The sequence below is a fragment of the Mirounga leonina genome, unplaced genomic scaffold (assembly GCF_011800145.1).
Source record: "Mirounga leonina isolate KUSES-001 unplaced genomic scaffold, KU_Mleo_1.0 Mir_204, whole genome shotgun sequence".
In the NCBI taxonomy this organism is placed as follows: domain Eukaryota; kingdom Metazoa; phylum Chordata; class Mammalia; order Carnivora; family Phocidae; genus Mirounga; species Mirounga leonina.
Window position 1 is genome coordinate 11,073,961 of NW_023270513.1, and position 140,872 is coordinate 11,214,832.

Genomic DNA, 140,872 nt, shown 5'->3' on the forward strand with positions numbered 1-140,872 from the left:
TCTATATTTTCACTAATGCTTTTATCAAGCCTAGCTATTGGCTTTATGATTGCTACCCTGAAGTCTATCTCTGACATCTTGCTTATATCGATATCCATTAGATCTGTGGCAGAGGACATCATCTCTGGTTCTTTTCTTTGTTGGGAGTTCCTACTCCTAGTCATTCTGTTGAGGGATGGTTGAGGGAATATACAGAGTCCAAAATATCAACAAATACGTAAGTAAACGCCCCTTAGAAAAAATCCAAAGTTGTCAAAAGCTAGCATAGATACACCACCAAAGCCAAGATGATCCAAAACAATAAAAAAGAAATAAAAATGAAAAGAGAAAAAAAAGGATGGGGGCAGGGAGAGAGATTATAATCTCTCAGGGTGACATAGCAGAGGGATCTGCCTGTTCCTGCTTGATTTTGGTCTCTGGTAGAAGACACTATATCCCCAAATTGCAAAGAAATCAGAACTTACATATGTATCAATATAAAATTGAATACAGTGAAAAATGGGCTGGTATGGGGCATAAATCTATAAAACATATGTGAAAAAATAAAAGTTAAGAAGTGACTTAAAAACATAGGTTGGGAAATATGAATCTGTTTGAAATGGAAGTAGGGTTAAAAAAATAATAAGAAAATAAACTAAAACAGAAATCCAAAATTTTAGTCTGACGTATAAGCAAGTCCTGAGGGAACACCTGGAACTCCCTATATTCTTTTCCCCTGGTGCTGGAGTTTTACAGTCCTGTGGGAAATAAGCCTATCATTCCCCTGTTCTTCCAGTCTGTCTTCTCGGGGAAGGGCCTGCTGCTTGGCTTCTCACGTGTCTTTGCTTGGGGGAAGTTGCCCCATCACTTGTCAGGGGGATGGACTTAATGTCAGCTGGTTGGCTCTGTGGCTTTTGTTCCCTGGTGTCTTTCAGCTTCTCTTTAGAGGGTCAGCAAACATGGCCGTGTGGGTATCTCAGGCCCAGAGCCATAATATAGCGGTTCCCCCCCTCCCCACAAATCCTCCAGTTCAAACTGTCTCCACCTCTGCACATACCAAACTCCACAGATTCATGCAATTCATGCCCCCTGCACCTCTCCTGGGGGGAGTCATGGGGACCCACGAGCCTCTCTGTGCTTTGTGACTTTGCAATTGCTAGCCATCATGGGCTCAGTGTGCACCCTCTTCTGCAGCTCCCAAGCCACTCTGGGTGCTGCCCCAATGTCTTTTGAGGGTCACAATGCCCTGAGAGTTGTTGCCCAGTTGTGGGCATAGGCTCTTTTTGTGCCAAACTGCTGAATCCTGTCGTTCCAGCTGGCTGCCCCTCTCCCAGGGGATTTATAGGGACCCACAAGTGTCTCTGTGCTTTGTGACTCTGTAACTGCCAGCGGCTGTGGGCTTCCTCGTGCACCCTCTTCTGCAGCTCTTAGGTCATACTGGTGCTGCCCCAGCATCCCTTGGTGGGCCACACCACCCTGAGAGCTGTCTCTGTTGTGGGTGCAAGCCATTCTATATCTCCCCTAGGATGTTAGATGAAAGCCCACACTTTCTAGTCCTTTTCAGGGTGGTCAGGCAGAGGGCGGTCTCCCTACCCACTTGGCTCGTGATTTATGGTGCCTGGAGCTGAAAGTCCCTTCTGGGCTCACTGACCATAACCAGTCTCTCTGCTCCACTGCTTGGGCACTCTATCAGTTTTAGACTCCCCCATTCTTTCTGAGTCTCCTGGAATCCTGAGACCACAGTGATCCACCTAGAATTCTGCCCTACTCACTCCCTGTGTCCTTTTCAGAAGAGGGTGTCTCTCACTAGAATAGATTTCCAAGGGTCCCAATTTTTTTGCTCTGGTATTATATCACTTTCTGGCAGCCAGCTAATGGAGGCTCCCTCCCCTTTCCACTTATCTTCGGATATTTCCCCTGAAGATTCAAGGTTAGGCACCTCCTACCTTGCAAAAAGTAGTCATTTTTCTGCTTGTTGAAATCCAGATAAATCTTCTTACATCTCAGGTTGAATTCGTGTATATTCAGAATAGTTTGCTAGATATCTAGCTAAATTTGAGGGACCAAATGAAAGAGGTCTCCTACTCTGCTGCCATCTTGTCCCCCTCCCCCATTCTAATTTTTAGGAGGAAATATAAAGGACTACAAATAGTCAAGTCTTAATGAAGAAAACCAAAGTAGGAGAACTTGCTATACCAGATTTCAAGATATTAAAGTTGATACTAACATAGTGTGGTATTGGTGCAAGGGTAGACAGGCAAATGGAATAGAAGTACTAGAAACAGATCTGTGCATGTACAATCACTTGATCTTTGACAAAAGTGACATTGCAAAGCATTGGGAAATGGATGTTTTTATCAACTACTAGTGATAGAAAAATTGGATATCTATGTGGAAAAATTAAATTTGATCCTTATCTCCAATCTTTCATGTGAATCAATCTCAGATGGATTCTGCTTCTAAAAGTAAAAACAATCATAATAAAGCTTTGTAAATGAATATAAGAGAACATCTTCATGTCTGCAGGGTCTGGGAAGATTTCTTAAAGGTTTTACATAAAACTAACTAGAAAGAAAATGATTGATATATTTAAACAATCTACAAATAAGAACTGCTGTTCATAAAATGACTCTGTTAAAATAGTAAAAGCCCCATCTCAGGCTGGAAGAAGATATTTATAATAAATATAATGGTCACAAGGAAAGGCAGGAAGATGGAGGAGTAGGAGGACCCTAGGCTTCCCTCATCCCATGAACATGACTAGATAACTAAAATCATCATAAATACCCCAGAAATTGACCTGAAGATCGACAGAACAAACTCCACAAGTATAGGGAGAGAAGAGGCAACATCAAAGAAGGAAGGAAGTGTGGAGGTGTGGTTTAAGGGAGAAACAGATTGCAGGTGTTGCAGAAAGGAGGGAGCTGTAGTCATGGAGAAGGGCAAGAGAGAGAGGAACAAATAGAGGAATGAACAAAGAGAACATTTCCCCAAAGCCATTGCCTTGGAAAAGGAGAGCGATAGAAATTTTGTGAGTTTTTGGGGTGCCTGGGTGGCTCAGTCATTAAGCGTCTGCCTTTGGCTCAGGTCATGATCCCAGGGTTCTGGGATTGAGCCCTGCATCGGGCTCCCTTCTCGGCGGGAAGCCTGCTTCTCCCTCTCCCACTCCCCCTGCTTGTGTTCCCTCTCTCACTGTCTTTCTCTGTCAAATAAATAAATAAAATCTTAAAAAAAAAAAGAAAAAAAAGAAATTTTGTGAGTTCTTGCAACCAGCAGGGCTTAAAGCCTGGAGTTTTAAATGTCAGTGGGCTTGACTGGGAAACAGCTCAGAGGGCACTCTTCTGCTCTTGGAGAAAAAACAGGCAAACAACCACTGGGCAGAGATCATGGAAACAGTGATCTGAAGAGTGCCTGGGGCACACAGTGGGGACATTATTTGCTATTCTTGGCATGCTCCCTGAGAAGCAGGTTTCATGGAGACACATTTCCATGAACAACTAAGGTGGCTGGCATTATTTCATTCCTTAGTTCCTCAGCATAAACACAGAACCACCTGCAGGAAGCACAGCAGTGCCCACGCTGGCTGCCTAACTTGCTTAAACCAAGTCCCACCCACCTGAGCTCCAGTAAAACTGCCCTTCTCTGTCAAGCTTACCTCAGTCCCAGTGCTGTGGGTCCCTCCCCCAAGAGACCAGCACAAACTCCTGACCACACCACTTCTCTGTACCAGAGTGTTTTTCAGGGCCTCAGTTCCAGTGGAGATGCTGACAAGTTTCATTTCACAAGCAGACCAGAACACACCCAGTAAAAACTTGCTACATTCCAAACACAGGCAAGGAGAGCCTCTGCAGATGACTGGCCTAAAGGATAGAGCAGCCAGAAGATGACAACAACAGAGCACACACTGAAGAGACACTCCCTGAAGCACCATGCCCTGGGCACTACATGACCATTTCATCATAACACCATTATTTTCAGGAGCAGGAGACATAACTGGCTTTTCTAACACAAAGAAGGCAGCAGAGACTTAGACAAGATATGAAGACAGAGAAATTTATCCCAAATGAAGGAACAAGAGAAAACCACAGTCAGAGATCTATGTGAAAAAAATATAAGTAACGTGTCTGATGGAGAATTTAAAGCAGCAATCATTAAGGATACTCCCTGGGCTTCAGAAAATAATAGAAAACATCAGTGAGACCCTTACCACAGAGATAAGAGTTAAAAAAGAATCAATCAGAAATGAAGAGTGCAATAAATGAGATTAGAAACACACATGATGTAATGAACAGCAGGCTAGAAGAAGTAGATGAATGAATTAATGACCTAGATTGGACAAGTAAAGGAAACAATGAAGCTGAACAAAAGAGAAAAAGAATTATGCAAAATGAGAATAGAGTTAGGAAACTCAGTGGCTGCATCAAAAGTAATAACCTTCATACTACAGGAGTCCCAGAAGAAGCAGAGTGCACATGGAACATTCTCCAGAATAGATCACATATTATGTCACAAAATAAGCCCCAACAGATACATAAAGATTGAAATCATACCATGAACCTTTTCTGACCACAATGCTATGAAGCTAGAAATCAACAATTAAAAAAAAAAATCTGGAAGACCACAAATACATGGAGGTTAAACAACATGCTACTAAACAATGAATGGATCAACCAAGAAATCAAAGAAATATAAAAGTACATGAAACATATGAAAATGAACACAGTACAGTCCAAAACCTTTGGGATAGAGCAAAAGCCATCAAAAGAGGGAAGTATATAGCATTACAGACCTACCTAAGGAAGCAAGAAAAATTTCAAATAGACAAACTAGCCTTACACTTAAAGCAACTAGAAAAAGAACAACTAATTAAGGACAGCAGAAGGAAGGAAATGATAAAGATTAGAGCAGAAATAAATAATATAGAAAATTTTAAAAAATACAATAGAACAGATCCATGGGTCCAGGAGCAGGTTCTTTGAAAAAATTAATGACATTGTTAAACCCCTAGCCAGACTCATCAAAAAGAAAAGAGAATGGACCCAAATAAATAAAATCACAAATAAAAGAGGAGAGATCACAACCAACACTACAGAAAAACAATTATAAGAGAATATAATGAAAAACAATATGACAACAAATTGGACAACCTGGAAGAAATGGATAAATTCCCAGAAACATACAACCTAACCAAATTGAAAGGGAAAGACTAATAACGAGCAAAGAAATTGAATCAGTAATCAAAAATCTCCCAACAAACAAAAGTCCAGGACAAGACAGGTTCACGGGTGAATTCCACCAAACATTTAAAGAAGAATTAATACCTATTTTTCTCAAACTATTCCAAAAAATAGAAATGGAAGGAAAACTTCCAAATTCATTTTATGAGACAAGCATTCCCCTGATACCAAACCAGATAAGGGCAGCACTTTAAAAAGAGAACTAATTCTCAACAAAATACTAGCAAATTAAATCCAACAATATATATTATTTTTAATTTTATTTTATTATGTTAGTCTCCATACAATACATCATTAGTTTTTGATGTAGTGATCTATGATTTATTGTTTTTGTATAACACACAGTGCTCCATGCAGTACGTGCCCTCCTTAATATCCATCACTGGGTTAACCCATCCCCCCACCCCCCTCCCCTCTAAAACCCTCAGTTGGTTTCTCAGAGTCCATAGTCTCTCATGGTTCATCTCTCCCTCCGATTTCCCCCTCTTCATTTTCCCCTTCCTTCTCCCAATGTCCTTCATGCTATTCCTTATGTTCCACAAATAAATGAAGCCATATGATAATTGACTTTCTCTGCTTGACTTATTTCACTTAGCATAATCTCCTCCAACAGTATCTCAAAAATCATTCACCATGATCAAGCAGAATTTACTCCTGTGTTGCAAATATGGATCAATATTCACAAATCAATCAATGTGATACATCACATTAATGAAAGAAAAGAACCATATGATCACTTCAGTAGATGCAGAAATAACATTTGACAAAGTACAACATCTATTCATGATAGAAAAAAACCCTCACCAAAGTAAGGTTAGAGAGACCATTCCACAACATAATAAAGGCAATACATGAAAAACTCACTGCTAATATCCTCAATAGGTAAAAACTGAGAGCTTTTCTTCTATGGTCAGGAACAAGACAGGAATGTCCACTCTCACCACTTTTATTCAACATATTACTGAAAGTTCTAACCACAGCAATCAGACAACACAAAGAAATAAAAGGCATCCAAATTGGCAAGAAAGAAGTAAAACTTTCATTGTTTGCAGATGACATAATACTCTATATAGAAAACCTGAAAAACCCCACCAAAAAACTGTTAGAATTGATAATGGAATTCAGTAAAGTCACAGGATACAAAATCAATGTACAAATCTTTCATTTCTATACACCAATAAAAAAGCAGCGGAACGATAAATCAAGGAATCAATCCCACTTATAATTGCACAAAAACCATGAGATACCTAGGAATAAACCTAATAGAAGGGGTGAAAATCCTCTACTCTGAAAACTATAAATCACTGATGAAAGTAATTGATGATGACACAAAGAAATGGAAAGACATTCCATGCTCATGGATTGGAAGAACAAATATTGTTACAATGGCTATACTACCCAAAGCTACACATTTAATGCAATCACTATGAAAATACCAACCAATTTTTTCACAGAGCTAGAAAAAAACAATTCTAAAATTTGTATGGAACCACAAATGACCCTGAATAGCCAAAGTAAACCTGAAAAAGAAAAACTAACCTGGGCGCCTGGGTGGTTCAGTTGGTTAAGCGACTGCCTTCGGCTCAGGTCATGATCCTGGAGTCCCGGGATCAAGTCCTGCATCGGGCTCCCAGCTCAGCAGGGAGTCTGCTTCTCCCTCTGACCCTCCCCCCTCTCATGTGCTCTCTGTCTCTCTCATTCTCTCTGTCTCAAATAAATAAATAAAATCTTTAAAAAAAAAAAAGAAAAAAGAAAAACAAACCTGGAGGCATCACAATTCCAGATTTCAAGCTATATTACAAAGGTGTAGTCATCAAGACAGTATGGTACTGGCAGAGAAACAGACACATGGGTCAATGGAACAGAATAGAAAACCCAGAAATGGACCCACAATTATATGGTCAGGTAATCTTTGACAAAGCAGGGAAGAATATCCAGTGGGGGGGAGGGGCAGTCTCTTCAACAACTGGTGTTGGGAAAACTGGACAGCAACATGCAAAAGAATGAAATTAGACCATATGTTAAGAAAAAAAAAAAAGAAGAAGAAGGTAGCAGGAGGGGAAGAATGAAGCAGGGGAAATCGGAGGGGTAGACGAACCATGAGAGACGATGGACTCTGAAAAACAAACTGAGGGTTCTAGAGGGGAGGGGGGTGGGAGGATGGGTTAGCCTGGTAATGGGTATTGAGGAGGGCACATTCTGCATGGAGCACTGGGTGTTATGCACAAACAATGAATCATGGAACACGACATCTAAAACTAATGATGTAATGTATGGGGATTAACATAAGAATAATAATAAAAAAAGAATGAAATTAGACCACTTTCTTACACCATACAAAAAAATGCATTCAAAATGGATGAAAGACTTAAATGTGAGACGGGAAACCATTAAAATCCCAGAGAAGTACACAATCAGTAACCTCTTTGACATGGGCCATAGCAACTTCTTACTAGATATGTCTCCTGAGGCAAGGGAAAATAAACTAGTGGGACTTGATCAAAATAAAAACTTCTGCACAGCAAAGAAAACAATCAATAAAACTAAAAGGCAACCTACAGAATGGGAGAAGGCATTTGCAAATGACATATCTGATAAATAGTTAGTAACCAAAATATATAAAGAACTTACAACACTCAACAGGAAATAAAACAAATAATCTAATTAAAATATGGGCAGAAGACAGGAATAGACATTATCCCAAGGCATACAGATGACCAGCAGACACATGAAAAGATATTCATCGTCAATGATCATCTGGGAAAGAAAATCTAAAACTACAATGAGATATCATTTCACACCTGTCAGACTGGCTAAAATCAAAAACACAAAAAATAAAAGGTGTTGGTAAAGGTTTGGAGAATGAGGAACTCTCTCGCACCATTGGTGGGACAGCAAAGTGGTATAGCCAGTCTGGAAAACAGTATGGAGTTTCCTCAAAAAGTTAAAAATAAAACTACCCTATGATCCAGTAATTGCACTACTAGGTATTTACTCAAAGAATACAAAAATACTAATTTGCAGGGATACATATACCCCAATATTTATAGCAGCATTATCTACAAGAGTCAAATTATTGAAATAGCCCAAGTGTCAATACATAGATGAATGGATAAAGAAGATGTGGTATATATATATATACCATAGACTATTACTCAGCATAGAATAGAATGAAAACTTGCCATTTGCAATGACATGGATGGAACTAAGCAAAATATGTCAGTCAGAGAAAGACAAATACCATATGTTTTCACTCATATGTGGAATTTGAGAAACAAAACAAATGAGCAAAGGGATTAAAAAAAAATGGGGGGTGCAAACCAAGACACAGAATTTTAACTATAGAGAACAAACTGATGGTTACCAGAGGGGAGGTTGATGGATATAGGTTAAATAGGTGATGGGTATTAAAAATGGCACTTGCGATGAGTGCAGGGTGTTTTATGGAAGTGTTGAATCACTCTATTGTACACCTGAAACTATATTATACTGTATGTTAACTCAGTGGAATTTAAATTAAAACTTAAAAAATTATGTGTCACAAGGCTGGTATTTGGAATAGAGACAAGATAAAGAAATTTTTTAAAATGGGGCAAAAGTTTTGCACAGATATTCCCCCAAATGAAACATTCAGAAAAGCAATTGATATATCAAAATGTGTATAACTTCTTAGTAAGCAGAGAAATGCAAATTAAAACCAAAATGAGAAAAACTATTCCTCACCATGTAGGAGAGCTAAAAGAGAAATACATGGTCCATAATGAGGATTCTGCAATACTCTACATGATGCTAGTCATATAATACTTGGAGCATGACATTCAGTTCTGGGGACCACCCTCTGCAGGAGAGAGAAATTGACAAACTGGAACATATTTAGAGGAGAGACCTCTGGACATTACAGCTTATTAAGACTAGTGGGGTTTTTTTTTGTGTTTTGTTTTTTTTTTTTTAAAGACTGGTTAGAGAAACTGGAAATATAAACTTGGAGGAGAGAAGGTTTCCTATCGCAAATGCTTCACAAAAACAGAAATGAGTTTATGAATATGAATTATTAGTATCAAAGAAACATAAAAAGAAACAGTGCTCAGCTCAACCTCAAAAAATATTCTAAAATTTTATGCTGAACAAAAACAGTATAGGGATGCCGCAGGAATTGTGAGTTCACTGTAACTGAAGCTGTTCACAAGTAATGCCTGGAGGACCACTTGTGGTGTTATTGTTAGGGTTTGGAGGAAGCTAGGGGATTAGAATGACCTCTAAGGTCCTTTTCAGACCTATGACTCCTTAAATTGTGGAATTGTGGGGTGTGTGTGTGTGTGTGTGTGTGTGTGTGTGTGTGTGTGTAAGAAAGGGGTCTGAAAGCGGGCCTCGTTTCGGAAGAACTAATACCTGGAAAATCACCCTCCAACCTAGCCCATTACACCTCTTTCTGATAATAACTGAGTTATCTCCACAGGTTGACTCATACTCTTCTGGAATCAGTGACACCCAGTGAAAGATTAATGGGCCAGTAGCCCTTATTGCAAGTATCAGCAGGTTTTAGAAATAGTCGTTCTTGCCTGGAGTCCTGTTCAGTTCCCTGAGACTTTTTTGTGTTACTGCTTAGGGACAATGAATAGAATAATGTTCTACTTCTTGGCTGGAATTCTATACAGAGCTAATAAAAAATTTTATCTTTAAGTGTTGCTTTTTCAAGCACAGAACATTTATCTCCCATGGGTGTGTGCACCTTGTAGCTGCTGCAATTATGGACATAACATCTTGGATGAGATCAAAACTCTGGACCCAGCACCTCCAAGACACCTTCTGGCAGCAAGTCCTAAAGTTGCTTCTTGCTGATGCACATCACTATGTACCCGGTGACTGAGACAGGCTTAGATCTCCTAAGCACAATGCTCTGTTGTTTAACCTACTCTGTTTCCACTGCAGATACTGCCATTGATGGTGACACTTGGAGAGAACAACAGTAAGCCTTCCAAAGTACAGTATTTTTTTATTTAGATACATATGTGTTAATGTGTTGTCTATTAATAGAGAAAAGATATTATGTTCTTAGTCTTTCATCTGCCAGTGCAGACAGAAATGTGGATACCAGAGCATCACTGAATAACATTGCTGGTGGTTTCATCCAACAATCAAGGCTCTTTGAACACCACTAAAAATATAGGCAATCTTATTTTGGAAACACCACTACACACTGTATCAAAATTTTTAAAAAATTCAAATGTACCTATCCTCTTACTTAAATATAAATGTTAAATATAATATTATTAATATTTTAAAACTTTGTTTTTAAATTCAAAATTAGAACCAAGTAAATCACTAAATCATACTTGACAGTGATTTCTCTGCAACCATTATGTATATAATATATATTGGTTATACATACATATTGGTTATATATATATATAAATATATGTAGCCACTTTTATATATATAACCCAATAAATATATACATTGGGACTTCTGTTACTGTAGGAGAAAAATCTAAATTGCAAATTGTTTTAATTGAAATGAAATATTGATGAATACTAAATTTAATATTTAAAGAAGTTGACATGGTCATGTTTTGTATATATTTAATTAAGCATTTCTTTTTTTTTTTAAGATTTTATTTATTTGCGAGAGAGAGAATGAGAGACAGAGAGCATGAGAGGGAGGAGGGTCAGAGGGAGAAGCAGACTCCCTGCTGAGCAGGGAGCCTGATGTGGGACTCGATCCTGGGATTCCAGGATCATGACCTGAGCCGAAGGCAGTCGCCTAACCAACTGAGCCACCCAGGCACCCCAGCATTTCTTTTTTTTTTTATGTTATTTTAGTCACCATACAATACATCATTAGTTTTTGATGTGGTGATCCACGTTCCATTGTTTTTGTATAACACCCAGTGCTCCATGCAGTACGTGCCCTCCTTAATACCCATCACCGGGCTAACCAATGCCCCTTCCCCCATCCCCTCTAAAATCCTGTTTGTTTCTCAGAGTCCATAGTCTCTCATGGTTCATCTCTCCCTCCAATTCCCCCGCTTCATTTTTCCCTTCCTTCTCCTAGTGTTCTCCATGCTATTCCTTATGTTCCACAAATAAGTGAAACCATATGATAATTGACTTTCTCTGCTTGACTTATTTCACTTAACATAATCTCCTCCAGTCCCATCCATGTTGATGCAAAAGTAGGGTATTCATCCTTTCTGATAGCTGAGTCATATTCCATTGTATATATGGACCACATCTTCTTTATCCATTCATTTGTTGAAGGGCATCTCGGCTCTTTCTAGAGTTTGGCTATTGCAGACATTGCTGCTATGAACATTGGGGTGCATAAGGCCCTTCTTTTCACTACACTTATGTCTTTGGGGTAAATACCCAGGAGTGCAATTGCTGGGTCATAGGGTACCTCTATTTTTAATTTTTTGAGGAAGCTCCACACTGTTTTCCAAAGAGGCTGTACCAACTTTCATTTCCACCAACAGTGTAAGAGGGTTCCCCTTTCTCCACAACCTCTCCAACATTTGTTGTTTCTTTCCCTGTCCATTTTTGCCATTCTAACTGGTGTAAGGTGGTATCTCAATGTAGTTTTGATTTGATTTCCCTGATGGCTAATGCTGATAAACATTTTTTCATGTGTCTGTTAGCCATTTGTATGTCTTCTTTAAAGAAGTGTCTTTTCATATCTTCTGCCCATTTTTTGACTTGATTATTTGTTTTTTGGGTATTCAGTTTGAGAAATTCTTTATAGATCTTGGATACCAGCCCTTTATCTGTAGTGTCATTTGCAAATATCTTCTCCCATTCTGTGGGTAGCCTCTTTGTTTTGTTGACTGTTTCCTTTGCTGTGCAGAAGCTTTTTATCTTGATGAAGTCCCAAGAGTTCATTTTTGCTTTTGTTTCACTAGCTTTTGGAGATGTATTTTGAAAGAAGTGGCTATGGGCGATGTCTAAGAGGTTACTGCCTATGTTCTCCTCTAGGATTTTGATGGATTCCTGTCTCACATTGAGGTATTTCATCCATTTTGAGTTTATCTTCGTGTATGGTGTTAGAGAATGGTCGAGTTTCATTCTTCTGCATGTGGCTGTCCAGTTTTCCCAGCACCATTTATGGAAAAAACTGTCTTTTTTCCACTGCATGTTTTTTCCTGCTTTGTCAAAGATTATTTGACCATAGAGTTGAGGGTCCGTATCTGGGTTCTCTATTCTGTTCCATTGGTCTATATGTCTGCTTTTGTGCCAGTACTGTGCTGTCTTGGTGATCACAGCTTTGTAATATAGTTTGAAATCGGGCAACGTGATGCCCCCAGCTTTGTTTTTCTTTTTCAACATTTCCTTGGCGATTCGGGGTCTTTTCTGATTCCATACCAATTTTAGGATTGTTTGTTCCAGCACTTTGAAAAATGTCATTGGAATTTTGATTGGGATGGCATTGAAGGTATAGATTGGGTAGCATAGACATTTTAACAATGTTTATTCTTCCGAACCATGAGCATAGAATATTTTTCCATCTTTTTGTATTTTCTTCAATTTCTTTCATGAGTGTTGTGTAGTTCCTAGAGTATAGATCCTTTACCTCTTTGGTTAGGTTTATTCCAAGGTATCTTATGGTTTTTGGTGCTATTGTAAATGGAATCATTTCCCTAATTTCTCTTTCTACAGTTGTGTTGTTAGTGTATAAAAAGCAACTGATTTCTGTGCATTGATTTTGTATCCTGCCACATTACTGAATTGCTGGATGAGTTCTAGTAATTTGGGGGTGGAGTCTTTTGGGTTTTCCACATAAAGTGTCATGTCGTCTGCAAAAAGAGAGAGTTTGACTTCTTTGCCAATTTGAATACCTTTTATTTCTTTTTGTTGTCTGATTGCTGTTGCTAGGACTTCTAGTACTATGCTGAACAATAGTGGCGAGAGTGGGCATCCTTGATGTTTTCCTGATCTTAAGGGAAAGGCTCTCGGATTTCCCCACTGAGGATGATATTCACTGTGGGATTTTCATAGATGGATTTTATGAACTTGAGGAATGTTCCCTCTATCCCTATATTCTGAAGAGTTTTAATCAGGAAGGGATGTTGTATTTTGTCAAATGCTTTTTCTGCATCAATTGAGAGGACCATATGGTTCTTCTCCCTCCTCTTATTAATGTGTTCTATCACATTGATTGATTTGTGAATGTTGAACCACCCTTGCATCCCGGGGATAAATCCCACTTGGTCGTGGTGGATGATCCTTTTAATGTATTGTTGGATCCTATTAGCTAGGATTTTGTTGAGGATTTTGGAATCCATATTCATCAGGGATATCGGTCTGAAATTCTCCTTTTCGAAGGGGTCTTTGCCTGGCTTGGGGATTAAGGTAATGCTGGCCTCATAGAATGAGTTTGGAAGTTTTCCTTCTGTTTCTCCTTTTTGAAACAGCTTCAGGAGAATAGGTACTATTTCTTCTTTGAATGTTTGGTAGAATTCCCCAGGGAATCCATCAGGCCCTGGACTCTTGTTTTTTGGGAGGTTTTTGATCACTGCTTCAATCTCGTTACTGGTTATTGGCCTATTCAGGTTGTCAATTTCTTCCTCTTTCAGTCTTGGCAGCTTATAGGTTTCCAGGAAGGCCTCCATTTCACCCAGATTGCTCAGTTTATTGGCATATAGTTGTTGATAATAATTTCTAATAATTGTTTCTATTTCCTTGGTGTTAGTCATGATCTCTCCTCTCTCATTCATAATTTTATTAATTTGGGTCCTTTCTCTTTTCTTTGGTATAAGTCTGGCCAGTGGTTTATTGATCTTATTAATTCTTTCAGAGAACCAACTTCTAGTTTCATTGATCTGATCTACTGTGTTTCTGGTTTCTAATTCATTGATCTCTGCTCTAATTTTAATTATTTCTGTTCTAATATGTGGCGTAGACATTGTTTGTTGCTTTTTTTCTAGTTCTTTAAGGTGTAGAGTTAGTTGGTGAATTTGGGATTTTTGTATTTTTTTGAGCAAGGCTTGGATGGCTACGTATTTCCCCCTTAGGACTGCCTTTGCAGTATCCCATAGGTTTTGGACCGATGTGTTTTCGTTCTCATTGATTTCAATGAATTGTTTAAGTTCTTCTTTGATTTCCTGGTTGACCCAAACATTCTTGAGCAGAGTGGTCTTTAGCTTCCAAGTGTCTGAATTTCTGCCAAATTTTTTCTTGTGATTGAGTTCCAGTTTTAAAGCACTGTAGTCTGAGAATATACAGAAAATAATGTCAATCTTTTGGTATCAGTTGAGACCTGATTTGTGACCCAGTATATGGTCTAATCTGGAGAAAGTTCCATGTGCGCTCGAGAAGAATGAGTATTCTGTTGTTTTAGGGTGGAATGTTCTGTATATATCTATGAGGTCCATCTGGTCCCATGTATCATTCAAAGCTTTTGTTTTCTTGTTGATTTTCTGCTTAGATGATCTGTCCATTGCTGAGAGTGGAGTATTGAGGTCTCCTACAATTAACGTATTGTTATCAATATGACGCTTTATTTTGGTTAACAGTTGGCTTATGGAAAAAAAAAAAAAAAACAGTTGGCTTATGTAGATGGCTGCTCCCATGTTGGGGGCATAGATATTTACAATTCTTAAATCTTCTTGCTGGATAGACCCTTTAAGAATGATATAGTGTCCTTCTGTGTCTCTAATTACAGACTTATTTTAAAATCTAATTTTTCTGATATAAGAATTGTTACACCAGCTTTCTTTGAGGTCTGCTGGCATGGAAGATGGATCTCCATCCCTTCACTTTCAGTCTGGATGTATCTTTAGGTTCAAAATGATTCTCTTGTAGGCAGCATATGGATGGATCCTGTCTTTTTATCCAATCTGCAACCCTGTGCCATTTTATGGAAGCATTTAGGCCATTCACATTGAGAGTGATTATTGAAAGATATGAATTAATTGTCATCATGTTGCCTGTGAAGACCTTGTTTTTATAGATTGTCCCTGTAAATTTCTGTTGTATATCACTCTTGGGGTCTTTCTCCTTTTATAGAACCCCCTCTAATATTTCTTGCAGGGCCGGCTTAGTGGTTACATATTCTTTCATTTTCTGCTGGTCTTGGAAGCTCTGCATCTCTCCATCCATTCTAAATGACAGCCTTGCCAGATAAAGTATTCTTGGCTGCATGTTCTTCTCATTTAGTACCCTGACTATGTCTTGCCAGACCTTTCTGGCTTGTCAGGTCTCTGTGGATAGGTCTGGTGTTATTTTGATGTCCCTCCCTCTGTACAGAAGGAATCTCTTCCCCCTAATTGCCCTTAAGATGGTTTCCTTGGTTCTAAGATTTGCAAATTTTACTATTACATGCCGGGGTGTTGGCCTGTTTTCCTTGATTTTGGGAGGGGTCCTCTCTGCCTCTAGGACATGAATGTTTCTTTCATTCCCCAGATTAGGGAAGTTCTCAGCTACGATTTGCTCAAATACATCTTCTAGTCCTCTCTCTCTCTCCACTCCCTCCGGGATTCCAATTATTCTGACATTGGAACGCTTCGTGGTGTCACTTATTTCTCTGATCCTATTTTCATGGATTCTGAGTTGTTTTTCCCTGGCGTCCTCTTTTCCCTTTTTATCGATTATATTGTCTTCCAGGTCGCTTATTCGTTCTTCTGCCTCAATTACCCTAGCTGTTATATTATCTAGATTGGATTGGATCTCATTGATAGCATTTTTAAGTTCTGCCAATTCAGCTTTCATTTCTGCCCTTAGAGACTCTATGTTGCCATTAATTGATTTCTCCATTCTAGCTATTGTCTTCACAATTGCTAGCTTGAATTCTATCTCCGATATCTTGGTTATATCTGCATCCATTTATAAATCTGCTACATAAGTCATAATCTCTGAGTCTTTTCTATTTTGGGGGTTCCTCCTCCTAGTCATTCTGTTGATGGTTGGTTGAGGGATTGTATAGAGTCCAAATTATTCACCAGAACCCAAGCAAGATGCACCTGTTTTCTAGGGACCTTAGGGTTGCTGGCCTCTTATTTTCCCAGCTTGACTTCTGGGGGAGGGGCCTGCCATGCTATTAACTCAGGCAATCCTGTTTGGGCAGAGTTGCCCTGCCCCCGTGTGGTGGCGGATGGGCTCAGCGGGAATCAGTTTTTGTGGTTTTTGTTCTCTGGTGGCTTTCCCTCGTGGCTTTCCGTGTCTCTTCTGTGAGTCAGAGCAGAAGAGACCATTTCCAACCCTCTGCTTCAGAGCAGAGAGATCACAATCTGTTCTTCAGTGAGTGCTCCAGGCCACACTGTCTCCTTTTCTTTCCGTGCTGCAATAAACTGCAGCATCCTGGGTTGTGCACCCCTCCGCAGCACTCCCAGTCCTGCCTCCAGGTTGGGTCATGTCTCTGCCCTTTGTGCTTCTAAAACCACCAGCCACTCCCAGTTCGCACGGGTGACCCTGCTGCTCTGGGTTTCCACCCCGGAGGCTGTCCTAATGTCCTTTCCCCACCGCTACCGGTCTGCAAGTTTGTGCCCCGTCCCCAGTGAGCAAGGCTGTCGCTCACCGGCACTGTAGGATCCCCATGGACAGGCTCCCTCCTGCTGCTGTTTATCCTCCGATATCTGCCCGCAGAATCATGGCTCCCTGCTTCCTACCTCGAAACCAACCACCTGCGATATTCTGTTTGTAGAGATCCAGATCTTCTTACATCTCAGGCTGATTTCATCGGTGCTCAGAGTGGTGTGGTAGGTATCCAGCTCAATTCCGGGGACCAGTTGAAATAGGGTCCCCTATTCCTCCACCATCTTTCCTCAACCTCTAATTAAGTATTTCTTAATTGTCATTTTGTAGTCTTCTTTTTCTATTATGGGGTAAATAATACTTTTAATTTCTCACAGTTTAAAAATAGGAAATATTTCTGCTTCTAGCAATAATGGACTGGGTGATCTGGAACAACCTTTTTGCTAAAGGCAATTTAAAATTTTAGAAAATATCAAAGACCTAGGCAAGAAAGTAAGGAATTACCAGGGTAAGAAATGGGGATGGATTACAACTCCCTAAGACTCAGTGGTAAATTAGTACTGCTTTTGTCCAGGGGCCATTTGCTGAGCAAGAAAATGAAGCTTCTAGGCAGACCTTCTCTTTTGAAGATAACCCACCTGGAGACTCCTAACTCTGAGTGGGGTGTGAGAGCATAAGCAGTCTCCACTTGAGAGGGGAAAGTGCTGTTCTGAAGAAACAAGTATCAGTTAAGGCAAGGAGGTAGAAAGAACAGAGAGAAGATTGAAGATACAGGAGATTTTTCTCATCATAAACAGAACCCCCAGTGAGTATAGTAAAAAAGGATTGGGTGGAAGGAAATATGGAGATTGAAAGTGAGGTAGAATTTCTGATTGGGAGATGTCTTCTAGCCCTTATCCTATGCAATATGTATGACCCATATCTACCAGAAATTATTAGACTCTTGTTATGGAACTCTTCCATGTGACAGATAGACTCAATTCTGTCTTATTCTATCTGTTCACCTGTTCCTACACCATATACCCCAATTCTACCACTGTATGTACAGCTCAATGAAACTGTCTTATACCCTCCAGCTCAGAAGTTGGTCTCTTACATTTTCTAGGTACAACTTAGGATCATTATACAAATGATCAGGCAGAAATAAGTCAGGATGATAAGCTACCTTCATCATTGTTAATTTCAGGGTGAATGTTACTGTGGTTCCCAGTCCACAGGACAGGAAAATCTTCCTTCAGGTTTTGATTTGGCAAAATGGGCATAATTTGCCAAATACATATACAGCCAATCCTCCTGCCTCTTAGTGGTCAACACATTCTATTTGGACCCATGTCCTCTTTTAAATTGAAAAAAATAAATAAATAAAGTGGAAAAAAGAAAAACTCTTTATTTATTCTATATTCCCATACAATAGAATTTACATCTGTAGTTAACTGGATGGCAGAATAAGTAATAAGTTCAATGGACCTTATCTGAAACTCTCAGGAATGAGAAGATTATTCTTGGTATTTATTTTAATTCAGAGGTATTACTCTAAGTGAAAATTTCCCCAGTCAATTTATGTATAAACAAAATCTCTTGGCCCTTATTGACAACATTTTGTATATATGAGGGAGCCAACTTTACCAGTATTTTTATCCTAGAAATTAATATTATAGATTATATGAAACTTGCTCCTTACTATATTCAACCATCCCTGCAATGTGTATTCTAGAATAGTCATTTTTTGCTTCATTTTAATCTTATATAAAGCAGTTCCTAAAATCATTTTTTAATATAATTTGACTCGAAAGATTAAGGCCTGATTAAAGCAGATGGATCAAAGAATTTTCAGATCGTATTTGTGACATATTGCCATAGGAAATCTACTTATTTATTAACCAAATGTTAAAATTTTTCAAATATTATAAAATAAATGCATGCTGTGTTCAGAAAACTTAGCAAACATTGTAAAGAATAAATGATTCAAAGATACCACTTTTAATACATTGATATAACCCCTTCTAAACCTAGTCAGAGATAGATGAGAGTGGGTATGAAGGGTTGAGAGAAGTGACAGGGAGGAAAAACGTAAATATATTTTAAAAATTTATCATAAGATACATACTATTTTGTAAATGACTGTTTTTCACTTAGAATATATTTTAAAAATTATCCCATGTCAGGAAATGTTATTCTATATGATTTTCAATGGGTTTAGATGATTCCATTTTATAGACATTCCAAAAGTTATTTAACCAGTTCTGCATTATTGGCCATGTTGTTTTTTTTTTAACTTATTTTATATTGTAGTTAACACTACAATGTATGTTTATCAATACATTTTTGCCCACATCTCTAATAATTTTTTTCAGAAAAAATTCCGATAGGCACTCCAACCTATTGTCACAATGTTATAATTTGAGCCCAGCATTGCCCTGGTCTAGACTGGAAAGGCATGTTGATTTCCTTGAGGAACTATCTGATGTTACCCCAATCACAAGAATGGGGCTATGGAGGTATGAGTGGAGATTTTTATGATAATGTTTGTAGATAATGGAGTCTAAGGACAGTTCTTAGCAGGTTTTACTCCCCTCTTGTCCCTCACTGATTTTCCTGATATAAGTCCCTAATGTTTAGCACTTTTCTGATATGGCAGGTAAGTCCTTAAAAATGCTTCTCTCTCCCATATACCCTTTGCTGGGCCAGGTACTCATACTGATAATGGTGTCAGAATAAGTACAGCTCTACTTAAAATATACATCTTGGTTCCCTGTTTTAAATTTTTAGGCCAACTTCTGAGCTGGAGGGTATAAGACAGTTTCACTGAGCTGTACATACAGTGGTAGAATTGGGGTATATGGTGTAGGAACAGGTGAACAGATAGAATAAGACAGAATTGAGTCTATCTGTCACATGGAAGAGTTCCATAACAAGAGTCTAATAATTTCCGGTAGATATGGGTCATACATATTGCATAGGATAAGGGCTAGAAGACATCTCCCAATCAGAAATTCTACCTCACTTTCAATCTCCATATTTCCTTTCACTCAATCCTTTTTACTATACTCACTGGGGGTTCACTTGAAAACAATTTGGAATTTAGACTTTTCTTCTACAGTAGCAGAATTCCCAAATATATATAATGGTTGCAGAGAAATCACTATCAAGCATGATTTAATGAATTACTTGGTGCTAAGTAATTTTGAACTTTAAAAAAAGTTATAAAATATTAATAATATTTTATTTAACATTCATAAGTAAGAGGATAGGTACATTTGAATTTTTTTTTAATTTTGATACACTGTAGTGGTGTTTCCAAAATAAGAGTGCCTAGGGTATAAGGATGTGGGGGGAAAGTGAAGAATGAGACAGAAAGAGCAAAGGCATGAAAATGAGAATAAATATGGTGATTGCAATGGAGAGTCAATAATGATTATGCAGGGAAGTTAGCTTGGAGGATCAATGGGTAAGACTATGGATAGTGTAGGTTAGAATCATGGAAGGAGATCCTTAGAATCATAATTTTGGTTTGGTTTTATAGTCAATGAAGAGTTATCCAAAGTATTTCAGACTACACTGTCTTTAATGATATAAGAAAGTAATGTTCTATGAGGAAAAATAGCTAACAATTATTGAGTACTTTCCCTGTTCCAGGCGATGTGAAACAGTGAAGGTTAAGAGGGTAGCCTTTGAAGTTGGTTGGACTTGAGGTAGAGTCCTGACTCTGGAATTTACCAGCTATAAGACATTGGGAAAATTACTTATTTTCCTGAATCTCAGTTTCTTCATCTGTAAAATTGTTGTAATAACATACATCTCTCAAGGTTGTTGTATGAATCACATAGATTGAAGAAGGGAGAACCTGTGAACAGAGAACAGTCAAGAAGGTATTACAATTATTGAACCTAGACAAAGGTGATTACACCACAAGAATGGAGAGGGAGGGAAAACTGCAAAGTAAAAGTAAAGAAGTAGGACAGGTGACTGACTCCATAACTTCACTCTCATTCATCCTGAAAGTTTCTTATTTCTGTTCATTTGACATAATCTGGGAAAATGAAATTACACTCTGAAGTATAGGATCTGTTCATCATTTCAACATCCCTGCAACGTATTATTCAAACTCCCTTTCTTCAGTCAGTTAAAAAACAAAACAAAACAAAAATCATTCACTTTCTATACTGTATTTTCAATTTTTTATTGTTTGCAATTTCTTCCTCCATTATTGAGTTTGCCAGTCAGGTCTCCTGAAAATTTTCACAGAGACAGGATTCCCTATCATAACAAAAAGTAAAACTCAAAAAGAAAACCAGTCCTGCCGTTTATGGGCTTAGGGAGACCTAAAAATTTACTTAAATCTTCTGTGGCATTGCTCACTTCTTCAGTGCCTAATTTCTGCTACCAACTAACATCAGAATAATCATTACATAATAGGAGTCTTAAAATGCATAAGGCTTTGAAGGCATGGGCTTTCTTATTAGTGTTTGGATTCACCATAGTCTTCTTTCAAGGAAGATCTGCCTTCTTATTTGCATACATTTCTGAGCAGGAAGTTATGCGCAGAACTTTCAGTTTCTGTGGGAATATGTCCTTCATTCTAATATAATTTAATTCAGTGCTCCCTTTTGCTTTTTCTTTCTCCTCTACCTCTTCTTGGGGAGAGAATAGTCAAAAATAAATGTTTCAACAGATCTCGCGGTGCTATTCGAGATTCCCTATTTAAAAAAATAGAAATGATGCAAAGCAGCCTGTATTTTCCAGGCTTTGGAGCTGGGACTGCAGTGTTCTGAGCTCAGTGAAAGCAGTCAGGGGAGGAGGCGGGACTCCGGCGAGTTCCCCTTCCACCTTCCCCCACCCTTCTCTTCCCACCTCTCTTCCACCTCTAGCTGGATTTCAGCCTTTGCTGCAGCTGCTCTCTAGCCTCTAGCCCTTTGCAGGACCCAAACAACAGCGGCCTTTGTTCCCAGGATGGTGATCCGTGTGTATATTGCATCTTCCTCTGGTTCTACAGCGGTAAGGAGGGTGGGGAGACCACCTTTGTTTTCCTACACACCAATCTCCTGCTGCCCCAGAACCGTTAAATTGCAGAAGTTCATCTGGGCAGCAGCTACTTCAGAAGGCACATGCGTCTTCCATCCGTCCTCCCCTTCTCTTTCTTTCCTTTGTTGCTTCGATTTCATTTCCCCATGGAGTTTAGCCTTTTGTTTGCCTTATGATGTTAAGATCACATTTCTACTCGGAAGGAGAAAAAAAGCTACTGAGTTTTGGTAGATGGGAGATGGTGGTAATAGGTCTTTAAGGTTGTGGAAGAAGTCAAGTAAAATCACACACTGGTGAGTTTCAGGAGTGGAAAATTTGACATTTGTGCTCTAGGTATGAGACGAAGGGCAGGCGTGCACTTCTGTAAGGATGTAAAACATGTGCTAACTGATGACAATTGAGTGGAGGCTTACTAGGCATTGTGATTATTTTTGAAGTGAGTCCCCCTTTAATTAGAGTTATTTTGCCAGTGTGTAGGAGAGGGTGTTCAAATTCAGCCTAAAGAGTGTTAGAACTAGACTGAATGGGAGGGGAACTGGGGAACAATGATGCAAAGTTGTGGGGTTTTTTAAAAACGTGACAAGGGACCTGTTTTTTCTTTCCATAGTGTCCCTTATTTTGACTTTTTCTTTTTTTTCCTAAAGATTTTCCTTCTAACAGTTTTTTTTTTTAAGATTTTATTTATTTATTTGACAGAGAGAGACATAGTGAGAGCAGGAACACAAGCAGGGGGAGTGGGAGAGGGAGAAGCAGGCTTCCTGCGGAGCAGGGAGCCCGATGTGGGACTCGATCCCAGGACCCTGGGATCATGACCTGAGCCAAAGGCAGATGCTTAACGACTGAGCCACCCAGGCGCCCTCCTTCTAACAGTTTCTAACTGCTTAAGATATATTGAGAACTAAAAAGGCAACTAACAAGTAAATGGCTTCTTGTGTAGTGGCAAACTCCAGTTGCTGCTTCTTCAAATGATAGGACAGTTCCCCTCTGGATTCATGTGCTTTTAATTTAAAGTAACAATTCTTCAGCAGCTGTGGGAGGCAATAGGATAAAGTGGGGTGAAACCTGAGTGTATATCCATGATAAATGAAAGTGCCTGTTTTTCACAACTCAAGAGAAAAGCTAACAGTAGCAGGAGTAGAATATGTGACTTCCGGATGTAGGACATAGTAACCGCCTCATCTTCTGAGCTTTAGAGCAGCAGCTAGTCCATGTTTTTACTGTTTGTTTTGTTTTATTTACCCCTTAAGTGGGTTTGGGATAAAACTGAAGGTTATGTGAAATCACAAGGACCTTGAACTTTGAATTTTGTCTTCTCTGGACACCATGTGTGGTTGTATTTAAACAGTTTCCTACAGAATACTTTATATTTTTTGAGCAAGTTTAGTTTGAAAACATAAATCTTTTCATATTGCCTTTGAACCTTACTTCATGAGCTACTTGCCTTATTATTATCCACATGTATTAATTCTGATATTTCAAAGTAATATTTGAGTTGCTCAGAGTCTCAAGTCCAACACAATAATTGTAAAATTTTAAAGACCAGCTTAATAACTTTAGTTAAATTCCTAATTAGACTGAACAGATCAGGAAGTTAGTTTCATTTTGGGTGATATGCAATTCCGATACTGCTATTTATTCTTTGCTTTCTTGCTCTCCCACCCCTCCCCCAAAAGCAGATTAAAAAAGAAACTCCTTTCAGAATTTCTATTAATGAACAATTGTACCTCTCTCTTTGTTAAGACTTAAGTTTCTAAGAGCCTTAAAAAAATGACTGCTGTCTCTTATTTTGTACGTTGTTGGACTGGATTGCTGAAGACTATACAAATAGGGAATATTTATGCTATTTTTGTTTTATTTCAATTTTTCTTATGAGTAATTAGAGATTTGTGTGTTGTTTCTGTAATTATAGTTTTTATAAGTATGTTATCAAAATTATACATATTGCCAAAATACTTATTTTTTTTTAAAAAAGCGTGGGTACTTTTGAATAGTACTAAAACAGTATAAAGTGAATATACTTCATTTATAACATAAATAAGGACTATTCAGGTTGCAATCCTAAATTTTTTTCATTAAGATTGCTACCATATAGTTTTTAACACAGGATTTAGAAATTTGGGGGCAAAAATCTTAATGGGAACCCAACAATTGCTCAAAGTGAGATAGTCTTATAAGTTACTAAGTGCAGTTCTCTGAAGAGCATTTAAAAGAAAGCTTTTGGTTTTGGATTTTTAATCTCTCACTGTTTTCTGACCCCTTCTAATGGTTGTTATAAAAATAACCAATATTAGATGTTTTATCAGGCAGAGGAGAATCTATGATAAGTCCAAAACAATATTAACTTACTCTGTTTTTATTTCAAGACTCCTTTTCCCTCATAGCCTGATTTAAAAAAAAAAAAAAAGAAGTTTTCAAGTGTTTACTCAACTCTGCCCCAATACAGGTAGCCCTTTCTTCTCAAAAGTTTAGAAATGAAAGCAAGTAGGTTGGTTTTTGCAATGGATTTATTGAAAGCCATAATAATAATAATAATAATAATAATAATAATAATAATAGGGACACTTAAGTGTATCAGGTACTATCTCATTTTTTTCTTGACAGTTTCTAGTCCTGTGAATTAAGTTTTATGATTATCTCTGTTTTTAAGATAAGGAAATACAAGTTCAGAAAGGTTAAACAACTTTCTCAAGGTCACATAACTTGGAAGCCACAGAACTAGAACCCAACACAAGCTGTTTGAATACAATAACATGTATTTAACCACCAAGAAATACATTGTCCCAGTGATTCAGGTAGAGGAGGCATGAGAAGATAAATGTGAACATGAGGTGAGAGGTACAGAAATGACTATGCCCTGTATGTGGAAGAATTGCCTGAGCATATATATATACAGGGATTAGAAAAATGAGGAGTTTATGTCGAAGAGGGATAGTATGTCTAAAGTTGAATGTCAGTAATTGGGGTAAATGACTGTTCACTCAAGGCCAGTGAGATAGAGAATGAGATAGAGACATGCCCATTTGGAACTGTTTTTTATAGGTCAAGGTATAGAAATTCAGGCCTTAATACTGTTTCTTTTTATGGAAACCATTTAGCAGGAATGCAATTCCAAAGTTGTCTGTCTAAAGGAGATGACTTCTGCCTGTTCAGAACTGTTTGTGCATGTCTTGACCGACTGTAACACAGAAGTATACACTTTTTTTGGTCGAGATTGTAATGCCCTATAAATTTATATTTAATGGAAAAGGAATAGTAAACACAGACCCTGTGTAACTTAATAAATTTCAATAACTTTTAACAAAAATCAGCATTGGCCTTTGATGAGAATTGCTAGAGTGATGATTGCTTGGAAAATTTTGACTGGTTTGGGAGGATTTTTTCTCATACTTCTTTACCCTGGACCCATAACAATCTCCATTTTATGGTCTCTATGTATTCTAGGTATGCTTGGTGTAGAAATGTTAAGAATGTGGTGGATAGATGGTTTCTGAGGGTTTTACTTATGAAGTGATTTTTTAAAAATGATCTCTTTTATGACTGCTAAAACATAAATTATTATCCATGTAAGAAATGAAATATATATAATTTTTCTTTATGGCTGTATTCACTACACAAGTTATAAAAACAAGTAAATAAATGCTTGTGATTGTCAAAGCATGAGTCACTAGTCAGTATTTTTTTTTCATTTGGATAATATAGATGTGGGATAATAAACTACAGTTCTTCATATAAGATTCTCAAGTCATTGTTTTTAGGTGACAGAGTATTTTGCTGCTCCTACTCTGCATTTATAAATTGAACATTGATTTGATGTATGCTATGGTCTTTGTTATAGCTGTCAAGGTTTGTTCGGATGCTGTTTAAAGGTATTCATAAACTACTTAAAAGAACAAAATCAGAAACTGTTCATCATATGAATGTTTGGACATACTTTTTTATGCTCTAAACAGTGGAAAATGACAGCATTCACTTGGCAAATGCAGGAACTCAATATCAGTGCTTTCAACTTGCCGCCTTATATTTGATGACTGACTTCCTAAATTTCACAGCAACAATGGCAAAGTTTTTGGAATAATTTGGCCCAACTTAAAGAGGCTTGGAAAACACAATTATCAGCAATGATGATTCTTGAGCATTTAAAAGTCAAATGGTTGGGGCAACTGGGTGGCTCAGTCGTTAAGTGTCTGCCTTCGACTCAGGTCATGATCCCAGAGTTCTGGGATCGAGCCCCATATCGGGCTCCCTGCTCAGCGGGAAGCCTGCTTCTCCCTCTCCCACTCCCCCTGCTTGTGTTCCCTCTCTCACTCTGTCTCTCTCTGTCAAATAAATAAAATCTTTTTAAAAAATAAATAAATAAATAAAAGTCAAATGGTTTTAGGGAAGAATGTGTTTTGGAAATTTAGTATAAATTTAGATTTATGATCTGGTAGAAGAGAAAGATAAGATGATGGATTTATCTCTAGCTCAAAGACTAGTTTCTCTATTGAGGAGGAGTTTTGATCAATACACCATAGGTCAGTTCTCCCCTGGATTGGCCTGGGAAAAAAATAAATAAATTGAAGCCCCAGACACATTTAGGTCAAATGTTCTAATTCTCTGTAGTTAATCTCTAAATTCTTCTCTAGGGGTGCCTGGGTGGCTCAGTCGTTAAGTGTCTGCCTTCGGCTCAGGTCATGATCCCAGGGTCCTGGGATCAAGCCCTGCATTGGGCTTCCTGCGCAGCGGGAAGCCTGCTTCTCCCTCTCCCACTCCCCCTGTTTGTGTTTCCTCTCTTGCTGTGTCTCTGTCAAATAAATAAATAAATAAATTTTTAAAAAAATAAAAAAAAAAATTCTCTAAAATACACATTGCACAAACATATATCTTTTAGAGAAATATTTTCTGCTAATTAACCGAATTATCAAGGGTGAATGTAATATTTCATTCCTTACTGATAAACATATTGAGAATCTGTCGGTTACTATGACCATCTGTTTGCTTTCAGTTCTGCTTTGTAGTCCACCGGAAGGCCTTTTAAACCTAGTACTTAATGACTTCCTCCAATCCAGACCAAGATTAAACAAATGTATAATTAGAGAGAAGGGGTGGTTCATTTATGATGACTTTTTTTATTAATATGAGAGGCAAAGCTGACATTTTACACTTGGACAGTTTAGCAAAATTCTAAGCAAAGGGATTATTTGCTAGCCCAGTCCCTCACATTTTGGCTTTATCAGGTTGTTTTAAGTTTTGCAGATGCCAGAACATAAGGCAAAGGTTAAATATAAGTTTAAAAATATCATGACAAATTCAAAGATTGTATATTTAAAAGTATTTAGTGTCAGTGTTGTTAATTTTTTGTTTTATTACTCCTTCATTAACATGATTAATCAAGATTTGACTCCACTAATAGTAAAAGCTAACATTTATTTAAGCATCATATGTATACCAGGCACTGTGCCCAGTGCTTTATGTACATTATCTTAATTAGCTTAATCTTTATATTAACACTGCGATATAAGTACTATTATTAGATCTATTTCATTAAATTGGAGGGAGTATCTCTAGACCCAGAAACATTACTGCTTAAGATCAAAGAGTTACAAATGACAGTACTGGGATTAGAACCCAAGTTGTTCTGGGGGCACCTGGATGGCTCAGTTCTTGATCTCAGCTCAGGTTTTGATCTCAGGGTCGTGAGTTCAAGCTCCATGTTGGGCTCCATGTGGAGTGTGGAGCCTGCTTAAAAAGAAAAAAGAAAGAAAGAACCCAAGTTGTTCTGACTCCAGAGCCCACTCCTAAACTGTGTTATTTACACATCTGCATAGTGTATAGGTATTAAACAAGAATTATGTCAGTAGTACATTAAAATATTGTCATGTGACTATGAAACTATAATTGCCATTTAAAACTGGATGATACCTGAAAAGAAAGAAAAAGACTAGATGATACCTAACCAGGCAAATGTGTCTTCATCCATAATCTGTACATGAGAGTTAGGTGGGACTGGGGAAAGTAAGTGGGGTGGTTAGTAGCATCAATTTCAGATATATTTTAGTTCTTTTTTTGTTAATAAAATTGCCTAACCAAGGGCAGATTTTTAAATAGCATGTGTGCTATATATTGAACTCTTATGACTTTGATTCGCTTCCCTGAAAAGTATTTTGATGTTGCTCTATAGGCCAACACAATTCAAAGGTGGCTTTTTATGATTCTGTAAATCTTCTAAATTCATCAGTAAGGCAGTGCTGCTATGACTTGGATTCTAGTCTTTGAGTTCTGTCCCTTTGGCTTAGTCCTTTCTGGAAATGAGACCTTATCAGAGTTGGAATTAAAGCCATACATTTTTGCTTCGGGGATTTCCAACAGTGAGTCAAGACAAATAGTACTTTACCTTTTAAATACCAGAGAATATTTATTTCAGTTAACAGTTATAATATGAGAAAATTTTGTCTATTTTACCACTACCACTTAGCCAATTATTTTCATCAAGTGCAGCATATTTCTCGATGTTACAATTAAAAGTAAATACATACTTAATAGTAGTTGCATGAAAAAATAGTAGCTGCATGATATTACAAACCATTCTGTGCAGCGTGATATTTCAAAGTTGATTTAGAAGGAAGATGAGCATAGACAATTACATAATATATTAAAAATATGATAAATCATCTCACTTTAATTTCTCAGGCAAATATTTTGTCAGTGAGCAGGGATAGTGGTAAGAACTTTACATATATCACTGAATTCTTGTGAATGAATTCAGTAATCTTGCTCTGTCCATTTTTAAGAAGAGGAAACAGACTCAGAGAGCTAACAAAGCACCCCCCCCAGGTTTGTCTGATGCCAGAGCCTTAGCAATTATGCTATTTGACCTTCTGGTTGATATTTCTTTTTTTAAAAAAAAGATTTTATTTATTTATTTGACAGAGAGAGACACAGTGAGAGAGGGAACAGAAGCAGGGGGAGCAGGAGAGGGAGAAGCAGGCTTCCCGCCGAGCAGGGAGCCTGATGCGGGGCTCGATCCCAGGACCCTGGGATCATGACCTGAGCCGAAGGCAGACATTTAACGACTGAGCCACCCAGGTGCCCCAATATTTCTTGATTATCCACTTGTGAATGTGGCTCTGAAACTAATTTAAAAGTCATTGCAAAATTGCTTTTCTGATAAACTTGGAAAATCATGAAAAGTACTTCTTAATTGTTTTATAACTGTTAACAGGAATAATTCCAGTGGCCTAGTATATCATGTAGAGAACTTAGAACTCTTCAGGGGCACCTGGGTGGCTTAGTCAGTTAAGTGTTTGACTCTTGATTTTGGCTCAGGTCATGATCTCAGAGTTGTGAGATTGAGCCCTGCATCCGACTCTGCACTGGATGTGGAGCCTGCTTAAGTGTCTCTCTCTCCCTCTTCCTCTGCCCACCCCCCACCTCTCTCCCTATCTAAAAAAAAAAAGTTCTTCAGAGCAGACAATCAAAGTCATAATAGCTCAATATATACTATTACTTAGAATGCAGAATATGTGCTTTTATCCCAATATAAGAAAAATACTTGCATAAGGCAGTCTAACTAATAGTAGATGAGACAAACTGTTTTTAGAAGGTGTTTTAAGCTTTTAGCTACAGCATGTAACCTTAAGGTGTGGCATGTGTAATTGCTTGTTGCCTATGTGATCTTTAGGTCACTAAACCTTTCTATGTTTCTCATAACCCTCACAAATGGAATATAAATGACATAAAATGAGAGTATCATGGAAGAAAGCTTCTATAAGTGTTGTTTTGGGAATCTATTACTGAAAATTACAGAATTTGATTTCACGCTTCCAGAAACCTAAACATAATTGGTCTTGTGAATCAGCTATTTTGAACTGAAAATATGCAGTGGTTGGGGTAAGGCTTTTTCAGTAAATTTCTACTTAAAAATTTAGGAATACTAAATTTAAATCTTCTAAGAAATGTTGAGAGGACAGTCAGGGGTGGTGGTGGTAATATAGAGAGTCGGACAGGTGACAAGACAAAGACCTGGTAAATTTTAAAGGAAATAAGTAGGAAGTGTATCAAGATCCAGAATAAGGCCAATTCTATACCAGAGTTGGAATTTATGTGAATTTTTTGAAAGAAAAGCTTGTTGAAAGGCAAAAACAAAAATATTATAAGGAAACTGTGACTAAACATCGACTTATTGTCCAGTTGCATTAGGACTTATGATTACATTTTGAAGTTTAAATTAAATAATAATATTTGTTTGGTATGTGTTTTATATCCCCTTAAAAATGGTATGGTTATGATCAGACTCTGCATGGGGGCTTTAAGAGAGTTTATATATCTCACTTGGAATTCAATCTGACTCTACCAAAATGTTGACCTCAACAACTAAAACTATACAACCCAGGGAAATCTTATACTGCCCAAATGTCAGGGACTGTTCTGGAGAGATCCCACCAGCCACACAGTATGTGTGTACTTTTGAAAGTCAGTGACTCTAGATTTCATGAGAAGTAATGCACTATACGATGCTTTAAAACACAAAACATCTAACACAATCTTATCTAAATAATTTATGTCTAGATGACCAAGTAGATTTTTTATAAATTAATATCAAATTACTTTTTGAAAATCACTCATTTATAAGGATGGATTTGATTTTTTTAATACATAATGGGGTTTGATAAAGAAATATTAGAATTATACTTTTAGGATAATGTGTAAAACTAGGGAAACAGTACATAAGTATATTATTGCTTGGAATATATAGAGAACATTTAAAAAGGGGCTACTGATACAACGATTAGATACCTTATTGTGCAGTAGCTCATGTTAAGAGATTCTGGGGGAAGAAAAAGGCAAGATCTGAATTCTTGGGTTGTCAAAACATGAATTGCTCCAACAAACAATCATAAGGAAAAGTAGGTAGACTGTCTCTTAATGAGTGAGAAATTATGACTTAATTCTATACCCACACTTGCAAAAAGGACTGTCATTTGATACCATTAGAAGATTTCTTGAAAATATTTGAAGTTGGAAGGGTAGGCATTAATTTATGTGCCTATTTTGCTTTTGTTTTTGTAAAAATGTATAGCAACTTTTTTTAAAGTTTAAATTCAATTATCCAACATATAGTACATCATTAGTTTCAAGATGTGGAGTTCAGTAATTCATCAGTTGTGTATAACACCCATTGCTCATAACATTACATGCCCTCCTTAATGCCCATCACCCAATTACCCATCCCCCACCCACCTCCCCTCCAGCAACCGTCAGTTTGTTTCCTACAGTTAAGAGTCTCTCATGGTTTTTCTCCCTCTCTGATGACTTCCCGTATAGTTTTCCCTCTCTTACCCTATGATCTTCTGCGCTGTTTCTTGTATTCTACATATGAGTGAAGTCATATGATAATTTTCTTTCTCTGATTGACTTATTTCGCTCAGCATAATCCCCTCCAGTTCCATCCATGTCAGTGCAAATGGTGGGTATTCATCCTTTCTGATGGCTGAGTAATATTCCATTGTATATATATACCACATCTTCTTTTTTCATTCATTTATCGATGGACATTGGGCTCTTTCCACAGATTAGCTATTGTGGACATTGCTGCTATAAACATTGGGGTATAGGTGCCCCTTTGGATCACTACATTTGTATCTTTGAGGTAAATACCTACTAGTGCAATTGCTGGGTCCTGGGTAGCTCCATTTTTAACTTCCTGAGAAACCTCCATACTGTTTTCCAGAGTGGCTGTATGAGCTTGCATTCCCACCAACAGTGTAAGAGGGTTCCTCTTTCTCTGCATCTTTGCCAACATTTGTTGTTTCCTGACTTGTTAATTTTAGCCATTCTGACTGCTGTGATGTAGTATCTCATTGTGGTTTTGATCTGTATTTCACTGATGCCAAGGGATATGGAGCATTTTTTCATGTGTCCGTTGGCCATTTGTATGTCTTTCTTTATAGATCTTGGATACTAGCCCTTTATCTGATATGCCATTTGCAAACATCTTCTCCCATTCCTTAGGTTGCCTCTTAGATTTGTTGACTGTTTCCTTTGCTGTTCAGAAGCTTTTTCTTGATGAAATCCCAATAGGTCATTTTACTTTTGTTTCCCTTGCCTCTGGAGATGTGTCTAACAAGAAGTTGCTGTGGCTGAAGTGGAACAGGTTGCTGTCTGTGTTCTCCTGTAAGATTTTGATAGATTCCTGTCTCACATTTAGGTCCTATCTATTTTGAGTTTATCTTTGCATGTGGTGTGAGAAAATGGACCAGTTTCATTCTTCTACATGGGCCGTCCAGTTTTCCCAAAACCATTTGTTGAAGTGACTGTCTTTTTTCCATTGGATATTCTTTCCTCCTTTGTCAAAGATTAGTTGACCATAGAGTTGAGGGTCCATATCTGGGTTCTCTGTTCTGTTCCATTGGTCTATATGTCTGTTTTTGTGCCAGTACCATGTTGTCTTGGTGATCACAGCTTTGTAATATAGCTTGAAGTCCAGTATTGTGATGCCACCAGCTTTGGTTTTCTTTTTCAACATTCTTCTGGCTATTTGGGGTCTTTTCTGGTTCCATACAAATTTTAGGATTATTTGGCAACCTTCATTTCATATGATTAACAATGAGCCCTTATTCTGTTTAAAAGCATATGATAAAAATGACAGATGGCATGTTGTTGTATAAAATAGGATTAAACTTCTTTTCTAAACATTTTTCTCAATCTATAAAGATTGTCTCTACCACAGTAATTGTTTTAAGTCATACAAGGTGGGTTTCTGTACATAAAAGAACAGATTTTGAGGCCAAGTCAGTGTTTTTACAGTTTATGTCTTAGCTTTCCTCCTCTCAGAATGATGGGCCTATTAGGAAAACAGGATGCACTGAACGGTGAATCCTCTTACACTGTTGGTGGGAATGCAAGCTGGTACAGCCACTCTGGAAAACAGTATGGAGGTTCCTCAAAAGTTAAAAATATAGCTATCCTATGATGCAGCAATTGCACTACTAGGTATTTACCCAAAGAATATAAAAATACTAATTCAAAGGGATACATGTACCCCAGTGTTTACAGCAGCAATATCTGTGCTAGCTAAATTATGGAAAATTCAATGGAGATAACAACTTACCTACTTTCTCCACCAGATCATGAGCTTCTTACTGTCCAGAATATGCTCATACACGGTAAATTTCCAAATAAATATTTGTTGATGTATGAATGGATGACATGTTTAAATTCATGTTCAAACATGTCATTCAAATGGAGATCTGCAGTTAATAGTGGGAAATGTGTGACTAGAACTTGAGAAAGATGGTGGCTGGAGAATAGATTTTGGACTCATTCAGAAAGAAGCACTTGAAGCCATAGGAAAGAATGAGCTCACTTGAAGGGAGGAATTATAGAGTGAAATGAGAAGAGGGCTGAGAACATGGACAGTATATTAGTGGATATTCACATTTAGGATGGTGTGAAGGGAAGCAGGTGCAACAGGAAACAGGAAGATTCATTAAGAGAGATCAGAGTGGCGTCCTTTAGTAGAAACTGGAGTACCGATTAAAAAGGTTATTGAATTCAAAATAAGGAAATCATTAATGATTTTGGCAATAGCAGTTTCAGTGGAATGGTGAGGACAGAAACCTGTTTAGAAAGTGTAAAGAAATGCATTATATAATGAGGAAGAGGTGAGTAGGTAGACTATTTGAGTAGTTTGATAAAAGGAAAAAAGATAGTTGAAAAGAATAAAAATAACATTATTTTAGAGCTATTAAAATAGAACAAAACTAAGTGAACTGGAATTTTGCCTGAAAAGTCCTATTTGTCAGTTTTCCCAGCCTATATTTATAAGAACATTGTTGGGTTTTTTTATTTCATTGTAGAATCAACTTTAAACTAACTCAATTGTTAGTGGCTGAAATATTCAAGAATTAGAATTTTAGAAATGACAGAGAAAGATGAATATTTGTAATTAGAAAACAATGAAACCAAATAAACATTTTTATATTATTTGTTGAAATGTCCAATGAATGTTTTTTATCAAGACAAATCCAGGGGCGCCTGGGTGGCTCAGTCGTTGAGCATCTGCCTTCAGCTCAGGCCATGATCCCAGGGTCCTGGGATCGAGCCCTGCATCGGGCTGCCTGCTCTGCGGGAAGCCTGCTTCTCCCTCTCCCACTCCCCCTGTTTATGTTCCCTCTCTCGCTGTCTCTCTCTCTGTCAAATAAATAAAAAAAATTAAAAAAAAGGAATATTTTGTTAATCTCTGATTTACCCCCACTGTAAAATAGAAGAAATTACCTTATCCCTACTTCCCATGAATGTTAGTTAGATTTTTAAAAAAATGTGAGTAAAAGCAAGTACTCTGAGTTCCTTTGAAAGAAAATAATTTTTCATTAGCAGCCCAAAATAATTTGTTAAAACTGTTAAGGCAGAATGGCCTTTCTATTTTTTCTTTTATAACTTAGAATTGTATGTTTGTTTTTACTAGTTCAAAATTAGGTTTCAAGAAAACGTTAGCTCCTTGTTTTATTTTGAAATCCTAATATTGGCACAGAAGACAATCCTACCTCTTATTCTTTTTCCATTGAAAAATGAACTCTTCTTTTAAGAAGAAATATTTTGACTTTTCTGTCCTCTCAATTTCTCTCCTTTCTCTTTCTCCCTCCCTCTTTTCCTCTCTCTCTCTTTCTGGTTCTTTTCTATGCCCTCATAAGAATGCACAGTGATTTGCAGTTTGTTTAGCATGTTTTTAATAACAAAGTTGTGTCCCAAAGAAGTTGTATTTTAAGCAAGGAAAAGGGTACTAAGAAAAGTTCATACAAGACCTTCAACTCTAGGAAATAGGCTAATAATGCTGCTTGTTACTTTCACATTTCCAAATTAAAGTTGTCACATATACTTTTGTATATTTATTATTGTGTTCTGGAAAGAGAATCCCATGCTATTGAAAATTATCACATTCTTCTCATTAATAATCTTTCTTTTTTTGGATAATTTCCTCCCCACCCTCAGTTTCTTCTGAATCTCTTAGCACCTCTTATACTTAAGTGTAAAATATTAAAAATCTGGTCTGAGTATTTTTCATCTATTTCAGTCAAATTTGCAGTAGGTTCCAGTCTCAAGACCATCCTAAATTATAAACAAATTTCGTGAATCCCTAACATATATACCCCAAATAAGACTTCTTTAAAAAAAGCATTTATGATTCAGGAAGATGAACTAAAGCACAGGTTATGTGCTTAAACCAAAACCACATAGATGGAGGCAAGACTGAGAGTTAATCAAGAATAGATATTAGAAGACATTATTTCAGGTCATAATTAATCTGTGACAATCTGAGATTAAGATGTTATATATTTATTAACTTCATTTTATACAAAAGGCTTAGTTTTTTAAAGATTTTATTTATTTGAGAGAGAGAGAGAGCATGGGCAGGGGGAGTGGGAGAGGGAGAAGCAGACTCCCCGCTGAGCAGAGAGCCTGATGCTGGGCTCCATCTAGGGACTCTGGGATCATGACCTGAGCCCAAGGCAGACACTTAACCAACTGAACCATCCAGGCACCCCCAAAAGGCTTATTTTGAATCTACCTTATGATCCCACTCTATTTTCCTTAAACTCCATTTTTTTTACATAGTATAATAAAAGGACCACTAATTACTCTTTGTTCAGTCTTTTTTTTTTTTTTTGTCATTTGTCTTTTTTATTTCTTTTTCTTCAACTCTGGGATTAAAAACAGATTTTGTTTTTCTATGTAATTAGAGAAACCATGTGAGAGGTGTTATTACAGTTTCTTCTTAGAGATTGCTGTTTTAAGGTTGACTCAACTTCAGTCTTTTCTAAATAAGACAGTGGATCACATAATGACCTGATAAATGGTATGCAGAACTAAGTAAAGCTGACTTCCTCATAAAAGCCCTGTACAAGTAAAGACTATATTTCACTCAACACCCAGGCCTTTTTTCAAGCCTTTTGAGCCTGGGCTATGTTCTATAACTCCCCAATACCAATTTTATATGACTAAGACTAAGGAAGTACAGTGATCCTAATTTTATATGATTAAGACTAAGGAAATACAATAATCCAATCCGAGTTGGACTGTTAGCCAGAGTTATGGGTCACTACAAATTATACTGTAAATAAATTCAAGTCCTCAGAAAAAGAAATGCTGTGCCTTAACCTAAGTGTGGGTAGTGAATTATTTTTTTTCTGAAAAAAACGAAAGTTTTTTTTTCTTTTAATTAGGATTTTGTCAGATTTTTAGACAACTAAATTCAGCCCAAGGTTCTTTTGGATATTCTTCGGTGAATCCTTTGGATTTCCAAACATTAGCTGAACTTTTGCTCCTATGAAAGCTTTTTTTTTTTTTTTTCATTATGAATGGAGCTATGTTTTTTTTGAAGATTTTATTTATTTATTTATTTGTCAGAGAGAGAGAGAGAGAACACAAGCAGGGGGAGAAGCAGGCAGAGGGAAAAGCAGGCTCCCCGCTAAGAAAGGAGCCCAATGCGGAACTTGATCCCAGCACCATGGGATCATGGCCTGAGCTGAAGGCAGACGCTTAACCGACTGAGCCACCCAGGCATCCCATGAATGTGGTTATGTTGATAATGTTTAACATGAGAAATAGGTCATGACTTAGGAATCTCCACATCCATTAAAAGTTTATACATTTCCAGTAACACCTTGTGCATATTTTTATATCATTGCATATTGTATTATAATTTCCCACTTATATTTATCTTCCTTACAAGACTGTGAACTCCTTGGGCTCAAGGACTTTGCTTTGTTTATCTCTGTTGTGTTCTCAGACTATATCACAGGGCCCAGTCACCAGAAAGTATGTAATGAATACTTGCTTATGGAATCAATGGATGTATGAATGAATGCATGCATGAATAAAACACTTAATTTATCCCAAACAATAGTATCTGTGGAATCATGGATTTAATATGCTAATTATCTATTTTTTCTATTACACATTAGTATAAATACATGCGATTAAATAAACATTTCCATTCATGTATTAAAAATCATCTTGTGTGCAATCAGTAGAAAGCATTGTACTAGTGACATTCTTTGGGCCAGACAACTGGATTTACTACTTCCTGAATGTGCCAGATATATTCTCACTTCTGTGACTTTGCTCCCCATGTTCCCTCCACCTGAATTATCTTTCTCCACTCATTTCACAGGCTTTGGTCTTACCCATTCATTACCCCTTTTCACAAATGAAGTCTTTCCTGTATATTTAAAGTAAGGTAGTTCTCTCTACATCTAAACTCCTTTAGCATTTATTGTCTATGTGTTTCACGAGGATGCTCATCATATTGTCTATTGCCTTTTTATGGCTATGATCTGATCACTCCATTAAACTCTCTGAGGATAAGGACTGTGTCATATATGTCTTCAATCCCTAGACCATAGGATATATTCAGTAAATGCTTGTTGATTAGTTGCTTTACTTTTATTAATAATGTTGCTACCTTAATAAAGTAAGCAACATTAGCATAAGATTTTATGTGGAAGAAATTGTATCTATTGGCAAAGCCTAATTCTAGACTCATAGAATCTTTTAGGTAAACTGGACCTACAGCTCAATCTGTCTAACATTTTATTTAATGCAAACATCTTTTTTTTACAGCCTTTTTATTTTTTTATTTAAAAATTATTTATTTATTTGACAGAGAGAGAGAGTGCACGCACAAGCAGGGGGAGCAGCAGGCAGAGGGGGAGGAAGAAGCAGGATCCCTGCTGAGCAGGGAGCCTGATGCGGGGCTTGATGCCAGGACCCTGGGATCATGACCTGAGCCAGAGACAGACGCTTAACCAACTGAACCACTCAGGCGCCCCTATAGCCTTTTAATATATTTCCTTCTCCATTGATACTTCTAGTAATTCTTCAGATTGTTTCATTGTTAAACAACTCTGGTTAACTTCTACTACAACTAGTAACTATTCATATCTACTACTATTAACTTCTAAAATAATAAATACAACTTCTACTAACTATTCAAATAGGTTGTTTCAGGGGTGCCTGGGTGGCTCATTTGGTTAAGCATCTGCCTTCGGCTCAGGTCATGATCCTAGGGTCCTGGGATCGAGCCCCACATTGGGCACTCTGCTCAGCAAAGAGTCTGCCTCTCCCTCTGACCCTCCCCCTTGCTCTTGCTCGCTCTGTCTCTCTCAAATGAATAAATACAAAATCTTAAAAAAACCCAAATAGGTGGTCTCATTATTCGACAGTTCCAGTTATCAAAAGTAATTTTAGGGGCACCTGGGTGGCTCAGTTGTTTAAGCATCTGCTTTTGGCTGGGGTCATGATCCCAGAGTCCTGGAATTGAGCCCTGCATCAGGCATCCCCCTCAGTGGGGAGCCTGCCTCTCCCTCTGCTCCTCCCCCCACTCATTCTCTCTCTCTCTCAAATAAATTTTTTTAAAAAGTAATTTTAAAATAAGCCAAAATATGGTACATTATAACTTCAACCTGGTGGTCTGATTTTTTTTTTTTTAATTTGGAACTAAATCCTGTCTTTGATATTAGAGCCCTTCACCTAAGGTAAGACCCACATCATGACTTCTTGTAGTTTTTTGAAAACAGTTTTTGAATATCTGTCTCCAGACTGAGCATTCTTAGTTCTTTCATGTATTCCATATAATGTATGTATTTTATATTTTTACCATCCTGGCTGCCACTTTCTAATTTAAGTCTTGCTAATTATCTTTAAAGTTTTTAATCTTGAAAACTTGGTGTAAGTATTCAATGTAGTTTTGGAGATATATCTATCTATCTATCTATCTATCTATCTATCTATCTATCTATCTATCTATATAGTTATATTTCTGAGAAATTTAATACATTTTAATAAAAGCATATTAAGATGAATGATGTGTTCAGGTTGTCCTTGTGACTGAGAGAGACTCTGATGGCAACAACACTTGGAATAAATGTGATAGAGATAAGAACTGTGCTTATGTTTTATAGTTAAGTGGAAAAGTGATTTTCAAATCTCGTCTTTTCTATTAGGGCAAATTGAAGAGCGCCATTTTTATGATCGCTGGACTACTCTGACTATATTTATTGGGTGAATTCATTGGGTGAATTTACATAGATGAATGCCTGCATACAATCACAGTGGATTAATTATTAGTGTTAGGACCAGTTGTGGTAGGCAGAGTAATGGCCTCCCAAAGATATCCACATCCTAATCTTTGGAACCTGTGATTACATGGCAAAAGGGACTTTGCAGATGTGATTAAAGATTTTGAGATGGGAGATTATCTTGGATTATCCAGAAGGGACTAATGTCATCACAAGATTTGTTATAAGTGAAAGATGGGACAGGACAGTCAGTGTCAGACTGAGGTCATGAGAACAATTTGACAGGCATTTCTGGATTGAAGATGGAGGAATGGGCCATGAGCCAAAGAATGCAGCCTCTAGAAGCTGGAAAGAGCAACAAAATGGATTCTCTCCTAGAGTCTCCAGAAGAGAATGCAGCCTTCCCAACACCTTGATTTTAGCCCATTGAGACATGTTGGATTTCTGACCTCCAGAAATTTAAGATAATAAGTATGTGTTAGTTTAAGCCATTAAATTTGTGGTAATTTGTTACAGAAGTGAATAAACCAGTGTTTAAATTAAATGGTCCCAGTTTCCCTTGACATAGTATAGAGAATTGAAAATAGGAGGTTCCAGAATATTGTCAGTAATGAAGGAGTAGGGTGAGATTTCTGTACAGAACAATTGAGCATTTTTCCAGTGATCTGGTCATTTCATAATTGTCTGTATGGAACTATGATCAGAGCCCTTGAACTGTCTAATCTGGCACCACAAGAATTGTGCCTGCCTGCCTGTTTTGTTAAGAAAGACATATTACTGTGAGCAGAGTCAGTATGTTATAGATTGTCAATATAATTTAATCTCCTTATGAACACTTTCTGACTATATAATCTAGAGAGTTATGGAGAGAGCCTGGCAGAAGGAGCAAAACACAGGCCTATTTTAATGTCTAATCACCCAATTTTTCTTCCTCAAGAGAGATTTTAAGCAAGTTTCCCTGCTTTTATATGCCTAAGATCTTTATGACTAAACAAATGGGTCGTATCTCTTATATTAAAGACAGTTAACATGCAACATAATTCTTTTTTTTTTAAGATTTTATTTATTTATTCATTGGAGACACACAGAGAGAGAGGCAGAGGGAGAAGCAGGCTCCCAAGGAGCAGGGAGCCTGATGCAGGACTCGATCCCAGGACCCTGAGATCATGACCTGAGCCGAAGGCAGATACTTAACCATCTGAGCCACCCAGGCGCCCATGCAACATAATTCTTATTAGTTCTTCTCAAAGTTTTGTGAAAATAACAAACAATAGAATCTTTAATTTATATGAAAGTTGCTAAGCATTAGTGAATGGCAGAAACCTAAGGTATGATAATATTAAATGACTAGTCTTGGAATTCTTAAAGAAGTGGTAGCAGAGTGAGGGTTAGGATTTTATGGGTTTCAATTAGTATTTTTAGATTGCTCTGTATTTCACTATAATAAGGACATCCATTCTAGTTGGTGATTTATGTCATTCATGGTAATAACTTTTGATCTAAAAGGAAATTTTAATTTCATCCTGTTTAAACTTATTTCACACATAAAACTGAGTTTCAGAAGGATGAAAAGATTTGATCAAGGTCACACAGCTCACCAGTGAGTTCACTGGGAGAACACATGTGGTTTTATATAAATTGCTGATGTCAAAATTAATCTTCATAATTCAGATGTAATATACAGGAATTTTTTTTTTTATCTATAGAGGTAAAAATATTTTGGGGGTGGGATGGGGTGAGGGAGGGATAGGAATTATCTAGTTTATCTATGGTTTTTTCATTTGCAATACTTGAACTCACTAGATAATTACCAGCCATCTTTTTCAAATGTTGGTATATAGGCTTTTACTCTACATCTTGGTCTACTGTTGACAGTCTTAAAGCTAGAATTTAACAATTTGTTTTTGTTTTTGTTTTTACTATGAAAATGTTTTGCTTTGTTGAAAATATTCAACTCAAATATTTCTTTATATTATTGTTGTATGTTTGTTAAAAATTTTATTTTATTTTATTATTATTTTTTTAAAGATTTTATCTTTATTTAGTAGGGAGAGAGAGAGGAAGCACAAGCAGGGGGAGTGGCGGGCAGAGGGAGAAGCAGGCTCCTCGCTGAGCAGGCAGCCCGATGTGGGACTCGATCCCACGACCCTGAGATCATGACCTGAGCCGAAGGCAGACACTTAACCGACTGAGCCACCCGGGCGTCCCTAAAAAAATTTATTTTAAATTACATTGATAATCTGTTTTAACAATGTATAAATATGAGAGAGAGAGAGAGAAGAGAGAGAATGAGTTATTTCTTTTGCCAGAATCCCAGGATCACACAGAAAACCAGTAACAACTCATGGTGGCCATATTGCCATGAGCAAGTCATCCTTGGTTTAGTGGATGAAACTTGAATGTGTTTGGATTCGATTTTATTCCTGAGGTAGGCTGAATCTAGCCCCCAAAGATATTCAGGTCCTAATCTCTGGAACCTGTTAATATTACCTTATATGGCAAAAGGGACTTTGCTGGTATAATTAAATTAATGATCTTGAAATGAGGAGATTATCTAGGTGGGCCCTAAGTGTAATTGCAAGGGTCCTTATAAGAAGGAAGCATATATACAATGAAATATTACTCAGCCGTCAGAAAGGATGACTACCCAACATTTGCATCGACATGGATGGAACTGGAAGGGATTATGTTAAGTTAAATAAGTCAAGCAGAGAAAGACAATTATCATATGGTTCCACTCATATGTGGAACATAAGGGATAGCATGGAGGACATTAGGAGAAGGAAGGGAAAAATGAAGAGGGGGAAATCAGAGGGGGAGATGAACCATGAAAGACTATGGACTCCAGGAAACAAACTGAGGGTTTCAGAGGGGGGATGGGTTAGCCAGGTGATGGGTATTAAGGAGGGCACATATTGCATGGAGCACTGGGTGTTATACACAAACAATGAATCATGGAACCCTACATCAAAAACTAATGATGTACCATATGGTGACTAACATAACATAATAAAAGAAAAAAAAAAGAAGAAAGCAAAGGAAGATTTGATGACAGAAGGGGAAATAGGAGATATAATGATGGATATAAGAGGTTAGATTGAGGCAAGGAAGGGGTCACAAGCCAAGAAGTGCAGGTACCCTCTAGAAACTAGAAGAGGCTAGGAAAATGGAATTCTGCCTAGAGCCATTAGAAGGAACCAGCCTTGCCACCATCTTAATTTTAGCCTCATTAGGCTAATTTCAAACTCTGACCTCCAGAGTTGTAAGTGAATAAATTTGTGTTGATTGAAGCCACTAAATTTGTAATAATTTCTTATTGTGACAATAGGAAACAAATAGAATTCCCTGCTCTGCCTTTGTTAAATCATGTATTCTTGGCCAATTCATTTATTTCTGTCACTACTTTTGTTCTTTTTAGGTAATGTTGGGTTTAACATAGCCTGTATTACAGATCTCTCAAGCCTGTCATGAGGAAATTTGTAAAGTACCTGAAATAAATGCTTTGGGCTTTTCACTACAATGATATCGTTGTGAAAAATGGAGGGCCAAAAGCCAAATGTTGAATAATTGCTTGTTAGACTCCCAAACCAATTAAAAATGTGGTGCAAATTTTTTAGGTACTTCGTGGATTTAAAACTGCCACATTTTATTCTGATCTGAAGGAGATCGCTAGAGACATTGCTAAAGCAATTAATTGGTCTCTCATTTAAGAGTTCCATTTTATTTTTCTACCTAAAAACAACCAAAATGTTTTCTTCTGTACATTTCCCACCACCATATGCCCTTAGTCTGCTAGATTTATTTCAGAACACGGAGAACCTGCCTCATTGCTTGCAAAACCTTTGGGACTTGAGTCCCCAAAATTCTTGAACAAACTATCAGATGGAACTGTTGACAGCTTTCTAGCAAAAATGAAACCAATTTTTACTTTTGCTTTACAAAGGACTTAGTTTTTACTTGCTGTCGTAGTTAAGTCTTAAAGGCACAGTAACTTCATTTGCTTTTTAAAAGTAATAACCATTTTTTAAAGTAATAATAACCTTTTAATTACAAATACTCTTTAAATCATGGAATTAAAAATAAATTGTCTTTTTTTTTTTTTTCCAGTTCTTGTAAGCGGGCATGTTGTTTCATAGCCTAAACCAAGAGTAGGCTGACTACAATAAATCATGAACTAATGTCTGGAATGTTAACTCACATGATAACATACTTCACTAATTTCTTGATTTTCTTCACTCTCTAATTTACAGAAATTATTACAAAATAAACTGTGGCCATGTAGCTTCATTCTTTTATATATTTTATCAAGCAAGCAATTTTACATACTAGGGCTCTAGAAAATATGGTTACAGTGATTGCCCATGAATACATATTGACTTTCCTAGTGGTAGTTATTATTAATATGTTTACAAGCTCAGTTGGTTAAGCGACTGCCTTCGGCTCAGGTCATGATCCTGGAGTCCCAGGATCGAGTCCCACATCGGGCTCCCTGCTCAGTGGGGAGTCTGCTTCTCCCTCTGACCCTCCTCCCTCTCATGCTCTCTGTCTCTCATTGTCTCTCTTGCAAATAAATAAAATCTTAAAAAAATATATGTTTACAAGGAGAACAGTCCATTTTAAACTATAATATATAGTTAATCCACTTTACTTTGTTCATATTTTTTGGATATATAACTCTAAATTCTTTTATCTAACAAAATGACATAGTGTGACACATGAGCTATAGCTTGTAAATTACATATAGGACTTAGAGGTTTTGAGATTCACTATTATTGAAGTTTGGGAATTCTGAGTGTCCTGGATGAAAGGGAGGTCTGCTTTTGAAAAGAACATATATAATTTGGTAACTCTTATTTTTTTTAAAGGTTTTATTTATTTATTTGACGGAGAGAGAGCACGACTGGGGGTGGACAGATGGAGAGGGAGAAGCAGACTCCCCGCTGAGCAGGGAGTCTGAAGCGGTGTTCAATCCCAGGACCCTGGGGTCACGACCTGAGATGAAGGCAGACGCTTAACTGACTGAGCCACCCAGGCGCCCCTGGGTAACTCTTTTTTAAGGAATTCTGTGATGCATATTCACCTCTGGTTCCTAGAATTCATTTCCAGAGGCTATGGAGGAGGTGTCAATGATTAAATGAAATGGTATTACTAGTAATTAGGGATTTACTAGACATGGGGTATAGTGAAAAGTACATTGGATTTGGAGTAGGAAATTCAGAGGTTGAGTTTTAGTTCCACCATTCATAGCTGTGTTATAGGTCATTTAGTTTCTGTGAACCTCAGTGACCTCAGCTAGAAAATGAGTATACTAGTACTTGCTCTACCTATTCCATGAGGTTGTTGTAAAGAATGAGTGAATATATATTAATTTATTTATTCATTCATCAAGTACATCAAGTGCATTTGGAGCATTTTCTATGTTGCTTGGCTCTGTGCTAGGCCCTGGGGATTCAGCAATGAACAAGATTGACAAAGCCCTTGCTTTCATTAAGCTTACATTATAATGGAAAATGCAGATACTAAGAAAGTAAACACGTAAATGTGTGATTGCAACTTGTGATAAGTGCCATGAAGGAAGAGGTTAGGGTTTAGTATGAGAGCATAGCAAGAGACTTACTTCAGGTAGTGTGGTCAGGGAAGGTCCCACTGTGGAGGTGATAATTAAGTTTAGTTCTAAAGGAAAGAAGGAAGAACAAGTTAGATGACATGCAAGAAAAAGAACATTTCAGGAGGAATAATAGTAACTTTCTGAGATATTCTGAGATAAAATTGAGATAGAAGTCAGAAGATACATTAAATAGAGCCTTGAGAACATGATAGTAAACTTTATAAACTCTAAAATCCTCTATAAGTTTAAAGTGGTGATAATATTATTGGCACTACTATTTTCAACATAACAACCCCGAGTTCTTTCATCCCTGTAATGTGTGGCCCTAACCTAAGTGGACAAGCCTGTGGATTTCCGTATTTCAGCTTTGACTCTGAGCCAAATGGGATGAAAGCTGGGTTTCCCTCATTTGCCTTAAGATCAAAAGTATGCTAGGTGTCTTCTATAGTTACTTTCCCCCAAATGAAATTATTGGTCTCTTGGAGTTCCTAATTAGGTCACAGTAGGTTGAGGAGTTTTAGCTGTTTGCACTTCTAACGCCAACAATTTCATCCCTGTAAACTAAGTAGAGAACTATTTTACTGAGAGAGTGGTCACTAGAAGGCATACTTCTTTATTTAACACTCTTTAGGAAAAGTAAGGACTCATTTTTCCAACTAGTTTCTAGAGGAGATAAAGATTCAGGGAGAATTGGACATCACTTATTTATACCTGGGTTATCTGTCAAAGTGGAAGACTTGAAACAACAGTATAGCAGAGGAGGAAACTTCCTTAGAAATTAGCTATTTTAAATTCCTGATTTTATATATATATATATATATATATAATATATATGTATATAATATAAAAATTATATATATATGAGAGAGAGAGCGAGAGAGAGAGCGCTACAGCTCAGGAACTAAACTCCAGGTTACCTGACTTCCAGGTCAGGGCTCTTGAGAACTGTATGCTGATACATTGAAGGCAAATGCATTCACTAGTTGGTAGTCTGTGGCTCTATAGGGAGAGAAGCCGTGCTGGATTGCTCTTGAAAATTTTTCATGTAGAAATAAGTTTAAATATAATTTTAGTAAGAAGCCTGTGAATACAAGCATTGTTCACTCTTATTCTTTCAGGAAAATAGTTTTCTGCCCAAGAGAATGACACATTTCACCAGTCATATACCTAAAAAAAATGCACTTGCAGATGAAGTTCTGTTTGTACCTTTGAGGTCAAGTGAATACTCATTACTCCTAACTCCGTGACATTAGGCTTTTTTAAAGAAGAAAACTGAATTTCATTTTGTACATATTATTGGCCTTTGAAGATATCAGTCTTCATTGTTTGTCATTTTTAGAATAGACAAATTAGGTTATAGTTTTGGACACTTTCTTTTTTTAATCATTTCCATGTGAAACTAGGGATCTAAATAAAGTGCTAAACTGTTCTATGGGATTTTGTCCTGTGCTAGAAAGCAGTTGACTTGTGGCTATAGCTGACTGGAAGGGGGATTCCTAACTCTTACCAACTGCTAGCAGTTACTAATTTAACTGAATTGCTTTCTGTTAAATGGTGATTCTATAATCAATTTTGTGATGAACTTGTCAAATTTTTGCTGAAAAGTTTAGTTAAGTTCAAAACAGAATATTCAATTTCAATTTGTGCAAAATTAATGTGTTGACAGTTTTCATAATGATTTGTCATTTAAGTTTTAGAATACCATTGTGGTATAATAAATAAATTAATTAAAATTAATTAATTAAAATATATATGTGTTTTAATTATACATATAATTATGTATTTTATATATATATATATATATATATATATATATATATATATATATATATATATTATATTTGGTCTTTGGTTCCTGGTACAGAACTTTTAAACCCTTGGAGTTTCCTGAATGATAGGAGTGCTTTTTGTTATACATAATGACCACACTTGATTTAGTGGCATCTAAATAGCTTCAGAATGAGAGCTGATCTCCAGGAAAAACAATCAAATGATTAGAGGGTTGGGACTTTCATCCCCACCCCTAGGGAATGGAGAAGGGCTGAAGATTGAGTTCAATCACTAGTGACTAGTGTTTTAATCAATCTTCCCTACATAATGAAATCTTCATAAAAACCCCAAAATGACAGGGTTTGGGGAACTTCCAAGTTGGTGAATATATCCACGTTCCAGGAAAATGGTGTACCCTGATTCAACAAAGACAAAAGTTCTTGCACTTGGGATTCTTCCAAACCTCACTCTATGTAACTTTTTATCTGGCTGCTCATTTCTGTCCTTCACAATAAACTAATAGTAAGTTGTTCTTTTTTTCTAGAACTTTCCTAAGTTCTGTGAGTTGTTCTAGTGATTTTGAGGGGGGTCGGTTGTGGAAACCCTTGAATTTGTAAGTAGAAGTGTGGGCTTCCAGGGATCCTGGGATCCCCACTTGTGGCTGGCATCTGAATTGAGGGCAGCCCTAGGACTAAGCCCTCTAATTTGTGGGATCTTATCTAACTGCAGATAGTGTCAGAATTGTATTGTTAGACACTCACTTGGCATCAGAGAATTGGAAAATTGATTATTAATGTAGAAAAATAGCACATGGTTGTCAGAAAAACCACATAAGCATGCCAGTTTGTTTTGAGATTAAAATGTGAATATTTTACATTTAAATTCCAATAGTCTTCTTTGGTTCTTGTTTTGTAACATTTATTAGCTTTCATAAGTGATAACAGTAATGTCTCCAGAAGAACCTTTCAAAGGCTTATAGTATATGAAACTCAGCCACATAAACACTAATGCCAAGCTATTAGAAAACCCCAGTTGTAAAAGTGGCAGCTTTGGGTACAGGCTACAGTAGCAATATTCTCTAGGCACTAGCAAATTAAATTAACTAAGATAATGTGTATGGTATTTAGCATAACACCTGGCACATAGTAAATGCTAACTATATATGTATGTCCATATATGTATATATGTGCGTATTTAAAAAAATGATTAAACAATTTAGGTAATACAAGCAAACTTCTTTTAACATGTCATGAAGCAGGCAGTCTTCATTTAGAGAACTACAAAGGTGGAAGGCAGGAAGCTTTTATAGAAAAAAGAACAAGGAAGAGAAAAATAGAAAATACCTAGTTGGTTGGGGCCACATAGTAAAACTTGTTTGGGGTGAGAAGGCCCAGAGTTGGCCTGGTATTTTGAGATTGGCTGACTGGATATACTGTGTTTCTAACCAAGTGCAACATTATAGGAACATAAAAATATCTAAATTTTAGTGTCCTAACATGGCACCCCAATTAGGAGTGGCTCCATCTTGTGCTTAGAAATTTATTACAAATAAATACACACACACACACACATGCACACACACATGTACATGCACCTCTAAGCCTCAGTAAGACAGAGATAATAATACCTACCTTACTTGGCTGTTATAAAGTTTAAATGAGATAATATATATTTAGTACAGTGCTTAAAGCAGTAATTATTCAATGTCATTTGATAATATTGTTGCTTTTGTTATTATTAATTATTATTATTATTACACATATAATTGGATAAATTCATATTGTCCATAAAATCCTTTACTAGGTACAACATTGTATACAAGTCATTTAATCCCCTCTGAAACTCATTTTATAAAATGGGGGTAATAGGACTGCATAAACATCACAGAATCATTGTGATGACTAAACAAGGTGAAGCTCTCAATGTAATGCTTGCCATACAGTAAGTATTCAATAAATAGTAGTGATGATGATAATAATGATAAAGAAAATGATTTGCCTGCCCCGTGGAAAATAAGTGTAGACTAACTGTCAGCCCTTTTGAACAGAAAGACTTTTACTGCTTAATTGATACTGACCCAGAACTGTTTTTCCTATTACTAAATTCAGACTTTCAAATGCATACCTATCTCTTTCTCCTCTCATTCTTTATCCTATGATTGATCTGGTTTTTGCATGCTAAAGGTAGCTGTTTTGGGAAAGCACTCATGGCATAGATTAGCTTACCCTTTCAGAGATCTAGCTGAATACTTTATAAAACAGTTTTCATATTGTGAAATAATGATCGAGTATTTCCTTTTTCTTTAGACATACAGGGTCAAATTCTCTGTTTCTGAACTAGCATCTGACCCTGCACTTGTCTGATTGACCTAACTCACATTACCATAAATTTGGCCTTGTCGGATCATGTCTTCATTTAAAATTTTGATATTTTGTTCATCATATATGTTTTGCGTTAATTTTTATTTTAAAATTTTCTTTAAAATATTATTTATCTTGATTACTGAGCTTTTTGGAGCCCCTTAAATTTTTACTCTAGGTGAGTGCCTCACTTCATTCATCCTAGTCCAGGTCTGCTCTAAACAACTGAAGAACATCATACAACTAGAGAGCCACTTGTGATATTGGGATACAGCTTTTCAGAATATAAATATGGAAATACATCCTAATAGCATTTGAATTTTTACTATCCATTGATTAAGAAAATAAGTAATAACAAAAGCTACCATGAATTTGGTAACACTTTGAAATGAATTTGTATTTTAATTTACACAAGAGTTTCTATACATATTGGAAAACATAGTCATATGTTTCAATGCAAGACTTATTCTTTCAATCTCTAGAAAATACTTCCTGTACTTAGAGCTTTGTAAGTCATTTACAGTAATAACTCTGTGCTTCCCTCCTCACAGTGATCTCTTGACCACAGATCAGAAACCACTGCTATAAGAATTCATATTAAATAAGGAAAATCAGTGTGCCTAAAATATATTCTAGGAAAGGTAGAACTTTGGCCTGAGTTTGAAGAATGAGTAGAAGAAAAGGAGGAGGTGGTGGAGGAGTTAGGATGGCAGAGAAAAAGGGGGACCTTGGGTTTTCCTCGTCCCTCAAACACAGCTGTATTGAAGTCAGATCACATGGAACACCCAGGAAATCGATCTGAGGACTGGGAGAAGGATCTCCACAGTTGGAGGGAGACAGTGTGGCAGATGCAAGGTGCGTGGAAGTGAACTGGGAGAGAGAAATACTGTGGCACCACTGAGGAGAGGAAACCTTTCCACAGAGAGAGAAAAGGGAGAGAAAGAGGAGTCAAGAGAGTGCAGCATTGGGTTCACACAAGATGAAAACCTCTCTGCACCACAGGAACTATATCATAATAAAGGGATCTATCAAACAACAAGATCTAACAATTGTAAATATTTATGCCCTTAACTTGGGAGCAGCCAAATATATAAATCAATTAATAACAAACATACAGAAATTCATTGATAATAATATAATAACAGTAGAGGACTTTAACACCCTACTCACAGCAATGGACAGATCATTTAAGCAGAAGGTCAACAAGGAAACAATGGCTTTAAATGACACACTGGACCAGATAGACTTAATAGATATATTGAGAACATTTCATCCTAAAGCAGGAGAATACACATTCTTTTTGAGTGCACATGGAATATTCTCCAGAATAGATCACATACTGGGTCACAAACCAGGACTCAACCAGTACAAAAAGATTGAGATCATACCATGCATATTTTCAGACCATAATGCTATGAAACTTGAAGTCAACCACAAGAAAAATTTTGGAAATAACACAAATACATGGAGGTTAAGAACATCCTACTAAAAAATAAATTGGTTATTCAGGAAATTAAAGAAGAAATCAAAACATACATGCGAGCAAATGAAAATGAAAACACAACAGTCCAAAACCTTTGGGATGTGGCAAAGGGGGTCCTGAGAGGGAAGTATATAGTAATACAAACCTTCCCCAAGAAGCAAGAAAAGTCTCAAACACACAACCTAATCTTACACCTGTAGGAGCTGGGAAAAGAACAGAAAATGAAGCCTAAGTCCAGCAGGAGAAGGGAAATAATAAAGATTAGAGCAGAAGTCAATGAAATAGAAATGAAACAAAACAAAACAAAAAACAGAACAGATCAAAAAAACTAGCAGCCAGTTCTTTCAAGTAATTAACAAATTTGATAACCCCCAAACAGACTTATTAAAAAGAAAAGAGAAAGGACCCAAATAAATAAAACCATGAATGAAAGAGGAGAGGTTACAACCAACACCACAGGAATACAATTTTAAGAGAATATTAGAAGTAATTATACATCAACAAATTAGGCAATCTGGAAGAAATGGATAAATTCCTAGAAACATATAAATGACCAAAACTGAATCAGGAAGAAATAAAAAATCTGAACAGATCCATAACCAGCAAAAAAATGGAATCAATAATCAAAAGTTTCCCAATGAACAAAAGTCCAGGGCCAGATGGCTGCCCAGGGGAATTTTACCTAACATTTAAAGAATAATTTATACTTGCTCTTCTGAAACTGTTCCAAAAAATTGGAATGGAAGGAAAACTTCCAAACTCATTCTATGAGGCCAGCATTACCTTGATTCGAAAACCAGACAAAGGCCCCAATAAAAAGGAGAATTATAGACCAATATCCCTGATGAACATGGATGAAAAATTCTCAACAAGATACTAGCTAATTGAATCCAACAGTACATTGAAAGGATTATATACCACGACCTAGTGGGATTTATTCCTGGGCTGTAGGGGTGGCTTAATATGTGCAAATAAATCAATATGACGCATCACATTAATAAAAGAAAGGATAGGAGTGCCTGGGTGGCTCAGCCGTTAAGCATCTGCCTTCAGCTCAGGTCATGATCCCAGGGTCCTGGGATCAAGCCCCACGTCGGGCTTTCTGTTCCCACTCCCACTGCTTGTGTTCCCTCTCTCACTGTCTCTCTCTCTGTGTCAAAATAATAAATAAAATCTTTAAAAAATAAATAAAAGAAAGGATACGAACCATATGATCCTCTCAATAGATGCAGAAAAAGCATTTAACAAAATACAGCATCTTTCTTGATAAAAACCCTCAAGAAGATAGGGATAGGGATGCCATCAGGGGCCCAGGATCAAGCTTCTTTTAACAAGCAGACCAAAACACACCTAGGTAAAACTTGCCAGACAGTGGAAAAGGTCCGAACACTCTCCACTGCAGGCAAGGAGAAACTGTGCAGAGGATTGATGTGATGAAAGGAGTAACCAAAACCTATGAAATTTGAAGTCAACCATAAGAAAAAAAAAAAATGGAAAAAGCGCAAATACATGGAGGTTTAAGAACATCCTAGTGAAGTGGCACTTGGGTGGCTCAGTTGGCTAAGGGTTTGCCTTCAATTCAGGTCATGATCCCAGGGTCTTGGGATTGAGTTCGGCATCGGACTCCTTGCTCGGTGGGGAGCTTGCTTCTCCCTCTGCCTGCTGCTGCCCCTGCTTGTGCTCTCTCTCTATCTGACAAATAAATAAATTAGGTCTTTTAAAAATAAAAAAGAAAGTAAAGATCGGTGGAACATACCTCAATATCATAAAGGCCATATACGAAAGACCCACAGCTAATATCCTCAATGGGGAAAAACTGAGAGCTTTTCCCCTAAAGTCAGAAACACAACAGGGATGTCCATTCTCACCACTGTTGTTCAATATAGTACTGGACGACCTAGCCTCAGGATGAAACAACAAAAAGAAATAAAAAGCATCCAAATCAACAAGGAAGAAGTCAAACTTTCACCCTTTGCAGATGAGATGATACTCAATGTATAAAAACCAAACAACTCCACCAAAAAATATTAGAACTAATACAGGAATAGAGCAAAGTCTCAAGATATAAAATCAACAGAAATCTATTGCATTTCTATTCACCAATAATGAAGCAGCAGAAAGAGAAATCAAGGAATCAATCCCATTTACAATTGCACCAAAACAATGATACCTAGGAAAACCTAACCAAAGAGGTAAAAGATGTGTAATCTGAAAAGTATAGAACACTTATGAAAGAAATTGAGAAAGACACAAAGAAATGGAAAAACATTCCATGCTCATGGGTTGAGACCAAATATTGTTAAAATGTCTATACTACCCAAAGCAATTTACACATTCCATGCAATCCCTATCAAAATATCCCCAGCATTTTAAACAGAGCTAGAACAAATAATTCTCAAATTTGTATGGAACCAGAAAAGACCCCAAATAGCCAAAGGAATGTTGAAAAAGAAAACCAAAGCTGAAGGCATTCCAATTCCAGACTTCAAGCAGTATTAGAAAACTGTAATCATCAAGACTGTATGTTTCTGGCACAAAAACAGACACATAGATGAATGGAACAGAATAGAGAACCCCCAAATTGACCCACAACTATATGGTCAACTAATCTTCGACAAAGCAGGAAAGAATATCAAATGGAAAAAAAGACAGTGTCTTCAAAAAATGGTGTTGGGGAAATTGGACAAGAACATGCAGAAGAATGAATCTGAACCACTTTCTTACACCATACACAAAGATAAATTCAAAATGGATGAAAGACCTAAATGTGAGACAGGAATCCATCAAAATCCTGGAGAAGAACACAGGCAGCAACCTCTTCCACCTCAGCTGCAGCAACTTCTTGCTAGGCACGTCTCCAGAGGCAAGGGAAACAAAAGCAAAAAGAACTATTGGGACTTCATCAAGATAAAAAGCTTTTGCACAGCAAAGGAAACAGTCAACAAAACCAAAATACAACCGACAGAATGGGAGAAGATATTTGCAAATGATATATCAGGTAAAAGGCTAGTATCCAAAATATATAAAGAACTTATCAAACTCAACACCCCAATTTTTTTTTTTTAAATCCAGTTCAGAAGTGGGCAGAAGACATGAACAGACATTTCTCCAAAGAAGACATCCAAATGGCCAACAGACACATGAAAAAATGCTCAACATCACTCGGCATCAGGGAAATACAAATCAAAACCACAATGAGATAAACCTCACAATGATCAGAATCACTAAAATTAACAGCTCAGGAAACAACAAATATTGACAAGGATGTGGAGAAAGGGGAACCCTTTGCACTGTTGGTGGGAATGTAAACTGAAGCAGCCACTCTGGAAAACAGTATGGATATTCCTTTAAAAGTTAAAACTAGAAGTACCCTATGATCCAGAAATTGCACTACTAGGTATTTATCCAATGGATACAAAAATAGTGTCTAAGGGGCACATGCACCCCAGTGTTTGTAGCAGCACTATCCATAATAGCCAAAATATGGAAGGAGCCCAAATGTCCATCAACTAATGAGTGGATAAAGAAGAGATGGTATATATATACGATGAAATATTAGCCATCAAGAAGAATGAAATCTTGCTATTTGCAATCATGTGGATGGAACTAGAGTGTATTATGCTAAGTGAAATAAGTTAGAGAAAGACAAATACTATATGATTTTATTCAAATCTGGAATTTAAGAAACAAACAGATGAACATAGGAGAAGGGAAAAAAATAAAATAAGATAAAAACAGGGAGGCAAATCATAAGAGACTTTTAACCATAGGGAACAAACTGAGGGTTGCTGGAGTGGAGGTGGGTGGGGGGATGGGGTGACTGGGTGATGGGCATTAAGGAGGGCACTTGTAGTAAGCACTGGGTGTTTATATGCAAGTGATGAATCACTGAATTCTACCCCTAAAATTAATACTGCCCCATATTTTAACTAACTTGAATTTAAATAAAATCTTGAAAGAAAAAAGAAAAGAAAAGGAGGAGAAGGATGTGGAAAGACTTTCTATTTATTGAGTGTTTTGGGGGTGCCAGGCTCAAAGCCAGGCACCTTATATTCATCCTTTCATTTACTCCTAACATCCCTGTGAAGAAGGTGTATTATATCCATTTTACACATAAGAAAACGAAGTTTCAATGTATTTAGTAATTTGGCTGAGGTCTTACAGCCAGTAAATTTGCATAGCCAGTATCCATACCCTGGATTTTACCTTAGCATTATTCTAATAAGAAGTACAAAAGCCAGCTACTGTTAATGTTGGTAAAGAAAGTGAATTTGAAATTTTAAACTTGGACTCCACAGAAATTATAGCAGTGCTTTGCTTTTGCACTTCCTCATTTAGCAGGCCCATCTTAATTACCCCAATATGTTTTGAATATCCTGTTGAGAAAGCTTATGCTGTTTCTAGACCATCATTGAAGAGATTATTTCATCTTTGATTGACTTTACTATTAATGTTTAACTCTACTGCCTAGACTCTTTCCATGATCCAGAATAATCTATTTTTCATAGGCCATTTGAAACAGGTCACAAAAACACAGGTGGTCACTTGATTGGCCCTTTCTAAATTCCTCAAATTGCATGTGAAGAAGTAGGTTCCTATTATAAATAGGTTGCACCAAAGTAGAAATACCCTTCACTTGCTCACTTGCTGAAAATAATAGAGTGAACATTATAAAATCAATTCTGAATTATGCATGAGGAAATAGTTTTCTTCACTTTCTCTTTAGTTGTCTTTGATGAATTTATAAAGTGCATTTATGAACAGTTCAATGCAACTTTTCCTTTTAAAAATTTTAATGATTCTTTTCTTCCAATATTGTTGATTATTTTGTGTCCAAAGACAGCCAGTAGATGTGCTTGTTGATTACACTGTTTTATGACCTATGTTACAACAAAATGTTCTCCATTGAGTATTTTTCCTATAACGTGGAAAAAACTTTCTTCTGTTGTGAGAAGATGTGTGATATTTGACATAACATTAAACATTATGGAAATTAAAAGTTCTTAGATGCAGCTTAACTGGAGTTACTCATCTTTTTTTTTTTTTCCCCAATTCTGTCTCTCTCTAAAATCATTAAACCTCTCTGGAGCTTGAGGCACACAAATACTTGATAATGACTGTATGAGCTTGGTAATAGGGGTTTACCAGGCATGTTCTAATATCATGAAGGATTATAATTCTGGGCTTTGGACTAAGTCCTTTTGTTTTTCCTTTAAAAATTTTGTGGCAGTGTCTTTGACTTGTGCCAGTAGTTAGTGCAGATAATTATGAGCTGGTAAGTAGTCATGAAATATCTGAGTTTCCACAGGCTATAGAGTTGATCAATTAAGAGCACAGGGTTTAGATTCAGACTGTATGGGTTCAAATTCCATGTAGTGGTTTAAACCACCATTTACTGTTGGTTATCCGGAGTAGGTTACTTAACTTTTCCCTCTCAAAGGCTCTATTTCTGTTTCTGTCAAATAAAAATAATACTATCAACCTTACAGTTTTCTTTTAAAGATTAAGAGAGAATGTGATATGCTTTACATTGTGCCTAGCACATAGTGGGTACTTGACAAAATGTAAGGTATCATTATGATGATGTTGGTGATGATGATGATGATGATGATATTTAATTTTAACAAAGAAAACATGCATTTATGAGCTTAAGGGTTCAGGATCTAATATGTCTGGCAGATACCACTACCAGGCTGTCTCAGAAAGGTAGTTGTCCTTATATTTTGGAAAGTTTAAAGAAGTCTAATTTTAAGAACCCAGGCCTTACAAAGATGGGGAAAAGAGGAAAGAGTTCAGTGAACTTATCTTTTTAATGCTTGGGCTTGCTAGCCTGAAAGGCCAACATGGATATAAGGAGAGGGAGAGAAATAGTGCCTCAAGCAAACTGAAAAGCTATAGTTCGCTGTTTCTCACGTATGATCTACATACTGCCCACCTGCACCTTGAGGGTTTTTTTTTTTTTTAATGCAGATTTCTGAGCCCATGTCTAGACTTCCTGAACTATATTCCAAGTCACACTAAGTTCTGAAAATCCACTAGTATAGTGAAATTAGGTTGATCTGGGTTAAAATCCCTATTTTGCCACTTATTAAATATACTCAAGGCTTCTACTCTTCTCATGTGTCACTGCCAACTCTGCTGTTATCTCCCTCCCTCCCTTATTTCCTCCTTGTTACTATATAGCCAATCCCAACTGCATAAACTCATTTAGGTAGTTGTGTAACTAGCCATCTTTTCCCCTGAGACCACTGCGGTGTTATCACTCCTTACTGTGTTCTAGTGTTTTACAGTGTTCTAGCTAACAAGTATTTTTTGTTCACTTCTCATGTAACATGTATCACTAACATGTATCAATTAATTAATATCTGAAATTATTTCATCTATTTGTTAATTTATTTTCCTATTTATTGTCTGCTTCTCCTCATTAGATTATAAACTCTGTAGAGGCAGGGACCTTCCTTGTCTGTCTTGTTTATTGCTCTTATCTCTGTTCCTTACAAGTGCCAAGAACCTAATAGGTTCAGCTCAGTAAATACTTATTAAATGAGTGATTGATTTTAGGGGCACCTGGGTGGCTCAGTCGGTTGAGTGCCCAACTCTTGGTTTTGGCTCAGGTCATGGACTTGGGGTCCTGGGATGGAGCCCACATCAGGCTCCATGCTCAGCGTGGAGTCTACTTGTCTCTCTCCCTCCCCTGGCTCACACACACTCTCTCTCTCTAAAAAATAAATAAAAATAAAATCTTAAAAATAAATAAATAAATGAGTGATTGATTTTAAAAATCCTAATCCTAATATTTCCCAACAAATCCTATCAGTTTTTCATTTAGTAATGTTTCTTAGATTTTCTACTCCCTCCACACTTCTATAGCTCACACCTTCCAATTGATCCCTTGTCCCTTTAGACCTAAACCTTAAGTCTTTTTTTCAACCCATTCTGCATATTACTGCTGTACTAATTTTCCTCACAGTATCTTTTATTTCATTACTTAAGAATCTTCCCTAAATGCTTCTTGGTCTAAATGAAAGAAATGAATATGAAAGCTTAAAGTGCTGTGTGAAGGTTAGGTCTTTCTGTTGCTTATTGGATTATAAGATTTACCAGCAATTATTTACACCCTATCTCTCTGTTCTTACTTCCTTTATAAAACACCTATGGACCTTCCACTTTAATCATCTTGATAACCTGATGAAAACACTGGAGCCTCCTCTCAAAGATATACACATACACATTTTAGAGAAAGAATCCCTTTCATAATGTGAATCACAATTAAACATTTCATTATATAAAGTATCATATTGTTATAAAGTTTCACATGCCTGTGACCTCCCTTCCTATGTACTATTTTTATCTTCTCTTACTTTAGTCCCCAGAATATTTAGTGCAATGCTGAGCTCAGAACAGGTATTTCTTTTTTCTTTTTTTTTTTTTTAAGATTTTATTTATTTATTTGACAGAGAGAGACACAGCGAGAGAGGGAACACAAGCAGGGGGAGTGAGAGAGGGAGGAGCAGGCTTCCTGCTGAGCAGAGAGCCTGATGTGGGGCTTGATTCCAGGACCCTGGGATCATGACCTGAGCCGAAGGCAGACACTTAACGACTGAGCCACCCAGGAGCCCCTCAGAACAGGTATTTCTGACCTGACATACAGCCCCTTATCCATTTGTGTTTCTGTGAAAAAAATACTAAATTCTTATTCAGCCAAAGGTTGAAAGAAACCAGCAAGTAACTATGCAATAATAGTTAAGAAGAATATCTGTGAACTGAAATTTTAGTTATAAAAACTAATGCTACAAGGAGACAGAATCAGAAAATTTTGGGGGGAGTAAGAGAACTATTTTGATTGTGGTGGTGGTTACATGACTTTATGCATGTTTCAGAATTCATAGAATTGTATACCCAAAGAGTAAATTTCACAGTGTATAAAAATAAATTTAAAATAATTTTTAAAGTTTATTTTTTTAAAAGATTTTTTTTTTATTTATTTACTTGAGAGAGAGAGAATGAGAGACAGAGAACATGAGAAGGAGGAAGGTCAGAGGGAGAAGCAGACTCCCTGCTGAGCAGGGAGCCCGATGCGGGACTCGATCCCGGGACTCCAGGATCATGACCTGAGCCGAAGGCAGTCGCTTAACCAACTGAGCCACCCAGGTGCCCTTAAAGTTTATTTTTTAATTTTTAAATAATCCTTACACTCAACATGGGGCTTGAACTCAGAACCCCAAGATCAAGAGTTGCATACTCCACCAACTGAGCCAGCCAGGCACCCCTAAAATATTCTTAATATAGTGAAGATTTCAACTTTTTTTTTTTACTCTATCTACTAAGTGGTGTCTGGCCTCTGTGTTTTAGAATTATGGAATTGTGATTATTTTCTTTCTTAATCTAAGGCATAATACCTTCTATAATTCAAGTTTGGTGTTGTACTTCTCTTTTTCTCTCTTTCTTTAAAATAAATTAGTATGGTTGGTGAAAATATACATTCATTGGTATGCAATAGCTTAATTTAATTTATGTAAAGTCTACCAACTTCGACTATTTTTTCTTTTTTTCAACTATTTTTTTTCTCATTTAAAGAACAAATTTTCCCTGCTCCTGGGTGGCTCAGTCTGTTAAGTGTCCAACTCTTGATTTCAGCTCAGGTCATGATCTCAGGATTATGGGGTTGAGCTCCTCATTGAGCTCCATGCTGAACATGGAGACTGCTTAAGATTCTCTCTCTCCCTCTCCCTCTGCCCCTCCCACCCTGCACACATGCACTCTTTGTCCCTCTCCCTCTCTCTCTCTCTAAAAAACCCGAAAAATAAAAAATAAGAAAACAAATTTTCAGGGCCACATTCTGGTTCTATAGGAGGAGCTATATGTACTTTAAAAAAGGCCAGATTTAGACCTTAGTTTAAACTTTTTTTTCCCTCCCTAAATGGTGTTCAAAAAACAGGCATAAGGCATTTTGTTCAATTGTACTAGTAAGTTTATGAGAATTAAGTGTGTATTGAATATATCTGAATGTATCCTCTGCTGGATGGAGGAGCTAGAGACCTTCATTCTGAGTTCTGTTGCCCTGCCAAGTAAACAGAAATTATGGGCATCTCCTTTCCAGACCAGATCATTCCATGGAAATAAGTTCTCAGCTGCCAGGGAGGATTTGGTGAGGCTTCTACTCTGTGCAAGGCTAGAAGGGAAAATTACTCTGATATACCAGATATCTTGATAGAAAAGGTCAAAATAATTGCAACTATCCTTTCAATGGGAAATTTTTACATTCTGTGTCTGCACATGTGGTAGTTACAAGAAATATTCCAGTCTTAACTTTTAGTCAAACTGACTACACAGTGGTATGATAAAAGAAAAAAAGACCAGAATTTCCAGTCTTTCACCAATCACACTTTCATGTAGATGAACCAGACAGATTATATTGACCAGAATTTGTGACAAGACTCGTTCTGTGAACTATTCAACCACCGTGTTTACTGAGGAAACAACTGTATTTAGTATAGCCTCAAGGAAAATATATTTGATAACATATCATCTGGTAAAGAGTAGGAAAAATACAATTTTAACTTATACCATAGATCCCAATCTAAATATCTGATATTAAAAAAAAAAAAAAAACTGCAGTTTTAAACAGACACTACATAATTAAAGAAATTTCCTAAGACTTTCCCAAAGCAAAAGCACAGCTTTCTCTTAATAATCATAAACTAAGTTGGACAATCTAATAAACTGTATGATCATTGCTTGCTTTTTAATGGATTTTATGCAATAGCATTTTAAATCCATTTTTAACTTCAGTTTTACACTTGAAAAGTAATGAATACTAGGAAAATGTATTGGAAAAAAGTATGTATTTAAATGGAAATAACTCCTTAAAGTATGTTTTTTAAAGTCTTAAAATAATTTTATATTTTATTCTAGTAGTTTTCCTTTTATTAATTAAAATACATTGGTCTTTTCATTAGCTTGACTGGTTAGCCCCTTTTCAATTTTTAGAACAAAAAAATTCCAAACTTTTAAATAAATTACTGGTATTATTTCCTTATAGCTTATTTAATTACTTAACTTCTATTTGTATAATGTGGCGGAGAAGATCATGGATTCATGCAGCTGAAGTCAAGCTGGTTGCCAGAGGCGAGGGAGGTGGGGGAATAGGTAATATAGGTGAAGGGGATTAAGAGTACAAATTTCCACTAATAAAATAGGTAAATCATGGGGATGAAAAGTACAGCATAAGGATTATGGTCAATAATATTGTGATAATTTTGTGTGGTGACAGATGATAACCACACTTATCCTGGTGAGCATTTTGTAATGTACATAAATGTCAAATTATGGGACACCTGGGTGGCTCAGTCATTAAGCATCGGCCTTCAGCTCAGGTCATGATCCCAGGGTCCTGGGATCAAGCCCTTCGTTGTTGGGCTTCCTGCTCAACAGGGAGTCTGCTTCTCTCTCTGCCCCTCTCCCTGCTTGTGCACTCTCTCTCAAATAAATAAAAAAATTCTTAAAAAAATAAATGGCAAATCACTATATTGTACACCAGAAACTAATGTAATATTATGTCAGCTATGTCTCCATTAAAAAAATAATTAAAAGCTGCTTACACTGGGTGTTGAATATAAGTGATGAATCACTAAATTCTACTCCTGAAACTATTACACTGTATGTTAACTGGAATTTATTCATTTTTAATTTTTTAAAGGTTTTATTTATTTATGTGTCAGAGAGAGCGAGAGAATGAGAGCACAAGCAGGGGGAGCAGCAGAGGGAGAGGGAGAAGCAGGCTCCCCTCTCAGCAAGGAGCCCAATGCGGGACTTGATCCCAGGACCCTGAGATCATGACCTGAGTTGAAGGCAGATGCTTAACCACCCAGGCATCCCAACTATCTGGAATTTTTTTTTTAAGATTTTATTTATTTATTTGAGAGAGAGAGAAGGAAAGAAAGAGCACAAGCTAAGGAAGGTGCAGAGGGAGAGGGAGAAGGAGACTCCCTGCTGAGCAGGGAGCCCAACATGGGGCTCCATCCCAGGACCCTGAGATCATGACCTGAGCCAAGGGCAGATGCTTAACCAACTGAGTCACTCAGGCACCCCCAACTAACTGGAGTTTAAATAAAAACTTGGAACTAGAAAAAAAAAATTAAAGGCTGCTTACTTTGATTCTCTGTTCCACTGTTTCCTAGCTGTGTCTTCTTGGACAAGGTTAACTGCTCTAAGAACTGTTTTCTGACCTATTAAAATGAGATAATGCATGTAAAATGCTTATTGTGTTATTTAGCACATGACATAAGTATTTAAAATATATAACTATCATAAGTATTTTGCTGAAGTTTGGAAAATTGAATTTAGCGTCCTTAATTTTAAACTTTTGTAGATTAGAAATAGTGTTTTGTCCTTTTATGCTCCCTGAAGAGCTAGACTGTAGAACAAGAATTAATCTACAGGATTGGGGGGGAGGGTGGATTTCTTTACCAAGGTATAAGCATGGATTGAAGAAAGTAGAAAACAAGTTAATTAAAAAAATCTTTTAATTAAGTACAGTATAACAATGAATCTCTTTATTTTTCACCATTTTACTTGTTTTTATGCCCCCAAAATAGAATTCCACACATTCTGGAAGGCTGGGAATATTTAGTAATTATTCCGTGTTGCCCTACAAAACTAGTCACTGAAATGTTTGTGAGTCTCAAGCCTAATGTTAAAAAGTGGCAGGATTCTATAATGAAGAATCATTAACAAATATGTATCATGTAGATCTTTTAAAAGTTCCATAAATGTTTAAGGAAACTGCATATTTACCAACCAACAAACAGATATTATGAGATGTTACTGCTTTGGTAGATTGCACAGTTAATCAGTAACCTTCAAATTTTATAAAGGCCATGATAGGCATGGATTTGATAACTGTTTTCTGTTAATTATCTTATGATTCTTTGCTATAATCTGAGTGAATCAGATGCTCAGGGCATTTAGATATATTTCCAAAAATTATCTACTGTCCAGTCACTAGATGATGACCTAGAACAATTTATTCCCCTTGTGCATATGAATCTTAACGCAGAGAATGTATCTTACTGGCTCACCATGGAAACTGGTCTATAATTGACCCTGAGTTTTCAGTATTTGAACTATCCTTGGATTCTTCACAGGTTTTGGCTACATTTTCTGTAACAGTGAAACACTTCTAAAAATCATAAGGTAAAATTAGTATTTTAATTTTTGTAATTTTATTCCCCATAGTGTATGCTTACTTCTAATATTGATTAAAATCAAAACAAACTATAAAAGCAATGCTGTTTATATAACATTTTAATAGTAACATTGACATTACAGTCCTTTTTTCATAGAATTTACTTTCTTTTTTTTAAAAGATTTTATTTATTTATTTGAGAGAGAGAATGAGAGAGAGAGAGCACACGAGAGGGGGGAGGGTCAGAGGGAGAAGCAGACTCCCCGCTGAGCAGGGAGCCCGATGTGGGACTCGATCCCGGGACTCCAGGATCATGACCTGAGCTGAAGGCAGTCACTTAACCAACTGAGCCACCCAGGCGCCCTAGAATTTACTTTCAATAAGAATTTTGTAGTGATAACTACCAGGGTTGTTGTTTTTTTTGTTTTTCTTTTTTAAACTTGACTAGTATTAGATTTATTTCAAAAAATCATTTCCTGAATCAGGATCAAAATCCTTAAGGCAAACTCATGTTTACAGAGAATAAATGCTGTGCAGCTCGTCTAGACTTCAAAATGAGGTCATGATTCACTTTTTGTCTTTTGGCACACATATAGATATTTGGTTTTTGAGTGATAAAAGTTAAAGATGTAACATTGGTCACACGAATTGATTTTACAAATAAACAACCTAACTTATGAGGGAATGATGAATAAATGTGTTATCCCTGGAGGAATAAGAGTTCAGTCTGGGTTGATGAGTTCTTCAAGAATCATCATTTCTGTACAACCAAAGTCCCACAATTTTCTGTTCAACCAGGTGGTGAAATTATAGGATTTCATCACCCAAAACTACATCTGATGTTCAGACTAGCTTCCTCTTCAGAAACCTAGAAGACTTGAGAACCTTATAATAGCCAAATAAGTTGTAAATAGTAGATGTTGGCAAACAGTTCTCCCTCTTGCATTTGTGCACATCTTGTGAGCAAAGGCACTGAGTACCTTTGTTCTGTATTATCTTTTCAAGGATGCAGCCAGCCTTGAAATAGGAGACAGTGTCTCTCTCTAAAGTGAAGGGAAGATTTTTGTATGGTTCAGTATAAAATATCTGGGTTCCCTAACCTGGCTTCCTGTGTCACCATAAAGGAATTGAGAAACAGGGAAAAGGTACAAGAAAATGCTGATAATCTGGATACTACTGTTGTTGTGACTTAGAAGTCTCATGCTTTCTGCCACCATTCTTAAAACTCTGTCAGGTTTACTTGTTAGTTTGCAAGTAGGGTAAGAATATCAGATCTTTCACAATTCTTGACAGTAATTCTTACTGATGTTCATGCTGTTGTTCTTGATGGTCATAGTCCAAATAAAAATGGTAACAATTAAATTGCACAGAAACTCACTGATGAGCCCACAGAATGGCATGATCCAGGCCTCTTTTGTTTAGTTTACTAGCTGGTTAACTTCTTGGACCATTTGATCCTGGTCTTACTTAACTAATTAGGTAACATATAGTTATTCTCAGCTGGTCAGTTTGGAACACGCTTTATATTGGCTTGAATCTGGGAATACATTCATAGTGTTCTCTGGAATGTTCACGTGGGACACACTGGTCAGCTAAGGCTTCAGACTAGTTATTTTTCCTATGACAAATAAATTAGTTTTGTCCAGGATACAGAATTCTCTATGTTGCCATGCTCCCTTGAAAGGAAAGTATTTAATTTCATTTGTAATGTTATCACTTCACCAATCATGGAGGACGAAATTAGCACTTCAGCTAGGTGGTCTGAAAGGGTAGTGTTTACTTTTTTGTGTTTGGTTTCTGAAGTCATAGGCAGCACTTTAAGTGTCAAGATTATGCTATGGACCCACATCAGCTGGATATGGTTAGCAGTTATTTTCCCAGGAGGGTCTAGAGAGGGTGATCAGGAAGAGACATGCTTTTTATGTGTGTTTGAAGGTAATCAGACAAAGAATTGTCTACACCTGAGCCTGTACACCTTAAATAAATATTCATACAAACAACTTATAGATTGTTAAACAGCATTTAGTAATTTGCATTTCTTTGCAGAGATTCTTAAAAGTTCCTTTAAAAAGAAAAAAAAAGTTGAAATCATTATATGTTTGTGTAAGGCCACTTGAAATCCTTTACCTTGAATAGACTGAGGGTTTTCTTTTAATTGGGTGGCTGTTCGATTTCAGTGTGTAAAAAATTCATGCCTAATTCTCTCATTATATTTACATTAATAAACCATGCTATTTAGTTAGACAAGGTTTTTATTGTTTGGAAAGCTGACCCTGTGATCTAAAAATCTGGCAGAATTATTTGTGGAAGTTATCCAGTTAGACAATGTGTACAAAAATTTGATACCTCTTGTTAAGTATTTGATAGAATGGTAATTTTTAAGGGTAAATAAAATGAATTTGAGTAAGTTGAATTGGGGTATTTTGTGCCGTTTCCATGGATTTGATCAACATGCGAAAGGATTATGGTTTTTTCTTGCATTTGATGTTTTGCTTCATTGTGGGCAATGGAGATTCTCTCCCTATTTGACTAATGTCATTAGCAATAGGTCAAACCTTCCTGAATAATTCTGTTTCATTCTCCTTCTTTCTGTTGCTACCACAATACCACTCTTAATTGAAAAAGCCACTGCCTTAAAATATTTTTATTGTACTGAGACAGAATTTGGTTATAGCAAAAAGATGTTTTACTGGGTTAAAAAGGTAGTAGGACATACGCAAAAACATTTTCCTTTCCCTTTGAAAAAGTAAAAGGAAGTGGAGAAGTCATTTTCTTTCAACCTACAGTTATTAGGAATTGCATTTCTGAGAATGTGTATGTGTCTTTTTGAGAGTATTATTGGTCTTCTTCATAGAATGATTTGGGGGACTTTCAGAGATTAAGTCAATGACTTCCCTACTCATTGTTTCACAATGTTTTTGGTCTTACCCTTTTAACAGTGACAAATGTTAGTGGATTTTTACAGTGAACACTAGCTAAGTGTTGTGAGTATAGAGTTTGTTAACTTTGGAATTTTTTTCTACTGCTTCAGATTTATCTCAGTTGAGAGTGGTAATTATTTTGCATTTGGAGCAGTTTAATAGATACCAGATAAAGTAACCAATCTATGAAAAAGAGCAATTTTATGATTTGACAGTACTTTTTTTAAGTAAGCTCTATGCCCAATGTGGGGCTTGAACTCATGACCCCAAGATCAGGAGTTGCATGCTCTACCAACTGAGCCAGCCAACATACTCTTGGCAGTATGTTTTTTAAAAAATATATTTTTAAAAGATTTATTTATTTATTTATTTATTTATTCATTCATTCATTCATTCATTCATTCATTTGAGAGAGAGAGAGGGGTGGGGGGGGAGAGAGGGACAAGCAGACTCTGTGTTGAGCACAGAGCCCAAAGTGGGGCTTAATCCCATGACCCTGAGATCATGACCAAGAGTTGGAGGTTTAACTGACTGAGTCACCCAGGTGCCCCCTTGGCAGTATGTTTTTAATGGAAATTGACTCTAGGGCTCAAGAAATGTATTATTTGGCAATACCTAACTGCCAGCCAACTTTCTATTAGATTCTCTTACATTAGAAGCACCTTTTTATAGACTAGTATCAGGATAAAATTTCTTACTTTGATCAACACTTTTTCTAAGCACAACACTTTTGGAATCTTACTGTAATGCAGTAAACAGTTTCATCTTTTTAAGGTTTCTTAGGAAGAATTTTACAGTCTCTGAGTGGTCCTTCAAACATTTGCTTGGTGTGCCTGACAGCCCATCTTGTTTCTCAGAGCCCCAGGAAGTGAGTGAGGAAAGTCACAGACTTTTTGAATGTTTAGGCATCAGCCCAATACTTTACAAATGACTTGCCCTATCGTGACTACCTAGGGACTACACTGCTTGCTTTAAATGTCTCTTTATCATCCTCATGTGCAATTTCTATTGATATTGATGGCTGCTTATCAAAAACTTACATTGAATTGTGCAGATACAATATTTTTAAGTTTGATTCCAGAGTCTGGTCCTTCATCTGCCTACCCTCACTATCATACTGCTCTGGAAAGACTCTCCTGTATTATGATTGATGCTCTATGGTGTAATTCATTGTTTTTATAACTTGAGAATAGGGGTTCTTTATGCATATTTAAAATAGTAGCTACTATTCCTTGAGAGCTTATTTTCATTTATTTATAGAACACCTGCTATATGGGGCACCTGGGTGGCTCAGTCGGTTAGACCTCCTCTATGCATTTTGCCTTTTTAATTTCAAGATTTATGACTTTCACCTTCAAAACAGATCACTTTTTAAATTGCAAAAAGTATTCAACAGGGACGCATGGGTGGCTCAGTCCATTAAACATTTGCTTTTGCCTCAGGCCATGATCCTGAGGTCCTGGGATTGAGCCCTGCATTGAGCTCCCTGCTCAGTGGGGAGTCAGCTTCTCCCTCTTTCTGCCCCTCCCCCCACTTGTGTGCACTCTTTCCCCCTCTCTCTCTCTCTCCTTCCCCCCCTCAAATAAATAAATACAATCTTAAAAAAAAAAAAAGAACACCTGCTATGGGCAAGATATGATAATGGGCACTGGATAAAATCATGAGCAAGATAAACAAGGTTCCAGCCATGAAAGAGCTTATAATTTACAATCTAGCCTGCTTTGTGGCAGGCAATGTGAGAGGTACATTGCTTCTCTTATCTATAATTTTCTCTGTAATCATTCTGGGAGGTGAGTGCTATTACTCCAACTAATAAATGAGGAATTTGAGACTCAGCATAGTTAATTAATTTGCTCAGTCACACAGATAATAAGTGGAGGATATAAATTCAAACCCAAGTCAGTCGTGTTCTGTATTAATTTTCTATGTTGTGTAACAAAATACTATAAATTTTGTGGCTTAAAACAATATACATTTATTATATCACAGTGTCGGTGGGTCAAGAAATCTGGCATAGATTAGCTGGGTTCTCTACAAGGCTGTAATCATAGTGTCAACCAAGACTAGCTTGTCATTTAGAGGATCCAAATGGAAGAATCCATTTTCAAGCTTATGTGGTTGTTGGCAGAATTCATCTCCTTCAGGCTGTAGTACTCATGGCAGTTTGCTTTATCATTTCCAACAAAGGAGAGAGAAACTCTAGTGTGGATCAGCTAGAAAGATAAAGCCTTACAACATTATCACTATAGATGTATCCCATCACCTTTGCCATATTATATTACTTGGAAACAAATAACAGGTTATTTCCACACTCCAGGGGAAGGCATTATAGAAGGGCATGAATACCAGGAGGTGAGGATCATGGGGGCGCTCCATGACAATATGTTTGCCACAGGTTCCATAATCTATGGTCTTTGCACTATACTAAGCTGATTCTATTAAGAGCTCAATATACATAAATTGATTTTTGAAATATTCTTAAAAATTGTGTAAAGCAATATAATACTACTAAAGAAGTTTGGTGAGGGGGCACCTGGGTGGCTCTTCGGTTAAACATTGACTTTTGATTTCCACTTTAGGTCATGATCTCAGGGTTGTGAGATCAAGTTCTGTCTTGCGCTCCATGCTGTGAGTGAAGCCTGCTTAAGATTCTCTCTCTCCGTCTCCCTCTGCCCCGCCCCCCATTACATGTGCAAGCTCTCTCTCTCTTAAAAAAAAAAAAAGGTTGGGGGGGAATCCCCATAGTCTCATGATCCCAACACTGCTCAGTCTCCTGAGCGAGATGCTAAGAGATAACACTCCTGCTATCTATATAAGCACTCATAATAATTGTGTTTGAATTTCTGTCTGATTTTTAAAGTTTTTTTTTCCTTTTCATAAGTTGAATTCATAGCAAATACATGATTCTCTAGACTTTCTTTTTCACTCTTTTTACCATAAAAGTTTTCTTGTTGCCACATAATCATACAGTTGTCAGTTTCAATTGTACTCAGCAATCTTTTGAATGACCACACCACTGTTTACTTGACCAAGTCCAAATGGTTGGATACAAGCAACTTTCAGTCCTCCACTGCTAGAAGACTAAACAAATAAATGACAACAACAATAAAAACACACCAATATATTGCATAACGTCTTTAGGCCTCTTTTGGATTATTTACTTAAACTAGGAATCTAGAAGTGAAATTACTGGATCAAGGAACTTGAATGTTTCCATGGCTCTTCATGCACACTCTCAAAATGCTTCTAATTTTATTGGACTTTGACTGAATTAACCAGGCTTCAAAATTACAAAGGCATATTATAATGCTAATTGAAACTTTATGATCCCAGGAAAGAAAGACAGTAACTTAACTGTTCTTAATTATGGGGTTTGGATAGTGAGAAGTAGGGGAAATTATCTTATCTTTATGGGCATGGACCAGATCTCGGGATGTTGTTCTATCCTGGAGTTCAGGTGAGGAAAAGGATTCCCTCAGATCTTATTCTTAATACCAAAGGATGGTACTTAAACTCATATTTTTCTTGGTCATTAGTGTAAGACAGTGCCTTCCCTACAATGGAGCAGAAATTATTCACATGAGATACTTGAGAAATCTATGTTTTCTTCGGTATAGGGGCAGATTTGACTAATTTATTTCTTCAAATGCAGTACCTGTTGTTGAATGTGTCTATGTTAGCAGCACGTTTCATGGTAGCGTTTATCAGAGTTGAAAAGGAAAAGAAGAAAAAGGCAGAGCTAATTTAATACATGGTAGATTGGCTCGTATTTGTCATCTGGTTAACACTAATAAGAACAGATTGTTGCTTACTTTTCTTATGATTCAAGAACTGATAGTTTGGAGTCCGTGGTTACAGTCCCCCCCCCCCCCGCCCTTTTTTTGAGTATCTGTTGTGAGCTGGAGAATTTAGCTACCATATTTGGTTTTCATATGCCTGCCCTGTGACCTTACATTAGCCTGTTGGAGGATTCCTGTGTTTTTGCTTATCCTTATATGGGAAGGCTGCCTGGAGAATCTGTCTGACCAGAATTAGAAACCCACAGCATTTGCAGGAAGTGTGGTTTTAGGAAGAAGCCTCAGTTTGTAAGTTTCTATACTGCCAGAATTTGTTTCATAAAGAGATACTGAATTGGAGAACATCTTTGCTAACTATAAAATCACCAGCCTTTTATACCTCTTCATATACAAAATTTCCTTTATTCTATTACAAGAAAGTTCTCCTAAAGATTGAAATCTGTATAGAAACTCATTGTAGTGAGTTGATAATGATTTAAGTGGTTAGAGCAGGGAGGTGAAGCCTGGAATAAATTGGTTTGTTTATTTTTAAATTCTTAGTGCAAACTTAGCCTGAATTTTTCTGCAACATAAGATCCACATATATGTTAAACTAGCACTTGTCACAAATATTTAGCTTTGATATTTGTAACAGCATGATTTGTTTCAAGGAAAGTTTTTGTTTTAAGGGCATTCCCAAAGCAGCCACAACAGCCAAAAATACTTGTTGCCCTGTTTCTCTGTTAGCACTAATTTCCTGTAGCCACCTATGGCCACAAGTGACTAACACTTTTGTGGAGGCACTTAGAAATGTTCTTAACTTCACACTTTATTTGTCCAAATATATGACAGTTTTAAATGGAGACTTTTAAAAATATATAAAGGCAGTGATATTCATATGAACGACTGCTTCTTCACTGTAACTTTTTTCTTACCAAGTCTTAAAGTGCCAGAAGGCCTTTATTACTTGTGGTATGTCTGTTTCATTATCATAGAACTTCAGAGTGGGAAAGGACTAAAGGGGTTATCTAGAAAAATCTACCCTGTGTATAAAACCTTTAAAACAATTAATGGGTTTTCTTGCTCTTACTTTAAGCCAAGGTTTGGAATTAAGAATGATACAAAAGAATTATGAACCATATCTGCACTCAAAGAGCCGTCATTAAGTTGACAGTGCAATTTACCATGAGATAACAAGCATAGTAGTGCATTATTCCATTATTCATTATGCTTAGTGTTTAAGTGGTGCTTTTCACTCTGACAGATCTTGAGCAAGTGTGTGCTTTGAAGGAAGTTTCTAATTCATTTGAGCATTAGTTTCTTCATCTATGAATCTGGAATGAAAATAATAGCAGCTGCCTCATAACACTGTTGTGGAAACCTGATAAGATAAGTATGTGGGGGGAAAAGATAAGCATGTAAAGGGCTTAGTATAATGCCTGGCCCATTAAAAAAAACCTTAATAAATAATAACTACTATATTAAACTTTAGAGTTAGATTACATTTGCTGCAATGCAGACGGGGACCTGGTACATATAAAATTCTACAGCACATTGTTAGCGTATCCCAATGTGGAGTCTGTGTTCTTTTGTTTCTCCTTATTACCTCAGTCCTAATCCACCCACTTCCATGCAGCAGAAAGAGGCCAGACTTTGATTAAGGGCTGCCTAGATTCCATTGCTTAAATTATCTGCTAGTATGGAATTTATAATCCTATAATTATAAATTATAAATTCCTTGAGACCATAAATAATATCTATTTTATTTTATTTTTACTTGTATCAGGGCAAGAATAATGGCCTGGAGGCCCAGTGTGTACTTAGAAACTATATTATTTTTATAATATATTTTTTTATTCTTATGTTAATCCCCATACATTACATCATTAGTTTTAGATGTAGTGTTCCATGATTCATTGTTTGTGCATAACACCCAGTGCTCCATGCAGAATGTGCCCTCCTCAATACCCACCACCAGGTTAACCCTTCCTCCCACCCTCCTCCCCTCTAGAACCCTCAGTTTGTTTTTCAGAGTCCATCATCTCTCATGGTTCATCTACGCCTCCGATTTCCCCCACTTCATTCTTCCCCTCCTGCTACCTTCTTCTTCTTCTTTTTTTTTTTCTTAACATATATTACATTATTTGTTTCAGAGGTACAGATCTGAGACTCAACAGTCTTGCACAATTCACAGCGCTTACCAGAGCACATACCCTCCCCAGTGTATATGACCCAGTCACCCCATCCCTCCCACCCCACCCCCCACTCCAGCAACCCTCAGTTTGTTTCCTGATATTAAGAATTCCTCATATCAGTGACATCATATGATACATGCCTTTCTCTGTTTGACTTATTTCGCTCAACATAATACCCTCCAGTTCCATCCAAGTTGTTGCAAATGGCAAGATCTCATTCCTTTTGATGGCTGCATAATATTCCATTGTGTATATATACCACATCTTCTTTATCCATTCAGCTGTCGATGGACATCTGGGCTCTTTCCACAGTTTGGCTATTGTGGACATTGTTGCTATAAACATCGGGGTGCATGTACCCTTTCAGATCCCTACTTTTGTATCTCTGGGGTAAATACCCAGTAGTGCAATTGCTGGATCTATTTTCAACTTTTTGAGGAACCTCCATACTGTTTTCCAGAGTGGCTGCACCAGCTTGCATTCCCACCAACAGTGTAGGAGGGTTCCCCTTTCTCCGCATCCCCGCCAACATCTGTCCTTTCCTGACTTGTTAATTTTAGCCATTCTGACTGGTGTGAGGTGGTATCTCATTGAGGTTTTGATTTGGATTTCCCTAATGCCGAGCGATATTGAGCACTTTTTCATGTGTCTGTTGGCCATTTGGATGTCTTCTTTGGAAAAATGTCTGTTCATGTCTTCTGCCCATTTCTTGATTGGATTCTTTGTTCTTTGGGTGTTGAGTTTGATGAGTTCTTTTAAATTTTGGATACTAGCCCTTTATCTGATATGTCATTTGCAAATATCTTCTCCCATTCTGTCGGTTGTCTTTTGGTTTTGTTGACTGTTTCCTTTGCTTTGCAAAAGCTGTTTATCTTGATGACGTCCCAATAGTTCATTTTTGACCTTGCTTCCCTTGCCTTTGGCGATGTTTCTAGGAAGAAGTTGCTTCGGCTGAGGTCAAAGAGGTTGCTGCCTGTGTTCTCCTTTAGGATGTTGATGGTCTCCTGTCTCACATTGAGGTCTTTCAACCATTTGGAGTCTATTTTTGTGTGTAGTGTAAGGAAATGGTAAAGTTTCATTCTTCTGCATGTAGCTATCCAATTTTCCCAACACCATTTGTTGAAGAGACTGTCTTTTTTCCATTGGACATTTTTTCCTGCTTTGTCAAAGATGAGTTGACCATAGAGTTGAGGGTCCATTTCTGGGCTCTCTATTCTGTTCCATTGATCTATGTGTCTGTTTTTGTGCCAGTACCATGCTATCTTGATGATGACAGCTTTGTAATAGAGCTGGAAGTCCGGAATTGTGATGCCGCCAGCTTTGCTTTTCTTTTTCAACATTTCTCTGGCTATGCGGGGTCTTTTCTGGTTCCATACAAATTGTAGGATGATTTGTTCCATTTCTTGAAAAAAGTGGATGGTATTTTGATGGGGATTGCATTGAATGTGTAGATTGCTCTACGTAGCATTGACATCTTCACATTATTTGTTCTTCCAATCCATGAGCATGGAACGTTTTTCCATTTCTTTGTGTCTGCCTCAATTTCTTTCATGAGTATTTTATAGTTTTCTGAGTACAGATCCTTTGTCTCTTTGGTTAGATTTATTCCTAGGTATCTTATGGTTTTGGGTGCAATTGTAAATGGGATCGACTCCTTAATTTCTCTTTCTTCTGTCTTGTTGTTGGTGTATAGGAATGCCACTGATTTCTGTGCATTGATTTTATATCCTGCCACTTCACTGAATTCCTGTATGAGTTCTAGGAATTTTGGGGTGGAGTCTTTTGGGTTTTCCACATAAAGTATCATATCCTCTGCAAAGAGTGAGAGTTTGACTTCTTCTTTGCCAATTTGGATGCCTTTGATTTCTTTTTGTTGTCTGATTGCTGTGGCTAGGACTTCTAGTACTATGTTGAATAGCAGTGGTGATAGTGGACATCCCTGCCGCGTTCCTGACCTTAAGGGGAAAGCTCTCAGTTTTTCCCCATTGAGAATGATATTTGCTGTAGGTTTTTCATAGATGGCTTTTATGATATTGAGGTATGTACCCTCTATGCCTATACTCTGAAGACTTTTGATCAAGAAAGGATGCTGTACTTTGTCAAAAGCTTTTTCTGCATCTAATGAGCGTATCATATGATTCTTGTTCTTTCTTTTGCTAATGTATTGTATCACGTTGATTGATTTGCAGATGTTGAACCAACCTTGCAGCCCAGGGATAAATCCCACTTAGTCGTGGTGAATAATCCTTTTAATGTACTGTTGGATCCTACTGGCTAGTATTTTGGTGAGAATTTTTGCATCCATGTTCATCAGGGATATTGGTCTGTAATTCTCCTTTTTGATGGGGTCTTTGTCTGGTTATGGGATCAAGGAAATGCTGGCCTCATAAAATGAGTTTGGAAGTTTTCCTTCCATTTCTATTTTTTGGAACAGTTTCAGAAGAATAGGTATTAATTCTTCTTGGAATGTTTGGTAGAATTCCCCTGGGAAGCCATCTGGCCCTGGGCTTTTGTTTTTTGGGAGATTTTTGATGACTGCTTCAATTTCCTTAGTGGTTATAGGTTTGTTCAGGTTTTCTATTTCTTCCTGGTTCAGTTTTGGTAGTTGATACATCTCTAGGAATGCATCCATTTCTTCCAGGTTATCTAATTTGCTGGCATAGAGTTGCTCATAATATGTTCTTATAATTGTTTGCATTTCTTTGGTGTTGGTTGTGATCTCTCCTCTTTCATTCATGATTTTGTTGATTTGGGTCATGTCTCTTCTCTTTTTGATAAGTCTGGCCAGGGGTTTATCAATCTTGTTAATTCTTTCAAAGAACCAGCTCCTAGTTTCGTTGATCTGTTCTACTGTTCTTTTAGTTTCTATTTCATTGATTTCTGCTCTGATCTTTATTATTTCTCTTCTCCTGCTGGGTTTAGGCTTTATTTGCTGTTCTTTCTCCAGCTCCTTTAGGTGTAGGGTTAGGTTGTGTACTTGAGACCTTTCTTGTTTCTTGAGAAAAGCTTTTATTGCTATATACTTTCCTCTTAGGACTGCCTTTGCTGCATCCCAAAGATTTTGAATAGTTGTGTTTTCATTTTCATTGGTTTCCATGTATTTTTTAAATTTTTCTTTAATTTCCTGGTTGACCCATTCATTCTTCAGTAGGATGCTCTTTAGCCTCCATGTATTTGAGTTCTTTCCGACTTTCCTCTTGTGATTGAGTTCTAGTTTCAAAGCATTGTGGTCTGAAAATAGGCAGGGAATGATCCCAATCTTTTGGTACCGGTTGAGACCTGATTTATGACCTAGGATGTGATCTATTCTGGAGAATGTTCCATGGGCACTAGAGAAGAATGTGTATTCTGTTGCTTTGGGATGGAATGTTCTGAATAGGTCTGTGAAGTCCATTTGGTCCAGTGTGTCATTTAAAGTCTTTATTTCCTTGTTGATCTTTTGCTTAGACGATCTGTCCATTTCAGTGAGGGGGGTGTTAAAGTCCCCCACTATTATTGTATTGTTGTCGATGTGTTTCTTTGCTTTTGTTATTAATTGCCTTATATAATTGGCTGCTCCCATGTTAGGGGCATAGATATTTACAATTGTTAGATCTTCTTGTTGGATAGATCCTTTAAGTAGGATATAATGTCCTTCCTCATCTCTTATTACAGTCTTTGGTTTAAAATCTAATTTGTCAGATATAAGGATTGCCACCCCAGCTTTCTTTTGGTGTCCATTAGCATGGTAAATGGTTTTCCACCCCCTCACTTTCAATCTGGGGGTGTCTTTGGGTCTAAAATGCAACTCTTGCAGACAGCACATCGATGGATCTTGTTTTTTAATCCAGTCTGATAGCTTGTGTCTTTTGTTGGGGCATTTAACCCATTTACATTCAGGGTAACTATTGAAAGATAGGAATTTAGTGCCATTGTAGTGCCTGTAAGGTGACTGTTACCGTATATTGTCTGTGTTCCTTTTTGGTCAATGTTGCTTTTAGGGTCTCTCTTTGCTTAGAGGACCCCTTTCAAGATTTCCTGTAGGGCTAGTTTTGTATTTGCAAATTCCTTTAGTTTTTGTTTGTCCTGGAAGCTTTTTATCTCTCCTTCAATTTTCAATGACAGCCTAGCTGGATAGAGTATTCTTGGCTGCATATTTTTCTCATTTAGTGCTCTGAATATATCCTGCCAGTCCTTTCTGGCCTGCCAGGTCTCTGTGAATAGGTTTGTTGCCAGTGTAATGTTTCTACCATTGTAGGTTACATATCTCTTCTCCCGAGCTGCTTTCAGGATTTTCTCTTTGTCTATGAGACTCGTAAGTTTTACTATTATATGTCGGGGTGTTGACCTATTTTTATTGATTTGGGAGGGGTTCTCTGTGCTTCCTGGATTTTGATGCCTGTTTCTTTCCCCAAATTAGGGAAGTTCTCTGCTATAATTTGCTCCATTATATCTTCTGACCCCTCTCTCTTTCTTCTTCTTCTGGGATCCCAATTATTCTAATGTTGTTTCGTCTTATGTTATCGCTTATCTCTCGAATTCTGCCCTCGTGATCCAGTAGTCGTTTATCTCTCTTTTTCACAGCTTCTTTATTTTCCATCATTTGGTCTTCTATATTACTGATTCTCTCTTCTGCCTCATTTATCCTAGCAGTTAGCACCCCCATTTTTGATTGCACCTCATTAATAGCCTTTTTGATTTCTACTTGGTTAGATTTTAGTTCTTTTACTTCTCCAGAAAGGGTTTCTTTAATAACTTCCATATTTTTTTCAAGCCCAGCTAGTATCTTTAAAGTGATGATTCTGAACTCTAGATCTGACATCGTACTAATGTCCATATTGAGTAGGTCCCTGGCAGTCGGTACTACCTCTTGTTCTTTTTGTTGAGGTGATTATTTCCGTCTTGTCATTTGTGTAGAGGAGAATAGATTAATGAGAGAACAAATTGCTATCAGAGTAACAACGTCCCCAGAAAATATAATCTAAACAAATCAGAAAAGACCTGAAGCAGTGGAAAAAGAAACGGAAAGAGAGAAAAAAGAAAAAGAAAAAAAAGAAAAAGATAAAGATAAAAAGAAACAAAAACAAACAAAACAGAACAACAACAACAAAAAAACCCAGAATGTGATCAAATATGATCAGGCTGGTATATAGATCAGAGCCATACACTAGATTTGTGGTGTATTTTGGTCTTTTAGAAGAAAGTGCCTCCCAAAATTTTAAAGAAAGAAAAACTTATATATGTACAAAAATAAGGGTTGATATGATGAAGGGATGGAATATGATTGTAAAGATGGAAATTATAAAAAAATTTATAAAAGGAATTGATAAGAAGTTGTTTGAAAAAAGAAAGAAGAGGATTTAAAAAAAGAAACGAGAAAAAAAAAGGGAGAGAATGTGATCAGGCAGGGGAGTAGAAAAAACCATATACTAAAGATTTAGGGTATATTTTATTCTGTTAGAAGATAACTATCTCAACATTTTAAAGAGAGAACAACTTATATATATATATGCCAAAAATATGGGTAACTACTATGAAGGGATAGAATATGACTCTAAAAATGAAAAATAAAAATGTTTTTTTAGAAAAAGCGATTGATAAGATGTTGGTTGAAAAAGGGAAAAAGAAAAACTCAAAAAAAAAAAAAGACAATTAAAAAAGAATTAACTTTGAAAGACTAAAGAATCATGGTAAAAAAGCCATGAATTCTATGTGCAGTATTCCCCTAGCGCTGGAGTTCTGCCGTTCTCATTGATCGGTAAACTTGGTCTTGGCTGGCTGTTCTCGCTGATCTTCTGGGAGAGGGGCCTGTTGCCGTGGTTTCCAAATGTCTCTGCCGGAGGTGGAATTGCCCCGCCCTTGCCCCCTCCCGGCTAAGTAATCTGCTCGGGTTTGCTCTCCGGGGCTTTTGTTCCCCGCGAGCTTTCCGTACAGCTTTGGAGGCGGAGAGTGAAAATGGCGGCCTCCCAATCTCCGCCCCGGAGGAGCCGAGAACTCGGGGCCCCGCTCCTCAGTGAGCCCCCAGAGAAAAGCCGTCAGTCACTCCCGTCTTCCTGGTCTCTGGCCGCACTCCGTGCTCACCCGGCTTGTGACCGCGCGTTTCTGTCTCTGGCACCCGACCCCGGGTGTTGTCTCCAAACCCAGCAGATCCCTGTGGTGCACTCCCGCGCGGCTCCTCCCAGGGGAGGAAGGTGAGTCTCCCCGGATCTGCCGCTTGTTGGGTCCCTGCTGGAGGAGCAGTGGCCCGACGGTGCCGCGGATCACGGTTTATGGCAACCCTGAGCTGAGAGCCCGCGCCTGGGCTTTGCCTCTGCAGCCGGCTTCCCTGCTCCGTTACCTGGGAGCTCTGCCACACTCAGGCACCCCTGGTCTTTCTGTGACCCCGAGGGTCCTGAGACCACACTGTCCCGGAGGGTTCCACCCCCCCGCTTAGCCACCAGAGTGACATTCCTCGGTGGAGCAGACTTTTAAAAGTTCCGATTTTGTGCTCCGCGGCTCTATCACTTGCCAGAAGCGGTGGACGGAGGCCCCTCCCCCACCGTCTATCCTCGCGAATATCACCTCGGTTTACTTCTCCACACATCCTACCTTCCAGAAAGTGGTTGCTTTTCTGATGAGAGAGTTGTTGCTCTTCTTTTCGTCGATCTCCTGTTGAGTTCGTAGGTGTTCAGAATGGTTTGATCCCTCTCCAGCTGAATTCCTGAGAGGAGACGAAATCCAGGTCTCCTACTCCTCCGCCATCTTGCTCCGCCCCTCTATTTTTATAATATTTTTATTTGATTATAGTTGACACAGAGTATTACATTATTTTCAGGTGTACAACATAGTGGTTCAACTTCTCTATACATTATGCTACCCTCACCACAAGTGTAGCTATCATTCTTGATTGAATGGTAGCCCCTAATATTACCTAGGCAGGGGTCCAGCACTAATCTTTTTCTAGCAGTAAAGGATCCTAGAGTTGGAATTGTGTATTCTAGTTGCTTTTTGTTCATAATGATGTGAGACTGATTAAATTGTGTACACACTCATTTGGATGATAATGGAAGCAAAATTATAGTCTGGTAAGTAGAATTTAGCATTAAATTATATAATAAGAACACATCAAAAAGTGTTATTGCTCTTTGTTAGAGATTGTCAATCTTATATAATTAAAAAATCTATATAAGTTAATCATGAAGCTGGACAGGGAAATGTAGTGGAACAAATTTAAGCTTTGGAGTTAGAGATACCTAGGTTTGAATGCCAGCCCTGCCACCTACAAGCTTTGTGACTTTGGGTAAATTTACTTAACCTCTTTTAGCTTCAGTATTCTAATTTGTAAAATGGAGGTAATAATATCTACCTTATAGGGCTATTATAAGTATTAAATGAAATAGCATATAAAAAACACTTATCTTGGCTGCTGTCACTTAATTGGCCTTCTATGAATGGTAGTTGTGATTGATTGGTATAAATAATAAGAAGACAATATCTGACTCCCAGTCTTGTCTGAACACAACCACAACTTGAAATTCCTGTGAATTTGGGAATAATTACTAAACACCTTCTAATACCTCAAAATGCCCCTCTATGCTAGCTGAACCCATAGCTTCTGTGAGCCCACATACTCTAAATATTGTGAAGCTGATAAGCTTAATCCTTCTGATTCTGGGGAAAAAAAAGACAGAAAAAAGTGCCAGTGACTCTACTTTCCTTACTGTGACCACCTTGAGAAATAGCTGTTTCTGAGAAACTACCTTAAATATCTACTTTCTTCTTTTCACACTAGGTCTTATTTTTAATACTACTTGGGCCTTAATATCTGTGTAGACATGATGTGGTAGAAGTACAACTAAGAAGGAAAATAATAACAGTAATTTTTTTTTTTTCTTTTGGTAGCAGTAAAATAACAAACCTTAGATTGTGCTTTTATGTTACCACATCTTAGGACATCTTTCAGAATTCCAGGGAGTTAGGGGTGGAGTGGGGAGATCAGCAAGAAAACTCTTAACAGTCATATTAATCCAGACTTGTTGTGGATTTGTTGGCAAAGAGACATGGATTACAAATTTTACACGGCTGATTGTGACCAAAGCATTTTTGAAATTATCGCAAAACAGACAAGATGTAAATAAGTGTCTTGCTGTGGTTGTATCATTATATTAAGGGATAGAAAGAGTGGCTTAAGGACTTATGACAGTATTCATTTAAAATGCACACAGATCTCTGGTTACTGAACAACTACACAGTGGTAACATGGCAGTGGTCCAGCGTCAAACAAACTAATTGGTAATTCAGATTTGATTTTCTTTTTGGATGTATTTTGTAAGTAGATTGGCAGATTTAAATGTTATTTGTTCACTCCTTCTTCACTCCACTGTTAAATCTTTAGGCACAGGCTAGGCAAATACAGTCTTACTATTTTTCTACAAAGTAGAGTGGTCCTTCTTAGGGCAGCATTTAAAATCAACAGAAACAATTGGAGGGAATCTGTGTATTCCTCTTTGCAGAAGTTGATTGGGTCACAAATTTTAACCTGTTTAAAAAAGACAAAATACACACCCACACAATTTTTTTTCATTTATAGAGTTTAATTATGCATAAACATTTAGTCATAGAAATTGTGAAACATCCTTTTAGAAAGTTTCTAAGTTAATTTTGCAATACCTTTTTTGTTCTAGTGCAATATGCTATAACATTTGTAAGCTTAGTTTTCACAGCAGGCTGGTTATATTAAACTTTACTAAGTACAGCATCTTTTCACTGAAATTATAGATTGCATGCAATATAGATAGATGTAGTATATAGCATTTGTGCTATTATTAAGGTTAGTCTAAGTGACATCAGTAATAGCCATAAGCACTTGCTCTCTCTTCTGAGTTCCTTGCACTCATTGACTTGGCCTCTCTCACCACATTGCACGTTTGGTTGTCTTAACTTCATATTTAAGTACCATGTTGTATACTTTTTAGTATATTTAATCCTTTCCATTAGACTGTAATCTTGGAAGGGAATCTGCTACCTTTCTTTAGATGTTTTAGAGAACCTAATGAAGTTGGAAATAAACTTGGTATGTGAAAATTTAGACTCACATATATGATTAAATTAGGGGAGATTTTTACATACCCTAAAGATTCAAAGCTTAGCATTTGACAGGGCAAAACCTACTTAAAGTGTTATTATGGCCCATTCTGTTCAGACTTATAGTGATGTAAACACTCTGGGAAGCTTGTATACTCATTGTCAGGTAGTTCCAGAGCATGGGAGAAATATTTTCAGTCTGCAGGTAATGGTTGAAGGATAAAGATATCAGTGAACATATGCTATAATGCCCAGTGATACTAGGCTTAACCACCATCTTAGCACAGTGTACAGTGTTCTCAGCATAACATTCAGTAAAGAGGGAAAGGCCTCAAAGATTCATCTTACAGATTCTGTGCCTTTTGTCTCTCACACAGACATAACAAATGACATTTACCCAGGGCCATGTGTAATACTTAGCATGTGAGCTATAACATTAACTCTTCATTTACTCAGAAATATCTGTTAGGAGTGCCTGGTTGGCTCAGTTGTTTAAGTGTCTGACTCTTGATTTCAGCTCAGGTCATGGTCTCAGAGTCCTGGGATTGAGTCCCATGTTCAGCTCTGTGCTCAGTGGGGAGTCTGCTTAAGATTCTCTCTCTCCCTCTTCTTATACCCCTCCAACACTCATGTGCTCATGCACACACGCTCTCTCTCTCTAAAATAAAATAATTAAATCTTTAAAAAAAGATATCTGTTAACATAAGTTCCTGAAAGTACCATATTTATGTATCATCTTTATATAAAACTTATGCACATGATTGACAAATTACTTTACACACTTCACACTAACTGAACACCACTGATTTAATTGAATCTTCCATTAAATGCATTAGTCCACTAGATACTCATTCCTGACTATTTACTGATTTTTACATTGATTTTCCTCAAAATTCATAAAAGCCTATATGTTACATTTAGGAGTAAAAGTTTGACATTATAAGCTAATAAGCAAATAGAATTCCTGATAAAAAGTATCTTGTTGCAAATTTTGTTGGATTGTAATGCATCTTTAAAGAAGAGAATTATTTTTCCTGAGGTTATGTGATGAAAGAGAAAGTTGTTTACTCACAGTCACAAGCATGTTAGAAGGACAAAAATACAACCTCTGTCTATGTATGCATGTATGAGTATGTATGCATGTATGTGTATGTGGGGTACAAATCCAGAGAGGCCTTGACTGTAGAGAAGTTTGTTGTGTTTTTGTTTTTGTTTTGCATTATTATATCCTTTGGAATAAGTGCTTCTGTTGATTTTATATTTCTGATGCTTCTGCTCCATGTGAATTTTCAGTGGGATTCCACTAAGAAACTTTTATTGATTGGGCTCTGCAGCTCAAAAATGTTAAGTAATACTTTTAAATTTAGGCAAATTACCATAGATGTGTGAATTAAAGTTCCAAAAAAAAAAAATCAGTGGAGAAAAAGCTTAACTAAAAAATCTTAATTTTACGATTTTAAAGCTCTCTCCTAGGTATGATTAGGAGACAAAATAAGTGTATTATCTTTACTTGGCAATCTAAAGAAGTAACATAAAAATCAAATGTAAACTTTGTATTTTAATGGGTTAATCTACAACCCCCCAAATATTGTTAAAACATCAGGTAGAAATGCTGGCATTTTCTTATTAGTTTCATCAGTATTATGTTTGACCAGTGTTGGAAAAGAAAGAATAAGAAATAGTTTGAGGACAGGGATGCCTGGATGGCTCAGTCAGTTGGGCAAGCTGCCTTCGGCTCAGGTCATGACCCCAGGATCCTGGGATCGAGCCCCACATGGGGCTCTCTGCTCAGTGGGGAGCCTGCTTCTCCCTCTGTCTGCTACTCGCCCTACTTGTGCTCGCTCTCGTTCTCTGACAAATACAATCTTTAATAATAAGAAATAGTTTGAGGAAAGAAAATGTGATTGAAACATGACCAAACTTTTTCCAGTGTCACAGGGTGGGAAGGTAAGGATTTCAAATCTTATATCAAAGAAGTAGCACAAACAAATGAAACATAACCTTAGCAGCACATGTTAATGGCTCATGAGCTGTACAGGTATAATACAAACCTCATATACAGGCAGGCTTAGTTCATATATTCTTATCCAATTTCTGTTCTAAACAATGAAAATTGAATGCAGAGTAACTCTGACTTGTAACATGGTCAAGGAAAGATTCATTTCTGTTTGTTTTAGGATGCTTATTAGGACAGGAAGTATAAAGAGAAAGAAATCAAAGAAAACCATCAAACAATGAAAGAGACCAAGAGAAGAAAGGATCAGAGAAAACAATAGAAAAAAACACAAAACAATAACAAAATGGTAATAAATACATATCTATCAGTGATTACTTTAAATGTAAGTGGGCTAAACACTCCAATCAAAAGATGTAGGGTGACAGAATGAATAATAAAAAAAAAAAGCTCATCAAAAAGAAAACAAAACAAAAAACAAAACAAAATAAAAAAAAACAAGATCTATCTATATGCTGTCTATAAGAGACTTGTTTCAGACCTAAAGACACTTGCAGATTGAAAGTGAGGGGATGAAGGGATGCCTGGGTGACTCAGTTGGTTAAGTATCTGCCTTCAGCTCAGGTCATGATCCCAGAGTCCTGGGATCGAGCCCCGCATCAGGCTCCCTGCTCAGCAGGAAGCTTGCTCTTCCCTCTCCTCCATGTTTGTGTTCTCTCTATCTCTGTCTCTGTCTCTCTCTCTCTCAAATAAATAAATAAAATCTTAAAAAAAAAAAAGAAAGTAAGAGGATGGAGAAACATCTATTATGCAAATGGATGTCAAAAGAGAGCCAGGACAACAATACTTATATTGGAAAAAATAGACTTTAAAACAAAGACTGTAACGAGAGAGAAAGAAAGTCACTATAAAGGGGACAATCCAACAAGAAGATATAACGATTGTAAATATGTATGCACCCAACATGGGAGCACCCAAATACATAAAACAGTGAATAACAAACAGAAAGGAGATAATTGAAGTAATACAAATTAGTAGGGGACTTTAACGCCCCATTTACATAAATGGGTAAATCAACCAAATGGAAAATCAACAAGGAAACAGTGGCTTTGTATGACACACTGGACCAGATGGATTTAACAGATATATTCAGAACATTGCATTCTGGGGCGCCTGGGTGGCTCAGTCATTAAGCCTCTGCCTTCAACTCAGGTCATGATCCCAGGGTCCTGGGATCAAGCCCCACATCGCACTGCCTGCTCAGCGGGAAGCCTGTTTCCCCCTCTCCCACTCCCACTCGCATTCTCTCTTTCTGTCAAATAAATAAAATAAAATCTTTAAAAAAAGAACATTGCATTCTAAAACAGTAAAATACACATTCTATTCAAGTGCATATGGAACATTCTCTAGAATATAGATAATAATAGACTACATATTAGCCATAGGTCAGGTCTCAAAAAATTAAAAAAAGATTGAAGTCATACCATGCACCCTTTCTGACCACAAAACTATGAAACTAGAAATTGATCACAAGGAAAAATCTGAAAAGACCACAAATACATGGAGGTTAAATAAAATGCTATTAAATAATAAATGGGTCAACCCAGAAATCAAAGAAGAAACAAAAAATTATGTGGAAAAAATGAAAATGAAAATAAACACAATAATCCAAACCATTGGTATGCAGCAAAGGTTTATACCAATATAAGCTTACCTCAAGAAGCAAGAAAAATCTCAAACAACCTAACCTTACAACTAAAGGAGCTAGAAAAAGAAGAAAAAAAACAAAACCTAAAACCAGGGTGCCTGAGGGGCTTGGTCAGTTAAGTATCTGCTCACCACAATCAACTGGGTACTTTTTCCGAGGATGCAATGGTTGTTCAATATTCATAAATCAATCAATGTGATACATCACATCAATAAGAGAAAATATGAAAACCATATGACCATTTCAATAGATACAGAAAAAACATTTGTCAAAGAACAACATGCATTCATGATAAAAGCCCTCAACACACTAGGTTGAGAGGGAACATACCTCAACATACTGAAGTCCATAAATGAAAAACCCATGGTGAATATCATACTCAATGGTGAAAAACTGAAAGCTTTTCCTCTAAGGTCAGGAACAGAACAAGGATGTCCACTCTCACCACTTTTATCCAACATAGTACTGGAAGTCCAAGCCACAACAATCACATAACAAAGAAAAATAAAAGGAGTCCAAATCGGCAAGGAAGATATAAAACTTTCACTATTTTCAGATGACATACTATATATAGAAAACCCTAAAGACTCCACCAAAATGATTATTAGAACTCCTAAATCAATTCAGTAGTCACAGGGTACAAAATCAACATACAGAAATCTGTTGCATTTCTATACACTAATAATGAAGAAGCAGAAAGTGAAATTAAGGAATCAGTCCCAATTACAATTGCACCAAAAACAATAAAATACATAGGAATAAACTTAACCAAAGAGGTGAAAAAATCTGTGTTCTGAAAACTATAAAACATTAGTGAAAAATTAAAGAAGACACAAGGAAATGGAAAGACATTCCATGCTCATGGATTAGAAGAGCAAATATTGTGAAAATGTCTATACTACCCAAAGCAACCTACACATTTAATGCAATCCCTATCAAAATGCCAACAACATGTTTCACAGAACTAGAAAGAAACGATCCAAAACTTGTATGGAACCCAAAAGATCCTGAATAGCCAATGCAATCTTGAAAAAGAAATGCAAAGCTGGAGGCATCACAATGCTGGGTTTCAAGTTATGTTAACAAAAGTGTAGTGACCATCACAGTATGGTACTGCCACAAAAATAGACATGTAGATCCATAGAACAGAATAAAAAACCTAAAAATGAACCCACAATTATACGGGCAATTAATCTTTGACAAAGTAGGAAAGAGTATCCCATGAATAAAGAGAGTCTCCTCAACAAATGGTATTGTGAAAACTGGTCAGCTACATGCAAAATAGTGAAACTGGACCACTTTCTTACACCATACACAATAATAAATTCAAAATGGATTAAAGACTTAAATGTGAGACCTGAAACCATAAAAATCCTAAAAGAGAGCACAGACTACTGTCTTCGACCTCAGACATAACAACATTTTTCTGGATATATGTTCTGAGGCAAAAATGGACTATTGGGACTACATCAAAATAAAAGCTTCTACACAGTGAAGGGAACAATCAAGAAAACCAAAAGACATCCTACTGAATTGGAGCAGATATTTACAAATGACATATCTGATAAAGGGTTAGTATCTAAGATATATAAAAGACTAATGCAACTCAATACCCCCAAAAAACAAATAATCCAACTAAAACATGGGCAGAAGACATGAACAGACATTTCTACGAAGAAGACATATAGATGGAGGATGGTGGAGGAGTAGGGGGACCCTGAGCTTGCATTGTCCCTTGAACACAGCTAAATGAATATCAAATTATTTTTGAACACACAATAAGAAATCTGGGGACTGAGAGAGCAAAACTGCAAAGCTGGAGGTAGAAAAACAGCCACATCATGGAAGTTAGGAGCTGTGGGGTGTTGATTTGGGACAGAAAAGAACTGCAGGTGCTGCAAAGGGGAGGGATCCCTGATCACAGAGAGAAGAGAGAAGAAAAAGAGAGAGAGAGAGAGAGTTTGAAAGCATGTGCAGGGGATTACACAGGAAGAACTCTTCCCCAAAAGCACTGACTGGGAAATAAGAGGGGCTGGCCATTGCAAGTTTTTATAAGCAACAGAGTGCAAAGTCTGAAACTTTAGAGGTCGGTGCCATTGCCAGGGTGGTACCTGGCAGGCTTGGCAGTGCTCCGGTGGGGAAGGAGGGCAGAGACCCAGGAGTGGGCAATGTGGTCTGATGATCTGCTGGGCTGCACTGGGAGAAACAGTTCCCCTGTTTGGAGTGCATTTGGGAGAAGTAGCACAGCCTCTCCAGGGGCAAAAAAACCAGCAGACACCAACATGCTACCCTATTCACTGACAAAGGAACAGAGACACCAGCTGAGGGCAGCAAATCTTGGTGCTGGGTTCTGGCTGTGCTTTACCATAAACTCCAAACCACTGCATGATTGTGTGACCAATTTCCAGGACAAACCGACACCAGACACAGTGCTGCAATGCCCTCCCCCAGAGGATCAGTGCCAGTCGGCACCCGGGAGTTCTCTAAAATTTGGAGTTTTGAAGCCCAGCTGTGTGCCTGAAATGAAACAAAGGATTACCACGTGGCCTGGCAAGCAGATAGATTGGAGGTAGGCAGGGTGAAGGCAGGAATCTGATGGAAGCCAGGGTCACAGATGGGGTGATTCTTTGTTCTTCTGTGAGGGCTTCCTGAAGAGTGATGAGCACTACTTTCCCACTCCAGGGAGAGAGAGGGGCAACACCATGTTCCCACACCCGCCATCATCCCTGACCCACCTCAGTGAGCAAAACAGCATCACCCAGTGGAGGCTGCAGTCACTTACACTAAGCCCCGCCCCCAAGTGTCCCGCAGGTGCCTTTCCACTAAGGCAAGTCCACCTGAGAATCAGCACAGCAGGCCCCTCCCCCAGAAGACCTTCACAAACCCCTCACACACAAGTCTACTGATCATAGAGGACTGCAAAGTTTCAGCTCTAGGGGAAATAGGATCTAGCTTCCTTTTTTTTTTTTTTTTTAAATCTCTTCTTAATATAACCATTACTCTCAATAGCAGGAATACCTCAAGCTTTCCAACAATCACATACAAAAATACAGTGATCCAGACAAAATGACAAGATGAAAAGTTCGCCCCAAAGAAAGAACAGGAAAAAGTCATAGCTGGGATTTAATCAATACAGATACAAGAAATCTGAACCAGATTTTAAAACAATAATCATAAGGAAATTAGCTGGGCTTGAGAAAAGCATAAAAGACACTAGAAAATCCCTTTCTACTAAGAACTAGTTAGGCTGGGAAAAAAAAAAAAAAGAAAAAAAAAAACCTGCTATAACCAAGATGCAAAACTGAATGGATGTAATGGCAATGAGAATGGATGAAGCAGAGGAACAAATCAGTGATAGAGAAGATAAAAATTATGGAAAATAATAAAGCTAAAAACAAGAAGGAAAGAAAGATATTGGATCATGAGTGTAGACTAAAGGAATTCAATGACTCCTTAAAGTGTAATAAAGACATTCATATTATAGGAGTCCCAGAGGCCAAAAAAAAAAAAAAAAAGGAGCAGAAGGTTTTTTTGAGCAAATTATAGCTGAAAAGTTATAGTCTGGAGAAGGACACAGACCTCAAATCCAAGAACCACAGAGAACTCCCATCAAATTCAATAATTCAATAAAAAATGGCCATCACCAAGAAATATCATAGTCAAAATCACAAAATACACAGACAAAGAAAGAATCCTGGAAACATCAAGGAAAAGAAAGTCCTTAACCTACAAGGGAAGACAAAGTTAAAAACATATCTGTCCCCAGAAATTTGGCAGGCCAGAAGAGAATGGCATGATACATTCAATGTGCTGAATGGGAAAAACATGCAGCCAAGAATACTTTATCCAGCAAGGCTGTCCTTCAGAAGAGGAGAGATAAAAAGTTTCCCAAACAAAAATTAAAGGAGTTCATGACCACTAAACCAATCCTGCAAGAAATATTGAAGGAGACTCTGTGAAAGGTGAGAAAAGATGATAGGCAACAAAGACTAGAAAAGAACAGAGAACATCACCAGAAATACCAACTTTACAGGTAACACAATGGCATTAAATTCATATATATCAATAATCACTCTGAATATAAGTGGACTAAATGCTCCAATCAAAAGACATAGGGTATAAGAATGGATTTTAAAAAAGACCCATCTATATGCTGCCTACAAGAGATTCATTTTAGACGTAAAGATGCCTGCAAATTGAAAGTGAGGGGATGAAGAATGATCAGTCATGCTAATGGATGCCAGAAGAAAGCTGGAGTACCCATACTTAGACAAACTAGTTTTTAAAGCAAAGCCTGTAACAAGAGATGAAGAAGGGTACTTTATCATAATAATGGGGACTATCCAACTAGATGATCTAACAACTGTAAATATTTATGCCCCCAACTCAGGAGCACATAAATATATAAATAAATAAATAATAAACATAAAAAAACTCATTGATAATAATGCAGTAATAGTAGGGGGACTTTAACATCCACTTACATCAATAGATCATCTAAGCAAAAAATCATAAAGGAAACAATAGATTTGAATGACAAACTAGACCAGATGAACTTTTTTCCTTTTTATTTATTTTTATTTTACTTTATTTTTAAATTTAAATTCCATTAATTAACATATAGCATATTATTACTTTCAGAGGTAAAGTTTAGTGATTTATCAGTTGCATATAACACCCAATGCTCATTATATCAAGTGCCCTCTTTAATGCCCATCACCCAGTTACCACATCCTCCCACCCACCTCCCCTCCAGCAAACCTCAATTTGTTTCCTTTATTTAAGAGTCTCTTATGGTTTGTCTCCCTCTCTGATTTTAGACCAGATGAACATAACAGATATTTTCAAAACATTTCATCCTAAAGCAGGAGGTTACACATTCTTTTCAAATGCACATGGAACATTTTCCAGAATAGATCACATAGTGGGTCAGAAATCAGCCCTCAACCAATACGAAAAGAGTGAGGTCATACCATTCATATTTTCAGACAACAATACAGTGAAAGTTGAAGTCAACCACAAAAAAAAAAAAAAAAAAAAAAAAATTGGAAAGACCACAAATACATTGGGATTAAAGAACATCCTACTAAAGAATGAATGGGTTAACCAGGAGCTTAAAGAAGAAATTAAAAAAAAAAAAAAAACAAAAAACAAACAACTTGAAAGCAAGTGAAAATGAAAATATGACAGTCCAAAACCTTTGGGATACAGCAAAGGTGGTACTAAGAGGGAAGTATATTACATTACAGGCCTACCTCAAGAAGCAAACAAGTCTCAAATACACAACCTAAACTTACACCTAAAGGATCTGGAAAAGGAACAGCAAATAAAGCTGAAAGCCAACAGAAGAAGGGAAATAAAGATTAGAGCAGAAATAAACAATATAGAAACAAACAAACAAAAAAAAGTAGAACACCCATCACCGGGCTAACCCATCCCCCCACCCCCCTCCCCTCACGTACTGAATGGAGCACTGGGTGTTATATGCAAACAATGAATCATGGAGCACTACATCAAAAACTAATGATGTAATGTATGGTGTTTAAAATAACATGGTAAAACTAAAAACAAAAAAACAAAAAAACAAAAAAACAGTAGAACAGAACAAATGAACCAAGAGATGGTTCTTTGAAAGAATTAACAAAATTGATAAACCCCTAGCCAGATTTACCAAAAAGAAAATAGAAAGGACCCAAATAAATATCATGAATGAAAGAGGAGAGATGTCAACAAAAGCCACAGAAACACAAACAATTAGAATATTATGAAAAATTATATGCCAACAAACTGGGCAACCTGGAAGAAATGGACAAATTCCTACAAACCTACAAACTACCAAAACTGAAACAGGAAGAAATAGAAAATTAGAAGAGAGCCATATCCAGCAAAGAAATTGAATCAGTAATCAAAAATCTCCCAGCAAACAAAAGTCCAGTGTCAGATGGCTTTCCAGGGGAATTCTACCAGACATTTTATTTTATTTTTTTTTAAAGATTTTATTTATTTGAGAGAGAGAGTGAGAGAGAGAAAGAGCACAAGAGGGGGTAGCGGGAGAGGGAGAAGCAGACTCCCTGCTGAGCAGGGAGCCCGATGCGGGACTCGATCCCGGGACTCCAGGATCATGACCTGAGCCGAAGGCAGTCGCTTAACCAACTGAGCCACCCAGGCGCCCGATTCTACCAGACATTTTAAAAAAGAATTAATACCTATTCTTCTCAAACTATTCCAAAAAATAGAAAACTTCCAAACTCATTCTACAAAACCAGCAATACCTTGGTTCCAAAACCAAAGACCCCATTAAAAAGGAGTATTATAGACCAATACCCCTGATGAACATGGATGCAAAAAGTTCTTACGATATGAGCAGATGGAATCTAACAGTACATGAAAAGAATTATTCACCATAATCAAGTCAGATTTATTACTGGGCTGCAAGGATGGTTCAATATTTGCAAATTAATCAATATGATACACCACATTAATAAAATAAAGGATAAGAACCATATGATCTTCTCAATAGATGCAGAAAAAACACTTGGCAACATACAGCATCCAATCTTGATAAAAACCCTCAAAAAAGTAGTTATAGATGGAACATTTCTCAACATCATAAAGGCCATATACAAAAGACCCACAGCTAATATCATCCTCCATGGGGGAAAACTGAGAGATTTTCCTCTGGTCAGAAACGATATAGGGATGTCCATTCTCACCATTACTATTTAACATAGTACTGGAAGTCTTAGTTTCAGCAATCAGACAATAAAAAGAAAATGGCATCCAAATCAGCAAGAATGAAGCCAAACTTTCACTTTTTACAGAAGACGTGATACTCTCTGTAGAAAACCCAAATGACTCTACCAAAAACTTTCTAGAAAAGATACAGGAATTCAGTAAAGTTGTGGCATAAAAAAATCAATGTACAGAAATCTGTTGCATTTCTATATACCAACAACAAAACAGCAGAAAAAGAAATCGATCCCATTTATAATTGGGTCAAAAATAATAAGATACCTAGGAATAAGCCTAACCAAAGAGGTAAAAGATGTGTAATATTAAAACTATAGTACATTTATAAAAGAAAATGAGAAAGACACAAAGAAATGGAAAAATATTCCAAGCTCTTGGATTGAGAGAATATTGTTAAAATGTTTACTTTACCCAAAGCAATCTACACATTTAATGCTATCCCTATCAAAATACCAACATTTTTCACAGAGCTAGAACAACAATCTTAATATTTGTATGGAACCACAAAAGACACTGAATAGTCAAAGCGATCCTGGAGAAGAAAAGCAAAGCTGGAAGGATCATTATTCTGGACTTTAAGCTATATTACAAAGCTGTAGTCATCAAGGCATTATGGTACTGGCACAAAAACAGACACATAGACCAATGGAACAGTGTAAAAAACCCAGAAATGGATCCACAACTATATGGTCAACTAATCTTCAACAGAGCAGAAAAGAATATCCAATGGAAAGAAGACAGTCTCTTCAACAAATGGTGTTGGGAAAACTGGACAGCAACATGCAGAAGAATGAAACTGTACTACTTTGTTACACCATACGCAAAAATAAATTCAAAATGGAAAACTGCTTTTCAGGAAAGGAAACAATCAAGATAACTAAAAGGCAACACACGGAATGGGAGAAGATATTTGCAAATAACATATCAGATGAAGGGCTAGTATCCATAAAGAACTTAACAAACTCAATACCCCCCCCAAAAAAAAAATTAGTTAAGAAATGGACCAAAGATATGAACAGACGTTTCTCCAAAGAAGAAATACAAATGGCTAACAGACAGACGAAAAAATGCTCATTATCACTTATCATCAGAGAAATACAAATCAAAATCACAATGAGATACCACTCATACTGGTCAGAATGACTAAAATTAACAACTCGGGAAACAACAGATGTTGGCAAGTATGTGGAGAAAGGGACCCTTTTTTTTTTTTAAAGATTTTATTTATTTATTTGACAGAGAGATAGAGAGAGAGAGCACAAGTAGGCAAAGAGGCAGGCAGAGGGAGAGGGAGAAGCAGGCTTCCCGCGGAGCAGGGAGCCCAATGTGGGGCTCGATCCCAGGACCCCAGGATCATGACCTGAGCCGAGGCAGCTGCTTAACCAACTGAGCCACCCAGGCACCCGAAAGGAACCCTCTTATACTGTTGGTGGGAAGGCAAACTGGGTGCAGCCACTCTGGTAAACAGTATGGATGTTCCTTAAAAAGTTAAAAAATAGAACTACCCTATGACCCAGCAATTGAACTACTAGGTATTTATCCAAAGAATACAAAAATAGTGATTTGAAGGGGCACATGCAGCCCAATGTTTATAGCAGCACTATCTGCAATAGCCAAAACATGGAAAATGCCCAGATGTCCATCAACTGATGAATGCATAAATAACTGGTAAACACACACACACACACACACACACACACAATGGAATATTACTCAGCCATCAGAAAGAATGAAATCTTGCCATTTGCAATGACATGGATGGAACTAAAGCATATTATGCTAAGTGAAATAAATCAGTCAGAGAGACAAATACCATATGATTTCACCCATATGTGGAATTTAAGAAACAAAACAGATAAATATAGGGAAAAGGAAGGAAAAGAAAATAAGATAAAGACAGAGGGAAGCAAAACATAAGAGACTCTTAAATATAGGGAACAAACTGAGGGTTGCTGGAGGGGAGGTTGGTGGGGCGATGGGGTAATTGGGTAATGGGCATTGAGGAGGGTGCTTGATGTAATGAGCACTTGGTATTATATGCAACTGATCAATCATTAAATTCTACGCCTCAAACTAATACTACACTATATGTGAACTAACTTGTATTCATTTTTTTAAAGATTTATTTATCTTACAGAGAGTGAGATAGAGAGTGCACAGTAGGGAAGGACAAAGGGAGAGGGAGAGTCTTAAGCAGACTTTGTGCTGAGTGCAGAGCCTGATGCAGGGCTTGATGTCATGACCCTGAGATCATGACCTGAGCTGAAACCAAGAGTCAGATCTTAACCAACTGCACCACCCAGGTGCCCCTAAACTAACTTGAATTTAAACAGAATCTTGAAAGGAAAAAAAAAAAAAAAGAATGATAGACCTAAATGAAAGATGGGAAACCATCAAAATCCTAAAGGAGAACACAAGCAGTATCTTCTTTGACATTGGCCATAGCAACTTCTTACTAGACATGTCACTGGAGGCAAGGGAAACAAAAGCAAAAATGAACTCTTGGGACTTCATCAAGATAAAAAGCTTCTACACAATGAAGGAAACAATCAAAACTAAAAGGCAGGGCTCCTGGGTGGCTCAGTTGGTTAAGCAACTGCCTTCGGCTCAGGTCATGATCCTAGAGTCCCTGGATCGAGTCCCGCATCAGGCTCCCTGCTCGGCAGGGAGTCTGCTTCTCCCTCTGACCCTCCCCCCTCTCATGTGCTCTCTCTCATTCTCTCTCAAATAAATAAATAAAATCTTAAAAAAAAAAAAAAAAAAAAAACTAAAAGGCAGCTTACCAAATGGGAGAAGATATTTGCAATTGACATATCTGATAAAGGGTTAGTATCCAAAATCTATAAAGAACTTATCAAACTCAACACCCAAAAAATAAGTAATCTATTTTAAAAATGGGCAGAAGACATGAATAGTCATTTTTCCAATGAAAACATCCAGATGGCTAACAGACACATGGAATGATGCTCAACACCACTCATCATCAGGGAAATACAAATCAAAACTATGATGAGATATCACCTCGCTTCTGTCAGAATGGCTAAAGTAAATAATACAGGAAACAACAGCTGTTGGTGAGGATGCAGAGGAAGGGGAACCCTCTTTCACTGTTGGTGGAATGCAAACTGGTGCAGTTATTTTGTAAATATTATGGAGGTTCCTCAAAAAGTTAAAAATAGAAGTACCCTATGATCCAGCAATTGCACTACTAGGTGTTTACCCAAAGGATACAAAAATACAGATTTGAAGGGGTACATGCACCCTGATGTTTATAGCAGCATTATCAATATTAGCTGAAATATGGAAAAAGCCCTAGTGTCCATCAACTGATGAATAGGTAAGGAAGATGTGATATATATGTATATGTGTGTGTGTGTATATATATGGAATCTTACTCAGCCATCAAAAGGAATGAGATCATGCCATTTGCAATGATGTGGATTGATCTAGATTGTACCATGCTAAGCAAAATAAGTCAGTCAGAGAAAGACAATTATGATTTCAATGATATGTGTGAAGGGGGGAAAAAAGAGAGAAGGAAGCAAACCATAAGAGACTCTAAACGATAGAGAATGAACTGTTGATGGTTGATGAAGGGAGGTGGGTGGGGGATGGGCTAAATGGGTGATGGGTATTAAGGATGGCACTTGTTATAATAAGCACTGGGTGTTATATGTAAGTGTTGAATCACTAAATTCTACTCCTGAAAGCAACGTTACACTATGTTAACTAACTAGAATTAAATTAAAATTTGAAATAAAAGAAAATAAAAGGTATATAGATGGCCAACAGACCCATGAGAAAATGCTCCACATTACTCATCATCAGAAAAATGAAATTTATTTTATTTTTTAAAATTATTTATTTATTTGAGAGAGCGAGCGACAAAGAAAGAGAGAGAGAAGAGTGCATAAGTAGGGGAGAGGGGTAGAGGGAGAAGGAGAAGCAGCTCCCTGCTGAGCAGGGAGCCAGATGAGGGGCTTGATCCCAGGACCCCAAGATCATGACCCAAGCTAAAGACAGAGTTTTAACTGACTGAGTCACCCAGAAACCCCGAGAAATGCAATTTAAAACCACATTGAGAAATCACCTCACACCTATCAGATTGTCTAAAATGAAAAACACAAGAAACGACTGTTGGTAAGGATGTGAAGAAAAGGAAACCTTCTTGTAATATTGGTGGAAATGCAAATTTGTGCACCCACTGCAGAAAACAGTATGGAGTTTCCTCAAAAATTTATAAATAGAACTACCTTATGATCCAGTAATTGCACTACTGAGTATTTACTCCAAAAAAAAAAAAAAAAAAAAAAAAAACACTAATTCAAAGGGATACACGCACCCCCCCATGTTTATTGCAGCATTTCATACAATAGCCAAATTATGGAAGCAGCCCAAGTGTGCATTGATAGATAAAAGGATAAATAAGATATGATAGATATACGAAATTGAAAATTATTCAGCTTTAAAAAAGAACAAAATCCTTGCCATTTGCAAGGACGTGGATGAAGCTAGAAAGTATTATGTTAAGCAAAATATGTCAGAGAAAGACAAATACCATATGATTTCAATCATATGTGGAATTTAATAAACAAAACAATTGAGCAAATGAAAAAGGAAGAGAGACAAACTAAGAAACAGACTCTTGACTATAGAGAGAGAACTGATGGTTACCATATGGGAGGTGGGTGGGGGGATGGGTGAAATAGGTGATGGGGATTAAAGAGTGAACTTGTGATGAGCACTGGGTGCTATGAGGAACTGTTGAATCACTATATTTTACATCTAAAACTAATATAACACTGTATGTTAAATACACTGGGAGTAAAATAAGTTAAATAAAAAAAGGACTGGAAGAAATGATAGGTATGTTTCTTAAGAATTATTCTGCTATGAGGTAGATCTAAAAGCACTTAGAAGCTATAATAATTATGAAGTTTTTAAATTGAATCACAGACCTGTACCTCTGAAACAAATAATACATTATGTGTTAAAAAAAAAAGAAGAAGAAGAAGATAGCAGGAAGGGATAAATGAAGGGGGGGAATTGGAGGGGGAGACAATTGGACTATGAGACTGGACTCTGAGAGACTATGGACTCTGAGAAAAAAAACGGGGGGTTCTGGGGGGGGGGTGGGTTAGCCTGGTGATGGGTATTAAAGAGGGCATGTACTGCATGGAGCACTGGTGTTATACGCAAACAATGAATCATGGAACACGACATCAAAAACTAATGATGTAATGTATGGTGATTAACATAATAAAATAAAATTTAAAAAAATGTAAAAATAAAAAAAATGAAGGATACAATTTAAGGCAAAAAAATAAATAAAAATACCTTACAGACTTGAATCATTTGGAAAGATTTTCTACAAGGGCTGAAACTAAGAGAGGCATATAGATCATCAGAAAACACAGCTTCCCACTACTCAGTTTTGATTTAACTGTCTTTTAGGTTATTGATATGCATTAGCTAGCCTTACTTCTATATCATTAGATATGGAGTTTTCAAGGAAAAAGAAAAAAAGTAGTCAGGTTGATAAAAGGATCTGTAGACTGAGAGCTATTCAATCTACTTATGAGACATCATTAACAGCAAAATAATAAAGTGGAAAAACTACATATCTTCTGTGAAACCACAACTCTTGATCCCTGTCTGAATTCATTTCTGCTAGTTCACAAACACTGACTTTAGTTTCATTTGAAAAATAAAAACAACAAAATCTGTTTGTTCAACAACATAGTTTCTTTGTCCTTTGGGTTCTAGATTAAGAAGAAACAGCAAGACGTGCTTGGTTTTTTAGAAGCTAACAAAATAGGATTTGAAGAAAAAGACATTGCAGCCAATGAAGAGAATCGGAAGTGGATGAGAGAAAATGTACCTGAAAACAATCGACCAGCCACAGGATACCCGCTGCCACCTCAGATTTTCAATGAAAGCCAGTATCGTGGGGTAAGAAACCAATTTAAACTCTTGTTTTATCAAATGGATCACCTCAAATCCATCCTATCCCTTTCACCCCACCCCCAAATTTGCATACAGTCATTTCTCCTATTCATCTCTTCATCCATCCTAGGCAGCTGGGATATTTCTACTAGAAAGCAAATGGATGAGTCATTCCCCGGCCAAACTTCCTGTAAATGCATAAATACAGACCTTGAACAGATAGCTACCTTTCCATTTCTTTTTTTTTTTTTTATGATTTTATTTTTAAGTAATGTCTACACCCAGTCTGTGAATCGAATTCACAACCCCAAGATCAAGAGTTGCATCCTTTATCAACTAAGCCAGCCAGGCACCCTGCCTTTCCATTTCTTCATCTTAATTCTATCTAGAGCAATTGTGATGTTTTTGCTATGTCCATGAAGAAGCTTCTGAGAGGTCAACTGCTTATTTGTATTAAAAATAGTTAAAAAGAGTAATATCTTATTTCCTACTTGAAACCAGTAATACATTTATTTTGGCATTATTAATGAATATTTAGAAAATGTTAAGTTAGCTAATTGAACTCGTGTAAGCAACAAGGGAAACAAAAATGGGCTTTTGCTTTGTGACCGGTGCTTTCAAATATGCCATCTTTAGTCTTTATTTAAACCATAGGGTAGTTTCCTTTAATCTTCTGTCACTGTATATTTAACATTTGCAGCCTATGGCCTTTCTAGATACCATGGCAAGTACAAGTATAAATAAAAGTTTTTTTCTCTTAAGGAGCTGGTTGGGAATGAGGTGTGGAAAGAATCACAGACACATGAAACTATTAGAGTGTGATTATGAATCCATATCTACGTGCTGAGACAATACAGAAAGCATATGTGAGGGTTATATGAATTTCCAGTAAAGAACTGTTTGCACTGCTATGTCCTCAGAATTAGCATGACTGAGGAACAAATATATTAGAGCCAGCAATCCAAATCTTCTAGTTCATAGGTTTATATGGAAGTAAGAGGACACGTTTTGGTGGAAATCTTTTTTTGTGTGCCAATTCTGAAAATTTAGGGGAGGGAGCATGGAAAAATTGAGAATTTTATTGGCACAAAGTATTTTCTCTGTGAACTGAATTTTTCAGTTCTGAGGAGGGTCCTGAAGATTTCATCTGTTGTTGCTAACAGGACCAATGTGTAATGACGTACTCTGCAGATAAGGAAAAGACAATTAGGCTATTCATTTAGATGATGAAACCTCAATGCCTCTGTAATTGAAATTTCTGCAAATTCTGTATCCCAGGAGCTGGAAGAAGCCTCAGAGGCCATCCAGCCCAATATAAGCCAACATATATTGTCTTAACTTTCTTTTGAAGCAGAAATTTTGATTCATCTGGCTTTAAAAACAAACACATTTTAGGTTATAAGGGTAACATTTCAGAAACCCCATTGACCTGGTTTATTTCTCCTTCAGAAGACACACTGTAAGGGAATGGAAGAAGTTCTAGAAATCAGGTCTCACTGAGAAATAGGGACCTGGAAAGGAAGGGGCAGGAGGTGAGAATTAACTAAACAAATATTTGTTAATGGAAAAAGAATCCAATTTTTATTGAATACCTGCTGTGTACCAAGCACTAAGTTAGGAGTTTAATAACAATAAAAATTAAGATTTGTTCCTATACAGACTCTTAGGGAGAAGGGTATATAGTAAACATTCATAGAAAACATATGATATGTCAATTATTGTACTACATGTTTTATGTGTATTATATTAGTTAGTTCTCATACTAATCCCATGAGGTAAGTATTGTTATTCCTGTATTATGGATGAAGAAATTGAGGCCTAGAAAAAGGTTAACTGACTTGCTAAATCTGTTTTATTCTAAAGCTCTTACTTTTTCTATTAAACCACCATATATTTCATTTTCCTATTTATACAAAGATCCCATCATATTCTTTTCTTCCTACATTCTGTATTTTGGCAGGGGTTGGGGCTGACCTCAGTAAATTACATTTCCCAGTCTCTATTGCCTACTGGCTACCTATTAGGTTTGACCAATAATAGAACTGGTTGGAAGAGTGGAGGATAGAGGAGAGGAAAAGCCAAGGTATTCTCCTCCTTCCTGCTTCTGGAGGTGTCCATGACAGTGGCTGTGTCTCTTTTGTGGTACCAAGTATCCCAGCTCCTGGGTTCTGTGATATCATCTTCTGCACTTTTTCCTTTAGCCCTATAGCTGTGGTAGCAGCTCCTTGCTGTTGCTAATCTTTGGGTTGCCTTGCCATTTCCTGTTTGCCTTTCATCAATTCCTTTGTAAATAAATTCTTCATATTAAATTCTCTTGTTTAAAATATCTCAAAGTTTCTCAATCTTGGCACAACTGACATATTGGGTTGGACAATTCTTTGTTGTTGGGGGCTGCCCTGTGCATTGTAGGATATTTAGCAGCATCCCTGGCTTCTGTCTGTGAGCGCCAGTAGCACCCTCCCAATTGTGAAAAACCAAAAATATCTCCAGACTTTGCCAGATGTCCCAGGGGATAGGGTGGGGAATTACATCCTGTTGAGAACCACTGAATTATGACTTAGGTCCTTATTTCTAGACTGGAATGTGACCACTACATAGATGAGGCTCTGTTACAGTAGATACAACATTTATAAGGATAATCTTGGTTCCGAAAGAGCTTATGCTATATATATGAAGAACTAGAGCATTTTCATGAATTAATAATTAATATGATACCAATATATGGTAGAATACATTCTGGATTGATGTTATTGGAATCCCAGAGGTGTAAACAAAATATCTTTATTTTTTCCTCAAGTGAATTCCTATAGAAGAAGCAGACTATGTCACAACCTATTTTGTTTACTCTTTGTAAATATTTTAAATTTGCATTCCCTAGGATTGAGCCATGTATAGATATGAAGATTTTAATGTTTTGTTTACACTTGTATTCTTTTTTTTTTTTTAAAGATTTTATTTATTTATTTGAGAGAGAGAATGAGACAGAGAGAGAGCATGAGAGGGGGGAGGATCAGAGGGAGAAGCAGACTCCCTGTTGAGCAGGGAGTCCGATGCGGGACTCGATCCCGGGACTCCAGGATCATGACCTGAGCCGAAGGCAGTCGCTTAACCAACTGAGCCACCCAGGCGCCCCTACTCTTGTATTCTTAGCACCAAAAAAGATTGGTATGTAGTAGGTGCTCAATACATATTTGCTGATTAAATTAATTAATCTGGCTTAATTAAGAAACTGATGATGTTCTTTTGTCTCAGAGTTACAAACCTGTTTGTATTTTCTAAGTCCAGGGCCAAAAAGTGATAATATACTTTGATCCCAAAACATTTGAAATAGACAACTAGAGTTACATTTTATGATCAGTAGAGTAGCATTTTATGATCAGATTTCAATGTAGTTGAAACCTGCTTTCTTTCACATGAATTTAAAGAGTTATTATTGTTACTTTGAACAAGAGGTAAGAAATACCTCTTCTGTGACTGTTGAACTCTTTCAACTAGCATTTTGAGATTACTTCCAAGTGGTTGAGTGTATAAATGATGTATATTGTTTGTTTACTTTGAGTAGTTTATAGGTCTCATGTGTCTCGGTATGAAATTGTTATCAAGATCCGATTAGTTTTTGGAATAAGCTCATAGAAGGCTGATCATAAATGCCTGCAATCTAGGGTTTATTCCTTTGCCAACATGTAGGGAACACACTAAGATGCTTTGAGTCAATCCTTGGGGAGATTCAAGTGGTGCCAAACAATTCTGATTGTGCTAAAAGAATCCCTAAATAAAAGAGAAACTGATGTTTCTTGGGGTGAGGTTCCAATTTAGGGTCATCAATGGCTTGAGAAATCCTCCAAGTACCAGAAATCATACATATACCTAAACTTTATATTTCTAGATCCTCCAAGTGCCAGGACTTAACCCTGTAATTGATAAAAATCTATTGGTGAGACGATCTCTAGAGAAACCAGCAAATTATGAGTGCTTTTCACCTCCAGTAAATCAGCCAAAATGCCAAACTTGTTTCTGTGTGTTTTAAATTAAACAAAGTATAGGCAATGGCTATGTTTTCTTTTCTTTTCTTTTCTTTTTTTTTAGATTTTATTTATTTATTTGACAGAGAGATAGAGAGAGAGCACAAGTAGGCAGAGCAGCAGGCAGAGGGAGAGGGAGAAGCAGGCTCCCCACCGAGCTAGGAGCTCGACATGGGGCTCGATCCCAGGACCCTGGGATCATGACCTGAGCTGAAGGCAGATGCTTAACCAACTGAGCACCCAGGCGAATGGCTATGTTTTCTAAGTAGATTTGCTATTGATTATATGTCATAGTTAAATTTAAGCAATTCTATTTGTTACTTCTAAAGTATGCTTGGTGACTTAAGAGGATGACAGTGGGAAGCCTAACCAAATTTAGTCGTGTGAGGTTTTTCTTGGATCCCTGAATTGAAACATCTTAGTGGTTTGTTTGTTCTTCTGGTCATATTTCATGAAAATCTCATTCCCTTCCTCCAAAAACAGTACAGATTTATTACTCTCATGGCCTAGCTAATATCTGGTGTACTGTAGGTTCTGAGACTATCTCTACCTTAATCAATAATGAAAGAGAAATAATGGGAAACAGGAACAACAACCTCCTACCAAAAATAACCAACCTCTTATTGGCAAATAGTTGGCTGCTTTGGGCTGTGGAGAAAGCTACTTGGCCTCAGACAGATTTAAATGCTATGTGATATGGAATAAGTCATTTTGCAGTTTCTGCCTCACAGAACAGCATATATTCTTACCCGCATTAAATGGGATCTAATATGTCTTGCCTCTTTACTACTCTTTCCAAATTTCTAGCATTTTGGAAGTTAGATAGCCTGTATGACCCCAAAAAAGTTGACCAATGAGTTCATTTTGAATAAATTTACTCTTTTATTTCCTTTGCTGTTTGCATATTGCTAATTCTTCTTGCCTTCTTTTCATTAAGGACTATGATGCCTTCTTTGAAGCCAGAGAGAATAATGCAGTTTATGCCTTTTTAGGCTTGACAGCCCCACCTGGTTCAAAGGTATGGTTCTTTTTTTTTTTTTTTTTTTTTCCTGCTTTACAAGCCATTTTATTGCGCTGGGTTTTTTTAGTCAGTGAGATTTCTACATTTATTAAGTATTCAGGTTAAGCTAGAGGCAGTGTAATATAGCTGAAAGGAAATCCTCCTTCTCTGCATGCATTAATCCCAGGTAGGGCAGACAGATGTGCATAATCAAATACATAAAGTATGTGAGTAGGAGGTAGGTGGAGTGACTTTCCCATCAAGTTACCCAAAGCAGCAAATTTCTCATTGACCCATTCATAAATAAGTGATTACCAATTTTAAAGACTCCATTATTTCAGCTGTCATGCATGGTTTTACATCAACAGAACTCATCTTAGTTCATAGTAATCTTCTTGGCAGCGTCTATTGTCCTTGTGTGAAAGCAAATGCTTTAACTAAAAGCATTTGAGTTTCAAAATTGGTCACTAAATTGCTGGCTAAATTTGGGGCTTTCTCCCTGCCAACAACAAATTAATTTTTCAAGTGGAAGTGTTTCCAGGGGAGACCATATAAAGAAAAGAATCAAAAATTAAATTGCCTATTTAATGAAATATCTCAAAGCTGTGGGCATTAAATATATCTTTGCCTTTTACCATAGATCTTTTCTACACAAGCTGGCTTATCAGAATGTATGTCCCTGTTCTATCATTTTATCTTTTGCTCTTAGCAACTAATTTTATGTTAAAAAGATTCTTTGAACTCCAGCTCCTTTTCCAATTTTGAGAGTCTGTTATTGCTCATGTTTTCAGCAGAGAACATTTATTAGCATTGTTTTCTGAGTCACTGTGTAATTCTGCTTCCTTGCTGGAATTTCTTTTCCCATGGATAAAATGTCTTATTTTAGGCTTTGTATAATTTAAGTTATAAGATATGTTAGGTAAAACATTTTTGTTTAATCAAGTTAGGAAAACCCAAGTTAAGTCATTGATTTCAGTGCATATAAGAGGAAGTATGAAAGGAAGGATAATCTATTTTCTGTGACTGATTACTCCCTCTCCTTCAGTTAAAATTAGGAGTTATTCATTCACTTATTCATTCAGCAAGTATTGATTGTCAAGCACTAACTTGACATTAATGGTGGGACAAATACAGAGAATGAAGCATAGTCACTACCTTCAAAGTGTTTTTAACCTAGTGAAGAAAAAGTATACAATAATTCTACCTCAAATATGTCTACAAATAATTATAATCCAACACATATTATGGTAAATTCTGTATGTCCTGAATAAAGTGCTGTAGGTGTCCAAAGGAAATAATAATAAATTATTACTAAGGAATTTGGGAAAAGTTTCACAGAGGAAATGACATTTGAGCTGTTAGGGATTCAAAAATACTGAAATGACACTAAGATGTCTTTCACAGAGGCAGCAACAGAAACCACTGCATTGGGATGTAGCTTCACATGATGGTATGTTCAGAGAGCAGAATGTAGTGCAGCATGTCTCCAGAATAGGGTATATTAAATAGAGGATGTGAGATTGGCTAGGTAAGTTTGGACTAAATTATGAATGCTGTGTTAGGTACTTTCAGCTTTATCCTCTAGGTATCCAAAAGCCACGATAGGAAATGGGGGAATATAATTATAAGATTATCTCTGCATTTTTAAGATGTGGTTTGATCTATGTCTTAAGAAAATTGGCAGTAGTATGGATTGTAAAACCCTGGAGAAATGAGATATTAGAGATAAGCCAACCCATTAGAGGGTAACTTAAGAGTCCAGAAAAGTAATGGAGAGGGCCTAAAGTGGGACAGCAACCATGGAAAGGAAAAGATGAATTTAGGAGATCTAGAAAACTCATGTATGATAAGACATAGCAACTTATGAGATGTTTGTGGACGTAAAGAACTGGGAAGAAGTGAAGCTTCTCTAGGGCTCCTAACCTGTGTGACTGTGAAATAAAACAAATGCCATGGAGGAAAAAAAAGTGAGTGATTGAAGGGAGGAATTAGTCTTGGAAAGAAGAAGACATGCAGGTTTTTCTGAGACTGGAGAGAATGAGGAGTGAAGGATAAAAACAGAAATTTTAATATGTGGGGAGGTTAGAGAAGGTCACATTTGAAAATGCCATATCTTTAGTGTAAGGTCATAAGCTAGGAGTGATGGGAAATTTAAGATATTAGAACTTTGAGGAAATTGAATGGATTCAGTTGTTGAAAATATGCTAAACAGTAGGTTAAGAATGAGAATGGAAGTATGGGCAAAATAGAAGGTCCAGCTAAAGTTAGAGTTGATGAGTTCATAGTGGAGCCAGTCAGACTGGTTATAGTGTTTTTTTTTTTTTTTTTCCCATCCTTGTTTAAGCCTAGGAGTAGGAATAAAGTAAAAGAACAATAGATGTTATCAAAGAGAGAGTGGATAGACTGGGATAATAAGAGATTTGGAATTGACAGTGGAGTTGAAGGGTAGATTGGTGATAGGGAGGTTTCATATTGTTTTGTCTCATTTATTTTACTTGAGCATAGTTGACACGCAATGTTACATTAGTTTCAGGTATACAATATAGTGATTCAACTTCTCTATAAGTTATGTTAAGCTCACAAGTGTAGCTATCATCTGTCACCATGCAACACTATTACAATATCACTGACTATATTCCCTATGCTGTGCCTTTTATTTGGTGATAAGGAGATTTTGAATGTTAGTACTTAATAGGTTTTTTCCAAGATGAAAAGTGATAAATTTGATAACAGAATGATTTTTCTATTCTTCAGCTAAGCTTTCAGAGTTTTTTTTTTTTTTTTTTTTTTTTTTTTTTCCCCTTTAACAGGACAATAAGCTTTCCAGGAAGAACTGGTGAATACAAAATAAGAAATGCAACTAGTTAACCCACATTGGAAAAATGCACTGAAAATAAGGACATGTGATAAAATGAGATTCAATTTTCATCTGTGAAATTAGCAAAGATAAAACAAGATAATAATACTCAATGCTAAGAAGGATGCATCGAAATAGATGCTCTCACATAGTACTGGTGGTAGTATGAGTTAGTGTTCCCTTTTGAAAACCGAAATGGCAAATAGGTATCAAGGACCTTCACCCAGTAATTTTACATTGGGTATTGTAGTCTAATGAAACAATTCTATGCATGGAAAAAGCTTTATGGATAAAAACATATATCAAAATATTATTTGCAATCCTAAAACTTTAGAAGCAAGTTAAATGTCTAACAGTATGGTCAACTAAAATAATTCAATACTGAATGAACTTTATGGATAAAAGTATGTTTCAGTGTGTTATATAATCTTGAAACTTTGAAAACAAGTTAAACGTCCATAGGGTCAAAAAAAAATGGTTTATTCACTGAATGAACTAGTGCTTTCATTCAAAAATGAGTTTGTAAGGGTGCCTGGGTTGCTCATTCGGTTAAGCATCTGCCTCCAGCTCAGGTCATGATCCCAGGGTCCTGGGATTGAGCCCCACATCAGGCTCCTTGCTCAGCGGAGAGCCTGCTTCCCCCTCTCCGTCTGCCTGCAGCTCTCCCTACTTGTGCGCTCTCTCTCTCTCTGTCAAATAAATGAATACATTTTTTAAAGAAATTTTCAAAAAATAAAAAATGAGTTGGTATAAAGATACATTATAATGAGGTACATGGTTGTTTTTACTGTATAATTAATATTCTAATTATGTTAGGAGACTGAGCTTAACCATAGCTAAACGTGAATATTTTTCTCCTTTCTTCACTTTCCAAATAATTAGCATACATTCTCTTTACATTTAAAAATTATTCGAAACCAGTACAGTGGAGAACTTGATATTTAAAAGTACCTTATAACAAATATTTCCATAAAACAAGGAATCCTTCTGTGGAAGACAATTTTTATATTATTTTGTATATTGGATGAATTGAAAATAGGGCATATTTTTATTTACTAATTACTCTCTTATTAATACAAAAGATCATTCCTTAGCACTAGCATTTCTTTATAGTGGAGGTGACAATTTTCAGATATGAAAGAAAATAATGTATTTATACTAAAAAGTAAAAATCTGGTGATGTTCATGTTGAGAGAAAAATCATTAATCCGTATTCACTAGTATGTTGAGGGAGTAGAGAATGCTGGTTAGAGAAATGTCCTCATATGTTTTGGTTGAACCACCCTGCTTTAGGGAGGAGCAATGAAATCTGCCTCTGCTGTGAGATTTGAAGCATTCTTATTTCCACTAAGCCCATCCTATTTTACTACATCTCCAACAGAAATTTTATATTAATATCACTTAGCTGTGGTGTTGGTCCTAGGTATTAGGCAAACAGTGGAGAGGAGAAAAGCAGGAAAGGAAGATGGATGCCTGCAATGAGCCAAGCACTGAGCTAGACACTTCACATACATCTCATTTTATCCTTATACCATCTTTATGAGCTAGGTGTCCTCAATGGCATTTTACAGAGGAGGAAACTGATGCTCAGATATTTTAAGTAATTTTTCCAAGGTTACATAATAATTGAGTAGCAGAGCTGGAATTTGAACCCAGGATTATCTGACTCAAAATCAGTGTATTTATAGAATGATGTTTATATTAGGAATAGAGGGGGAGGATACCTCATATGCATGTTTCCAAATCTCTCTGGTTGGTTAGATAATCCATGAACTATAAATATTGGCTACTTACATCTGTGTAGTGACAAATATTTTAGCACAATTTACATATTTGATGGATAAAATGTAATTAGAAAAGTAAATAATTTACTTTAAATATGTATTATAAAGATAAATCATAAAGAATTTTGAATTGCCTTTTTGTTTGGGATGTCTGTGCTAATAATTTCTTCTAGTAAAAGGGATAACTGAGAACTAAAGGTTTATGACTAATTACAGCAAAGATTGATAGGATGTGACTTTAGGGAATTAGGCTGTCTCCAAAATACTAGTTACTCAGAGGCATTAGATGTGCATAAGAAAAAGGACTTCACATTAGGGCATATTCACATTTTTATATAACTACTTCCCCAACTATATGTGCTAGACCTTTGAGGAGTCTTAGTGTAAAATTCATTCTCTGTGTGAGGAAATTCTTGGAATCTTGTTTCATAAAATGAAAGAAAATGTCTAATGTGGGTCTAAGATATATTCATTTTGACAGTCAAACACTAAGTTTCAAGTTTTAAAAGAGCTTAGGGTCTTTTTTTTTTTCTTTTCTGAAGGTTTTTAGAAGGTAAGTCAATAGTATTTTACATCTGTTTTATTAAAAATGTATTAAAAATGAATTTCAGTGACCTTCTTTCTTTCATTTCTACCCTTTTTGTCTTGTAAAAATCTAACATCTTTTTTTTTTTTTTTTTTTTTTTTGCTTTTCCCCCTTTTTTGGGGCATAGTATCAGAGGCTCATTTTGGAGTATTCAACTGTTCACACACGTCCTGAGACTATCAAGTATTCAACTTATGACACATGTTTAGAATGATATTGTCTAATATACATGAATTCTACAATCTAACGCTGAAATTTCTTTCACCAAAGTCACTTTTACCACCCATCTTTAGTTCCACAAACTTTCCTTGAAGTGTATTTTATGTCAAATACTATGTTTGGTAGGTGCCAGAGCACATCAATAGGTCAGAGTTCCTATGCTAGAGATACTCATTGCCCAGAGGAGAAGAAAAACACCTTGATCTCTTTTCCTGCCTAATGTTGTAAAATTTAAAAGCAATGATATTTTAACAAATAGTACATTTTCCAAGTAATTTCAAATTTAATTAAACAAAACAATTAACTTTAGGTGACAATATTTTTGAACACTCAATTTTGGTGAAAAATCACACAGAAAGGAAATCATTTACTTTTAAATAAAATATGAAATATACTTGTAAATCACTTGCTTTTATGGAATTCTTTCAAACAGTAATGATTAGTCAGCCTTTTATTGTATCTGCTTCTAAATATAAGTTTCTACTTTATAGTTTTTTCTTTTTTTAAGATTTTATTTATTTATTTGAGAGAGCGTGAGAGCTAGAGAGAGAGAGAGAGGGCATAAACACAGAGGGAGAGGGAGAGAGAGAAGCAGATTCCCCACTGAGCAAGGAACCTGATGCAGGGCTCAATCACGGGATCTTAACTGACTGAGCCACCCAGGTACACTTTATAGCTTTTCTTTTTTTCTTTTTTTTTTTTTTAAGATTTTATTTATTTGACAGAGAGAGAGATACAGAGAGAGGGAACACAAGCAGCGGGAGTGGGAGAGGGAGAAGCAGGCTTCCCGTGAAACAGGGAGCCCGATGCGGGGCTCGATCCCAGGACCCTGGGATCATGACCTGAGCCGAAGGCAGACGCCTAACGACTGAGCCACCCAGGCGCCCCTATAGTTTTTCTATTAAGAATTTTTAAACAGTCTTCTCTGGGAGCCATTTTGTTTGCTTGTTTTTGAATATTCTTTTTTTTTTTTTTTTAATCAGTCAAAGTTTATTGTGCATACACCAAAAAGGCGGTTTGCAAACTGGGAGCGCTCAAACTGAAGCATAGAATGAGGCTCAGGGGTCTATAGTTATAAAGCAGCCTTATATAGTGAGAAAGCACTGATGGTTTATTTTTCACAGGGATTGGTTATAATATCAGAATTTTCTTCTTTTTTTCTTTAAGTCATTTTTTATTTTATTACAATTTTTTTATGTTTTTATTATTATGTTATATCACCATACATTACATCATTAGTTTTTGATGCAGTGTTCCATGATTCATTATTCACATACAACACCCAGTGCTCCATGCAGAACGTGCCCTCTTTAATACCCATCACCAGGCTAACCCATCCTCCCACCCGCCTCCCCTCTAGAAGCCTCAGTTTGTTTTTCAGAGTCCATCGTCTCTCCTGGCTCATCTCCCCCTCATATTTCGCCCCCCTTCATTCTTCCCTTCCTGCTATCTTCTTCTTCTTCTCTTTTTTTTAACATATAATATATCATTTGTTTCAGAGGTACAGATCTGTGATTCAACAGTCTTGCACAATTCACAGTGCTCACCATAGCACATACACTCCCTAATGTCTATCACCCAGCCGCCCCATCCCACCCATCCCCCACCACTCCAGCAACCCTCAGTTTGTTTCCTGAGATTACGAATTCCTCATATCAGAGAGGTCATATGATACATGTCTTTCTCTGATTGACTTATTTCACTCAGCATAACACTCTCCAGTTCCACTCACGTCATTGCAAATGGCAAGATTTCATTCCTTTGAATGGCTGCATATATTGCATTGTATATATATACACCACATCTTCTTTATCCATTCATCTGTCGATGGACATCTGGGCTCTTTCCACAGTTTGGCTATTGTGGACATTGCTGCTATAAACGTTGGGGTGCACATACCCATTCGGATCCCTACATTTGTATCTTTGGGGTAAATACCAAGTAGTGCAATTGCTAGATCATATGGTAGCTCTATTTTCAACTTTTTGAAGAACCTCCATACTGTTTTCCAGAGTGGCTGCACCAGCTTGCATTCCCACCAACAGTGTAGGAGGGTTCCCCTTTTTCCGCATCCCCGCCAACATCTGTCGTTTCCTGACTTGTTAATTTTAGCCATTCTGACTGGTGTGAGGTGGTATCTCATTGAGGTTTTGATTTGGATTTCCCTGATGCCAAGTGATGTTGAGCACTTTTTCATGTGTCTGTTGGCCATTTGGATGTCTTCTTTAGAAAAACGTCTGTTCATGTCTTCTGCCCATTTCTTGATTGGATTATTTGTTCTTTGGGTGTTGAGTTTGATAAGTTCTTTATAGATTTTGGATACTAGCCCTTTATCTGATATGTCATTTGCAAATATCTTCCCCCATTCTGTCTGTTGTCTTTTGGTTTTGTTAACTGTTTCCTTTTCTGTGCAAAAGATTTTATCTTGATGAGGTTCCAATAGTTCATTTTTGCCCTTGCCTTTGGCGATGTTTCTAGGAAGAAGTTGCTGTGGCTGAGGTCGAAGAGGTTGCTGCCTGTATTCTCCTTTAGGATTTCAATGGACTCCTGTCTCACATTTAGGTCTTTCAACCATTTGGAGTCTATTTTTGTGTGTGGTGTAAGGAAATGGTCCACTTTCATTCTTCTGCATGTAGCTATCCAATTTTCCCAACACCATTTGTTGAAGAGACTGTCTTTTTTCCATTGGACATTCTTTCCTGCTTTGTCGAAGATGAGTTGACCATAGAGTTGAGGGTCCATTTCTGGGCTCTCTATTCTGTTCCATTGAACGATGTGTCTGATTTTGTGCCAGTACCATACTGTCTTGATGATCACAGCTTTATAATAGAGCTGGAAGTCCGGAATTGTGATGCCGCCAGCTTTGCTTTTCTTTTTTTTTTTTTTTTTTTTTTTTTTTAAGATTTTATTTGACAGAGAGAGACACAGTGAGAGAGGGAACACAAGCAGGGGAAGTGAGAGAGGGAGAAGCAGGCTTCCCGCGGAGCAGGGAGCCCGATGCGGGGCTCGAACCCAGGACCCCAGGATCACGACCTGAGCCGAAGGCAGACGCTTAACGACTGAGCCACCCAGGTGCCCCCAGCTTTGCTTTTCTTTTTCAGCATTCCTCTGGCTATTCGGGGTCTTTTCTGGTTCCATACAAATTTTAGGATGTTTTGTTCCATTTCTTTGAGAAAAGTGGATGGTATTTTGATGGGGATTGCATTGAATGTGTAGATTGCTCTAGGTAGCATTGACATCTTCACAATATTTGTTCTTCCAATCCATGAGCATGGAATGTTTTTCCATTTCTTGGTGTCTTCCTCAGTTTCTTTCATGAGTATTTTATAGTTTTCTGAGTACAGATTCTTTGCCTCTTTGGTTAGATTTATTCCTAGGTATCTTATGGTTTGGGGTGCAATCGTAAATCGGATCGATTCCTTAAATGCTCTTTCTTCTGTCTTGTTGTTGGTGTATAGGAATGCCACTGATTTCTGTGCATTGATTTTTTTTTTTTAAGATTTTATTTATTTGAGAGAGAGAGACTGAGAGAGAGAGAGAGCACATGAGAGGGGGTAGGGTCAGAGGGAGAAGCGGGCTCCCCGCTGAGTAGGGAGCCCGATGCGGGACTCGATCCAGGGACTCCAGGATCATGACCTGAGCCGAAGGCAGTAGCTTAACCAACTGAGCCACCCAGGCGCCCCTGTGCATTGATTTTATATCCTGCCACTTTACTGAATTCCTGTATGAGTTCTAGCAGTTTTGGGGTGGAGTCTTTTGGGTTTTCCACATAAAGTTTCGTATCATCTGCAAAGAGTGAGAGTTTGACTTCTTCTTTGCCGATTTGGATGCCTTTTATTTCTTTTTGTTGTCTGATAGCTGTGGCTAGGACTTCTAATACTATTTTGAATAGCAGTGGTGATAGTGGACATCCCTGCCATGTTCCTGACCTTAGGGGGAAAGCTTTCTGTTTTTCCCCATTGAGAATGATATTCGCTGTAGGTTTTCCATAGATGGCTTTTATGATATTGACGTATGTACCCTCTATCCCTATACTCTGAAGAGTTTTGATCAAGTAAGGATGCTGTACTTTGTCAAATGCTTTTTCTGTATCTATTGAGAGGATCATATGGTTCTTGCTTTTTCTTTCATTAATGTATTGTATCACATTGATTGATTTGTGGATGTTGAACCAACCTTGCAGCCCAGGGATAAATCCCACTTGGTCGTGGTGAATAATCCTTTTAATGTACTGTTGGATCCTATTGGCTAGTATTTTGGTGAGAACTTTTGCATCCATGTTCATCAAGGATATTGGTCTGTAATTCTCCGTTTTGATGGGGTCTTTGTCTGGTTTGGGGATCAAGGTAATGGTGGCCTCATAAAACGAGTTTGGAAGTTTTGTTCCATTTCTATTTTTTGGAACAGTTTCAGAAGAATAGGTATTAATTCTTCTTGAAATGTTTGGTAGAATTCCCCTGGGAAGCCATCTGGCCCTGGGCTTTTTTTGTTGGGAGATTTTTGATTACTATTTCAATTTCCTTAGTGGTTATAGGTCTGTCCAGGTTTTCTATTTCTTCCTGGTTCAGTTTTGGTAGTTGATACATCTCTAGGAATGCATCCATTGCTTCCAGACTATCTAATTTGCTAGCATGTATTTGCTCATAATATGTTCTTTTAATTGTTTGTCTTTCTTTGGTGTTGGTTGTGATCTCTCCTCTTTCATTCATGATTTTGTTGATTTGGGTCATGTCTCTTCTCTTTTTGATAAGTCTGGCCAGGGGTTTATCAATCTTGTTAATTCTTTCAAAGACCAGCTCCTAGTTTCATTGATCTGTTCTACTGTTATTTTGGTTTCTATTTCATTGGTTTCTGCTCTGATCTTGATTATTTCTCTTCTCCTGCTGGGTTTAGGCTTTATTTGCTGTTCTTTCTCCAGCTCCTTTAGGTGTAGGGTTAGGTTGTGTACTTGAGACCTTTCTTGTTTCTTGAGAAAGGCTTGTATTGCTATATACTTTCCTCTTAGGACTGCCTTTGCTGCATCCCAAAGATTTTGAACAGTTGTGTTTTCATTTTCATTGGTTTCCATGTATTTTTTTAATTCTTCTTTAATTTCCTGGTTGACCCATTCATTCTTTAGTAGGATGCTCTTTAGCTTCCATGTATTTGAGTTCTTTCTGACTTTACCCCTGTGATTGAATTCTAGTTTCAAAACATTGTGGTCTGAAAATATGCAGGGAATGATCCCAATATTTTGGTACTGGTTGAGATCTGATTTGTGACCTAGGATGTGATCTATTCTAGAGAATGTTCCATGGGCACTAGAGAAGAATGTGTATTCCGTTGCTTGGGGATGGAATGTTCTGAATAGATCTGTGAAGTCCATTTGGTCCAGTGTGTCATTTAAAGTCTTTATTTCCTTGTTGATCTTTTGCTTAGATGATCTGTCCATTTCAGTGAAGGGGGTGTTAAAGTCCCCCACTATTATTGTATTGTTGTTGATGTGTTTCTTTGCTTTTGTTATTGCCTTATATAATTGGCTGCTCCCATGTTAGGGGCATAGATATTTACAATTGTTAGATCTTCTTGTTGGATAGACCCTTTTAAGTAGATATAGTGTCCTTCCTCATCTCTTAATACAGTCTTTGGTTTAAAATCTAATTTGTCTGATATAAGGATTGCCACCCCAGCTTTCTTTTGGTGTCCATTAGCATGGTAAATGGTTTTCCACCCCTTCATTTTCAATCTGGGGGTGTCTTTGCGTCTAAAATGAGTCTCTTACAGACAGCATATTGATGGGTCTTGTTTTTTTTTATCCAATCTGATAGCCTGTGTCTTTTGATTGGGGCATTTAACCCATTTACATTCAGGGTAGCTATTGAAAGATAGGAATTTAGTGTCATTGTATTGCCTGTAAGGTGACTGTTACTGTATATTGTCTGTGTTCCTTTCTGATCTAGGTTGCTTTTAGGCTCACTCTTTGCTTAGAGGACCCCTTTCAATATTTCTTGTAGGGCTTGTTTCATGTTTGCAAATTCCTTTAGTTTTTGTTTGTCCTGGAAGCTTTTTACCTCTCCTTCAATTTTCAATGACAGCCTAGCTGGATAGAGTATTCTTGGCTGCATATTTTTCTCATTTAGTGCTCTGAATATATCATGCCAGTCCTTTTTGGCCTGCCAGGTCTTTGAATATTATTTTTTTAAAGATTTATTTATGTTAAAGAGAGAGAGAGAACACATGAGTGGTGGGAGGGGCAGAGGAAAAGGGAGAGAGAGGGAGAGAAGCTGTCTCCCCCTCTGAGCACAGAGCCAGGCACAGGATTTACTAGATCCCAGGACCCTGAGACTATGACCTGAGTGGAAGTCAAGAGTCAGACGCTAAACAGACTGAGCCACCCAGGCACCCTTGCTTTTGAATATTCTTAATAATTTGAATATAGTTTATCCAAAATGTACATAGATGTCCACTTCATGATATGTAAATATATCTGTTTTGTTTGTTTTTCATTTCAGGAAGCAGAAGCTCAGGCAAAGCAGCAAGCATGAACCTTAAGCATTCTGCCTTAAGCATCCCGAAAAAGGAATCTCTATTGCTTTTAAAATTATCTTGATTTCAAGAGAAATCAGCTTAATGTTGAAATAATAGACTAGTTGGTTTTTCACATGCAAACAATCAAAATGAATACATAATTAAAGTATGAATATTACAATGAGGAGAATGGGAGGTGCACATAAAATTTTTAGATGTCATGGAATGGTATTTTTATCTTCCAAGGCATTTTATGTACTTCAGTGATTTTAGAAAGCAAAGATCTGTCCCTTTTTTGGTATTATTATCACAACGTAAATATATCTGTAGCTTTATGTTGAAGAATTTAAAACACAGAGTGAAAGAATCTATCTCTTGTCCTAAATTGCCTCATTAATTTTAATTAACAAAAATATGTACCCTTTTGATGTGATGTTATTGTGATTAAAAAGTAGCTGCAGGTAAAGATTATGATATGTTAGACACTGTAATTTCTTATGGTAATTATAACATTCCCATTATTTTGTAATTGAAACTTCTATGTAGTAAACCATAGGTTTTCTAGGCTTCTAAATGTAGCCTTTCATTATACATTTCAGTGATCAGAACAGATGACCTCCTACAAAAAGTAGATGCATTCAGTTGACAACTTCCTTGCTTAACTACACAGCTATGATGCAATCATGTTTCTAAGTTGCTTGCCCCAGTGAAACGTGCATATATATGTTATGAATGTAGGCTAGCATGTAAGTTTAAAATGGCATCCTTTTGCAAAGAGCTCAGACTTTTAACTAACTGCTATAAGATAGGTCAGCACTCAGTGCCCAAGACTGATTTTTGTAGGGTCTTTGCTAAAAAAATCTTAGCAGTTCCCCCTTTTAATACAACTTGTGATCATGAATGTCACTACCTCTTAGATATTTGATATGTTCATTTCAGTTTAATCATATATTGTGTGACTTCATTAATCTAAGCAGAGAGAATCTTTTCTATGCTTCTATTCCAGTGAATAGCACAAGTATCAGATAAAAGGTCCATTTTTAAAATTTTAATTATGAAAACTTCTAAGAAAACAAGAAACATTATGGCCTAAATTCCTTACCCAGAAGATATACATATTGTACTTTAATGCCACACTAAAACTTAAAAAAAGTTTTAATTTAAATTACTTTATCATATCATTTCATATATGCAAGTCTGTGCTCTTTGCCAAAATCAACATATAATGAACATGGCTTTGTTTACTGAGAGTCAAACTTGATGCAATGCTTTAAAATAAATTCAGTCCTTTTAGAAACATAATTTATGTGTTCCTAGAGTATCTAAATGGTATAATAGTAATTTTAGATGAATACTACAAGTTTTAGAAGGTGTGAAAGGAGAAAAGAAAAAATAACAGAGAAAATAATTTGAATGCAATTTCTAAATTTCCTTTTTAGGATTCTAAATTTTGTTACACATACTAGAATAGCACAAAGACCTATTCTGTTGTTTTGTCTACAAAAATAGGCCGTGGGGCACTCTAGAGAAAACAGGATGCCTTGTAATAGATTCTGGAAAATGCGAAAAAAAAAAATGGTCAATATCTTTTCCTGAGCTTTATTAAATGCTGATGATGCTACTTGCAAAATTCTATGTGGATTTTTTTTATACTTACTCATCCAAAAATTATATTTCAGTTCATTTAAATTGTGAGAAAAGTAATAGTACTAAATTGCAATGTTCTTAAATGATAAAAACAAATAATAAGTGGCAAATCACTATTGCTTTTGTTGGCTCACTATCCTAACATTAATCATGGTGAATTATTTTGATATTATAAATGGGAGTGTGAGACATAATACTACCAACATGAAAAGTGAATCATTCTTCCAGCAGTTCATAGTCTTATAAATACCTCCCTTATAATTTTTGAAAACATTGCTATTCATGACATGGACATGCAACAAGAGAAAGAAATTAACATTTAATTCAGTTGTTTAATACAATATTATAGTTTTATTACATGCTCAGAATAATGACTGTGGATTATTGAAAACAATGTCAACCCACTTTTCATCCTTCAAGTTTACCTTGTCTCCAAGGAAACATTTTTTTTAAGTTTTTATTTATTTATTTATTTATTTATTTATTTATTTATTTATTTGAGAGACAGAAAGAGAGAGAGAGCAGAAGCCGGGGGAGCTGCAGAGGGAGAAGGAGAAGCAGACTTCCTGCTGAGCAGGGAGCCAGATGCCAGGCTCAATCCCAGGGCCCTGGGATCATGGCCTGAGCTGAAGGTAGACAGTTAACTGACTGGGCCACCCAGGTTCCCTTCCGGTGAAGCATTCTATAGTTTGTCTTTAATAATCTATTTTCCAATTCAACCCAAATTTTCACAAGATGAAATAAGATACTATAATGTCTTTGGAATTATACTTTCATTGGTGTGTTTTCTCATATGAGAAATAAATCTCATAATATTGCTACTATGAAATTTTGAAAAATCAAAACATTTTCTGTTCTATATAAATAGTTTCAAAATATAAGGATCTACATACTATATATACAGACCTATGAATTATAGTGTTAAAAAGCATCTTTCATACTTATCTTGATGAGCATTGAGAAATATATGAAATTGTTGAATTGATACATTGTACACCTAAAACCAATACAACACGATGTTAACTACACTGGATTTTTTTTTTACTATCAAATAAGTTAACAATGTCAAAAACAGAATCTGTCCAAAGTAAATGACATTTTTGGCTTCAGAGTTAAGATGGTGGAGGAGTAGGGGGACCATAAGGTTGCTTCATCCCTCAAACACAGCTAGATAAATATCAAATTATTCTGAACACTCAAGAAATCCATCTGAGGACTGACAGAACAAACTGCATATCTAGAGGTGGAAAAATGGTCACATTGTGAAAGGTAGGAGCTGTGCAGAGTTCATTTGGGGGAGAAAATAATTGTGGGTGCTGCAGAGAAGAGGGAGTCCTAATCACAGAGAGAAGAGTGAAAAAGAGAGAGAGAGAGAAAGTGAAAGCATACAGGGGATTGCTCAAGAAAAACTCTTCCCCAAAACCATTGACTGGGAAAAAGAGAGTGGCTGACTACTTACTGCAAGTTTATAACCCAACAGAGCTCAAAGTCTGAAGTTTTAGAAGTCTACACCATTGCCAAGGTTGTGCCTGGTGGGCTTAGCAGTACACCTGCTAAGGGGGAAGGAGGGCTGAGGCCCAGGAGCAGACAATGTCATCTGAGGATCCTCTGGGTCCCACAAGGAGGAACAGTCCCCCTTCTTGCAGTGCATTTGGGAGTGGTGGCATGGTCTCTCTGGGGACAAAAGAGCTGGCAGGAGCCCATGTACCGCCCTACTCACTACCATAGGAACAGAGACACCTACTAATAGCAGCAAATCTTGGTGCCAGCATTTTTTGCTGCAATGTACCATAAATTCTGAACCACTGCATGGTCATGTGACTGCTTTTCTGGGACAGACCAGCACCAGACACAGTGTGGTGAGACCTTCTCCTAGAGGATCATTGTGAGTCTGTGTCATGCAGGTCCTTAAAATTTGGAGTTTTGAAGCCATGGACCTGAGATAAAACACAGGGGTACTGTGCTGCCTAGAAGACAGTGAGCTTGGACACAGGGTGAAGGTAGGGATCTGATGGAAGCTAGGGACACTAGAGGGGAGATAGTTTGTTCTTCTGTGAGGGTTTCATGAAGAGGGGCAGGAGTGAACTCCCCACTATGAGACTGAGAGAACAAGACATTGCATCTCCCCCATCAGCACCAACCAACTTCAGTGAGCAGCACAGAGCCCCCAGTGGAGGCTAGAGCTGCTTACACAAACCACCCACCCTGTGCCCTGCAGGTGTATCTCCACTAGAGCAAGTCAACCTGAGAAACCAAAACAGCAGGACCCTTCCCCAGAACACCAGCACAAACCCCTTGCACACACCAAATCTATGGATGGTAGAGTGCTGCAAAGCTTCAGCTCTAGGGGAAATAAGATCAAGCTTCTTTTTAAAAAATGCTTTTTAAAGATTTTATTTAGTTAGTTAGTTATTTCTGTATTTATTTATTTATTTATTTAACAGAGAGAAACAGAGCACAAGCAGGAGGAGCAGCAGGCAGAGGGAGAGGGAGAAGCAGGATTGACCTGAGGGAAGAAGTAACCAAAACACAAAAGCAGAGTGCACGGTCTGAAACACTTCATCAAGCAGCAGGCCCAAGACAGTATAGGACCTCTTCTAAATATAGCCATTACTCTCAGAAGCAGGCATATAACAGGCTTTTCTAACATACACACACACACACACACACACACACACACACACACACACACAGTGATTCATACAAAATGACAAGATGGAGGAATTAATCCCCAAAAAAAGAATGGTAAGAAGTAATGACCAGGGACTTAGAAAAAACATATAAGTAAGATGCTGGAACCAGAATTTAAAATAACAATCATAAGGACACTAGCTGGGCTTCAGAACAGCTTAGAACATGCTAAAGAATCCCTTACTGCAGAGATAAAAGAACTAAAACCTAGTCAGGCTGAAATTAAAAATGCTATAACTGAGATGCAAAGCTGACTGGATGCAAACACAATGAGGATGGACAAAGTAGAGGAGCAAATAAGTGATATAGAAGATAAAATTATGTAAAATAATGAAACTGAAAGGAAGAGGGGCAGAAAGGTAATGGACCATGAAGGTAGACTTGGGAACTCAGCAATATATTAAAATGTAATAATATTCATATCATAGGAATCCCAGAAGAAGAGGGGAAAAAAAAGAGCACAAGGTTTATTTGAACAAATTATAGCTGAAAACTTCTTGAATCTGGGAAAGGAAATAGACATCAAAACCCAAGAGGCACAAAGAATTCACATCACATTCAACAAAAGCAAGCACACACCAAGACATAGCCTAGTCAAATTCACAAAGTACAAAGGCAAAGAAAGCATCCTGAAAGCAGCAGGGAAAAAAAGTCCTTATCCTACAAGGGAGGATAAATAAGGATAACAGCAGATCTTTCCACAGACACGTGGCAGGCCAGAAGACAGTGGCATAATATATTAAATGTGCTGAATGGGGAAAAAATGCAATCAAGAATACTTTACCCAACAAGGCTGAGGTTCAGAATAGACGAGAGATAAAGAGTTTTCCAGACAAACAAAAACTAAAGGAATTTGTGACCACTAAACCAGTCTTCCAAGAAATATCAAAGGGGACATTTTGAGTGGGAAAGAAGACCAAAAGCAACAAAGACTTGAAAGTAACAGAGAACATCACCGGAAGCACCAAATTTACAGGTAATACAATGGTACTAAATTCATATATATCAATAATCACTCTGAATGTAAGTAGACTAAATGTTCCAATCAAAAGACATATGGTAACAGAATGGATAACACACACACACACACACACACACACACACACACACACACACAGGACCCATCTATATACTGCCTACAAGAGACTCATTTCAGACCTAAATATATCTGCAGCTTGAAAGTGAGGGGATAGAAAACCATCTATCATGCTAAAGGACATCAAAAGAAAGATGGAGTAGCCATACTTATATCAGACAAACTAGATTTCAAAACAAAGTCTGTAACAAAAGATGAAGAAGGGCACTATATCAAAATTAAGGGATCTATCCATCAAGAAGATCTAACAATTGTAAACAGTTATGCCCCCAATTTGGGAGCACACAAATATATATAAATCAATTAAAATAAACATAAGGAAACTCATTTACAATAGTGCAATAGTAGTAGGGGACTTTAACACCCCACTCACAGCAATGAACAGACCATCTAAGCAGAAAATCAACAAGGAAACAATGGATTTGAATTACAAACTAGACCAGATGAACTAACAGATATATTTAAAACACTTTATCCTAAAGCAGCAGAAAATGAAATTCTTTTCAAGTGCACATGGATCATTCCCCAGAATGATCACATACTGGGCCACAAATCAACCCTCAACAATTACAAAAAGATCAAAATAATACCATGCATATTATCAGACCACAATGCTATGAAAGTTGAAGTCAACCATAAGAAAAAATTTGGAAAGACCATAAATACATGGAAGTTGAAGGGCATTCTAACAAAGAATGAATGTGTTAACTAGGATATTAAAGAAGAAATAATAATAATAATAATAATATAAATACATGGAAGCAAATGAAAATGAAAACACCATGGTCCAAAACCTTTGGGATGCATAAAAGGAGATCCTAAGAGGGAGGTATATATCAATACAGGCTTGCCTCAAGAAGCTAGAAAAGTCTCAAACACACAACCTAACCTTACACCTAAAGGAACTAGAAAAGGAACAACAAATAAAGCCTAAAGCCAGCAGAAGGGAAATAATAAAGATTAGAGCAAAAATAAATGATACAGAAAAAAAAAAAAGCAGTGGAACAGATCAACAAAACTAAGAGCTGGTTCTTTGAAAGAATTAATAAAATTGATAAATCCTTAGCCAGACTTACCAAAAAGAAAAGAGAAAGAGAAAGGACCTAAATCAATGAAATCACGAATGAAAAAGGACAGATCACAACCAACACCACAGAAATACAAGCAATTATAAGAGAATATTATAAGAAATTATATGCCAACAATTTGGGAAATGTGGAAGAAATGCATAAATACCTGAAAACATACAAACTACTGACAGTGAAACAGGAAGAAGTAGAAAATTTGAACAGACCTACAACCAGCAAAGAAAGTGAAACAGTAATCAAAAATCTCCCAACAAACAGAAGTCCAGGGCCAGATATCAGGCTCCCCAAGAGAATTCTTCCAGACAATTAAAAAAGAGTCAATACCTATTCTTCTCAAAGTGTTCCAAAATATTGATAGGGAAGGAAAATTCCAAACTTCTAAGAGGCCAGCATGACCTTGATTCCAAAACCAGACAAAGACCCCACTGAAAAGAAAAATTACAGGCCAACATCCCTGAAGAATATGGATGCAAAAATTCTCAATAAAATATTAGTGAATTGAATTCAAATTACATTAAAATTATTATATACCACAATCAAGTGGGATTTCTTCCTGGATTGGACTGGAGGGGTGGTTCAATATTCAAAAATCAATCAATGTGATACATCAAATTAATAAAAGGATAAGAACCATATGATCTTCTTAATAGAAGCAGAAAAAGCATTTAACAACATATAGTGTCCATTCTTGATAAAAACCTGTAAGAAAGTAGGGATACATGGAACATACCTCAACATCATAAAGGCCATATACAAAAGCCCCACAGCTAATATCATTCTCGATGGGGAAAAATAGAGTTTTTCATCTACAGTCAGGAACAAGACAGAGGTGTCCACTCTCACTATTACTCTTTAACATAGTACTAGAAGTCTTAGCCTCAACAATCAGACAACAAAATGAAATGAAAGGTATCCAAACCAGCAAGGAAGAAGTCAAATGTTCATACATTGCAGACAACATGATACTCTGTGTAGAAAACCTGAAAGACTCCACCCCAAAATTATGAGAACTAATGTATGCATTCAGCAAAGTTGCAGGATATAAAATCGATGTACAGAAATTTCTTGCATTTTTATACACCAATAACGAAGAAGCAAAAAAAAAAAAAAGAAAGAAAGAAAGAAGAAATCAGGGAATTGATCCCATTTAGAGTTGCACCAAAAACCATAAGATCCCTAGGAATAAATCTAACCAAACAAGTAAAAGATGTGTAATCTGAAAACTATAGAACACAAAAGAAATTGAAGAGGACACAACGAAATGGAAAAGGATTCCATGCTCATGCGTTGGAAGAACAAACATTGTTAAAATGTCTATGCTACCTAAAACAATCTACACACTCAAAGCAATCCCTATCAAAATATCAACAGCATTTTTCTCAGAGCTTTAGCAAACAATCCTAATATTTGTATGAGACCACAAAAGACTCCAAATAGTCAAAGCATTCCTGGAAAAGAAAAGCAAACCTGAAGGCATCACGATTCTGGACTTCAAGCTATATTACAAAACTGTAGTCATCAAGACAGTATGGTATTGGCACAAAAACAGACACATGGATCAATGGAACAGTGTAGAAAACCCAGAAATAAACTCACAGCTATATGGTCAAGTAATCTTCAACAAAGCAGGAATGAATATCCAGTGGGAAAAAGACAGTCTCTTCAACAAATACTGTTGGGAAAACTGGACAGCAATATGAAGAAGAATGAAACTGGACCACTATCTTATACCATACACAAAAATAAATTTGAAATGGGTGAAAGACCTATGTGTGTTAGGAACCCATCAAAATCCTAGAGGAGATCACAGGCAGCAACCTCTTTGACCACGGCCACAGCAACTTCTTACTATACACAATGCCAGAGGCAAGGAAAATGAAAGGAAAAATGAACAATTGGGACTTCATCAAGATAAAAAACCTTCTGCACAATGAAAGAAACAGTCAACAAAACTAAAAGGCAGCCTACAGAATGGGAAAAGATAGTTGCAAATGACAAATTTGATAAAGGGTTGGTATCCAAAATCTATAAAGAACTTACCAAACTCAACACCCAAAAAACAAGTAATCCAGTTAAAAAATGGGTAGAAGACATGAACAGACATTTTTCCAGTGAAGACATACAGATGGCTGGCAGAAACATGAAGAGATGCTCGACATCACTCATCATCAGGGAAATCAAAACCATAGTAAGTTACCACCTCACACCACTGAGAATGGCCAAAATTAACAACACAGGAAACAACAGATTTTGGCAAGGATGCCAAGAACAGGGAGCCCTCTTACACTGTTGGTGGGAATGCAAACTGGTACAGCCACTCTGGAAAGTATGAAAGTTCTTCAAAAAGTTACAAATAGAACTACCCTATGACCCAGCAATTGCACTACTAGGTGTTTATCCAAAGGATACAAAAATACAGATTCAAAGGGGTACAGGCACTCCAATGTTAAAGCAGTATTATCAACAGTAGCCAAACTATGGAAAGGGCCCCAATGTCCATTGAGTGATGAATGGGTAGAGCAGATGTGTTATATATATAATGGAATATTACTCAGCCATCAAAATGAATGAAATCTTGCCATTTGCAATGACATGAATATGGCTAGAATGTATTATGCTAAGCAAAATAATTAATTTAGAGAAATACAAGTATCATATAATTACACTCATATATGGAATTTAAGAAATAGAACAGATGAACATATGGAAAGGAAAAATGAAGGAGAAAGGGAAGCAAATCATGAGACTCTTTTTTTTTTTTAGAATATTTTATTTTTAAATTCTCTCTACACCCAACATGGGGCTCGAACTCACAACCCCAAGATCAAGAGTTGCATGTTCTACAGACTTCATCAACCAAGTTTCAAACCATGAGATTTGTAAAGATAGAGAACAAATTGATGGTTGCTGGAGGAAGGTGGGTGGGGGATTGGCTAAATGGGTGATGGGCATTGAGGAGGGCACTTGTTATGATGAACACTGGGTGTTATATGTAAGTGATGAATCACTAAATTCTACTCCTGAAACCACTATCACACTATATGTTAACTAACTAGAAAATAAAAAATTGAAAAAAAAGTAAATGATATTTTTGAGGTGTTTATATCTACTAGACTACCTTATAATAAATATATATTTTATATATATACTATGAAATATTAGCTATATTACACAATATAAAACATTTTATATATATAATTATATATATTTATATAATATAAATATATAAAATTATAAATTATAAATGTATATATATTTAAAGTAAAATGTTGGATTAAATCTTCCTAAATTGAAATCTTTAATTTTGTCAGTTTAGCACTATATGCCTGTAGATATAAGAAAAGCAAGTAAAGGTCTGAATACTAAGGCGAGCTTTATAAAGAGTTTCCATGAAATCTGCCTGGAAAATATAATCCTTGCTACTTGTTACATTATTTTGGTATCTTTTTTTTTTTAAAGATTTTATTTATTTATTTATTTGAGAGAGAGAGAGAGAAACAGCATGAGAGGGGATAGGGTCAGAGGGAGAAGCAGGCTCCCCACTGAGCCGGGAGCCCGATGTGGGACTCGATCCCAGGACTCCGGGATCATGACCTGAGCCGAAGGCAGTCGCCCAACCAACTGAGCCACCCAGGCGCCCCTATTTTGGTATCTTTTTGTTTGTGAATTATACCTGCTAATTTATTTCCATTTTAGAGCTGATTTACCCTTAGGAATATATAACCTTCATGAAGATTTCCATTTTTCACCAAACAATGCAAATTGGTTCTTGATTATATTGTTCAATGTCAACATTTCTTAGGGAATCTTAGTGTAGGGGGAAACGGAATTTAAAAACTTTTTTCTCTTCTTTATGATTTTCTTTTTCTTGGTTTTAATTTGAGTAGAGTTGACACACAATATTACATTAGTTTCACTTGTACAACTTAGTGATTTGACACATTTATGCATTATGCTATGTTCACCACAAGTATAGCTACAGTCTGTGCCATCACTATTGCAATATCATTGACTGTATTACCTGTGTTCTGATTTGTATTCCCAAGACTGACTCATTCTATCACTAGAGGCCTCTTTTCTTTACCCATTTTGCCCAACACCCCACCTCCTTCCCCTCTAGCAAACATCAGTCTTTTCTCTGTATTTATAGTTCTTTTTTTTTAAGATTTTTAAAATTTATTTGACAGAGAGACCACAAGCAGGGGGAGTGGCAGGCAGAGGGAGAGGGAGAAGAAGAAGAGTCCCTGCTGAGCAGAGAATCCGACATGGGGCTCAATCCCAGGACCCTGGGATTATGACCTGAGCCAAAGGCAACTGCTTAACTGCCTGAGCCACTCAGGTGCCCCTGTACTTATAGTTCTGATTCTGCTTTTTGTTTGTTTATTTGTTTTTGTTTTCTTTAGATTTCATTTGTGAGTGGAATCATATGGTATTTGTCTTTCTCATCAGACTTATTTCATTTAGCATAATAGCCTCTGGGTCCATCCATATTGTCTCAAATGGCACAATCACATCCTTTTTTATGGGTGTGTAATATTTTGTATATAGACCACACTTTCCTTATTTATTTGTCTAGTGGTGAACACTTAGATTGCTTCCATGTCTTGGCTATTATAAAAAATGATGCAGTAAACATTAGGGTGAACATATCTTTTTAAGTTAGTGGTTTTTTTGTCTCTGGGTAAATCCCAGTAGCAGAATTGTTGGATCATATGGTATTTCTATTTTTAATATTTTGAGGAACCCCCATACTGTTTTCCACAGTGGCAATACCAACAACACAGAAAGGTTTCTTTTTTCCACACCAACACCAAAACTTGTTTCTTGTCTTTTTGGTTTTAGCTGTTCTGACAAATGTGAGGTGATATCTCATTGCAGTTTTGATGTGTTTATCCCTGATAATTTGTGAGGTTGAGCTCTTTTCATGTGTCTGTTGCCCATCTGTATGTCTTTTGGGAAAAATGTCTATTCAGGTTCTCTGCCTATTTTTAATTGGATTGTTTGCTTTTTAGGTGTTTTGTTGTGTAAGTTCTCTATATATTTTGGATATTAACACCTTAACAACTATATCATTGCAAATATCTTCTCCTATTTCTCCTATGTCAAAGTAGGTTGTCTTTTTGTTCTCTTGTTGGTTTCCTCCATTGTACAAAGCTTTTTATTTTGATGTAGTCCCAATAATTTATTTTCATCTTTGTTTCCCTTACCTTAAGGGACATATCTAGAAAAATGCTGCTATGGTTAATGTCAGAGAAATTACTGCCTGTGTCCTCTTCTAAGATTTTTATGATTTCCAGGCTCACATTTAGGTCTTTAACCCATTTTGAGTTTATTTTTGTGTATGGTGTTCAAAAGTAGTCCAGTTTGATTCTTTCACATGTAGCTGTCCTATTTTCCCAGCACTATTTTTTGAAAAGACTGTGATTTCCCCATTGTATATTCTTGCTTCCTTTGTCATAGATTAACTGACCATATAAATGTAGGTTTAATTTTTGGATCCTTATTGATCAATGTGTCTATTTTTGTGTCAGTAACATACTGTTTTGATTACTAAAAATTTGTAGTATATCTTTAAATCTTGAATTGTGATACCTCCAACTTGGTTGCTTTAGCTATTCAGGGTCTTCTGTGGTTCCACACATATTTTAGCATTTTTTTCTACTTTTATGAAAAATGCTGTTGGTATTTTGATAGGGCTTGCCTTGAATTGTAGATTGCATGGGTAATATGGACATTTTGAACAATATTAATACTTCCAATCCATGAGCATGGAATATCTTTCCATTTGTTTGTGTCATCATCAATTACTTTCATCAGTATTTTATAGTTTTCAGAATACAGATCTTTCACTTCTTTGCTTAAGTTTATTCCTGGGTATTTTATTCTTTTGGTTCACTTATAAGTGGTGTTTTTGTTTTGTTTTGTTTTGTTTTTAATTTCTCTTTCTGTGACTTTGTTGTTAGTGTGTAGAAACACTCCTGATTTCTGGGTATTAATTTGTATCCTGCCACTTTACTGAATTTATTTATTAGTTTATTCATTTATTAGTTTTAGTAGTTTTCTAGTGGAGTCCTTAGAATTTTCTATGTATAGTATCATGTCATCTGCAAATAGTGATAGTTTAACTTCTTATTTGCCAATGTGGATGTCTCTAGTTTATTTTTCTTGTCTGATTGCTGTAACTAGGATTTCCGATACCATGTTGAATAAAAGTGGCAAGAGTGGACATTCTTGTCTTGTTCCTGACCTTAGATGGAAAGTTCTCAGTTTTTCACCATTGAAGATGAGGTTATTTGTGGGTTTTTCATATATGGCTTTTATTATGTTGAGATATATTACTTCTAACGCCATTTTGTTGAGAGTTTTTATCATGAATGGATGTCAAATCTTGTCAAATGTTGGGCGCCTGGGTGGCTCAGTCGTTAAGCATCTGCCTTCGGCTCAGGTCATGATCTCAGAGTCCTGGGATCGAGTCCCATATCGGGCTCCCTGCTTGGTGGGAGGCCTGCTTCTCCCTCTCCCACCCCTCCTGCTTATATTCCCTCTCTCACTGTGTCTCTCTCTGTCAAATAAATAAAATCTTTAAAAAAAAAATCTTGTCAAATGTTTTCTCTGAAATTATTGAGATGACCATATGATTATTATCCTTCATTTTGTTGATGTATTATATGATGTTGATTGATTTGCAAATACTGAACCATCCTTGCATCCCAGGAATAAATCCCACTTAATCATGGTGAATGATCTTTTTAATGTATTGTTGTTTCTGGTTTGCTAATATCTTGTTGAGGAATTTGCATCTATGTCCATCAGAAATATTGGCCTGTAGTTTTCTTTTTTTGTAGTCTCCTTATCTGGTTTTGGTATCAGAGTAATTCTAGCCTTGTAAAATGTATTTGGATGCATTCCTTCCTGTTGTATTTTTGGAATAGTTTGAGAATAGGTATTAATTCTTCTTAAAATGTCTGGTAGAGAGGAGGGAGGCAAGATGGTGGAAGAGTAGGGGGCATGATTTAATCTGGACACATGAATTTAGATAGATAATCATCAAATCATTTTGAACACCTATGAATTCAAACTGAGATGTAAGAAAAGAATTGCTGGAATTTTACAAATAGAAAAGCGACCACTTTTTGCAAGGTATGAGGTGTGGAGAAGTGAACCTGAGGGGATATATTGGAAGATAATTGGCAGGGGAGGAAGCCTTTGTAAGCCAGCTACAGAAAGTGATATAGCCCCAGAGCTAAATATGGGAACCTTTAGAAATCTGCTCCAGGGAGAGATGTACCTGCCTGAAACATGCTCAGTTGGTGAAGCAGGGCAGAATCCTAGGTAGGAAACTGTGGTCTCAGGATCCCTGGGTCACAGAAAGACAGGGTGTCTGAACCAGCAGAGTTCCCAAACATTGGAGTGGGGAAACCAGAGAGGGTCACAGATCCTGGGAGGGGGCTCTCAGCTCAGCTCACCATAAAACATGAACTACAACACAATCAGGTAACAGTTTTCTTGGAAGGGCCCTGCAAAGGCAGAAAAGCTAGGCCCTCCACCTTTCCCCCAGGAGAAGCGGCAGGAGAATGTGCATGGCGGGAAACCATTCAGAGTGTGGGTGTACTGCAAAGGACAGAAAAGCAGTGGCCCTCTGCCTTCCCCCGGGAGGGGAGGCATGGAAACATGCCCAAACAGGTGACCACTCTCTGTGCAGGGGCAGGCGGGCTACAAAGGACAGAAATGCAGGGAACCTCTAGTTTCCCATGGGAGGATCCATGTGGGTGCACACCACAGGAGTCTGCAGAGTTTGGGACACACAAAAGTGAAGACCCTTGTCCCTGAGGGTTTGCTGAAGGGGACAGTGGTCTCTTGGCTCTGAGGGGCTCAAGATGGGATGAGGCCATTTTTGTTTCCATCCTCTAGAGATGCACTGAAGGCCTGCAGGGAACAAAACCCACATTGAGCAATCTGTAGCAGCTCACACTGAGCCCGGCCTCCTGGCAAGGGACAATGCAACTCTGTCCAAGCAAAGACACCTGAGAATCAGCACAGCAGGTCCCTCCCTCAGAAGACCAGCAGAAACAACAGGTGGACACAAAGTTTACAGAACACACAGGACTGCAAAACTCAAGGGCTAGGGGAAAATACTGTATAGAATTCAATGTTGTTTTCCTCATGATTTGATTTATCTTTCAGTTTAAAATTTTCCTTTTCTTATATTTTTCCTTTTCAACAAGTATCTTATTTTATCAACTTTTTGTTTTTAAGTATTTTTTAACTTTCATTTTTTACATTTGCATTTATAGATATATTCTTCATTTTTGGCTTCCTTTCACTATATTCAATTTTAATTTTTGTATGTATACAAATTTTGCTTTCTTTACAATTTTGGGATTTAGTGTCTTCTAACAAACAGAACAAAATACTCCCAGGTCCAAGTGGGCTTCCCTGTTTTGTCCACCTGGGAGATTATATTCTTTCTTTCCACCTCTAACTTTTTTTTTTTTTTGCTTGTTCATTGTTATTGTTGTTATTGTTTCTGACCTCTTCAGATTTATCTAGTGTGTATTTTGCTTGGATTGTGGGTGATATTTTTTATTTTGTTCTCTAGTTCATCCATTCTTCTCTGGGCAAAATGACTAGAAGGAGGAATTCACAACAAAAGAAAAAACCAGAGGTAATACCCTCTGCCACAGATCTAATCAACATGGATATAAGTAAAATGTTGGAGCTGCAGTTCAGAATAACAATTACAAAGTTACTAGCTGGACTTGAAAAAAAAAATAAAGACACTAGAGAATCTCTTAGTATATAAATGAAATCCAATCAGGCCAAAACTAAAAATGCTCTAACTGAAATGTCTAAATTGGAAGCTCTAAGAGCTAGGAAAAATGAGGCAGAAGAGAGAGTAAGTGACATAAAAGACAAGTTGGTGGAAAGGAAGGAAGTTGAAGAAAAGAGAGAAAAACAACTAATGGACCATAAGTGGAGGCTTTGAGAAATCAGCAATACCATACAATGAAACAATATTAGAATTATTGGGGTCCCAGAGAAAGAAGAAAGAGAGAGGGACAGAAAGTATATTTGAGCAAACAAGAGCTGAGAACTGTAATTTGGGGAAGGAAAAAGGCATTCAAGTCCAAGAGGTAGAGAGGACTAATCTGAAAACAAACAAACAAACAAACAAACAAAAAATAGATCAACATATAATAGAGAAGCTTGCAAATTTCAGAGATAAAGAGAAAATCCTGAAAGCAGCTCCAGACAAGAGGTTCTTAACATACAGGGATAGGAATATTAGACTGGCAGCAGACCTATTCACGGAGACCTGGTAGGCCAGAAAGGGCTAACATGATATATTCAGTGTACTAAATGAGAAATTCATGCAGCCAAGAATACTTTATCTAGCAAGGCTGTCATTCAGAATGGAAGGAGAGATAAAGAGCTTCCAGGAGAAACAGAAACTAAAAGAATATGTGACCATGTAACCAGCCATGCAAGAAATATTAAAGGGGATAGTCTAAGCAAAGAGAGACCCCAAAACTAACGTAGATCAGAAAGAAACAGAGAAATTCTACAGAAACAGGGACTTTACAGGTAATACAAAGGAACCAAATTCATATCTTTCAATACTTACTCTGAATGTAAATGGGCTAAATGCTCCAATCAAAAGGCACAGGTATCAGATTGGATGAAAAAGAAAGACCCATCCATATGCTGTCTACAAGAGACTCATTTTAGAACTAAAGACACCTCCAGATTGAAAATGAGGAGGTGGAGAAAAATTTATCATGCTAATGGATCTCAAAAGAAAGCTGGGGTAGGAATCCTCATATCAGACACATTAGATTTTAAACCAAAGACTGTAGTAAGGGATGAAGAGGGACACTATATCATAATTAAAGGGTCTATCCAACAAGAAGATATAACAATTGTAAATATGTACCTAACATGGGAGCAACCAATTGTATAAGCCTTAATAACAAAAAATAAAGACATTGATAGTAGTACAATAATAGTAGGGGACATTAAAATCCCACTCACAGCAATGGACAGATCATCTAAGCAGAAAATCAACAAGGAAACAAGGGTTTTGAATGACACACCAGACCAGATGGACTTCACTGATATATACAGAGCATTCCATCCTAAAGCAACAGAACACAAATTTTTCTCGAGTACACATGGGACATTCTCCAGAATAGATCATATACTGGGTCACAAATCAGGTCTCAATGGATACCAAAAGATTATTCCCTGCATATTTTCAGACTACAATGCTTTGAAACTTGAACTCAATCACAAGAGGAAATTTGGGAGGAACTCAAACACTGGGAGGTTAAAAACCATTCTACTAATGAATGAATGGGTCAACCAGGAAATCACAGAAGAATTTAAAAATTAAATTGAATTTAATGATTGAATGAAAACACAACTGTTTAATACCTTTGGGATGCAGCAAAGGCGGTCCTAAGAGGGAGGAACAGAGCAATACAAGTCTCTCTCAAAAAATTAGGTAAGTCTCAAATACACAAGCTAACCTTACATCTAAAGGAGCTGGAGAAAGAAAGGGAAATAAAGCCTAAACCAAGCAGGAGAAGAGAAATTATAAAGATTAGAGCAGAAATCAATGAAATAGAAACCAGAAGAACATTAGAACAGATCAACAAAACTGGAAGATGATTCTTTTGAAAGAATTAATAAGATCAATAAACCCTTAGCCAGACTTATCCAAAAGAAAAGAGAAAGGACCCAAATTAATAAAATCATGAATGAAAGAGGACAGATCACGACCAACACCAAAGAAATACAAACAATTTTAAGAACATTTTTGGAGCAAATATATGCCAACAAATTAGGCAATCTGGAAGAAATGGAAATATATAAACCACTAAAACTGAAACAGGAAGAAATAGAAAGCCAGAACAGACCCATAACCAGCAAGGAAGTTGAAGCAGTAATCAAAAATCTCCCAACAAACAAGTCCAGGGCCAGATGGCTTGCCAGGGGAATTCTACCAAACATTTTTAAAATAACTAGTACCTATTCTTCTGAAGCTATTTCAAAAAATAGAAAGGGAAGGAAAACTTCCAAACTTGTTTGGAGGCCAGCATTACCTTGTTCGCAAACCAGAGAAAGACCTCATCAACAAGGAGAATTACAGACCCCTAGTTCTGATGAATATGATGCCAAAATTCTCACCAAGATACTAGCCAATAGGATCCAACAGTACATTGAAAGAATTATTCACCACGACCAAGTGAGATTTATTCCTGGGCTGCAAGTGTGATTCAATATTGCAAATCAATCAATGTGATGCATCATATTAAAAAGAAAGGAACAAGAACCATATGATCCTCTCAATTGATGCAGAAAAAGCGTTTGACAAAATATAGCATTGTTTCTCGATTAAAACTCTCCACAGTGTAGAGATAGAGGGAACATACCTCAATATCATAAAAGCCATCTATGAAAAGCCCAGAGTGAATATCATTCTCAATGGGAAAAAAAAAACTGAGAGCTTTTCCCGTAAGATCAGGAACAAGACAGGGATGCCCATTCTCACCGCTGTTGTTTAACATAGTACTAGAAGTCCTAGCCTCAGCTATGAGACCAAAAAAAAGCATTCAATTTGGCAAAGAAGAAGCCAAACTCTCACTCTTCACAGATAACATACTTTATGTGACAAATCCAAAAGACTCCACCCAAAAATTGCTAGAACTCATACAGGAATTCAACAACGTGGCAGGATATAAAATCAATGCACCAAAATCAGTTGTGCTTCTATACACTCAAATGATATTGAAGAAAGAGAAATTAAGGAATCGATCCCATTTAAAATTACACCAAAACTCATAAGATACATAGGAATAAACCTAACCAAAAAGGTAAAGGATCTGTACTCTAAAAACTATAGAACACTTATGAAAGAAATTGAGGAAGACACAAAAAATGCAAAAACATTCCATGCTCATGGATTGGAAGAATAAATATTGTGAAAATGTCTATGCTACCCAGAGCAACCTACACATTCAATTCAATCCCTATCAAAATACCTTAGATATTTTTCCATGAGCTGGAACAAACAATCCTAAAATTTGTATGGAACCACAAAAGACTCTGAATTGCCAGAGGAATGTTGAAAAAGAAAACCAAATCTGCTGGCATCACAATTCCAGACTTCAAAGTATATTACAAAGGTGTAATCATCAAGACAGTATGGTACTGGCACAAAAACAGATGCATGGATCAATGGAAGAGAATGGAGAACCCAGAAATGGACCTTCAACTCTATGGTCAACTAAACTTCGACAAAGCAGAAAAGAGCATCCAATGGAAAAGGACAGTCTCTTCTATAAATTGTGCTGGGAAAATTGGACAGCCACATGTAGAAGAATGAAACTGGACAATTTTCTTACATCATACACAAAGATAAACTCAAAATGGAGAAATGACCTAAATGTGAGATAGGAATCCATCAAAATCTAGAGGAGAACACAGGCAGCAACCTCTTTGGCATCGGCCATAGCAACTTCTCACTAGACATGTCTCTAAAGGCAAGGGAAACAAAAGTAAAAATGAACAATTGGGACTTCATCAAGATAAAAAGCTTCTGCACAGTGAAGGAAACAATGAAACTAAAAGGCAGCCTACATAATAGGACAAGATATTTGCAAATGACATATCACATAAAGGGTTAGTGTCCAAGATCAATAAAAAAACTTATCAAACTCAACACCCAAAGAACAAATAATCCAGTCAAGAAATGGTCAGAAGACATGAATAGACACTTCTCCAAAGAAGACATACAAATGGCTAACAGACACATGAAAAAATTTCAACATTACTAGCCATCAGGCAAATACAAACCAAAAACCACAATGAGATAGCACCTCACACCAGTCAGAATGGCTAAAATTAAGACAGGAACAATAAATGTTAGTGAGGATGGGGAGAAAGGGTATCTCTCTTACACTGTTGGTGGGAATGCAAGCTGTTATAGCCACACTGGAAAACAGTATGGAAGTTCCTAAAAAAATTGAAAATAGAGCTACCCTATGACCCAGCAATTGCATTACTGGGTATTTACCCCAAAGATACAAAAGTAGTGATCTGAGGGAGCACCTGGACCCCAATATTCATAGCAGCAATGTCCACAGTAACAAACTGTGGAAAGCCAAGGTGTCCATGGACAGATGAATGGATAAAGAAGATGTGGTATATTTATAAAATGGAATATTACTTAGGCATCAGAAAAGATGAATATTTACCATTTTTATCGACGTGGATGGAACTGGAGAGTATTATGCTGAGCAAAATAAGTCATTCAGAGAAAGACAATTATCATGTGGTTTTACTCATATCTGGAATATAGGAAACAGCACAGAGGATCATAGGGGAAGGGAGGGAAAACTGAATGGGAAGTCATCAAAGAGGGAGAAAAACCATGAGACTTTTAACTATACAAAACAAACTGAGGATTGCTGGAGGGAAGGTGGGTGAGGGTATGGGGGAATTGGTTGATGGGCATTAAGGAGGGCACGTGATGTGATGAGCACGGGGTGTTAGACACAACTGAAAAATTGTTGAACACTACATGTGAGATTAATGATGTAGTATATTTTGGCTAATTGAACTTAAAAAAAAAATAAATGTCTGGTAGAATTCATTTGTGAATCCATGTGGTCCTGGACTTTTATTTTTTGGTAGGTTTTTGATTTACCAATTCAATTTCATTATTTGTAATCAGTCTGTTCAGATTTTCTATTTTGTCCTAGTTCAGTTTTGGAAGATTGGATACTTCTAACAATTTATTCATTTCTTATAGGTTGTCCAGTTTGTTGGCATAAAACTTTTCATAGTATTCTCTTATAATCATTCATATTTCTGTTGTGTAAATTGTTATTCTTTTCTCTCTTTTGGGATTTTATTTATTTGGGTCCTTTCTCTTTTTTTCTTAGTAAGTCTGGCTAAGAGTTTTTCAATTTTGTTTATTTTTTAAAGGAACCAGATCTTGGTTTCATTGATTTTTTTTCTCTTTTTTTAAATTCTCTTTGACATATAGTTCTGCTTTGATCTGTATTATTTCCTTTCTTCTATTCACCTTGGGCTTTGTTTGTTCTTATTTTTTTCCCCCTGTAGGCTTAAGTTCACATTGTTTGAGTTTTTCTTGTTTCTTGAGGTACCTGTGTTTCTATATACTTCCCTCTTAGAACTGTTTTTGCTGTGTCCCACAGATTTTGGACCATTGTGCTTTCATTTTCATTTGTTTTGTGTATTTTTTTATTTATTCTTTGATTGCTTCATAGACCCATTGGTTGTTTAGTATAATGTTTAGTTTCTACTTGTCTTTGTTTTTAAATTTTTTTTCTTGTGATTTACTTTTAGCTTCCTACAATTGTGGTCAGAAAAGATGCATGGTATGATTTCAATTTTCTTAAATTTATTGAGGCTTGTTTTATGGCCTAATATGTGATCTATTCTGAAAAAAATGTTCCATGTACACTTGAAAAGAATGTTTATTTTGTTGTGTTGGGATAGAATGTTCTGTATATATCTGTAATGTCTATCTGGTCCTATATGGGAACAGAATTTTAAAACAGGTTATCATTTACTTGCTCAGGAAAGTGTAAATACAGAGAATTTTGTAGAGTCAGGTTTAATCTCACATATTTCATTTATGCAGCAAAGGAAAAAAGAAGGTTCACATGGATTTTGTTGTCCTGATATGGATGGTGAAAATATAGAAAGGTTGACATTGAACTATTTTTTTCTCTGTAAAATAAATATTTCTTTTCTTTTGAAGAATTCCAGTAGAACTGATTAAGAGTCTTTCACATTTGATTACTTGGAGCCTTCTGGTCTTTGGCCCCCACCACCTCCACCCTGTCCCTAAATATTATCAGTTATCTCTCTCTTATTTAGGAAACAAAATTTTGAATTCGTACCTGAATATTAGCTATGCTATTAATATAAGTATTTTTTTAGCGTAATTGCCTTTAAACATCTTCATTGATTTGTAATTCACATACCATAAAATTCACCCATTTAAAGTGTACAATTAAATGGTTTATAGTGTGTTCTTAGAGTTGCACAACTGTCACCACGATTTAAGTTTAGAACATTTTATCACCCAACAAATAAACTTTGTACCCATTAGCAGTCACTGCCCATCTCACACTCCCTCAACTTTATGCAACAACTAATCCATTTCCTGTCTCTATGGATTTAATTATTTTGAACATTTCATATAAATGGAATCACAATATATGTGGTCTTTTGTGACTGGCTTCATCCAAGTACCACGTTTTTGAGATTCATCCATGTTGCTGTTTGCATTAGTACTTCATTTTTTTTATTGTCAAATAATATTCCATTGTATGGATATAACTATATTGTTTATCCATTAATCAGTTGATAGAATGTTTCCACTTTTTGGCTATTATGCATAATGCTGCTAAGAATATTTGTGTACAGTGGTTTTAATTGAGCACCTATTTTCAGCTCTCTTGGCTATATATATAGGAATCATATGGTATTTCTATGATTTATAATTTGATTTAGGAAGAGCATTCAGTCTTTGCCAATGTGTAAGGTGTTTCAGGTTTTTCACAGAAGCTCTTTATCAGGTTGAGTAAGTTCCCTTCTATTTATAGTTTGTAGTGTATTTATTATGCAAGAGTCTTGAATTTTATTAAATTCTTTTTCTGTATTTATTGAGATAATAATGTTTTTCCCTTTATTAACTTGTTAATTTCCTTTTATTAATATGTTATATTACATTAATTGATTTTAAGTATTTATTTAAATTCCAGTTAGTTAACATATAGTGTAATATTTGTTTCAGGTGTAAAATATAGTGATTCCACACTTCCATACAATACCTGGTGCTCATCACAAGTGCACCTCTTAATCCCCATTACCTATTTAACCTACCCACCCCCCCACTCACCTCCCCTCTGGTAACCATCAATTTGTTCTTTATAGTTAAAAGTCTGTTTCTTGGTTTGACTCTCTCTCTTTTCTCTCCCTTTGCTCGTTTGTTTTGTTGGCAAAATTCCACATATGAGTGGATATTTGTCTTTGTCTGACTATTTCACTCAGCGTTATACTTAGTAGCTCCAACCATGTCACTGTAAATGGTGAAATTTCATTCTTTTTGATGACTAAGTAATATTGCATGTGTATATATATATATGACATCTTCTTTATCCATTCATTTATCAATAGACTTTGGGTTGTTTCCATGATTTGGCTATTGTAGATAATGCTGCTATAAACATTGGGTTGCATGCATCCCTTTGAATTCATATTTTTTTTAATTCCTTGGGTGAATACCTACTAGTTCAGTTGCTGGTCATAGGATCATTCTACTTTTAACTTTTTGAGGAACATCCATAGTGTTTTCCAGAATGGCTCCACCAGTTTGCATTCCTACCACCATTGTAAGAGGGTTCCCCCTTTCTACACATCCTCACTAACACTTGTTGTTTCTTGTGTTGCTGATTTTAGCCATTCTGACTGGTATGAGGTGATGTCTCATTGTAGTTTTGATTTGTATATCTGATGATGAGTGATGTTGGGCATCTTTTCATGTGTCTGTTAGCTCTTTGTATGTCTTCTTTGGAAAAATGTCTATTCCTGTCTTCTACCCATTTTTTAATTGGATCATTCATTTTGGGGGTTGATCTTGATAAGTTCTTTATAAATTTTGGATATTAACCCTTTATCAGATATGTCATTTGCAAATATCTCCTCCCATTCCATAGATTGCCTTTCAGTTTTGTTGATTATTTCTTCATTGTGCAGAAGCTTTTTTTAATGAAGTCTAATAGCTTCTTTTTGCTTTTCTTTCCCTTGCCTCAAGAGACATATCTAGTAAGAAGTTGTGATGGCCAGTGCCAAAGAGGTTACTGCCTGTGTTCTCCTCTAGCATTTGATGGTTTCCTGTCTCACATTTAGGTCTTTCACCCATTTTGAATTTACTTTTGCATATGATGTAAGAAAGTGGTCAAGTTTCCTTCATTTGCATGTAGCTATCCAGTTTTCCCAACACCATTTGTTGAAAAGACTGTCTTCTTCCCATTGAATATTCTTTCCTCTTTGTCAAAGATTAATTGACCACATGTTTGTGGGTTCATTTCTGGTTTTTCTATTCTATTGGTTTATGTGTCCATTTTGTGCCAGTACTATACTGTCTTGGTCACTACACCTTTGTAATATAACTTGAAATCCAGAATTGTGATGCCTGCAGTTTTGCATTTCTTTTTCATGGTTGCTTTCACTGTTCAGAGTCTTTTTTTAAGATTTATTTATTTATTTGAGAGAGAGAGCAGAGGGAAGAGGCAGAGGGAGAGAGAGAGACTCTCCAGCAGACTGCTTGCTGAGTGAGGAGCCTGATGCAGGGCTTAATCCCATGATCCTGAGACCATGACCTGAGCCAAAATCAAGAGTCAGCTGCTAACCAACTGAGCTATGTATGCACTCCCATTCAGAGTCTTTTGTATTTCCATACAAATTTTAGGATTGTGTGTTCTAGCTCTGTGAAAAATGCTATGGGTATTTGATAGGGATTGCATTAATTGTGTAGATTGCTTTGGGTAGTAGAATCCTTGTCTTGTTCTTGACCATAGAGGGAAAGTTCTGTTTTTCTCCCACTGAGGGTAATATTAGCTCTGGATATTAGTTGATTTTAATATGTTGTACCGACTGAATTCCTGGGATAAGTCCTCTTGTCCATGATGCATAATCTCTTTTAGATATTTCTGGATTGGGTTTGCTAGTGTTTTTTGAGCCATGTTGCATCTATATTCATAAGGAATATTGTTCTGCCTTTTTTTTTTCCTTGTGATGACTTTGTCTACTTTCAGTATCACAGTAATACTGGCTTCATAGTGAAGTCATTAATTGTGAAGTTCATCTTCCTCTTCAATTTTTTTTGCAAGGATTGGTGCTAATTTTTCTTTAAATGTTTTGCAGAAATTACCAGTAAAACCACCTGATCCAAGGCCTTTTTATATGGACATTCTTTGTATTATTAATTAAATATCTTCACTTGTTACAAATCTGTTTTGATATTCTACTTCTTAGTTATATATATATATATTTTTAATTTCTAGGAAATTGTCCATTTTTATCTATTACCTTATTTGTTGACATACAGTTGTTCATTCTGTTCTCATATAATCCTATTTATTTCTGTGTAGTTGATAGTGATGTCCTTTTTTTTTTCTTTCCTGAGTCCATGCTCTTTGTTGTTGGTCAGTCTAGCTAAATAATTGTAAATTTTGTTGATCGTTCAAGGAACCAACTTTTGTGGATTTCTTTTTTACTTTATTTTTTATTCCCTTTTTACTAATTCCTATACTAATCTTCAGCTTTCTTGAGTTTAGCTTGCTTATCTTATTTTAGCTTTTTAAAGCTGAAGGTTAATGTATTGATTTGAGATATTTCTTATTTTAAAATATTAGTTATAAATTTTCCTCTAAGGATTTCTTTAGCTGTATCCCATAAGTTTTGGGATGTTATGATTTTGTTTTAACTTATATCAAGGCATTTTCTTGATTATGGTATCTCTTTTACCAAGTAAGTGTATCAGGGTATTTTCTAATTTTTTGGTGATTTCTTCTTTGACTCATTGGTTACTTAGGAGTGTTGTTGTTGTTGTTGTTAATTTCTACCTTTTGTGAGTTTCCCAAATTTCCTCCTGTTATTAATTTCTAATTTAAGTTTATTGTGTTTAGATAACATACTTCATATATTCCAATCCTTTTAAATTTATTAAGCCTTGTTTTATTGCTTAACATATGATCTCTGGAGAATATTTTATGTATACTTTAGAAGGGCAAGTATTCTAATGTTGTTCACTGGGGTGTTCTAAAGATGATTATTAGGACTTATTGGTTTATATTTTTCTTTAATTTTTTTGTTGATTTTCTGCCTAATTATTCTATCCATTATTGAAAGCAGGGTATTTAAGCTCTCCAACTATTTTTGCTCAGTTGGCTACTTTTCACTTCAATTCTGCAAGTTTTTGCTTTCTTTATTTTAGAGATCTTTTATTAGGTGTATGTAGTTTCAGAATTGTTTTATTTTCTTCATGGATTGATTTTTTAAATCATTATAAAATGTCTCTCTTTTTCTCTAATGACATTTTTGTCGTTTGAAGTTCTATTTTGTATATTAGTATTATCAATTTATCTCTCTTTTGGTGGTTGTTTTCATACTATATCTTTTGCTTATATTTTCGTTTCACCCAGTTATTGTCTTTGCATCCAAAGTGTGTACCCCACAGGCAATTTAATGTTAGAACTTACTTTTTTAATCCAATATGATATACTCTACTTTTAGATCAGATTTTGTAATCCATTTGCATGTGTTATTATTGACTTAGATGGATTGACATCTGTCATCTTGCTTTTTGTTTTCTATGCCTCATGTCTTTTTTGTTCCTCTCTTCCTTTCATGTTGCCTTCTTTTGAATTATTTTCTTATAATCTTTTAATTTCTTTGATAATTTCTGAAATATATTTTCACTTTTTAATGTTTGTCTAGAGCCCACAATATGCATTTTAGTCAAAATCATCCTCAGATTCATACTGACCTAATTCCAGTGAGATATAGAAAATTTACTCCTATATAATTCTATTCTCTCTTCCCCTTTTGTGCTGTTATTATTATGCTTATTTTACTATATTTTATTGTATATTTTATAATATACAAATTCACCAATATATTGTTTTAATTATTACTTTATTTAATCTTATGTCTTTAAAAGAGTCTGAGAAAGGAGAACAGCACAAATATAGAGGACTTTTATGTGCATATTAACTTATTTACCATTTTGGTTCTCTTAACCTCTTCCTATGGAATTAAGTTACCATCTGGTGACATTTCTCATTCCAGTATAGCTGTATGCCCTAAGGACAAAGCCTTTAATTCTTCCAACCTATCATACTATGGTATTTATGGGAAAAAATAGATTTCCCCAAAACTTCATCAAAATAGCATAACCTTAAAAGTAGGTGATCCTCCCAGGTTTCTTAAAATGTCCACATTTTGGGAAGGTTAACCTAATGACCCAAATTAAAAATGCAAGGATTAAGAAAAGGCCTCAATTTCAGAAATTGGTCAAACCATTTAACTGACTGAGATTCTTAAAGACCTTGAGTTATTAATTTACATTACCATTGGAATAATTAATTTGCATTAGTACTGGGTTAATGTAGGGGAAGAAGCAGAGAGACAGTAATGAGCATCTTTTTTAGTAACTTTACTTCCATTCCCCCACTTTTAGGTACAGCAAAAATAACTCCAGAGCATATAGAGCACCTTTTCTTTCTTCACTCTTTTTCTTCATTCAAATCTCAATTATTAGATTGTGACTAGGCATGGTGGAGGCTGTGCACATACTCTCAGCACTCTGTAGGTCCTCTGCCCACATAATTTCAGTTAATCTTCACAACAGCCGTGAGAAGTAGGTGTAATGGTTAAATTTATGTGTCAGCTTGGCTAGGCTCTAATGCCTAGATGTTTGTTCAAGAACCAGTTTAGATATTCTCGTGGAGGTATTTTTTAGATATGATTAACATTTAATTCAGTAGACTTTGAGTAAAGCAGAACACTCTCCATAATGTGGGGAGACCTCATCCAATCAGTAAAGGCCTTAAGAGAAAAAGACCTAGGTCCCTTGAGGAAGAAGGAATTCTGCCTCCAGAGTGCCTCAGGACTCAAGACTGCAAAATCAATTGTTACTGGAATTTCCAGCCTGCTAACCTGCTCTGCAAATTTCAGACTTCCCAACCTGCACTATCACTTAAACCAATTCTCTCTCTCTCTCTCTCTCTATATATATATATATATATATATACCAATAAGAGATGCATATATATATATATATATATATATATATATATATATATATATATATA

At 36.7% G+C, this 140,872-nt stretch overlaps 1 protein-coding gene across 2 annotated transcripts; it reads left to right on the forward strand.

Moving 5' to 3' along the window:
* Positions 1–21,407: 21,407 nt before the first annotated feature.
* On the forward strand, positions 21,408–115,062 carry SH3BGRL (SH3 domain binding glutamate rich protein like). Of its 2 annotated transcripts, none has more exons than XM_035028803.1 (4): positions 21,408–21,673; positions 96,278–96,463; positions 101,417–101,497; positions 104,290–104,605. In XM_035028803.1, exons 1-4 carry the CDS (start codon positions 21,629–21,631, stop codon positions 104,317–104,319), a joined length of 342 nt encoding a protein of 113 aa, XP_034884694.1. In that variant the 5' UTR covers positions 21,408–21,628; the 3' UTR covers positions 104,320–104,605. The 2 variants fall into 2 exon arrangements, with proteins under 2 accessions (XP_034884694.1, XP_034884693.1); XM_035028802.1 differs by lacking the exon at positions 104,290–104,605 and adding an exon at positions 113,417–115,062 and having other exon boundaries at positions 21,412–21,673.
* The last annotated feature ends 25,810 nt before the right edge of the window (positions 115,063–140,872 follow it).

Bases quoted from the DNA above. Each gene is read 5' to 3' on its own strand.
- SH3BGRL (XM_035028802.1), top strand. From the start codon at position 21,629: ATGGTGATCCGTGTGTATATTGCATCTTCCTCTGGTTCTACAGCG. The intron at 21,674-96,277 runs GTAAGGAGGGTG...TTTGGGTTCTAG, and splicing joins CTTCCTCTGGTTCTACAGCG to ATTAAGAAGAAACAGCAAGA. The intron at 101,498-113,416 runs GTATGGTTCTTT...TTTTCATTTCAG, and splicing joins CAGCCCCACCTGGTTCAAAG to GAAGCAGAAGCTCAGGCAAA.